Source organism: Cornus florida, unplaced genomic scaffold, assembly GCF_030987335.1.
Source record: "Cornus florida cultivar Cherokee Brave unplaced genomic scaffold, ASM3098733v1 CherokeeBrave_3.0.0_Hap2_Chr02, whole genome shotgun sequence".
Classification (NCBI taxonomy): domain Eukaryota; kingdom Viridiplantae; phylum Streptophyta; class Magnoliopsida; order Cornales; family Cornaceae; genus Cornus; species Cornus florida.
This window is the reverse complement of record NW_026775572.1, coordinates 69,830,514-69,974,692: the sequence shown is the minus strand read 5'-3', so window position 1 is coordinate 69,974,692 and position 144,179 is coordinate 69,830,514. Positions and strand designations below refer to the sequence as shown.

Genomic DNA, 144,179 nt, shown 5'->3' with positions numbered 1-144,179 from the left:
AAAGTAAAGGAATTTTTTAGGACCCCAAACATCCGAGTGAAAAACTGTAAAAGGTTCTGAACTTTTATTCAAACTTGGTAAATAAGAAATACGATGGCTCTTGGCCAGTTCACAAATTTCACAATGAAAGTCTAAATCACTTAAACATGAAAACAAATGCGGTTGTAACTTCTTAAGATAACCAAAAAAAAAAAAAGATGCCCTAGCCTTCGGTGCCATAACCATACGATTACTCAAGCTTTATTTTCACTACTTGTTTGATTTGCTTGACTGAACTTTGACCCCCTTTTTTCTGTCAACTCCAAATAATAAAGTTTGCCCCGTCTAACACCATAACCAAGAATCTTACAAGTTAGAATGTCCTGAAAAACACAAAAGAAAGGCCAAAAAGTTACAATGCATGCAAAGGTAGAGGTAATTTGGCTAACAAAAAGAAGGTTATATTCAAGGGATGGAACAACAAGTATAATATCTAAAGTGAGATAATCGAACAAAGTAACAGACCCCTCCCTAGTAATAGGAGTAATAGGAGAGGTACTACCATTAACTGTGGAAATAACTGACTGAGAAGAAGGGTTAAGAGATTTAAACTGACCAGAGTCCCTAGTTATATGATCAGATGCACCTGTATCAATAATCCAAGCACTATTTCTCTTAGAAGTCATTGAGAGTACAGAAGTTTTACCAAATATACCTGGGTGAAAAACATTTGCCGTTAGTTGCACTTGTTCCTCTTCCGTAGAATCACCATGGCTTCTTCGTAAAATCCCACCAGTCAAGATAGCCAACAATCTCATAGCATCGTTGTTTCGAATGGCCCGATTCACCACAATAAGTACATACTCGCCCTCCAAATTTTCCAGTAACCTGATTACTCCAATTTTTCAAAGGGCCTGATGGTAGGCCTTGTTGAGTTTGGTTGGATATCATCATCGAGCTCTCAGAAATTGGATAAGATCCTCCCATCGTCTGTTTTTGCTGATACTCTCTCCAGATATATGCATACACACTCTAGAGGTCAAACTTTAGATCTTTTCGCAAGATTTCTCCACGAACCTATTCAAACTCAGAGTCAAGTCCGCTTAGAAAAATATGAACTCGAAGCCTCGCCATGGCCGAGTACAATTGAACCACTCCTTCAACTGTTCCTGCCTGTGACATAGTCCTGTGATTAATCTCCTAAAAAATAACAAGAAGTTAATTACAGTATGTTGGCAGAAGGTGGCCATTCTGCTTGGTAGAAAAAGACCTCTGATTCAATTCAAAAATACACGTTTCATTCGATCCGTTATAAAAGGTTATAGAAACCGCCTCCGATATCTCCTTAGCCGTGGAAAGACGAATAAATCACTGCATGAATGATGGGTTCATCGAGTCAATGAGCCAACTCTTGACTCGATGATTTTCAGTTATCCATACCTCCAATTTCGGATCTCCAGGTACGAGTTTTGTCGCTTCTCCGGTGAGATACCCAGCCTTGTTACGGGCGTTAATCTGCATCTCCATTAGTTGAGATTGTTATGTAGAAGCGTGAAACAAATAATAACAAAGGATAAAGAAGAGCAAAACACACACAGGGAAGATAATGATTTACGTGGTTCGGCAATGTGCCTACGTCCACTGGAGCTCAAGATTAATATTTAGAAATATCAAAACCCAAAAGGGTTACAAAAGGCTCACAACACTTATTACTCACTCAACGTTCACTGAAGCTCATTCAGCGTATTCTTGGATATTTTACAAAGTCTTCCAACGTTCTCTATTTATAGGAAAACTGATACATGAGTTTAGCTGAATTGCCGATAGTGGAGAGCTGATAACAAGGATGGTGGCTGACCCACGTCGATGACCCACGTCTGACAATGTCTGCCAAAATAGTAACCCACATCGCAGACCCACGTTTGACCACGTCTGCCAAAATAGTAACCCACGTTGCAAACCCACGTCTGATCACGTCTGACAAAACAACGTGAGTGACAAAGTATCCTAAACCACTATACTTTGAGCCAATAAAACGTGGTAATAAGGGAGAGTGGCAGACCCACATCTGACTCACGTCTACCAACCCACGTCTGCCATAATCAATAATCTCCACCTTGGCGAAAAAATATGTACACTTGAACTGCCTTCAAATACGCCCAAAAGGCGCTCAAACTCGCAGGATATATGTTAATCAAGTCTAAGCAATGCTCAAACTTGACTTTCATTAAAACCTTCGTCAGCATATCTACGGGATTATCTGCAATCCCAATCTTCCAAAGGAGAATATCACCTTCATCCAAAATCTCACGAACAAAATGGAAACGAACATCGATGTGTTTTGTACGTGAATGATGAACTTGATTCTTTGCCAAACAAATAGCATTTTAACTGTCGCAATAGACATTAACATACTTCTGAATAATCCCCAAGTCCTCAATCAACCCATATAGCCATATGGCTTCCTTAATGGCCTCTGTCACTGTTATGTACTCTACCTCTGTAGTAGATAAAGCAACTGTAGGCTGTAATGTCAACCTCCAACTTACCGGTCCTCTAACAAGTGTGAACACATAACCTGTAGTTGATCGATGTTTATCCAAATCACCAGTGTAGTTCGAATCTACATAACCAACCAAATGCTGACCAAGTCTATCATCCCGCTCAAACTTCAAACCAACATCCACAGTACCTTGCATGTACTGTAGAATCCACTTCACTGCCTGCCAATAACCTTTTCCTGGGTTATGCATATACTTGCTCACCATGCTAATGGCCTGTGAAATGTCAGGTCTCGTACACACCATTGCATACATCAAACTTCCAACTGCGCTTGCATACGGAACATGAGCCATATGTGCACGCTCTTCATCTGTGCTTGGAGATAATGAAGCATTAATCTTCAAATGAGGGGGCCAAGGGGTACTTACAAGTTTAGTATTTAAGTCCACACCAAAATGATGTAGCACCTTCTTCAAATATTACTTCTGAGACAAACAAACAGTGCCCTTCATTCTATCTCTGCTAATCTCCATTCCAAGTATCTTCTTAGCTTCGCCAAGATCCTTCATCTCGAACTCAGTACTCGACTGAATCTTTAACTTATCAATTTCAACTTTGCTCTTAGATGCAATTAAAATATCATCAACATATAAAAGCAAATATATAAATGATCCATCACGAAGCTTACGAAAATACACACAATGATCAAAATGGCTTCTTGTTTACTGTTACCCTTTTATGAACTGATCAAATCGTTTATACCATTGCCTTGGACTCTGTTTCAACCCATACAACAACTTCTTCAGTTTGCAAACCCAATTTTCCTTTCCAATAACCTTGAATCCATCTGTCTGAGACATATAGATTTCCTCCTCCAAATCACCATGTAAGAAAGTAGTTTTGACATCGAGTTGAGCTAACTCGAGATCAAACTGTGCAACCAAAGCTAGCAAACTATGAATGGAAGAGTGTTTCACAACAGGTGAGAATACCTCATTATAGTCAATCCCTTCCTTTTGCGCGTAGCCTTTTGCCACCAATTTAGCTTTGAATCTCACACTGTCTTGCCCTGAAGAGCCTTCCTTCTTAGTATATACCCACTTGCACCCTAAAGCCTTCTTCTCCTTTAGAAGATGGACCAATTCCCAAGTCTGATTCATATGAAGAGACTGAATCTCCTCGTCCATTGCTTTCTTCCAATCTACACTTTCTAAACTTCTGACAACTTCTCTATAGGTAGATGGAATGTCATCATCAACTATGGGTAGTGTGTATGCCACCATGTCAGTATGCCATGCAAGTTTCTTTATTTCTCTCCTTGATCTACCAACTACAATAGAATATGGTTGCTGTGGAGTCTCTTGGGTAGGAGCCTCCTCCTCATCTGTACCTGTTTCCTCATCATCTATATTACTTATAAGTTTTTCTGGAACAATTGGAGCCTCAAGCTCCACCTGCTGCGAAACTTCTTTGGTCTTGTTCTCTATAGGAGAATTTTTTAGTATCGAAGACTCATCGAATGTAACATCCCTACTATTAATGATTTTCATCAACTCGGGACACCAAAGTCTATACCCCTTTACTCCTTCACTGTAGCCTAAGAATATGGCTTTCTTAGCTCTAGGAACCAACTTACTCTCTTTAACATGAAAGTAGGCAATACAACCAAATATTCGCAGAAAATCATAATCTATAGCAGGTTTCCCAGACTATACCTCCATGGGCGTTTTGCCCTCACTTGCAGCTGCAGGCAACCTGTTGATGAGATGGCATACATATGTCACAGCCTCAGCCCAAAATGCTTTACCAATCCAGCATTAGATAACATACATCTAACCTTTTCTAATAAGGTTCGATTCATGTGTTCTGCCACCCCATTCTATTACAGCGTGTCTCTGACTATAAAGTGTTGAACAATACCCTCGTTCTGGCATACTTGCAAGAATGGGTCTGATGTGTATTCACCGCCATTATCGGATCTGAGTCTTTTGATTTTTCTGCCAGTTTGGGTCTCCATCATCTTCTTCCACTTCAAGAACACTTTAAAGACTTCATCTTTATATTTCATGGAGTACACCCATACTCGTCTAGAGAAGTCATCAACAAATGAGACAAACCAATGCTTACCTCCCAAAGATGCAACTCTGATAGGTCCCCAAACATCTGTGTGAACATAGTCAAGTATTCCCTTCGTGCGGTGTACTGCAGTGCCAAACTTGACTCTCGTCTGCTTGCCTAGAACACAATATTCACAAAATCCAAACTTGCAGGTCTTAGCACCTTTCAATAGACCCTGTTTCACTAGTCCCTACAAAGCCTTCTCACCTGCATGTCCCAAACGTGCATACCACAATCTGGTAGTATCTGATGCATTTATCTCTGAACTGTCTACAATAGCTGCTATGCCTGTAACTACATTTCCAATGAGAAAATACAAGTTACTCTCCCGCGTACTCTTCATCACAACTAGAGCTCCATAGGTAACCTTCAGACCATCGTCTTTCAGCATGATCTCATAGCCTTTTGCTGCCAATGATCCAAGTGAGATAAGATTTTTTTTCAAATCCGGTACATACCGGACATCTTCGAGAACTCTGAGTGTTCCATTGTGTAACTTCAAATGGATCTTTCTTATCCCCCTTGTTTGACAGGCATAATCATTACCCATGAAAACAGCTCCACCATCCAGCTCCTGAAAACTAGAGAACCACTCCCAGTTGGGACACATATGATACGAACAACCCGAATCCAAAATCCATTCATGAGAACTGGATCCAACTGATACAGTCAAAGCAAACTCTACAGTTTCATCGTCACTGCTTACGATGTTGGCAACAATTTTCTTGTTATCCCTGTGTTTCAACTTAAAACAATCCTTCTTCCAATGCCCTTTATTGTGACAAAAGGCACATTCATATTTGGCAAGATTTTTCCTGTCCGAAGTTGACGCTCCTCTCAATTTAGATTGAGATCTTCCACAGCTACTAGACTTCTTCTGATCTATTCTACCACATACTATTAGAGCTTCAATTGTTGAGTCTCTATAAACCTCCTTATCCTTCTTGCGAAGCTCATTATTTATGAGAGTATTAGGGACATCAACATATATAATTTCTTCTTTTCCATATGTTGGTCCTAAGGTTCTCTAAAGACTGTTGAGACCTGTTTGCCTGTTAATGCCAAAAAGCTATAAAAAAAAAATTTTAAAAAAAAGGTGTTGGTTCAGTGATTTAAATGCCTTGTTCATCTGCATTATGGCTTTATATTTGGTCTAGGGCAGCATTGTCATTTACATGGTTGTGGCAGATCTTTCTCATTAATTTAGCTAAATAGTCATTTACATGGTAGTGTTTGTTCACTTGATTTAGCTAAATTGGTTGATTTTAGTGAATTCAGTATATAAGGATCTTGCTACAGGTGCTTACAAGGGTATTTTAGTACTTTATCAGATGTATTCTGTTAAATCTCGTTTGCCTATCTAGCTGCATTGCACTGAAGAGGAGTATCTTAGACTATATTGTGACTGATACAGCCTCAGCAAATGTAGTGTACTGTATGTTATATACAGCTGGTGCATGGGTGGTTTTTATGCTTCTATGGTATATTCAAGAGTGTGACTCGTGGTTGTGGTCCATAAATAGAGTCCTCCAATGATGCTGCAGAGCTTAGAGGCTAAGCAAAGAAATGTACTTCAGTGTATTTCACCTGTATAGTGTATTTTCTGCTGGTGCACAAGGTGTCTCTTTATGGCAAGAAATCAAGCATAATAATGTCCTTTGTCAGAGATAATGTCAGAATTGCTCATGTATAATCATGGGTTGAAAGGTGACAGCAAGAATAGAGATGAAAAGTAGCCAATAATTTGCATTACTCTATATATATGCTGTTATAAAAGTCTCTAGGGTTGGGAAGCCCAGAAATGTACTGAGATTAACATTGCAGCAAAGAACACTCAAGAACAAATGTTAAACAAGTTTTTCTGAGATAATTGATGATTTCTAAGCTAGGAAAATTGATTAACTCATCTCCTGTGTGAATTCCTCCTACTGTATTACTGTTGTTGTTGAAATTACTGATGAAAGAGCTGGTCTGTGTAGTGAGATTTTGTTCCTTGCTGCTGTTGTCAGTTTAAAAGACTATTACAGGTATAATTAAGCTTTTCACACTTGCTCACTACCTGTTTTTGAACTGAAACATGCTGAAATGGATTTTGGATTCTTAGATCAGTTGTTAAGCTTGATTGTCTGATATTTGCTGTGATTCAAGTACAAAATGTTTAAGGCTAGCTATTTTATGGACTATCTATGTGCTACCAAGTTTACTTTGATGAATCTCAGCTGTTGAAATTGACTATGATGCAAAACTTAGACAGTGCCTGATTGTGACCTTGCAAAACCCCTCGAACAGCATAGTGGTGTGTTGCTCAAGACCTAAGATTGAACTTTGATTTATGTATTCATGCTACACTTGATTGTTTAAAGTTATGAACATGAATAACTCAGTGAGTCAAGACTGTGGGAACTACTGGTGAATTGATCTCGAAGGAAAATTCCAATTTTACCCCTCAAATCCTTGCTACAACAGTTGAGTGTTTTTAAGGCAGTAACTTGGTGTTTTGTGCTGAATGATTTGTTTTCACTTGTAGAAAGAACTGAACATTGTATTTACAACTTGTAATGATGTATGAGATGAGCTGTAAGAGCTTTGTTGGTCCAAGCAAGGGTGCTTAGGACAGGGGGAGTGTGTGTACGTGTTGAAAGCATCTAGTGTATGTATTGGTTGTGAAAACTAGCTTTCATTCTTGTGCTTGGGTGTGTGCAGAGGGTGAGACAGCTGAGTGTGTAACAAAATACATACAGCTAGTGGTGAACTTTATTGGCTAAAGCCAAGAACCAAGGTTTTTCCCTTGTTGGAAGGGTTTCCTTGTAAATCTTGTTTCAATGCTTGAATGTGTGTTATCTACCTACTTTACTGACTTGTAAAAGAGAAAGTTTAACCAATTCACCCCCCCTCTTGGTTCAACACCATACAGTAGTGTGGTAATAAGATGTTCATATGAATCAGGCAGAGAATTCAACAATAGTAATGCTTTATCCTCATCATCAATTTTAACATTTAAATTTTGCAAATCGGCAAGAATTTTGTTAAAATTGTCCAGATGCTTAGAGATAGACATACCTTTTTTATAATCAAACTGGAAGAGCTTCTTCTTCAAATAGAGCCGATTTTCAATGCTCTTTGTCATATACTTGTCCTCCAGTTGCGTCCAAAGCTTGTTTACTGAAACTTCATACATAAAAAGATATTTCTGATCCTTCCCGAGATAAAGCCGAATTTGACCACAAGCCTTACGATTGATCTTTTTCCAATCTTTTTCCTCCATATCTTCTGGTTTCTCCACCCCCAGAGCAATGTCTAACTCTTGTTGAGTCAGAACATCCAAAACTTCGCATTGCCACATACTGAAGTTATTTCGCCCATTAAATTTTTCAATATCAAATTTTGTGATTGCCATCTTCTTTTCCAACGATCACAATCACCCAAAAGAACTTGTGAATAGTATCTGGACAGAAAACGAACCTGGGGCTCTGATACCAGTTTGTTATGTAGAAGCGTGAAACAAATAATAACAAAGGATAAAGAAGAGCAAAACACACAGGGAAGATAATGATTTACGTGGTTCGGCAATATGCCTACGTCCACGGGAGCTCAAGATCAATGTTTGGAAATATCAAAACCCAAAAGGGTTACAAAAGGCTCACAACACTTATTGCTCACTCAACGCTCACTGAAGCTCATTCAGTATATTCTTGGATATTTTACAAAGTCTTCTAACATTCTCTATTTATAAGAAAACTGATACATGAGTTTAGCTGAAATGTCAATAGTGGAGAACTGATAACAAGGATCATGGCAGACCCACATCTGATAACGTCTACCAAAACAGTAACCCACGTCACAGACCTACGTTTGACTATGTCTGCCAAAATAGTAACCCACGTTGCAAATCCACGTCTAATCACGTCTAACAAAACAACGTGAGTGGCAGAGTATCCTAAACTACTTTGAGCCAATAAACGTGGTAATAAGGGAGAGTGGCAGACCCACGTCTGACTCACATCTGCCAACCCACGTCTACCATAATCAACAGAGACCATAATGAGTAATTAGTCTCATCCAGTATAATTCCAATTGGAAGTGCAGAATTGTCTTGGTGGACTATGATCTGCGGTGCCAAAGTCGGGGTTGGCACGGTAGTTGCTCCTGAAGTAATCGCCATTTAGACTAACAGCAGATATTCGGAATATGAAATACGAAGAAAAAGAAGAAAAAAAAAAAATTCTAACGGTATAATATTCCTGTGAATTATTTGTTGTGTATTTCTTCTTCTCCAATATGGAGGATATATAACCAAGTAATTTACACGATACAGGAAACTGCCTAAACTAAAGAATCCTAAAAAATAAATTACAATATATCGGTCAACTATCATAATTATAACAATTAATTACCAAATCAATTTAGGAGAATTTACATAAATACATTAGAAAATACACCTCATGCTAACACTTATGTTGTGGCATATAAGAAGGAAATGGACTCCATTTCTATCTTTAATTAACAAAATATTGTTTTATATATTCCTTATTGTTTGAAGCAGTAATGTTCAACTTGTTCCCTAGTAAATAGGGAGAAGTATACTCACTTTTAATTTTAGTCTTAGTATTTATTCGGACGGCATTAGTGTATGAGTCTTTCTTTTTCTCTATATTAAGAAACTTACTCATTATTTCAATTACCATTAAATATCATTAAAGTGAAATGATAAAATTAGACACTAGGAAACAAAAATCAAAGAATTTGGCTACTCCTTCTCCCCAGTTGATTACTCCTTGTCGTCCCTCCTTCTCGATCGACGGTTGAACCATCGAAAGCTAATAAAAAATTAGCAGGTAGAGCCATGGCAATGGTAGGATTCTTCTTCAGAACTGAGATGAAGTAAATAAATCAAAGAGAAATATGTAATCCATAAGTCCTCTTCTTTTAGTTTCCTCCCATACTTCAATCAATTCTAATGATAAATTATATTATAAATTAAGAAAACATATTGTATCCCTAATCAAAGAGAAATATGTAATGATGTAATAAATTAAGAAAAAACATTAAGCATGAGCAACATACACTGATTTATTGAGCACTTTATAAAGTGTGATTTGTTTTCTGTAATCAATTTGTTCAGTCCTGCTATAATTTATGGACCGTTAGTTTGAATTTAGTGAAACATCTTTCATCTAGGCCAATATAATGAGTTTTTGTAGCATTTGGCTTACTTTTATATTTTATGATGTGCCCTAATGGACACCCTATTATGTGAGATAAAAATGACGGCAAGAAGGAATGGACGATAAGGAGGAGTTAGGCGAAGCCACATTGTTTGATTTTTTTTCCTTTATATAATGTCTAATTTTGTCATTTCACTTTAATCATATTTACACCCGTCCTAGCCAGAAGGATAATTTGAAATGCACGTTACAAAAATGTTGGATGCACATTAGGAAAATGTTAGGATGTCAACAATTGCAGAGCCAGTGTGTGCCCACAAGGAGCACATGCCCCTCCTTGCCTGGCCCACCCACTATAAAATATAGTAATTTTTATTATAATTTGTACATTTATAAGAAAATTTCTATATAATGCCCCTCTAAAATTTTAAATTTCTAAAATTGTCTTCTAAATTTTTCTTTCCTTTTTCTTTTGCTCTTAATATTCTTTTGATTTCTTTAAAATATATATATATAAATAAATTTTCCTTCTTTACTCAAACTCTAATTTTTTTTCATTTCAAATTTCTCATTTTTCTTCCCCTTTTCTTCTTCTTCTTCTTATTAATTTTTTTTGGCCCCCTAATTCTTAACATTATTCTTTTTTGCATTTAAGAATGATGTATATAGTATGTAATTTTATTTTATTTTTTCTGTTCTTCTTATTTAATTTTTTTTTTTTTTAACACTACACTCCTTCTGAATTAAAATTCTAGCTCTGCCCGTGAATGTCAATAAAGAGAAAGTTGGAATGCATGTTAGGAAATATCGTAATGCAATGCCAACGTCCTAACATTTTAGTAACTTGTATCTCAAATTGTTCTCACCGGTTGGGACATAAGTACCAGTGCGCCAGAAAGGATTTTAATTCAATGTGGCTCCGCCTTTGATTGGAGGTATTTACTGTGGTTCTAAGCAGACTCACTCACTATGCAATTAAAGAAAACCTTGAAAATCATTCAGGAAAAGAAAAAACTTGAAGATTATTATGAAAAAACAAGTACAACAATCAATCATGAAATAATCTTATGAAAAAAATAAGTACAACAAATTAAGCTGCTTTGGTTTACACTGTAGATGATAAGAGGTCAACATTTACTAGTAAAATTGGGGAGAAACAAGAACGAACATTTGCAAACTGAGTTGGTATTTTGCATTTTTTTTTTTTCCCCGAAAAGTACTATTTTGCTTAATTCCATTATCACTTCATGAAGTATTTATGACTTACAACTGATGAAAATATAAATTAGCAGAGGTAGGAGTCATATACAGTATTTTGCTTAATTTTTTCTGGTAAGTTCTTCGTTCCGTCTTTAAAGCTAATGGGGACACAAAGGGAAAGATTAAGACCTCCACCACCTTCACAAAATGAAGAGCCATATTCCTTTTCATGATTACTCTTTATAAAGTGACATGTATAATTATTTTCTAGATAGATACAGATCACCTACCAACACAATATTGATCAACATTCGGTCAAGTCCTGTAAATAAAGAAATGCCCATTATATATATATATATATATATATATATATATATATATATATATAATATATCTCCACTTTTTCAGAGGAGAATCACCAATCACCAATATGGTGCATGCTTGAGAGTGTGCTAGAGTTTGCTGATTCTTCGAGGTATCATCCTCGAGTACGTGGACCACAATCGCATAAACATGGTCGTCCTTGATGTACTGACTCAAAATATATTGCTTTATTAACATTCACCGGAGGATTCCAGTGGTGCCGTGGACATGGTTAACGGTGGAGATCATACGATTCACACCCAATATAGGGTGGGGAACCCACAGACAGCGTATACCACATCTCTGAATTGATGATCAACTCCATTTTTTACTGGGGGTGACAATCCGTGTTGAAAGGTCATGTTCATGTCAACATGACTCGATATTATTAATCGTGTCAAGATCCCTTAATACGAACACGATACTATTATTATAAGTGTAATACGACACGATACACATAACCCATTTAATAAATTGGTCAAGACTTAACACGGCAAGAAATAACATAAAAAAACACGTTTAAGTCATTTTTTACACAAACACGATACATTTATTCTACACGTTTAACTAAATAGGTCATTTTTTACACGAATACGACACATTTATTGACACGTTTATTTAATCAGGTTAATTGTGTCGTAATCGTGTTAGCAGGGTCAAACACGAACACTGCATGTTTAGTTAAAGGGTTAATTCGTGTCAACACGATTACGATACGAACACAATTAGCCCAAATTTAAACCCTCTTATCTTGTGTCGTGTCAAATATTGTCACTCATACTTTTACCGAGCACAACGTTAAAATGGGCATAAGAGAGATTTTGGGTGGAGTGTGTGTCCCACAGCATATCACATCTTATGTGGGGTGATTTTCACTGTCTGTATAATGCAGCAGGCGGGCATGGGCGTGCACAAGAAAGAAGTGGAGTGTGTAACTATGTATTTACTTTCAAAAAAACAATAATAATCTTTCTTTTAATCGCAAAGTTAAAATAAAAAAATTATCTTTTTATAATGTTCTTATTTGTCAAATAATGTATCCCTTGCACCAAGATTGACAATTTTTCCCTTGCACCAAGATTACACACCATAAAAATGGTTAGTATATATAAATGAGCATGTATATGGTTAGGTATAATTTCTCATTCGTCAAAACAATAAGCGTGAAATTGAAATTTTAATACACATTAAATATTAGTGGTCCATCTTTTTATTTAAGGATGTTTGGTATTAAAGTATCTCTAGTTAAAAGGACAACTTGGCAATTTTAAAAGAGAAAAATGTACTAATTGAATTAGTTCTTTTTAGCAATTTTAAAAGAGAAAAATGTACTAATTGAATTAGTTCTTTTTAAAGTAACATGCAATTAGTACATTTTTTTTCTTTTAAAATTGCCAAGTTGTACTTTTAAATTTAAATATGTATATTACTAAGTTTTAAAAATTTTGAAAACTTAAAAGGTGACCATGAAAAAAATAGTCTGTTTTGCTTAAACTTTTTAAATCAGACAACTAATACATGACATCCTTAAATGGAAAGATGGACCACTAATTTTTAAATCAATGAATGTAATTTCATCTATAACTTCAAAATAAGATTACAAATGAATGAGAGTTGTAATTGTCTTCAATAGAAATATTATCCATTAATATATTGATTTTTTTATTTGTCAAGTATTTATTATCATACACTCTTTAGCATATTTACGTGTGTGTGTGTGTGTGTGTGTGTGTGTGTATTAGGTAGGGCGGCTCAGATAGATGATGCTTGGCAAGACCTTTTGACACTCTCCAAGTTGAAGGTAGTGGGCTAACGTCATTCTTCAACATAAAGGGAGCTATGCTTCTTTTTCTGAAAACTACATTGCATCTGCTATAATTCTGTCTCCTGCCATGGTATACATATGTATTATATATAGATACGCATGGAAGAAATTAATGAGTACGTGGAAAGCAACAAAATTAAACAGATACAAAAGTAAGGCTAACCAGTAATTAAGGAGTATATTTTCTTTTATCATTATTCTATCATATATATATATGTTTGAATCATCAACCACTACAAATCCATGATAATGATCACTACCTAAACTCCCACATTCAGATTCAAGGTGTGTACTGTCTTAATTTCTTTGGATGCAAAGATGGTTTCATCTTCTCCTCCTCCACCTGCTCCAAAGGTGAGCATGTGATCAACTTTGTCTAACTTAAATTTAACCTGAAAATTAATTAATTTTTACTTGATTGATCTTATATATGTGTGTGTGTGTGTGTGTGTTTTGTTGTTGTTCTTCTAAACTGTGGCAGGAAGTCCCGTCTGATGAAAATGAAAAATGGGTGGAAGATGGAGCCGTTCGCGAAGCCAAATGGTGGTATTCAACTTTTCACACAGTCACAGCCATGGTTGGTGCTGGAGTTCTCAGCTTGCCTTATGCCATGGCCTACTTAGGATGGTATACATCTTCTCTCACTCTCTTGTTGGATAATCTTAATTTGTTAAGATGATACAGCCATGATTATTTTTTTTTTCGAATGGTAGATACAGCCATGATTTGTTAAACTAAAATCATCTTACCTTTCACAAATCCCGAGGGGTTGGCCCATAGTGGTAAGGTCGCTTGGTTATGATGTCTCGTGAACCACCAGGTCTGAGGTTCAACTCCCATTGAGTGCAGATCACGTATCCGCGACTTACCCGGCCTGTGATAGGGAGGCACCCTTCATGGGTCTTTACTCCTTAAGGATTAGTCTGGGCGAAGGCTCGGACTTCAGGTTATATCTAAAAGATAAATAAATTCATCTCTCTCTCAGGGGTCCAGGGACAATGGTGATGGTTTTATCTTGGTGCATCACCTTGAATACAATGTGGCAGATGATACAGCTCCACGAATGCGTGCCCGGGGTTCGGTTTGATCGCTACTACGAGCTGGGGCGGCATGCCTTTGGGCCGAAGCTGGGGCCTTGGATAGTGCTGCCACAGCAGCTGATAGTTCAGGTTGGGTGTGACATTGTGTACATGGTCACTGGGGGGAAGTGTCTGAAGAAGTTCTTGGAGATGGCTTGTACCAATTGCACCAGACTAAAGCAATCCTACTGGATTTGCATCTTTGGTGGCATCCATTTCTTCCTGTCTCAGCTCCCCAATTTTAACTCTGTTTCTGGGGTGTCCTTAGCAGCAGCAATCATGTCACTAAGGTACCTACTTAATTCATGCTCTTCTTTATCAAGTTCACTTGCCAAAGCTCTCCATCACCAAAATCCTCTCTAGTGCACGGGGACGCTAGCTAGGGATCCCCGTTATAGTGGGCCCCACACTTATCCTGGAGTGATACTCTTGCTATTGTCCCGAACACTGGTGCATGGAGAGGATTTTGTTTCCTAAAATTAATTGAGTCCATACATGCGTGTTTGGTATGCAATAATTGCAACTTTTAAACTTTTTTTTTGTTTTACAAAGTTCAAGCAAACAAAGAGAGGGGAACTTATACCATTTAGGCTAGTGCCAATTGGTTTACAGCTTGCAAGTTGCCATCATGATCTACAGTAAAACCCTTGGTGGGATTCAATTGGCAAAAACAATACTCCCTCGTACGAAAATAAGTGTCCACCTTTTCATTTGTATCCGTTCCAAAATTATTTCGTCGCACTATTCTTTGTAATATTACTAATTTAACTTTTTATATTGAAAATATAAAAGTTAACCATCACATCATGGACCCGCTAGAAACTTCCACCAATTCCGCCTCATATCTTATTCTAATTGAAAAAAAAAAAAAAAAAAAAAATTCATGACAATTCACAACATAGTTTCACAATAATTGTGAGCATTTAAGTAGTACTTGAGCTGAAAAACAAACTTGAATTGCAGAAACAGGAACTTGCATATAGGACTAAACCAGTGCACGAGGCTATGACAACAATGTAGACACACTATATTCATACTTAATTGGAATTCGATCTCAATATTGCAGTTACTCAACCATAGCATGGGCGGGTTGCTTGAGTAAGGGTCAGGTTGAAAACGTGAGCTACGCGTACAAGGAAAGCAGTGGAGCAGACTACATATTTCGCGTATTCAACGCCTTGGGTCAGATTTCATTTGCATATGCAGGCCATGCTGTGGTCCTGGAAATTCAGGCCACCATTCCATCCACCCCTGAGAAGCCCTCAAAAGTGGCAATGTGGAAAGGTGCACTTGGGGCCTATTTTATCAATGCAATATGCTATTTTCCGGTGGCTTTTATCGGATATTGGGCATTCGGCCAAGATGTTGCTGACAATGTGTTGGTGGCACTCAAGAAACCTTCATGGCTCATTGCCTCTGCTAACTTAATGGTGGTCATCCATGTCATTGGCAGCTTTCAGGTAATTAAGATCACCACTATGACAAATACAATGGGCATGTTTGGCAACCGCTTTTGCTTGTGTTTTTTGTTTCGGATAGTGTACTGTAACGAAGCAAAAGCACGAACAGTGTTTGGTAACGCTTACTGCGATTTGAATAGTACCGAAATGCTTATGAAAAAGAGGCCAAAATCTAAAATGACCTTTTTAACTAGCCATTTTATTTTTCGAACTTGCAACATCCTTTTAACAAACATGTTTTCAATGTTTTTGCTTCCAAAAATTTTGCGACAAATATACATTACCAAGTATGGTTCCGAATAGTATTGAACGCACTCCATGGCATGCAAACACGTTGCTTCTGTTTCGGGTCAAAGCAAAAACACAAAGCAATTGTAGTTCCCAAACAAACCTTACATTTAATAGATATTGATTTTAATGGAGAAAAGCTTTGCAGGTTTATGCAATGCCAGTGTTTGACATGCTCGAGAAGACAATGGTGAAAAGATTGAAGTTTCCACCAGGAATTGCACTCAGACTAATTGTTCGTTCTACTTATGTTGGTGAGCTTCCTATTACTAATTTAGAATTGCGCGACCTGTTTGGTTTTTTTTTTAAGAACAATTTTGTTTTTAGAAAATTGTACCCAAATAAAATATCTACTTGGTTAACCGTTCTGAGAACTATTTTTTGAAAACTCGGTTAAAAAATTATAAATATGTTTTTTAATAACAGGCTTTTATAATTTTTTGAAAATAGATTTTTTTTTTTTTTTTTTTTTTTTTTTGAGAACTTTTTGAGTACAGCCAAGCGGACCTTAATTTTACAAATTTCACAAAACTGAACTTTATAATTTGTGGTATTCATGATCACCTGAAATTCATCTCTTGTAGCCTTCACGCTGTTCGTTGGTGTCACCTTCCCTTTCTTTGGTGATCTTCTTGGTTTCTTTGGGGGATTTGGTTTCGCGCCAACTTCATATTTTGTAAGCTCATTCATTCCTACATGATTAATTTCTATATGAAACTAAAAAGTTCATGATGCATTGGTACTAATCCAGATCGGGTTTTTTGCAGCTCCCAAGTATTATATGGCTGAAAATTAAGAAACCAAGGAGATTCAGCATCTCATGGCTTATCAATTGGGTAAGCAAAACTTCACCAAAGCTCATCATCCACTCTCCCTGTCAATGTATATTTGTTTTTTTTTTTACATATGGACACTTCAAAAGAATGTGAAGTAATCTCATACAATACTGAACACTCGAACATGGGCACATGTGTCTTACTCTATTGGTCAAACACAATGATGGACTCAGAGAATTGTATGAGAGGAAACAACCTTGAACAATAATAATATAAAGTCACGTATCATAAAAAATTTAGTGAAGGTATTTTTAAGATTTTCACAAAAAGTTGGGACATTTTTAAGATTTTTACAAAATTTACAGCTAATTTTATAAATAAATAATCACTAGGGGCAGCTGACCCCACTGAGCCCTTAATGGGTCCGTGCTTGCCAGCCCATGCACCTAAAAGCATGTATGTATGTGAAGTACTTGTGTTAGAACACAATATTCAAACATGAGTATGTGTCTTTGGTTGGACATACACCTACATATCTAATAGTTCAATTTTGTAACATTATTATTTTAAAATGAGTAAAATGTTTATATGAACACTATGTTACATAAAAAATAAAAATAAATTTAAAACATTAAATAATGAATATTATAGCATTGTTTGTGTTTTCTTTTTATTCGAAGATTTGACACGTTCAAGCTTGGCAAATACCTATACCAACACATATCCGAGTCTATGTAATATACTAGCCAAGGTTAGTCGTATCGGCCAATACACGACCCTTTTTCAAGTTTGATACGCAACCCGTATCGGTCAGTTTACACTAACTTTGTCCGAGTCCGTTACAACACAACCGCGACCAATATCGCGACAGTAACCGATACTGCAAGCCACGATACTAGCAAAGTTTTTCTAATGTGAATATAAATGATTGTGTGTATTTCAGGCTTGCATCTTCATTGGACTGTTCATTATGTTGGCCTCCACAATTGGAGGGTTGCGGAATATAATTGCTGATTCCTCCACCTATGAGTTCTACTCTTAAACACTAATCAATGATCATTAATGTTAAAGCGAAATATATGTATACAATTATATATATCTATATGTATATGAGATTGAGTTTGCTGGACTCATTTCTCTATGTTTTTCTTTGTGTCTTTGTAATTTGTAGCAAGCAATCTTCCAAATGGAGTGTATCATTACATTGTTGGTATCTGGCCTCTGTTATAGACTACAACTATGTTTGGATGTGAATCGTCCAATCAGGAAAATCAAATCAAACACCCATTATATTTGTACCAAAGAATAATAATAATAATAATAATATGGGTAAATTACACTGACCTCCCTTCTGTTATGATCAAAGCGAGTCAATGACAAATTTTGTTAATGTTATGTACTGAATAAATTAAAATTTTTATATTACCATTCGTCCATCGCCTCTCTCACAATCATATAGATGGGTACTACAGTCATTTACCATAATAACTTGAGGGTATTTCAGTAAATTAGATAAATTTGTTAATGCATTTGACGGTCCATCACTATGAAGGGAGGGCTGTGTAGATTAGTTTCATTTTATGGAAGGTTTGAATAATTTTCCAAATCACACGAGAGATCCCTGTAATTATGACAAACTAGATGAGAGAACCGTGTAATTTACCCTAATAATAATAATAATAATAAATATCACCCCAAACCAGGTACAAAGTGCTAGGAGGGAAACACCATGAAGAAACATAGGACTTGTTTGGTCCAATTTTTTTTAAAATAGTTCTCATAAACCAAAAAATTGTTTTTAGATAATTACCCTCTCAAAGGAAAAAATATATATATTTAAATGAATTTTCAAAAAAAAAAAAAAATGACAACCAAACAAATTTATGCACAAATTTTTTATTCTTCATCATAAATCTGAATCAAATAAGTCCCTATTATTACAGACTCTCGAATTGTTTGCAAACTCTAGAGGAGCGCAATCGTTGGTAAACCAAGTGCATCATTTAAACTCAAGTCTCACCCTTATAAATACACAACACAAGCCTCACCCTTACAAAGGTCTTCCAGCTAAACTTAGACAAACCTCTCCCCTTATTGATTAAATGGCAATGGCAATGACCTCTTCTTTTAGATATAGTTTTGTGACGCTTAACCGTCAACAAAGCTAACGTCAATAACTTATAATTTCAAAATGCCGATATTATCCTTGTAATACAAATTTTATTTTAACTTTTTATTTAGAAATATTAAGAAAACATGAAAATAAATAGTAGATTAACAAATTCCTTTAACACCATTTATCATAGTTTTTGACATGAAAGTAAATGTAAATTTTAAAATAATACATAATTATGACAAATTCAAAGAAATCGATGTAGTTTTCTCTAAGCAAGATTCAATGCCTTCGATTCGAAATTCAAGAAAGATTAGTAAAAAATTTTAACTAAATTTTCTCTAATTTTGATTCTAAGATGCCAATTCAATCTCAAAGTTTTTGAATTCAATTGGTTAAACTAGATAAATGCATTCTACAAATTGCTTTCTAGGAACGGATACTACAATTCAGTACATTGTCCAATGCATAGCAAAAGAATAACAAATAAGCCCCTATTTTCTCTCTTTCCTCTTATTTTATTTTCCCTTTTCTCTTTTTCTTTTTTTCCTTCAGTTTTTCTTATCAACCAAACAAAATTAATTAATTAATGTTTCCCCTCCTTTCTTTTCTTCTTTTCCTTTTCTCTTTCCTTCTCCTCCCCCCAATTTCAACCATTCTGAATACAGTGTAAATGAGACAAGCATCCAATTCTATCTAGGGCTGCAAATGAGCCGAGCCATTTGCGAACTGCTCGAGCTCGGCCTCGTTAATTACTCGGCTCATGAATAAGTGAACTGAGCTCGAGCCGAATTATGAGGTTCGATTTATAAATGAGCCGAGCTTGAACATCAGTAGGCTCGACTCATTTGTTCATGAACCGTTCACGAACTGGGCTCGATAATGCGTTCACGAACATACTCGATTATATAATATATATATATATATACACACACACACACACATGCTTAATTATAATATATACAAAAGTTGGGGTTATATATAGAATTTGTGATTATTATGCAAATAGGCCTTTCTTGTCTTTGTATATAAACCTTTTTAGGTTTAGGGTTAGACAAAATAAGTCACGCTTCTCTTGCCTCCATCCGTTCTCTCTCTCGCCTCCATCCGTTCTTTCTCATGCCTGAAGGTAACACAGCAGCAACAAACTCATCAAACACATACCCACCATTGGGACACCAACAATGCCCATCTTGTCTCTCATGTAAACTTGTACATGTGTGTGTGTGTGTGTGTGTGTGTGTATATATATATATATATATATATACAAATTGATTTTTAGTATAAATTTTGGGATTTATTACTGCAAATCTATTTCTCTCTCAAACTTTTTTTAATTTTTTGTTGTTCTATTTTTTTTTATTTTTTGTTCCAGATCTGTTAGAACAACAGATCTTAGATATGAAGTACCAAAAACAGATCTTAGATGCGAATTTTTTTTAATTTTTTGTTCCAGATATGTTAGAACAACAGATCTGTTAATTTTTTGTTAAAGATCTGCTAATTTTAATTTTTTTAATTTTTTGTTCTAGATCTGTTAGAAAAACAGATCGTAGATGCGAAGTACCAAAAATAGATCTTAGATGCGATTTTGCGCGATGCGAAGTACACAGATTTTAAAGCAACAGATTTTTTGCTCCAAATCTCAGAACAACATATTTTTTGTACCAAAAAATAAATCTTAGAAAAACAGATTTTTTGTTCCAGATCTAGTAGGACAACAAATCTTAGAGCGAAGTACAAAAAAATAAAAAATAAAAAAATAAACGAGCAAACGAGCTCGAAGCTCGTCAAACAGAGCCAAGCCGAGTTCGAACTAGATTTTTTAGGCTCGACTCGAACTCGAGCCAAGCTTGAGCAGCCTATTATGTTGACCTAGCCGAGCTCGAGCACACCATTACTTGGCTCACTCATTTACAGCCCTAATTCTATCCAACAAGCATCACCAAGAGTGAATTATGTATTCCAAAGAACCCCTTGATCCATCTTATATTTTTATCTTCTTTTTCAGAAACACACATTTCCACCTGTTCTTAGATTTAAAAGATTTGAACCACTTGAATACTTGAATGCATAGGTAAACATAATTACAATATGTTTCAAAATGAAAAAATGCCAATCGTCACGGAGAAATAATAAAAATGGTGAACTGTGTTCATGGAATTGATGCCTGGATATGCCACAGTCTCACAGATGAATTTATTAAAAAAAAAAAAAAAATGTTTAAGAAACTAAGGTGCTAACTAATGTATATGGCAAAGCCTTGATCATGTAAAATACACTATAGCTTTGCGAATCAATTTTCTCTGACCACTTTATTGTTCTTTATGATGATCATAATGCCTTGGATATGGTAAATGGAAGAGAAATCTCACTGTCGAATGTAATTGTTCTTTAGTTCACTATCATCTTTCATTCTCCGCATGCAACCAATCGACACGGGATAAGAGTCACTGTTAAGAGTTCAAAAAGGCAAGCAACACTTAGTATCATGTGTCAAAGTTCTTTCTCAGGTATGTTTGTGTGAGCAAGAGGTACGGGGAAGAGCTTGTTAAAACAGCCTCAGCGTATATATCTATTGGTATTGAGAATGAAGCTATCATACGACATTTTCAAGATATGAAAAATCATTGAGGACAACTGTAAATGTGCTGAATAAAATTATCAATGAAAGTTAAAGTTCTTTTGCTAATTACGATAGTTTGAATTTTTTTATCCTAATATCGTTGTTACAAGATGCCCTCCCCACCCCCAACCCCGGCACATAATTTTCCAAGTCTGTCCTGACTAATGTATAAAAAGATGTCATATGGTTTACTAAGATTTGTGGACTAATAATGTGAAATTATTTACTTCCATATTGATCTCACCATATTCATTTTCTTTTCTTTTTCTTTGTTTTGATATGTAAGACATCAAGTGCATTACAGTCAATAAAATCACTAGATGCTGCTCATGTCTAAATAGAAATCAAGTGCATTACAGTCAGTAAAATCAAAATATGTAAAATTTTGGGAGGTAAACACCAGCGTAATAGTTCAAAAGAATTGAAGTTGAATCTGCAAACTGCTGTCACTTCCAAATAATAGGCAAGTGTTAATTTTTGAAATTTCTTTCTATTATGCCTTCAAATTTTGAACTTGTCATTGTTGAACTTCATAGATTATATTGGTATCCAAAATTCCAAATCAATGTTCTACACTTAGGGTAATTATATTCAGATATCTGCCAAATTAGCAAAATTTTTGCTAAAATATCCTTTTGCGAAAGGGATGATTTATATACAATATAAATGTATTTTTTTGAAAACTACTTAGATGAAAGTTCGGATTTCTTATTAAATGGTATATTTCTAGGAATTATTCGTTGTGTATTTCTTCTTCTCCAATATGGAGGATATATAACACAGTAATTTACAAGATACAGAAAACGTCCTAAACTAAAGAATCCTAAAAAATAAATTGCAATATATCGGTTAACTATCCTAATTATAGCAATTAATTACCAAATCAATTTAGGAGAATTTACATAAATACATTAGGAAATACATCTCATGCTGACACTCCCCCTCAAGTTGGAGCATAGATATCTATCATGCTCAACTTGTTAATTACACCATGGAATGCCCTTCCTGAAACTGCCTTCATGAGTACGTCAACAAACTAATCTTCGGACCGAACAACCAGAAATTGTATAACTTTTCAATCAAGATCTTCTTTAATAAATGACGATCAACTTTAACATGTTTTGTACGGTCATATTGAACCGAATTATGTGCAATTTTAATGGCTGCCTTATTGTTACAATGCAAACTCAACGGTTTCTCATAATCAATCCCCAAATCTTATAATACATGTTTGACCCATAGCAATTCTCACACACCATGAGCCATACCTCGGAATTCAGCTTCTGCACTTGATCTAGAAACCACCTTCTGCTTCTTGCTTCTCCAAGTGACAAGATTACCTTCCACAAAAGTAAAGTAACCCGATGTGGACCTCCTATCAGTCTGAATCCCTGCCTAATTAGAATCTGTATATCCTTCAATTCCATGGACCCCATTCTTAGAGAATAACAATCCTCTTCCTGGTGTACTCTTCAAATGCTTCAAGATCCGATACATTGCATTCATATGTTCTTCACTCAATACATGCATGAACTGGCTCACCGCACTTACTTCATAGGCTATGTCCAGCCTTGTGTGTGAAAAATAAATTAGTCTCCCAACTAACCGTTGATCACGTCCCTTGCTAGTTGGGACCTAATCCACAGACTCTCCAAGCTTGTGATTCATCTCTATATGTGTCTCTACAAGTTTACAGGCTAACATTCCAATCTCAGTTAAAAGATCTAGCACATATTTCCGTTGTGATAAGGAAATTCCATCCTTCGATCTTAAGACCTCAATTCCTAAGAAGTACTTGAATTGACCGAGATCTTTCATTTCAAATTTTGCTGCCAGGTACTATTGTAATGTTTTCTCTCACCTGGATCATCTCCTGTCTTCCCTTTGAGTAATGGACAAAGTTCCCAAGTGTTCTTCCTCTGAAGAGCCTCCATTTCTTCATTCATTGCCCTGGTTTACTTTGGATCTACCAATGCATCCTGCACACTACTAGGAATAGATACAATGGACAATTGATTAACAGAAAATGCATACGATTCTGACAACCTATGGGGGGAAACATAATTACTAATTGGGTATTTAGTCTTGACTTTGGGATCGGGTTCATATTGTTTCTTTGATACTCCCCTATTTGACCTCTATAGATATTTATTGGTTACATCTTCTGCATGGATAGGAAATTCATTAGGTTTATCAAGAATGGGATTCAAGGTTGCCTGAGGAAGAACATTCTGGGTTGATCCTTCGGTTAATGGTGTAGAAGTGTGCAACTCCGGAAATGTACGATGGGGGGTTATTTCTAGAAAAACACGAATCTGTGCACAAGTCCAAGTCAGCGCTGCGGCCTTAACTAGTGGGCGCCACGACACTCGGGCGTGTTTCCTCAAACACTTTAAAACATCCCCCATTTTCCTCCAATTTGAATAATTCCTTTCCACCATCTTTATTCTCTTCACTATGACTCTCCCCCTGAAGAGAAGACCCAAAAACTCCCCCTAAATAGTACAGTTCCAATTCACGAAACGAAGCATCCAAGGTCACACGTAACTTCCGAATTTAAGGATCATAACATCGATATCCCTTCTGAAACTCCGAGTAACCTACAAAGACACACCGTTTCACACATGGATCAAGTTTACTCTGCCAGACTTTAGGCACGTGAACATAGACCGTACATCCAAATACTCAAGGTTTAAGATTCGGGAGATGAGGAATGGAAAGTAATGATTACATCTTTTGTTGGGGAGTTTTGAACTCTATTACACTAGATGGTGTTCGGTTAATTAAATAGGCAGCCGATTTCACTGCCTCACCCTAATAGAACTTTTGCATATTCATACCAAAGAGAGAGGCCCGAACTATTTTCATAATATGTCTATTCTTTCGCTCTGCCAATCCATTTTGGTGTGGAGTATAGGTGCAAGAGGTTTGATGTAGGATTCTATGGTGACCCAAGAAAACACCTAAAATCTTATCCACAAACTCTTCACCAATGTCAGATTGAAGTGTTTGAATCTGGCATTGGTATTGAGTTATCACTATATTATGAAATTCCTGAAATAATGTACCTACATCACTCTTACTTCGAATAAGAGATATCAAGGTCATTCGAGTACATTCATCAATAAACGTAACAAAATAACGAGCATTAGAAAATGAATAAATTTTTTAGGACCCCAAACATCCGAGTGAATAACCGCAAAAGGTTATGAACTTTTGATCAAACTTGGTAAATAAGAAATACGATGGCTTTTGGCCAATTCACAAATTTCACAATAAAAGTCTAAATCACTTAAACACGAAAACAAATGCAGTTGTAACTTTTTAAGATAACCAAAAGAAATATGCACTAGCCTTCGATGTCATAACCATACGATTGCTCAAGCTTTATCTTCACTACTTGTTTGATTAGCTTGACTAAACTTTGACCCCCTTTTTCCCGTCAACTCCAAATAATAAAGTTTGCCCCGTCTAACACCATAACCAAGAATCTTAGTGTTAGAATGTCCTAAAAAACACAAAAGGAAGGCCAAAAAGTTACAGTGCACGCAAGGGTAGAGGTAATTTGGCTAACAGAAAGAAGGTTATATTCAAGGGATGGAACAACAAGAACAATATCAAAAGTGAAAGAATCAGACAAGGTAATAGACCCCTCCCCAGTAATAGGAGAGGTACTACCATTAACTATGGAAATAACTGACTGAGAAGGAGGGTTAAGAAATTTTAACTGACCAAAGTCCTTAGTCATATGATCGGATGCACCTGTATCGATAATCCAAGCACTATTGTTAGAAGTCGCATAGAGTACAGAAGCTTTACCAAGTATACCTCGGTGAACAACATTTGTCGTTGGTTGCACCTGTTCCTCTTCTGTAGAAGTCACCATGACTTTTCCTCTAATATTCTTCTGAGGCTTCTTTATAAAATCCCACTAGTCAGGATAGCCATAGCATCGTTGTTTCGAATGGCCCGATTCACCACAATGATTATATATTCGCCCTCTAGATTTTCCAATAGCCTGATTACTCCGATTTTTTGAAGGGCCTAATGGTAGTCCTTGTCAAGTTTGGTTGGATATCATCGTCGAGCTCTCAGAGATTGGATGAGATCCTCCCATCGTCTGCTTCAGCTGATACTCTCTCCAGACATATGCACACACACTCTTGAGGTCAAGCTTTGGATCTTTTCGCAAGATTTATCCACGAACCTGTTTAAACTCGGAGTCAAGTCCGCTTAGAAAAATATGAACTCGAAGCCCCACCATGGCCGAGTGCAATTGAACCACTCCTTCAACTGTTCCTGCCTGTGACATAGTCCTATGATAAATCTCCTGAAAAATAGTAACAAGTTCATTATAGTATGTTGGCAGAGGGCAGCCATTCTGCTTGGTAGAAAAAGACCTCTGATTCAATTCAAAAATATATGTTTCATCCGATCCGTCATAGAATGTTCTAGACACCACCTCCCATATCTCCTTAGCCCTGGAAAGATGAATAAATCACTGCATCAATGATGGGCTCATCGAGTCAATGAGCCAACTCTTGACTCGATGATTTTTTACTATCCATGCCTCCAATTTCGGATCTCCAGGTGCGGGTTTTGTCGCTTCTCCGGTGAGATACCCAACCTTGTTACAAGCGCCAATCTACATCTCCATTAGTTGAGACCATAATGAGTAATTAGTCTCATCCAGTATAATTCCAGTTGGAAATGCAGAATTATCTTGGTGGACTATGATCGGCGGTACTGGGATTGGGGTTAGTACGATTGTTGCACCTAAAGTAATCATCATTTAGACTAACAACAAGAATAAAAATTCGAAATACGATATTTGAAATACAGAATATGGAATACGAATAAGAAGAAGAAGAAAAAAAAAAATTCTTAGAGTTGCTCTGATACCATGTCAAACGGTATATTTCTGTGAATTATTCGTTGTGTATTTCTTCTTCTCTAATATAGAGGATATATTACAAAGTAATTTACAAGATACAGGAAACTTCCTAAACTAAAAAATCCTAAAAAATAAAGGGTTTAATTCAGTTAGACGCCCTGTGGTTTTTCGAATCTTCAAGGAGACCCTCCCACATTTACAAAAATTCGGTCACACCCATTATTTTTTTTTACACACATCACTCTCCCCCCTGGGTCAACAGTCAAAGCTGGTCAAAGTCACTTTTTGCTGACAACAGCAAAAAAATAAATTTTAATGCCCAAATTGCCCCCAGGTCATGTTATGCTACATTGTTCCATCCTCTGCAGTGGTTAACTCCGGCCATGCTTCAACGACCCAACTTGACGAACCCAGTTCATCCGATGAATCCTAACAAAGACGACCAAGCCACTTCAGTTACGGCGAGCTCCAAGGGCAAAACCCATATTAGTCCGACGATCCTAGGGGTGGGCAAAAAATACGCCAATCCGCGAACCAGATTCGATCCGATCCATACGGATCGGATCGGATTACTAGACCCACGGATTGGTGGCGAATTCTAAAAAATTGAATCCGTAGTCCACGGATCGGATCACGGATTAGACTGTTAAAAATTCGATCCAATCCGTGAATCCGATCCGTGGCAATCCGTGGGTAATCCGTAAAAATATATATATATATATATATATATATAATATTAATATATAGCAACTCTATCCGTGGCAATCCGTGTGCCACATACCTGGTGTTTTTTTTTTTTTTTTTTTTTTTTGGGTAAGTATTTACTGATAGTTTACAGTTTGAGAAGATTCGTGGAGATTGTTCTGCTATCCCTTTTTTTTCACTGCACTACTAGTCTGCTACTTCCATTTTTTTTTTTTTTTTGCACTTCACTGCTACTCTTGGACCTTTGGCTATGTAATATTTGGCATATGGATCTGCTATCCCTTTTTTTATTTCACTTCACTGCTACTGTTATGTAATATTGGCATAGTCCTACTATTTTTTTGGATAATTTGGATAACTACTATCCTCTTGGTTATGCAATATTTTACAGTTTGATTATTCTTGTTATTATGCATTTAAATTGGGTTAATCTATATTCTATTTTACACTTCTGTAATTGGATATGAAATTGGTAAAAAATTAAAAATTGACTAATTTAGAAAATTTAGTCCGCGGATTGGATCCGATCCGATCCATCATTTCACGGATCCGATCCGTGGACTAACGGATTGGTGGCAGATTTAATATTCTCTAATCCGTTGTGAGCGAATCAGATTAGGAATGATGCATAATCCGATTCGATCCGATCTGTGGCCACTCCTAGACGATCCTACCTAGTCGTCCATACCAACTCCACCAATTTTTGCATACTCAACAATGATAGCTGCAAAAGTTCGCGTGCCATGGTAGATCGTTAAGAGCTTCACCAGCGAAAATTGCACTGACCGGCAGCCTTCATCACCGACGTAATTGTCGGAGCAGTGTCTAGTCGCTGCTTAAAGTAATGACCTGCTGCTCTAATTAACGCCGGCAGCGACTGTGACGGTCGGTACCTTCTTCAGATTCACGCAGGTCACCAGCGGCAATCTATAATTCAATCTGATGGCGACCCATGCCCTTACCCGAACCAAACTATACCAGTCAAACCAAAATTGTTCCCTTAATTATGATTTATTAGGGAAAGAAAAATAAAAATGCCCTTAAAATACTAGAACATATTTATTCTTGTGCCTTTTTATACAAGGGGCAGAAAGTAGAAAAGAGAGGATCTTTTCCCAATACATCATCAACATCAAAGCTTCATACATAAAAACTAAAATTGCGACAGTAATTTACCTGGTTATAAAATTCTGCAAATTTTTTGTTTCCGACTCTAGGATATCCGATGTTATACATAGTAACAAAAATTTTCCCATGCCTAACACACATGAAGAAGTAGAAAGATAAATTTGCATCCAAATTGCCATTTGTGGAGGGAAAAAAACTCCCTCCAATAAAAAACACACACGTCACCACTACCCATATCTACAGGCCAAGGACATATAAGGCCCATCATGCTCAAGCCCAAGTTGAGGGTATTTACAGCCCAAGACCATTCCGTCAAGGCCGAATCAAGAAGCCATCAGCCCAGCTTGTCGTCAGCCCAGATATGAGTATTTAACATCCGGCCTGTTACCCAAGCCCAGCCGGATCAAAATATATTCGGCCCAAGAATGCACAAATCCTACCATTTGAAGAATTTACCATAGAAGGAAAATTCGGATAGGAAGTTCTGTACAAGGCAAGTTCTATGTATGGAAAATTCAACAATGGAAAGAACTCTATTAGAAAAGAATGGTTATATAGAAAGAATTGGAGGGCAAGCAACGCGAGTCCTACCATAATTCTGCAATCTTTTGTATATAAATAGAGGCTAAGACCTCCAATAAAGGATCAAGCAATTCCACACTTCTCTACACATTGTTCTTATTTATTTTTACTGTTTTCGAGTGAGTTGTTTTATTTTTCTCAGTCATTATTGGTTGAGCGAAATTTTGCACCTACACTTTAGCGCCGTCTGTGGGAAGCGTATAGAAATATACTCCCACTTGTTCTTCAAATTAAATCCTTTAATCATGTCTGGAATGTCAAACGGAGAGTCAGCAATGAATCAACAGATAGAATTGATGCAAAAGATGCGAGAAGAGTTCTTGCACCAATTTGAGACACTCCGGCAAGCAAACGATACGAGTGTCGCCCAGATAGCTGCGCTTCAGCAGCAGACTCATACGCTGCACACGGCCATGGCCAGGCTAACGCCACAACCACCACCAGGCGGTGCTGCGGCACCACCTCCCACCTGGAATTTACCTCCGATTCACGAGCCTCCAGCCAACGAGACACTACCCAACGGGGCTCGACCTAGTGAGGTTCAGCAAAAGCAAGGGACGAGGTCCGAGGCGGTTGCTTCGGATAATCTCCCGCATCGCACTCAGGACGAACAGGCCGAGTCCAGCCATAGGCTTACGGTATGGTCCAATGGCGTTCCGGATGGCGCACGTGTACAAGATGCCTTCGACGAAAAGAAGCTCTTGAGAGTCCAGACACCAGCCGAGATGGCTAGAGAGCACAAGAATTCCTTGGTCAAGACCCCCTTTACTGACGAGGTGTACCTTGTGGAGAGGCCGAAGAAGTTCACTATGCCATCCTTCACCCAGTTCGATGGGGCAGGAGACCCCTCTCGGTATCTTGATCATTATGCGCAAAAGATGGCACTGGACGATCATAACGATCCTTGGATGTGTAAGGTTTTTCCTACCAGTTTAACCGGAGCAGCGTTAGAATGGTTCAGGAATAGGCCACAGAAGTCTATCCCTGACTATGAGACCTTGCGCACCATGTTCTTAGCCCAGTATTGCGGAAATAAGAAGCAGAAGAAAAGTATCGCCAGCCTTTTCACCATAAGGCAAAGGAAGGGAGAAACTTTGCAAGATTTTTTATCCAGGTTTAACATGGAGGCCTCGGAGATAGTAGATTGCCATCCTGCCAGGGCAATCGAAACGTTTAAGTTGGCGATGATCCAGGGAACCAAGTTTCACACATCCTTAGTCAAATATTCCCCCCCGGATATGCAGACTTTGAACGCTAGGGCACAAATCTACATCCAATTGGAGGAAAACGTAGCCCACCGTGCACAGCACGCTACCCTCGTCACAGTGGAAAACAAGTCTCGAGAGAAAGCTGCGAGCACAAGGATGCAGAAGGTCCCTCATACCGCCACACAAGTCACCCAAGCGTTTGAGAAAAGGCGAAGGACAGAGGACAGGCTTACCCCTCTCCGTACTACCTTGGCGCGCCTATTCCAAGAGAATAAGACGAGGTTCGCAACTCCTCAGCCCATGAAGCAACCCTTGGAGCAGAGGGACAAAAGCAAACATTGCGCCTACCATAGAGATTATAGGCATACCACCAATGACTGCAGGTCCCTACAGCGACAAGTAGAAAGCATGATAGCGAGAGGAGAATTGGTGGAGTATCTCGCCACAAAGGAGCACGTCAGACCTCAGGAGGTTAACCCTCGACGGGTAGAAAGCGGTCAGGTAAAGGTTATCCATGCCATACACCGAAGATCAGAGGATGATGAAGAATCTGAAGAGTTGTACAGATCCAGGCTGCGAGAGGCTCATAAGTTACGCAGGTTGTCTTCGGTAAACACAGTTGCACCAGGCAGCATCAACATTAGATTCGGTAACAATGACCTTTCTAGAGTCCAGCGCCCGCATGAGGACCCCTTGGTCATCAGCCTCCTGGTAGCGAATTACATGATCAGGAGAGTGCTGGTAGATCCGGGAAGTAGCGCCAACATCATTACAAAAACAGCTTTTGATCAGTTGGGGATTTCGCCATCATCCATCAGGCCAACTTCCGGCCCCCTAATGGGATTTGATGGTACTAAGGTGAATCCGCTTGGGGTGGTCGATCTATTCGTTACTACAGCAAAGAGAACTCTAAAGGAAAACTTCGTCGTGACAGAGATTCATCCATCTTATAACCTCATTATGGGAAGAGGTTGGATCCATCGTATGAATGGAGTCCCTTCTACACTTCATCAAGTAATGAGGTGTTTATCCCCGGATGGCAGGGAGGTCATCGACCTCTGGGGAGACCAGGTTGCTGCCAAAGAATGTTACATGCTAACGCTACACGAAGCAAAGAAAGCGTCGAAATCACCTCAGTCAGAGGCGAATCCCAAAGACGCAATCGAATAGCAGCTACAGTATCCTCTGCCCAAGTATCTCAAGGCAGAGGAAGAAGCCGAAGTTGAGGCACCTACCGAGGAGTCCCTCGAAGCTGTAGAGGTAGTCCTCGGAGACCCTCAGAAGATCACCTACATTGGCTCATCTTGCACAGCCGAAGAGAAGGAAGCATTGATCAGGGTTATTCGGTGCAATTCAGATGTCTTTGCCTGGGATCACTCAGATATGGTGGGGATCAATCCTACAGTCTCATGCCATAGTCTGAGGGTTAACCCAGAATTCAGGCCAGTCAAACAGAGGCACCGACGGTTCGCACCTGAACGCAATCGCATAATAGCCGAGGAAGTGAATAAACTGTTACAAGCAGGATTCATACGAGAGGTGCAATACCCACAATGGCTCTCGAATGTAGTAGTCGTTCAAAAGAAGAATGGGAAATGGAGGGTGTGCGTAGATTATACCAACCTTAACAAAGCTTGCCCAAAAGATAGCTATCCTCTGCCCAAGATTGATCAAATGGTGGATGCTACGACGGGTTATAAAAGGCTCACATTCCTCGACGCATACTCTGGCTATAATCAGATTCCCATGAATCCTGAAGATGAGGAGAAAACTGCTTTCATCACAGAAACGGGCACTTACTGCTACAGAGTGATGCCCTTCGGTCTAAAGAATGCCGGAGCCACCTACCAGCGACTTGTCAATAAAATTTTCAGTAATCTACTGGGCAATACAGTTGAAGCCTATATCGATGATATGGTGGTTAAAAGTATACGGAAAGAGGACCACCCGAAGCACCTCCAGGAGGTCTTTGATACTCTCAAGAGATACAATATGAAGCTGAACCCCACCAAGTGCTCCTTCGCCATTTCGTCAGGACAGTTTCTTGGGCACGTCGTAAATAAAAGAGGAATAGAAGTAAGCCCAGCTCAGGCAAAGGCACTCATACAGAACCAGGAACCGAAAACTCGCAGGGAAGTGCAAGTTCTAACCGGCCGAATTGCGGCTCTCAGCCGGTTCATATCCCGATTATCTGATAAGTATAAACCTTTCTTTGATGCTATTCGATCCAAAAACAAAGATATGTGGGGACCTCAGCAGCAGGAAGCTCTCAATCAATTGAAAAGCTACATGGCAAAACCCCCAATCCTTTCTGCTCCAACACCCGGAGACACTCTCATCCTGTACCTGGCAGTATCAGCTGTAGCAACAAGTGCAGTGTTGATCAAAGAAGAAGACAAGGTTCAGCACCAAATCTTTTACATAAGCAAAACTATGACGGATGCCGAGACACGGTACAGCAAGACAGAAAAGGTAATCCTGGCGTTAATTTATGCCAAGAGGAAACTTCGACATTACTTCGAGTCTCACAGCATAGTGGTACTTACAAATTACCCTATACGGGCTATCCTAGCTAAACCAGACCTGTCTGGTCGAATTACAAAATAGGCTATTGAACTTAGCTCTTTTGACATCACCTATGCACCGAAGGTATCTCACAAGGGGCAGTCGGTAGCGGATTTCCTACTAGAGTACGAAGATCAACCTGAGGAACCGACACTTCCAGAGCCATACTGGGAGTTACGAGTTAATGGCTCGTCCAACCGGAAGAGGGCAGGGGCTGGTATTGACATCACAACACCCGAGGGTACCAAGCTGCAGCAGTCAATTCTGCTAGATTTCCCATCTACTAATAACGAGGCCGAGTATGAGGCAATGCTCGCCGGACTTCGGCTAGCTAAACAGCTACAGGTACGATGTTTAAAAGTTTTTAGTGATTCACAGCTTATGATCAATCAAGTGACAGGGCAATATTCTCCCAAGGAGGAACGTATGAAGTCATACAAAGATGCTGTAGAGAGTGCTATCCGAGAGTTCGATCAAATCGAGTTCCATCAGGTACCACGAGATGAAAATGCCGAAGCAGATCGATTGGCCGCAGCCGCATCGTCTTCAGATGAAGAATTGGTTCGGCTTGTTCCAATCGATGTTCTCGAAGGACCTAGCATTAATCCCCAGCAAGAGGTGATGACGATCTCGGAAGTACCACGCGAGCCCTGCTGGATTGATCCAATCGAAGCCTACCTCAAGGAAGGGGTTCTCCCGAATCAGAAAGCTGAGGCAAGGAAGCTTAGGCTTACCACGGCTAAGTATGCCATCATCAATAACCAGTTGTACCGAAGGTCATTCTCCGGTCCCTATCTCAAGTGTGTAACCCCTACTGAGGCTCTCACAATTCTAAAACAAGTTCATGAAGGAGACTGTGGAAACCACTCCGGAGGAAGATCCCTTGCACACAAAATTCTGACCCAAGGTTATTTCTGGCCATACTTGGCTCGGAATGCCGAGGAGTACTCAAGACGATGTGACAAGTGTCAGCGTCATGGTCCAATAAAGCACCAACCTGCCGAGGGTTTGCACGCCATGGCTAATCCATGGCCGTTCGCCCAATGGGGGATTGATATAGTAGGACCATTGCCCAAAACCATGGACAAAAAGGAGCATGTGCTTCTGGCTACGGATTACTTCACCAAGTGGGTAGAAGCTGAAGCCTTCTCTAGCATCACCCACGAAGAAGTAAAGCATTTCATTTGGAGCAACATTATTTGCCGGTTTGGGGTACCAAAAGTCATCGTAATAGACAATGGTAAGAACCTCGATAACAGAAGTACAAGGAAATTCTTTAGCGAACATGGAATCTTGCAAAAGTTGGCTGCAGTTAGTCATCCACAAGGCAATGGGCAAGCTGAAATAACTAATCGCACGATATTCGGGTGCTTAAAGAAAAAATTGGAGAAATTGAAGACAAAGTGGTACGAGAATCTCCCTCAAGTGCTTTGGGCCTATCAAACCACTCCAAGACGACCCACGGGAGAAAGCCCATTTGCTATGGCATATGGGTCCGAAGCTGTCATTCCTACCGAGTCCATAATCCCAACCCTTCGGACATCCTTGGTGCTGGAGGGGAACAATGAGCAACAACTCGAACATAGCCTTGATTTGGTGGACGAAAGGAGAGATGCAGCAGCAGTTCGACTCGCGGCCTACCAACAACAGGTGTGTAACAGTTATAACAAACGCGTCAGGATCAGGAGTTTTGTGGTAGGCGATTGGGTGTTGAAGCAGGAGACAGCTCATGTAAAGAAACTGGAACCTCATTGGACCGGACCCTACAGAGTTACCGAAGTAGTGGGGAAAGGAGCATATCGTTTGGCCGAAGCTGGCGGACGCCCCATTGCGCGTCCTTGGAACGCAATACACCTGAAAAGGTATTTCCATTAGTTAAGTTTGTCAATTTTGCTATAAGTTCTTCACAAATAAGGCTAAATATGTCCGCAGTTAGCCAAACTTTTCTTTATTTTGCTTCTCTATTCAATATCACTCTCCTTTGTTTTTGTTTCTTTTTATAAAAATGGGGAGTCATACGAACTCTATGATTACGCAATTTTTATGCATGCCAAGTCGCACAAAACAATGATTTTTACAAAACAAAAACAAAAACGAACAAAAAACAAACACAAAACCCAACAAGCACACAAGACACAAAACACATGAATTATGGCCTGTGCTTAAAACTTTCTATCCCACATCGATAAAACAGTATGTGCTACATTCTGTTATATATGGGAATATTCAAATAGTTAATTACGGTGTAAGGAGGGCCCACTGGTATTTAAAGCTGTCAAGCTGTCAAGCTCAATACCAGAGGCATTCCTTACACCGACTTTTTTGACAAAATTTAGTCCTATGTCCCACATCGGATAGAAATAGAGAATAAAGGCGGTTCATATATGCGCAGTCCACAACATTTGGCTGCCAAGAAGGGAGTATCAGTGGAGGCAGGTCTCTAAAGTCGACAAATGGAGAACTTCACAGCCACTGTTACTCGCTTTCTTGGCCTCCTATCATTTTTGAGTCTTCAGCCTCAAATAAGTGATTTGAGGAAAAATATGAAACAAACCTCCCCTCAGGCTCAGCGCCGGGGAGTAATTCATTCGCCTCGGACCTCAAGTGTCCGGTTCGGCACAACCTCCCCTCAGGCTCAGCGCCGGGGAGTAGTTCTCTCGCCTCGGACCTCAAGTGTCCAGTTCGGCACAACCTCCCCTCAGGCTCAGCGCCGGGGAGTAGTTCTCTCGCCTCGGACCCTAAGTGTCCGGCTCGGCAAAACCTCCCCTCTGGCTCAGCGCCGGGGAGTGATTCATTTAAACCTCCCCTCGGGCTCAGCGCCGGAGAATAGGTCATTCGCCTCGGACCCTAAGTGTTCGGCCCGGCGAAAATCTCGCCTCGGAACCTACGCGTTCAGTTCGGCAAAACCCCCCTCCGGCTCCACGCCAGGGAATGTATAATTCGCCTCGGATCCTGAATATCCGAGGCGGCTTCAGACCCTAAGTGTCCTATTCAGATCAGAACTCTTTCCTCCGGACTCCAAGTGTTTAATACCTTGTGTATACGGATATGTCATAAGTTCATCATATTCCACCCCACATCAGGAACACATGAGAAGGAAAGAGTATGTATACTGAAGGCAAGTAGAAGGCGAGGAAGGTTCATTTAACAGTTAAATCATTGTCCATACGACTCATCCTGCGATATCAACTAAACTGTTAAAAGGATCTCCTTCTTCCCACAATCCTTGCATTTTCACGGATAACATAAATCCGAAGTATAAAGACAATGTTTAGTGTTTAAACACATTACCAGTCAGAGAAATATATCAAGAGCATACAGCAAAAACAGGTCAGGCAAGCCTAAAACGAAAAGTTATATTCATTATCCTAAAATAGGCTGTTCATAAAAAAAAAAAAATACATAGTTCTACTTCCTCTTCGGATCGAAGGGAGTAGATTCAAAAGCATCCACTACATTAGGACTTGAGGTAGCCGCAGGAGCAGGGGAGCTAGGAGTACCCTTCAGGTGTGCCTTCACCATCTCAGCAAAGCGAATTTCAGCTTCCAAAGCCTCTGGCCCTTCATCATATGGGAAGTGCACCCCCACCTGCTTGTCAAAGGCGTCCGGATCCATCGTCTTAGGGCCTGAGCCCTGATTATAGCCAGACCGGAACGCCTTAGCACTAGCCAGGTGCGCCAGACAGGAGTAGCGCCCCTGCATTTGCTTCCCCGCCTTGAAGCAAGTAGTAAGAGCCTCGGTCAGGCGTTCAACCTCGGCCTGAAGAGAATCCACCTTAGCCTCAGAGGCTGACAACTGCCTCTTATACGCATCCTTGGCTTCAGAAGCTATCTTTAGATTGGTAGATGCAGTAGTGGCTCTCTTCTCTGCATTGTCAAGATCCTTTTCCAACTTCTTGATGGAGAGGGATTGAGCTTCAGCAGTGGCGCAGAGGGCCATGGTGTGGTATAGACTCTGTTTAACAGGGAAGCAAATATAAGCATAAATAGAAACACAAGCAGGCAAGAGTAGCATAATTCTGAAGGTGCAATGCGAACCTCTATGGCCCGGACTGGGGCAGAGGGGAGTAGTTGCTCTAGCCCCATTTGGCTGATGGCTTCCTCGTCCTTTGGGAGCCACATTCCTCGAGCCACCGCCAGTGCAGCTGAAGGGTCTGTAACCACAGAATCCCCCGAGTGTAGGACTGACCTGTCAGCCCTGGTGAAGGAAGGAGTCCAAGGAGCTCCAGTCTCAGCAAGAACAAAGGCCCTGACTTCATCTTCAGGTTCAGCCTCCCCAGTTTTTTTTCCTCTGCTTTTAGAGGGGACTTTGCCCTTGCCAGAGGAAGAGGGGTTGAGGCAAGATTTCTTCAATGGTGGTTCCTCAACCTCCACCTCATCCTCAGTTGATCCAATGATGACCAAGGGTTGGGCGTCTCCGGCTTTCTTTTGTAAAGCCTCAGCCCGCCGTATCTCCTCCTCGGTCATAGGGAAACTGTCAAAGGATGGTAAAGCCAGGTCCATGAGGTCTGCAGCAACGGCACTGGAAGCAATGTCCTTGAGGTTGGAGGAAGTTAGCAGGTCCTCGATAGGCGAGGGGTTACTCCAGACTCGTTCCTCAAGAAAAGAAAGTCTGTTCCTCGCTGCGGAGGCCGGGAATGTAGCTGAAAAAACACCAAGAAATTCATAAATACGGCGAAATATTAAGACTTGGCAAGGAAAACAGCCAGAACACTTGGTATGAAGGGAGGTTAAATATTCTATACCTAATTTCCCGAATTTGCGCGGAATGGGAAGCGCAATTGATTGGGACACGAACCATTTCCCTTTAACTACAACCATCCTTTCTTTCCATTTCTTTTCGGATGAAGGAAGGTTCGTGCATATCCTTTGATGAAGGGGAGAGGTAAAAAAGAAACGACCAGGCTCGGTCCCATGCTTAGATATATTGTATGTAAGCAGAAGGTCGGCAAGGGTCAAATCCAGAGCCTCTAATTTCCGGCGCACCAACAACGCCGAAAGGATGCGAAAGAAATTGGGATTTACTTGAAGGGGGGCAAGACCTAGCTTATTGAAAACTAAATGATAGAAGGGATGAAGAGGGAATCGGAGGGCGTTAAGGTGCCCTACAGAAAGAAGCAACTCATCCTCCTCAATTCCCTCGCCGGAGGTGAAATCGGCACCCTCGGGATATTCTGCAATGTCTACTCCTTCAGAAACATCAAATTCTTCCATTACTGAAGCAATAGAGAATTTGATGCGGCGAATAGAGATGATTGATTTCTTCTCTTCATGGGTAAGAACGTAATCAGAGCCTGAGGTGGATGTTTCGGTTGGAAGAGGGGAAGTACCTGACAAATTCAACGAAGGGCGATCTGTAGAAACCCTAGGAGGGGGAGCCCTAATGCGAATGGGGGAAGACGAAGGTGTGGATTCAGAATCCCCGATATCTACACGTTCGGGAGTAGATGAAGTACTCATAATGAAAGATTGAAGAGAAAGATGCGAGACTAACCTGACAAAGCGAAGGAAGCGATGAAATGAAGGACGCAGAAGTGCAGCAAGGGCAAATGTAACTCTTGCAAAATCTTGTGCGAAGGAAGTAATAACGAAAGGCCACGAACCGTTTCTGAAGCAAAGTGAAAACCGGTTTCAATTCCCTCTTTAATAGGAGCCGTCACTCAATTAAAAATGGAATTTGGGGCAAAGTGTGGAGGGAAAAAAACTCCCTCCAATAAAAAACACACACGTCACCACTACCCATATCTACAGGCCAAGGACATATAAGGCCCATCATGCTCAAGCCCAAGTTGAGGGTATTTACAGCCCAAGACCATTCCGTCAAGGCCGAATCAAGAAGCCATCAGCCCAGCTTGTCGTCAGCCCAAATATGAGTATTTAACATCCGGCCTGTTACCCAAGCCCAGCCGGATCAAAATATATTCGGCCCAAGAATGCACAAATCCTACCATTTGAAGAATTTACCATAGAAGGAAAATTTAGATAGGAAGTTCTGTACAAGGCAAGTTCTATGTATGGAAAATTCAACAATGGAAAGAACTCTATTAGAAAAGAATGGTTATATAGAAAGAATTGGAGGGCAAGTAACGCGAGTCCTACCATAATTCTACAATCTTTTGTATATAAATAGAGGCTAAGACCTCCAATAAAGGATCAAGCAATTCCACACTTCTCTACACATTGTTCTTATTTATTTTTACTGTTTTCGAGTGAGTTGTTTTATTTTTCTCAGTCATTATTGGTTGAGCGAAATTTTGCACCTACACCATTGATATCATTCATAAAAGAACAACCAAATACACTAGCTCTTACAGGAAAAGCATGTGATAATCTCCTGGATTTTTAAATATATCATGAATATCAACTAGACCTTAATTATATGGATTTAAAATTTTAATTAGTCACTTTCCAGTTATTAATTTTAACAAACTTGATCTTTAAACACATACTTGAAGGGATTAATTGAAATAAATAAACTAGATTTCACATTATTTAATTAAAATAACACCATCAAGGTTTGAGAAGGCAATTGATATACCTGTTTAAACTTTGTTATAATGTCAGGTAAATTTCCTTTATTAAATTTTAAGAGTAAATAAGATGATAAGAGATACAACAACCAGCAGGACATTCAGTAAATATAAAAAGAAATTGAGAATACCAACTCGGGTAAGAGAAACACATAGTCCTAGGTCGTCGTTCTTCATTTTTCCGGCGACCCAAGCGTGGTCGCATTAAGGCGGCAAAAGTGGGTCGCCTATATGGTGACCCTTGTCAATTCTATAACGGCGACCACCATTAGGTCCGCCATTGTGTTGATGTGCTTAGCGACCCAATGATTAAGGGAGGACAGTGATCATTCGTCGCCATCCATGGAGGTTAATTACTTTTCCACTCACCCAAGAGTGCAAGAATGAGATAAGTGACAACGCGAGCTTGAATTTATTTTGGAGAAATCAGTGCTTTGATATATATATATATATATATATATTGAATGCATGGATGATAAATCAATGGAGTAAGCTTGAGTCAGAAGGAAGGAAACAAAGCTTCATCCGCTCAGTGCAGGTGCGGCCGACAGTAAAGAAGAAAATAAAAATATATATATAGAAGAGAGGGTAAAATAGACATTTCATTCTCTCTTTTGTCAGCCAACAATGTCAGAAAGGTCTGACTGAAATTTTTGTAAATGTGGGGTCTCCTCGAAGATTCGACAAATCACAGGAGGTCTAATTGAATTAAACCTAAAAATAAATTAGAAACTAATTATAATAATTAATTACCATATCAATTTAGAAAAATTTACATAAATACATTAAAAAATACAACTCAACACTTGTTATGTGGCATATAAGAAGGAAACGGACTCCATTTCTATCTTTAATTAGTTAAAAAAAAAAAAATTGTTTTGTATATTCCTTATTGTTTGACGCAGTGATGTTCAACTTGTTCCCTAGTAAATAGTAAATAGAGAGGAGTATACTTGCTTTTAATTTTAGCCTTTGTAGTATTTATTCGGATGGCAATTAGTGAATTAGTCTTTCTTTTTCGCTAGTTTGGGAAACAAATATCATTAAAGTGAAATGACAAAATTAGACACTAGGAAACAAAAATCAAAGAATTTGGCTGCTCCTCCTCCCCAGTTGTCGCTCATCCTTCTCGATAGACTGTTGAACCATCGAAAGCTAATAAAAATTTAGCAGGCAGAGCCTCGGCAATGGTAGGATTCTTCTTCACAACTGAGATGAAGTAAAATAAATCAAAGAGAAATATGTAATCCATAAGTCCTCTTCTTTTAGTTTCCTCCAATACTTCAATCAATTCTAATGATAAATTATATAATAAATTAAGAAAACACAGTGTATCCTTAATCAAAGAGAAATATGTAATGATGTAATAAATTAAGAAAAAACATTAAGCATGAGCAACATACACTGATTTATTGAGCACTTTATAAGGTGTGATAGTTTTCTGTAATCAATTTGTTTAGTCCTACTATAATTTATGGACGTTAGTTTGAATTTAGTGAAACATCTTTCATATAGGCCAATATAATGAGTTTTTGTAGCATTTGGCTTACTTTTATATTTTATGATGCGCCCTGGTGGACACCGTATTATATCTGATAAAAATGACGGCAAGAAGGAATGGACGATAAGGAGGAGTTAGGCTAAGCCACATTGTTTGATTTTTGTTCCTTTATAAAGTGTCTAATTTTGTCCTTTCACTTTAATCATATTTAATGATAAATGAAAGAATTAAGTAAGTTTCTACCTTAGAAAGAGTTAGGTGCTACAGTACATATGTTTCACGGCACGTTAGGAAAATGTTGCGATGTCAGTAAGGAGAAAGATTGGATGCAAATGTCGTGATGCAATGCAAATGTCCCAACTCTTTCGTAACGTTTATCCCACTATGCAATCTAAGAAAACCTTGAAGATTATTCAGGAAAAGAAAAAACTTGAAGATTATTATGAAAAACAAGTACAACAATCAATCATTAAATAACCTTATGAAAAAACAAGTACAACAAATTAAGCTGCTTTGGTTTACACTGTAGATGATAAGAGGTTAGCATTTACTAGTAAAATTGAGGAAAAACAAGAACAAACATTTGACTTGCAGATTCTTACTTTCTAGTGTAACTCAGAAAAACTGAGTGCATATTGTTGTTTAACCTCATTGCAAGCTGAGTTGCTATTTTGCTCTCTTTTTTTTTTTTTTTTTTGAAAAGTACTATTTTGCATAATTCCATGATCACTTCATGATATATTTATGACATAAGATTGATGAAAATATAATTACAAAACTAGGAGTCATATACAGTAATTTGCTTAATTTTTGTGGTAAGCTCTTCTTTCCGTCTTTAAAGCTAACGGGGACCCCACCACCTTAACAAAATGAAGAGCCATATTCCTTTTCATGATTACCCTTGAAACTATGCCTCTTTATAAAGTGACAGGTATAATTATTTTCTAGATAGATACAGATCACTACCAACACAATATTGATCATCATTGGTTCAAGTCCTGGAAATAAAGAAATGTCCATTATATATAGATATATATAATCTATCTCCACATTTTCAGATCGAGGAGAATCACCAATCAGCAATATGTTGCACGCTTGAGACTGTGCTAAGGTTTTCTGATTCGTCGAGGTATCATCCTCAAGTACGTGGACCACAATCGCATTTACATTGTCGTCCTTGATGTACTGACTCAAAATATGTTGCTTCATTAACATTCACTGTAGGAATGTTATCCAGTGGTGTCGTGGACATGGTGAACGGTAGAGGTCACACGAATGGTTTGTCGTATCGTCCGTTACGCGACGTATTGATCAATACGTGACCCTTTTTTCAAGTTCGATACCTAACTCTTATCGGCCAATTTACACCGACTTTATCCGAATCCGTTACATTGCAACTATGACCAATAACCAACACTGCAAACCAAGCACACGATGCACACCCAATATAGGGTGGGATACCCACATACAGCGTAGACCACATCTCTTAATTGATGAACTTCACTTTTAACCGTCCACAACTCCAAATTGGGCACGAGAGATTTTGGGTGGAGTGTGTGTCCCACAGCATATCACATCTCATGTGAGGTGATTTTCACTCTGTATAGTGCAGAAGGCAAGCGTTGACATGCACAAGAAAGGAGTGGAGTGTGTAACTATGTATTTACTTTCAAAAAACAATAATAATCGCTTTTTTTTAATCGCAAAGTTAAAAATAAAAAAAAATAAAAAAAATAAAAAAAAAAAAATTTATCTTTTTATAATGTTCTTATTTGTCAAACAATTTTTCCCATGCACCAAGATTACACACCATAAAAATGGTTATCATAAATTAGCATGTATATTGTTAGGTAACCAAAGGATCATTATTCATTGGTCGAATTAGTATAATCTCTCTCAAAAAATAAGTGTGAAATTCTAATACACTGTAAAAATTAGTGGTCCATCTTTCCATTCAAGGATGTCATGTATTAGTCGTCTTATTTAAAAACGTAACATACTGTTTTTCTCATGATTACCTTTTAAGTTTTCAAAAATTTTAAAACATAGTAATACACATATTTAAACATAAAAGGACAACTTGGCAATTTTAAAAGAGAAAAATGTACTAATTGAATGTTACTTTAAAAATTGCCTAAGTTGTCTTTTTAAATTTAATTATGTATATTACTAAGTTTTAAAAATTTTGAAAACTTAAAAGGTAATCACGAAAAAAAAGTCTATTTTGCTTTAACTTTTTAAATAAGATAACTAATACATGACATCCTTGAATGGAAAGATGAACCACTAATTTTTAAATCAATGTATGTAATTTTATCTATGGCTTCAAAATAAGAATACAAATGAATGAGAGTTGTAATTGTATTCAATAGAAATATTATTCATCAATATTTTGATTTTAATATTTGTCAAAGTATTTATTTCATAGCTCTTTAGCATATTTACATGTGTGTTTGTGTGTGTGTGTGTGTGTGTGTATATATATATATGGGCGGCTTTAGATAGATGATGCTTGGCAAGACCTTTTGACACTCTCCAAGTTGAAGGTAGCGGGCTAACGTCATTCTTCAACATAAAGGGAGCTCTGCTTCTTTTTCTGAAAACTATATTGCATCTGCTATAATTCTGTCTCCTGCCATGGTATATATGTATTATATATAGATACACATAGAAGAAATTATGGGACCGAGGTAGTACAAAAGTAAGGTTAACTAGTAATTAAGGAGTATATTTTCTTTTATCATTATTCTATCATATGTTTGAATTGCAGATGATTAGAGAGGAGTTAGTGTCTCCGGTGAATTTTAAAGTGTCAGGACTCTCTACATCTATTAATATAACTTCTAACCCTTCTTGTCTTATAAAACATATATATATATATATATATGTTTGAATCATCAAATCCATGATAATGATCACTGCCTGAACTCCCACATTCACATTCAAGATGATGTCTGCTTCTCCTCCTCCACCTGCTCCAAAGGTGAGCATGTGATCAACCTTGTCTAACTTAAACCTAACCTGAAAATTAATTAATATTTATTTGATTGATATTTTATATGTGTGTGTGTGTGTTCAATATTAATGTTGTTCTTCTAAACTCTGGCAGGAAGTCCCGTCTGATGAAAAAGAAAAATGGGTGGAAGATGGAGCCGTTCGCGAAGCCAAATGGTGGTATTCAACTTTTCACACAGTCACAGCCATGGTTGGTGCGGGAGTTCTCAGCTTGCCTTATGCCATGGCCTACTTAGGATGGTATACATCTTCTCTCTCTCCTCTCACTCTCTTGTTGGATAATCTTTTTTGTTACACTAAAACCAATGGCGTATCTAGGACCCAAAAAATTTTTTTTTTTTTTTATTTTTTATTACTATGGGTAATTTTAATCCAACCTAAAAAAAAAATTATTATTACTAGTATTAACCCATCCAAATAAGCCCAAGCCAGTTAAGCCACAATACTAAAATAAAGGCCAAGCCAAACAAACCCTAATATAAAAAAAAAATTACTTAAGAAATTGTGTTATTAAATTTATGTTTAATTTAAGCTAGCCCACCCCATTAACAATTTCTGGATCTGCCATTAACTAAAACCATCTTACCTTTCACAAACCCAGGGGTTGGCTCATAGTGGTAAAGTCACTTGGTTCTGGTATCTCATGAACCATCACGTCTAAGGTTTGACTCCCACTAAGTGTAGACCACACCCCCGCACTTTACCCAGCCCATAATAGGGAGGCGTGCTTGGGTCCTTACAAATTAGTCCAGGCGAAGGCTTGGATTCTTCAGGTTATAATCTGAAAAATAAATAGATTCATCTCTCTCTCAGGGGTCCAGGGACAATGGTGATGGTTTTATCTTGGTGCGTCACCTTGAATACGATGTGGCAGATCATACAGCTCCACGAATGCGTGCCCAGGGGGTTCGGTTTGATCGCTACTATGAGCTGGGGCGGCATGCCTTTGGGCTGAACCTGGGGCCATGGACAGTGCTGCCACAGCAGCTGATAGTTCAGGTTGGGGGTGACATTGTGTACATGGTCACTGGGGGGAAGTGTCTGAAGAAGTTCTTGGAGATGACATGTACCAATTGCACCAGACTCAAGCAATCCTACTGGATTTGCATCTTTGGTGGCATCCATTTCTTCCTATCTCAGCTCCCCAATTTTAACTCTGTCTTTGGGGTTTCATTAGCAGCAGCTGTCATGTCACAAAGGTACCTACCTACTTAATTCATGCTCTTCTTCATCAACTTCACTTGCCAAAGCTCTCCATCACCAAAATCCTCTCCAGGGGGACGCCAGTTAGGGATCAGACAAGAATCCTCTCCATCACTGGACCTCTCCTGCACATAATTCAGTAGATGAGATTGACTTGATAAATGAAACCCACTAGTGATGATACAATCTCAATTACTGGATTCTGTGCAGAGATCCAACACTAGAGAGGATTCTTGTTCCTAGGGATTACCATATAGTGGGCCCAACACTTCTCGTCAGTGATACCCTTGTTATTGTCCCGAAGACTAGTGCATTGGAGAGGATTTTGTTTCTTAAAATTAATTGAGTCCGTACATGCTTGTTTGGTATGCAATAATTGCAACTTCCAAGTTTTTTCTTTTTTTCCTTTGTTTTTTTTTTTTTTTTTTAAGTTCAATCAAACACACATGCGGTCTGAACGAGAACTTATACCATTTAGGCTAGTGCCGATTGGTTTATAGCTTGCAAGTTGTCATCAACCCAACGACTTTACAGATCAAGCATGATTGTATTCTAATTTATTGTAAAACCCTTGGTGAGATTCAATGGGCAAAAATAATATTCCCTCCGAAAATAAGTGTCTACCTTTTCATTTTTATCCGTCCTAAAATAAGTGTCTTATTTCAACATACTATTCTTTGTAATATTACTAATTTAACTTTTTTTTGTTGAACCTATAAAAATTAGACCATCACATCGTGAACTCACTAGAAAGTTCCAGTAGATCCGCCTCATATCTTATTCTAATTTTATATGGAAAATGAAAAAAAAAATTACATAACAATTCACAACATAGTTTCACATTAATTGTGAGCATTTCAGTAATACTTGAGTAGAAAAACAAACTTGAATTGCAGAAACAAGAACTTGCATGTAGGACTAAACCAGTGTACGAGGCTAAGACAACAATGTAGACACACTATATTCATACTTAATTGGAATTCGATCTCAATATTGCAGTACTCAACCATAGCATGGACGGGTTGCTTGAGTAGGGGTTGGGTTGAAAACGTGAGCTACGCGTACAAGGAAAGCAGTGGAGCAGACTACATATTTCGTGTATTCAACGCCTTGGGTCAGATTTCATTTGCATATGCAGGCCATGCTGTGGTCGTGGAAATTCAGGCCACCATTCCATCCACCCCTAAGAAGCCCTCAAAAGTGGCAATGTGGAAAGGTGCACTTGGGGCCTATTTTATCAATGCAATATGCTATTTTCCGGTGGCTTTTATCGGATACTGGGCATTCGGCCAAGATGTTGAAGATAATGTGTTAGTGGCACTCAAGAAACTTTCATGGCTCATTGCCTCTGCTAACTTAATGGTGGTCATCCATGTCATTGGCTTCACCATTATGACAAACACCATGGCCCTGATTGGCAACTGCTTCTCCTTCGTGTTTTTTGTTTCGAAGAGTGTACGGTAACGAAGCAAAAGCACAAACAGTGTTTGGTAACGCTTGCTGCGATTTGAATAGTACCAAAACGCTTCTGAAAAAGAGGCCAAAATCTAAAATAACCTTTTTAACTAGCCATTTTAATTTCGAACTCGCAACATCTTTTTTACCGAACATGTTTTCAATGTTTTTGCTTCCAGAAATTTTGCAACAAATATATATTACCAAACATGGTTCCGAATAGGATTGAACGCACTCCAAAGTAGAAATATTGCTTCTGTTTCAGCCAAAGCAAAAGCACAAAGTAATTGTGATTCCCAAACAAACCCTATATATATACACACACAAGCTTAATGTTGTATAGATATTGATTATAATGGAGAAAAGCTTTGCAGGTTTATGCAATGCCAGTGTTTGACATGCTGGAGAAGATAATGGTGAAAAGATTGAAGTTTCCACCAGGAATTGCACTAAGACTCATTGTTCGTTCTGCTTATGTTGGTGAGCTTCTTGTTACTAATTCAGAATTACGCAACCTATTTGGTTTTGTTTTTTGAGAACAATGTTCTATATTTTTAAAAGTTGAACCAAAAAAAAACCTACTTGGGTAACGATTTCTAAGAACTATTTTTTGAAAACTCGGTTAAAAAATTGTATGTTTTTAAATAACAGTCTTTTATAGTTTTCTGAAAATAGTTTTCTTTTTTGAGTTTTTGAGAACTTTCTGAGCAACAAACCAAGCCTTAATTTTACAAATTTCAAGAGACTGAACTTTATAATTTGTGGTATTCATGATCGCCTGAAATTCATCTCTTACAGCCTTCACGCTGTTCGTCGGTGTCACCTTCCCTTTCTTTGGTGACCTTCTTGGTTTCTTTGGCGGATTTGGTCTCTCGCCAACTTCATATTTTGTAAGCTCATTCATTCATACATGATTAATTTCTACTATATGAAACTGAAAATTTCATGATGCATTAGTATTAATCCAGATTGGGTATTTTGCAGCTCCCAAGTATTATATGGCTGACAATTAAGAAACCAAGGAGATTCAGTATCTCATGGCATATTAATTGGGTAAGCAAAACTTTACCAAAGCTCATCATCTACTCTCCCTGTCAATGTATATTTGTTTTTTACACATGGACACTTCAAAAGAATGTGAAGTAATCTCATACAATACTCGAACAGAGTTACGTGTGTCTTACTCTTTTGGTCAGACACGGTGATGGACTCATAAAATTGTATTAGAAGGAACGACCTTAAACAATAATAATATAAAGTTAGATATCATTAAAAATTGAGTGGAGGTATTTTTAAGATGTTCACAAAAAGTTGGGACATTTTAAAGATTTTTACAAAATTTATAGGTAATTTTATAAATAAATAAAAAAAATCAGTGGGGGCAGCTAACCCCACTGAGCCCTTACTGGGCCCGTGTCTGGCCGGCCCATGCACCTAAAAGCATGTATAGTGAAGTGTTTGGGTTGAACACAACATTCAAACATGGGTATGTGTGTGATTCTTTGGCTGGACATACACCTACATACCTATTAGTTCAATTTTGTAACATTATTATTTTAAAATGAGTGAAATGTTTATTATTTTTTTTTTTATGTTACATAGTGTTTATATAATTTAGAAAATAAATTTAAAACATTAAATAATGAATATTATAGCATTGTTTATGTGTCCCTATTAGGAGATTTGGCACGTCCAACGCTTGGCATATACCTGTACCAACACATACCCGAGTCTTAGTAGTATACTAGCGCAGTTTTTCTAATGCGAATATAAATGATTGTGTATTTCAGGCATGCATCTTCATTGGACTGTTCGTTATGTTGGCCTCCGCAATCGGAGGGTTGCGGAATATAATTGCTGATTCCTCCACCTATGAGTTCTACTCTTAAACACGGATCAACGATCATTAATGTTTCAGCAAACTCAATCACATATATATACATGGATCAATGATATGATATCATTAATGTTTCAGCAAAATATATATATGATTGAGTTTGCTGGACTCATTTCTCTACGTTTTTCTCTGTCTTTGTAATTTGTAGCAAGCAATCCTCCAAATGGAGTGTATCAAATCTAGTCCAAACGTTTCATTACGTTGTTGGTATCTGGCCTCTCTTACAGACTACAACTATGTTCGGATGTGAATCGTCCAATCAGGAAAATCAAATCAAACACCCATTATATTTGTACCAAAGAATAATAATAATAATAATAATAATAATAAGGATAAATTACACAGACCTCCCCCTATAGTTTGTCATCATTACAGGAATCTCTCTTATAGTTTGAGAAATTACTCGGACCTCCCTAAAAAATGAAACTAACTTACACGAACCTCCCTTCTCTTACTGTCAACGCAAGTCAATAACGAATTTTGCTAATATTATGTACTAAATAAATTGAAATTTTCATATTACCCTTCGTCCATCTCCTCTCTCACACGCATATAAATGGGTACTATAGCCATTTACCTAGGGGTATACAAAATAACCGTGGAATCATGAGAATTGAACCGGCACCCAGTTCCGGTTCCAGTTCCAGTTCCGAATTTAGGAGCCGTGGGCATACAGTTCCGGTTCCGGTTTTGAATTTAGTAACCATGGTAACCGATAAGAACCAGAAACGTAATTATATATATATATATATATATATATATATATATATATATATATTATATTTAATTTTATAATAAAGAGTAAACTGTAAAGAGTCAAAGAGACTTAGACGCATGAAAAAAATAATAATAATAATAATAATAAAAAATAAAATAAAAAAACATAGTTCTTTTTTTCAGTTTATGTGGAAGTGCACTAATAGTCTAATTCTGTAATTCAGTATTTTATTTTAGTAATTTAGTATTTAGAATTTCAAACTATCAGTTTTTTATTCTGTTAAAGTGTTGTATTCTGTTAAAGTGTTGTATACAGAGAACATCCCATGTACCGAATCAAGTAATCAACTGATAGTCTGAATGTCTGATACTGAAATACTGATAGGAGGTACTAATGGATCTTGACTGTTGAGGCACTTTGAATCAAGAACCTAAGCTGTCATAATAACAATCACCAACTTTAAACGGACAAACTGAAGATTAAATGAAATATAAACTCCTCACAATCTCAGTCCTAGTCATTACTTGATTTCTATTCTCGGAGTTCTCCCTAATTTATTAACCAAAGCAATCATAGTTAACTATGGAGCATATATAATAAAATTGTCAATCTTTTGTGCTCAGAACAAAAATATCACACAACTTGAATTGTTTAGTATACCGTTACAGAAAGCACAATAGACTAATAGAGTTCACAGGAATCGAATATTTTAATAGCTAACTAATAGATTAGAGCATATATAACGACGGTGTGTGGGGATAGATCTGAGACAGTGTGTGGGGATAGATCTGAGACAGTGTGTGGGGATAGATCTGAGACAGTGTGTGGGGGTAGATCCGAGATGGTAAGAGGCGGCTTCAAAATTCAACCGCAGCAAACAGAGTCCTGCGACGATGTGTGGGTCTGAGAAGAGCTGTGAGAACCAGAGTGTGGGTATGAGAAGATGAGAGGCCGGAACCAATTATGGAAGACCGGAATCACGAAAGTAAATACTAAAAGTAAATAAATTCATCCCTCCCATACCATGATTTTTTATTAGAATAAATTACACGGACCCCCCCTCTATACATACATACATACATATAAAAATAAAAAAAATAAAAAATAAAAAAAAACTTAGGACTTGTTTGGTCCAATTTTTTTTGAAATAATTCTCATAAACCAGAAATTTGTTTTTAAATAATTACCCTCTGACAGGATATTTTTTTTAAAAAAAAAAATAAAAAAAAAATGACAACCAAATAAATTTATGTACATTTTTCTGATTTTTCAACATAAATCTGAACCAAATAGGTCCCTATCATTTCAGGCTCTCGATGATTTACAAACTCTAGAGGAGAAACCGAGTGCATCATTTAAACTCAAGCCTCACCCTTTTAGAGGTACCTCCAACGGTCATCCAGCTAAACTTGGACAAAACTCTCCCCTTATTGATTAAATGGCAATGGCCATGACCTCTTATAATTTCAAAATGCCGATATTATCCTTGTAATACAAATTTTATTTTAACTTTTTATTTAGAAATCTTAAGAAAACATGAAAATAAATAGTAGATCAACAAGTTCCAAACACCATTTATCAAAGTTTCTGACATGAAAGTAATTGTAAATTTTAAAATAATACATAATTAAAATAATACATAATTTTGACAAATTCAAAGAAATCAATGTAGTTTTCTCTAAGCACGAATCAATGCCTTAGATGCGAAATTCAAGAAAGATTGGTTGAAATTTTTAACTAAATTTTCTCTAATTTTGATTCTAAGACGCCAATTCGATACTTCCAAAAGTTGTGAGTCCCATTGGTTAAACATGAATAAATGCATTCTACAAATTTGCTTTCTAGGAAAGGATACTACAAATTCAGTACATTGTCCATGGCATAGCAAAAGAATTCACTTACAACAAATAAGCTCTTTCCTCTTATTTTATTTACCCTTTTCCCATTTCCGGTTTTTTCCCTTCAGTTTTTCTTATCAACCAAACAAAAGAAATTCAAAAGAACCACATCAACCATTGTGAGTACACTTGATCCGACAAACATAATCAAAAGTGAATTGGGTGAATTCAAAAGAACCACATGATCCATCTTATATTTTTATGCTCTGGATTCTTTTTCAGAAACACACATTTCCACCTGTTCATTGGATTTAATAGATTTGAACTAATAAAAGCATTAGTCAGTTGAATACTTGAATGCTTAGGTAAACATAATTACAATATGTTTCAAAATGAAAATATGCCAATCGTCACGGAGAAATAATAAAAATGGTGAAAATGTGTTCATGGAATTGATGCCTGGATATGTCACACATGAATTAAAAAAAAAAACAAAAAAGTTTAAGAAACTAAGATGCTAACTAATGTACAAGGCAAAGCCTTGATCATGTAAAATACACTATAGCTTTGCGAATCAATTTTCTGTGACCACTTTATTGTTCTTTATAATGATCATAATGGCCTTGGATTTGGCAAATGGAAGAGAAATCTCACTCTGTCGAATGTAATTGTTTTTTAGTTCACTGTCATCTTTCATTCTCCGCATGCAACCAATCAACCAGAGATAAGAGTCACTGTTAAGAGTTCAAAGCGGCAAGCAACGCTTAGTATTATGTGTCAAAGTTCGTTCTCACGTATGTTTGTGTGAGCCAGAGGTACGGGGGAAGAGCTTGTTAAGGCAAGCCTCAGCGTATGTGGCAACGTTGCCTTTCTGGTCAAGTCTTAACATTTAACTGGGATTCGGTCCAAAATAATCTAATTTTTACCCATGGACGGGTGACCTTTCCATTTGCCACAAAGGCAAGGAAAGAAGTGTATTTTCATCCCACTATTCTAATAAAGGTGTTATGAATGAGTTTCGGGGGAGGGGGTCGGGGAAGTGTTAGTAATGATGCGGTTAATGAATTCATTGACAGTAAATATTATACGTACCAATGTTACAAACATCATGACTCGACCGTGGCAAGGAAGGATTGGATTCCAAAAATAATGAAAAGAACACCACCAAAGAGTGCAACCTGCAAATAAATACAATTTGTCGTCACAGATATCTAACAACAAAAAAAAAAAGGAGGAAATAACCCATTATACAGTAATCAAACAGCAGATGCAAGTGCAGTTAGTTACTATTCTCTCGGATATCTGAGATGCCAAGCTCTTTCCTCCCATCACGGCAGCAGTGGTACAAATAGCTTGTCCTCTGAGAAAGGTAAAGAAAATGAATATTATTTAGTATAGAAATTCAACACCTGAATGATGTTTCAACACCTGGAAGAAAGCAGTATCATAACAAAGCTTGATATTGTTTGAAACGGGAGCGGAGCCAAAAATTATGATTTGGGGCGAACTAGTACTACGTAATTAAATTTTGAAAATTTTATAAATCAATCATAATATAATTTCGTTATAATATTAGTCTTAGTATATATATTGAGAAAAATATAATTCAAAAAATGAGAAAATTGCAACCTAAATAAACACAGATGAAAAAAAGTTATTTGGTAAGTCATGAATTTGAATTTATTTTTTTTGTTAGGTCATGAATTTGAAATTTTAGGGGGGCTCTCCCGCTGGCCCTGGTTTACACAGGAGGAAAGAGCAGAAACATTTATCCTGTCAAATTGTTGGGACGGTTTGAGGAATGGAATCTGCCAGTAAAGTAACAGTTAAGAAAATTCAACCCATTCAATTAGAAACTCTTGGATGACAAAAGATCCGCTAGTGTCCGATTTAATGCCATAGCTTGCATTAATTGACTGGGAAAAACAAGTCCCGTACAGGATGAGGCGCCAGCCTATATAGTATCCCCCATATGTGTTTTTGGGTGTATTTTCACGTGTAAAAGAGAGAGAGGTTACTTTCAGTGTGTTTGCTTTTCCTCGTAAAATATGATTATTTTGTCACATCAGAGAAAAGGATAATATCATTAAAAGTTGCAACAAACTAGACTTAGAACCCCAAAGCCATTGCACAATAAGAAGCGCTGGCATGAAATCTACATAGCAGGGATAGATTTAAAGCATTTGAGTCTAATAGCTAAAAATCATAAAAGCAAATAGATAGAACTTCTAAAAAATAGAATATTTCAAATAAAAAAGACCAAGAGGCAGCGGGCTCTAGACTTGCATGATTCCAACAAGAACAACAAAATAGATAGAACTTCAAAAAAATAAAAATACGTGAAATAAAAAGGACCAAGAGGCAGCAAGCTCTAAACTTACATGATTCCACCAAAAACAATAAAATAGATAGAACTTCTAAGAAAATAAAATATGTCAAATAAAAAAAACCAAGAGGCAACAGACTCTAAACTTACATGATTCCACCAAGAACAACACCAAACGGGTTCTCATCTGCAGCCAAACCGATGGTAGCAAGCTGAAATAGGTAGTTACATTCAGTATAAAATAGCAATGAACCAACATGATGGTAATGCGGAATGTACGCAGCTATTTGACAGTCCTGTTCGGATGCTAACCTGGCTCTTGTCTCCCCATTCACCAAAAAAGGTTATGGAAAATGCCTGCATGACAAGCATGTTTTATCTGATTAAGTAATTTCTAAGTGTGTATCAGCTGGATTTAAATAATTACATGAATTAGAACCTTCAAAAAGATGGGTGTGAAGAACTGATTAAGAAATGGCCGCCTCTGCTTTTTCGATTCATCATCATCCTGGAAGAACATATTAAGGTTGGAATTCTTAAATCACCAAACTTAATTATATCTTCTAAAAAGCAATATACATTCAACACTCGATTCTCATGACACAGGGAACCATAAATGAAAATAAATGACCGTTAGCCACCAAAACATGCTTTGCCTTCTAGGAAGCTGAAAAAAAGATTTGTACCATGCCAAACTTTTTCAAAGAAAACATTGTTGATATGATTCAGATAATATGGAAGGATTCAAGAAATAGAACATATAAACTGCATGTTGATTGAAATGTGTTTTTCCAGAAAATATGAATGAATTAATAAATATAGCACATAGTTTCATGTTATCATTAGTTTTTAACAAATTTTTTTTTTTTTTTTTGATAAATAAAAATTCATTAAAGGTGCTCAAAAGGGGAGCATTCCCAAAGAACAAAAGGCACCCAAGGCTACACTACAATTTCAAGCTATCTACGAAGTCCAAATGAATATCCATAGATATATAATTCCGCCCATTAACCCAAAAAAAGAGAGAAGACAGAATATTAAATTTGAGAGACCAAATAGGGTACTCCTCACCCTTGAAGGATCTCCTATTCCTCCAGCACCACAAACCCCACTAAATACAAAGGGGAGTGGCCCTCCAAGCATCTTTGACTCGGCTCTCCACTGTACACCCTTTCCAAGCCTCTAACATATCCACCGTGGACCCTAAAACAACCCAATCCACACCAAAAAACAACCAAGAACACAGACCAAACATCCCTTGCCACAGGGCAATGCAACAAAAGATGGTTCACTGATTCTCCCGAATTCTTGCACATGCGGAACCAATTCACCACTGTTTTACATCTCCTTCTGAGATTGTCGAGTGAGGATACTTCCAAGGGCAGCAGTCCAAGTGAAAAAGGCCACCTTCAGCGGGGCTTTAGTTTTCCACACAGCTTTCCAGGGAAAGATTATGCATGGAAACTTTGCAAGGCTTCTGTAGAACGACCTAACCTCAAACGCCCCTCTAGAGGTGCCTAACCAGACCATCTCATCCATACCCACACCCTCCACCACCTGCCTATAGATCAACCCCAAAAAATCAGTAACCTCCAAAATCTCCCAATCATTGAAATCTCTACGAAACTGCACATCCCAAGTTGCCCTCCCATTATCAAGCCGATAATGGTTGGCAACCACAGTATGCTTATTCACTGAGATCCTGAAAAGACGAGGAAACCTGCGAGCCAGAGCAAAGTCCCCACACCAATGGTACTTCCAAAAGCTAACATGACTTCCACTCCGAACTCTGAACCGGATCCGTTTAGAGAACTCATCCCATCCTTTCTAGATCAACTTCCAAGAGCCCATGCCCGTGGTGATCTCCTAGACATCCACCCTCCATAATCTTCCCCCTCCTTTCCTAATTGGGGTACAAGCTCTCTCCAAATTGACCAAGTGGTATTTGAACTCGTCTCCCATGCCTCCCCACAGAAAATTTCGTTGAATCTGGTCCAGTCTATGAACCACCATTATGGGCACCGGAAAAAGGGACATAAAATATGTAGGAAGATTCGAAAGGGTGCTTTTCATGAGGGACTGAGGGTAAGCTTTCCCCCTTTAGATAAGTATTGTTTCTTCCACCCTAAAAGCCTCCTCTGAAAGTGCTCAACAACCGGATCCCAAACCGAAACCCTCCTCGTCGTGGTTCCCAAAGGTAGCCCCAAGCAGGGGATCGGAAACGACCCAACACTACACCCCAATATACCTGCTAACTCATGGATATGCTCAACCTCCCCAACTTAAACTATCTCACTTTTCCCAATATTGATCTTCAGCCCGGAAGCAACTTGAAAACAAGCCAGGATGCACCTCAGAGGTTAATGTGGCTTATTCAGTGTTTCTAGTAGAATATTATGTGCAAGTTAGTAACAAAATACAACTGGATCAAAGAAGATCCTAAATACTAAATACCAAATACCTTCATGTATTACTAAAGGACTTTGTGGTCTGTTTCTTCAAAAATTGCAACTAGAAACCTTCCTAGAGAGTTTTAAGTGAGTTATCTCACGATTAAAAGTGTTTGTGTGTGTGTGTGTTTTTTTTTTTTTTTTTTGGCCAGTGAAATTAAAAGTGTTTTTCTGATAAGAAGTTAATATTTAAATGAGGAAAATGGTAAAGGAAAGAGAAGAACTTCTACAAATTAAAAGTCTAGACCTATTAAAAATTCCTAATGAAAAAGGAAAGGTTAAGTAAAAGAATACCAGGGAAGAAAAACAAGAGTGTTCATGAGACTCGAGCAAACAAAGTTTGTCTATTGTTAGTCCAAGAAATGAAGGTCACGATCTTCTGGCACAACAATGAACAAAATTTTCACAGAAGAATTCAGGGTGTTCAATTCTATTCTGGCTGAAAGTTTCACATCCCATTAGGCCAATCAAAGAATGAACAATGGATTACAACCTAGAGACATTAATATATACTAAACCCGTCTCCGTGTACATTGAATAGATCCACAAATATCATTGGCCCAATTTCTCCCACAAGGAATTAATAAAAAAATTATTTGCTTAACTTCCTAGAAAAACTAAAGAAAGTAAGGAGCTACGCATTTGAACATCCCCAAGTAGTCACACTATAGTGTTATATCAAAGTTTTGAAACAATTCCATTATGTTTTCGGTATCATATGATCATTTTTTATTAGCACTCATCTAACAAGGATATTCCAGGTTTCATACACGACCACATCTCTACCATATTTTTGAGAAAATATTTATGTTTACAGAATATAGTAATAACTTGCATCTTTAATTAATTCACAACACAAACTGAATTGGTTTAATATTCCAAATGACATCTAAAAACTTGCTTTTGGAGTTGATTACTTAAATTTAGTGTAACACTAAAAACGTAAAAAAATTAAAGCTTCCATTTCAGAACAAATTCCAGCAGATTTGAAGTGAAAATCAGCAGTCTACTTTTAGCTGCTGGGGATTAAATGCAAAATGAATGGATTTCACTATAGTGAAATTACTTGTTACCCGGACTCGCATAAGTGTGTCAGGTGCAGGTGTGTTTCTAAGTGTTGGACCTACTCGAATCTAAAGATTAGGATACAGGGAAATGCAACCAAAAGTTGGATACAAGTATGTAGATACATACTATGCATTAAATGTTAATTATATTGTAACGTTTAATGTTGTTTTATAACAATAAATGGAATGTTGTAAAAGAAGTGTTTCCATCTATCTCATAGATAGGAAAAAAAATGTCTGCTATTAAACTTTAGTTAATTCTTCTTCAATCATGCCATGTGAAGGATCGGGATGTCTAATTTGGATACGTGTGTCGGACACATATCATGTACCCATATCCATGTCATGTCGACACGAGTACATGCGGGAAAACAGGAGTCCATGTAACAGAGATTGACAATACGATAAACAATACTTGCCAAAAAAAAAAAAAAAGGATAAACAATAAGCCCAATGGACAAACTCATTGTTATTCTATCAACTAATGAATACAAACAGTCATTAGCGCCACAACAGAACTACAATTGTGAATTCGGCAAATAAAAATTCATTTATTTTTTCCCTAAATTCTTTAGTAAGCAAAATTCTTAAGTGATTAAGAATTGCATCTTTTCATATTTTTATATTATAAAGAATTGTTAAGTTATTTTAGCTACATTTTTTAGTTGGTTTAAGTGCATAGAATCATTTCCAAGTGTTAGTCTCTGTTATTTGAGGGTAGTGCAAGGAACAAAATGGGTAAAACTACAGACCTAGCCTTCGCATCATTCACACAGAGTAGCTTCTCTTTTCTTTTCTTTTTTTATTTCTTTTCTTTTCTTTTTCTTTTTCTGTTCTTTTTGGTGGTAAATAACTTCTCTTCTTTCCATAAACACTATCCTACAGCTAGGACATTCTTCCCATAAGCAGTATGCTATAGGTTAATGTTCCCTACATCAGAGATCCATTAAACTCAAACGAAATAATGAAATATTCAATCATAGATCTAATATAAAAGTGAAGGATTTTAAGCACCATTTCTGACAATGTGGTATACATGTACATAGCAAACAACTGTGAACCTTTGCCCAATTCAACTCAACTAAGCCTTAACCCAGGTAATTGAATAGATATATAGCCACAAATACAATAAGAACCAGGAAGCTTGTACTATCACTAATGCACTCTATAGGGATAAAAACTACAAATGCATCTTTTAGTAACCATAATAAAGAAATTTAAAAATGACTCAAGATCTAAACATGTAATTGCAAGTAAAGTTTCCTCTCAAAGTTTCTTGCAGACAATTATTATATAATGGTAAAAAAAGATGAATATATAATAATATTATAACATTACATGGTTGATACTCATGCAACAGCTGTAGAGTGGGAGAAGAGAGAGGTGGGGGAAGTGTGGACGGAGCAGATAAAGGCCCAGTGGGACCCCTTGTCCCGCTCAACTTCTTTTTAAGTTTGATTTTGTACGTATATTTTTCAAGAACATAATTTTTAATGTTGCCACCACAAATTTTTCATGAATTTCTTATTTTTTCCATGGTTATTGTCTTTACAACTCCAGGCCAATATTTATTGAAAACCTCAAGCCCCTTCCAATTAATAGTCATTCAAAACACAACACCATGATCAAAATAAAATATTAACTCCTAAATAACTTTTCTCACTGATGCTAGTGAAGTAGTAGGGATAATTTGCATTTGTTACTGTGCAATGTGCCTCCCAGATACGGTATATTCCTTAGCTCCATCACTATTGGGTGTTTGGAGTGAGAAAAGAGGGCAAAATAAAAAATCCTCGGGATCGAAGGAGAAAGTGGGTGGCGCAACAGTTCATGCAAGAGGCTGCAATAATGTTGCCTTACCTTGTTGCTCTCTTTGTTTGTTCCTGTATTAGCTTTCCAATCAGCATCCTGGTCATGCCAAAAAGGTAAAATCAAAAAGGATTCCAGGTCAATAAAAGGTAAAACATCAAGGGGTAAAACAGACAAACCAATTTCGCTTCAACTTCGGCAAATTCATCATCCTCCCTGTTGAGTGAAACAGAATTAGGCTCCAATACAAGCACATTACATGCTATTGAAAGATTAAGATGCAGAGAACTAATGTAATGTCTACGCAAAAGACAGTAAACGTAGGAATGAAGGCAAGAAATAAACCATTACCCGTCGTTATTAAATGCATCCCATAGAGACCATAGCCCAAATCCCAAAAACAACAAAGTAGTTATGTGATGAGTCCATTTACGAGAAATCTGCATAATTCACAACAGTAATGCATTTATAAAATAGGTTATAGTAAAACAAAACAGATAAGAATAAATCAAGGATGATAGCTCAATTCAAACAATTTTGAATATAGGATAATGTTAGGTAAATAAGACTTAGGTTGGAAAATCTAATGATAAAAGGAAGAGTCTGTAATTTTATTTTATTTTAGTTTTTAGTTAGATTTTTAAAAGTAAGTGTCAAATTAGTTATCTCTTGTCCAAGGGTAAAATCAAAAGTAAAGTTAGAACCGAGTTCAAAACGGTAATCTTTAAAGCCAAGGGTACAAAGGTAATTTGACATGAATATACACTCACCAAATTAGGGTTCATGCCCTCATCAATTAGGGTTTCGTTAATCCATGTTTTAATTTGAAAATCCTATTTGATACGCATCAAGTGTTTTTGGAAACTACTCCATTTGAAATTTTCTATGTATAAAGGGTATAGGGAACTTCGATCCATCAACAGATCAATTGAGGGGTACTGAACACATGTCGATCCATCGACCCATCCGGAAAGCAGTTTCCTTTTTGATTTAAAGCCCTAAAATCCTAATCCTTCTACCTCTCTATTTTTATAATAAATACTTAACTACTTCAGGAAACCTATATATACACAGAATACAATAGAGTATTATCTTGCGTTGCTATACAGAGTGCATACAGTTTTAATTTCTTGATCATCAATCATTCTGCATATAGATTGCTGAGTAATACATGTGTTGACAACAAATTCTCAACCTTCAGATATTGGGTGGATGACTAGTTTGGAGACCAAAGTGCTATTAAAGAAGCAGACTGTCTGAAGAGCCAAAGCTGTTGACAGAGTGGACTGTGCTTGAAGACTCAAAGTGTGAGTTTGGTGGATAAGTCTGTGTCAATGTAACTAACTGTTTTGGGGTTTTGAGAGTTGTACATCTCTTTCATATAGAGATTTTGATCTGACTGGACTAGGTATTGCAGTTTTTCTTTTTGGAGTTTCCAAATTAAAATCTTGGCGTCCATTGTGCATGCTTTCTATTGCTTTACTTTATCTATATGATTGGAATGTTCACGGCATGATGGATTGATAGATTATATATTGTTCTAATTTAAGTTAGATTAGTGCCAATTTGATTTTTTTTTTTTTTTTTTTTTTTTTTTTTGATAAGTAATAATCGATTAGAAAAGCATTCAAAAGGGGAACGCCGAACGCGTCCCTAATACAAAAAACAATTAGTGCCAATTTGATTAAAATTCAAAACCTATTAAAGTTAGCTGAAACAGTGACAAAACCTATTCACCTCCTCTCTAGATCTTGATCACAAACCTTGTGCTAACTCTCTATCAGAGCCTAGGGTTTCGCGATCGAATGTGCGTCAAACGTTAGAACCGGAACCCAAAGCTCTCATAGAGAGTTGCGCAAGGCCCACAGATCTAGAACGCCGCCCAGGGGCGGGGGCCGGGGGGGGCAGGGGGGGGGGGGCGGGGGGTGGGTGTTGTTTAACAGAACAATCTATAGTTATATCAATTCATCCAAGATAAGCTGTGCATGGAAACCATATATAAATAAATCAGTAAAGTAATATAAATGGACACCAGATTTTTACGCAGAAAATCACTCAATTGAATGTCACAGAAGTAACTACTTTCTCAATTTTATCATTAGTTGAATCACAAGCTATACAAGCTGGCAAGGACTAGGTTCAGACAAAATTGAACCATAATGAATTCGGATCAGTCCATAATAAACTAATGAGAGCGGTTCACGCAAAAATCCAAGTTGAATTATCATATGAAATAACAGACCTAGAAGGGGGTGAACAGGCCTCTTTTGCTGTTTTCTTCATCTTCTTCTTTTTTTTTGACAAGTAAAATTGTATTAGAAAGCGCTCAAAAGGGGAACGCGTCCCAGACGCTGACTACACCTTAGACTCAAGCGGCTCACCAATCAGTGCCTTTGAGTCTGGCTACCGTGTGCCTTGACTCCTGAGTCCTTAAAGTTCAGCTACTATTAATCAAATTATGAAAGAAAAAGTTCAGAATGGGACAATGCTTGAGATGACCGACCCAATTCATGACAACGGGGCAGCCCATCATTCTAGTGAAGAAAAAGGTACCGAAACCATAGCAGTCAACTCAATTAATCGTTCGATAAGTCTATTTTTACCGGTAGTAGTGGACAACTCACTAAACGGTGAAGAATCGTTTGATGGACTGATGTATTCTAATCATTCTTCTATGAAAATTTGTTGAACACTTGCTCAGCGATCGAAAAATACACAAACACTAATCCTCTCGTGAAGGATCAGATTGTGTGTATTTGAAACTAAGAAAAACACAGAAAGGACCTGATCTCGAAATTTGAGTTGAAAACCTGCTCTCTCTCTCTCTCTCTCGCGGTCTTGAAGCCTCAATCGGACAGATTGAAGAGTTTCACAGCAAGCATTGATAGCAGTAGAAGCAACAGAATTTGGTACTGAAACATGAAGTCTACAGTTTTTTTTGCATTGTTCGGATGCTCAGGATTGCTGGACTTTGTTGTTGGGCTTGTTTGGGGTTCAATGGGTTATGCCCAGGTCTTCCAGAGGCTTGGAGAGGTTGTATAGTGGGGGCCCAAGCTCATGACTTTTGGAGGGTTAAGCCTTTGTGCGTCTGGTGATGTCTTTGGCTTGAAAGAAATAGGAGATCCTTTGAAGGAAAAGAGAATCATATTGGGTGGTTGAAATTCTCAATTCTAAGTACCCTTTTTTGTTGGGTTCTAGGGAGAAATTGTAAATCCTTGGGAGGAACTTGTCGATTTTTTGGACTCTTTCAGGGTCTAATAGCCCTATTTGGCCTTGTGTAGCTTTTGAGGGATGCGTTCCCCTTTTAAAGGCTCTTAATACAATTCTTACTTATCAAAAAAACAGAAGTGTACAGTTTCTTTCAGACCAGATACTCCAAAGGATAGCAGTGTCCAAAAGATAACAGTGAAGGCAATCTGTAGGACTTTGATCTCAAAGAGGAGCCTTTAATAGAAGCAAACCAATTGACCATCTCCCAGAAGGTAGAAACCTCATGATGCACTGACCAACCACACACCTCACCAAACCATGATCACACCCCCTGAGCAAATTCACAGCTAAGAAAAAGGTGATCATAAGAGTCATCACCCTTAAAGCGATTATTGTGGCAACCTATGTGGGCAGGTGCAAGAGACACTAGGCGAGCTACCACGATAGGCGAGCTACAGGTTGCACAATCCCACATCGACTGACTAAGGTGAAGCTGACGTGCTTATATGTGCTAGATCCATCTCCAAGGGTAAAACCCAAGAACAAAACCATGCGGGCTCGGACCCAAAGCGGACAATATCATACCATGTGGTGGAGTGGGCTGTTACATAGCCTATTTTCACTAAACCCATCTTGTGATGAGTCCTGAAGTCTATAACCAATTAAGGTGTTTAAGAACCCAAACTGCTTGGGGCATGGATGCAAGCCACTCCTAGTGTCAAATGCAATATACCCATCACAATTAGTGATTAGTGAATGCATTTGATCTTAAATAAAATATTCAGCATACCAAAGGGAAATCTAAAGGCTACACTCAACACTGTCAAATTGGGTTCTGTTTACACTGGAGCAACGTGGGGTCCGGAAACTTGAGTGCCACTATTTTCATCTCCAGCATTTGCATGCAGCAGTTTTATGAACCTTTATGCCCTGTTTTATCATAAGGAGTATCTCAGACCACTTGAGTTTGTGTCAATCCCATCAACATTCAGGCAGAAAAGATCTTTCAGCCAACTTATATATTGCTCGGGATTGTGTATCATAATTATTAAAAGCACGTCTAGGTATTAATCCAGTCAGGAAAACTAAACCAAGTTGTTCCAGCACAGACAATCAGCTTTGCAAGGCAGTGATATGAATTCCAATTGAACTGTAATGAATACAGCACACTACTACAGGATTTAACTAGAGTTTTGGGATGCAACTAGTGGGTAGAATCTTACTTTATTCCTTTCTTCCTTCCTCTTTTAGTGGCCAGAATCTTCATCTTTAATTGACAGGATTTTACTGCATTTCATAACACAGCAGTGTCCCATTTATAAAGAGCAAAGTGTCAAGAAAAAATCAAGCTGTCTTCCATTCTTCCTAGCATACTAAAGGACAGTGACCTTAAGGAATGTAGAATAATTAAAGAAATAAATAAATAAAAGCACTAATTTTCAGCAGCATTGTAAATCAGCTCTCTTGCATCTTTATACCAACTAACATGTTCAACAAAAGTGAAGCATATTAAACATATATGTATTTTCTGATAAAAAATTAATATCATATAAAAACAGATGTGTAAAAGAGCCGCTAAGCGATCAGAATCAGGTCCTCTATAGGCATATAAGAGACCAATACTAAACAAATCTTACCAGATTTGGAGCAGCCCAGCCAACAAGAACAGAGAGAATAGTCATCACCTAGAAATCAGATAACATTTTGTGATTGTAAGGACTAAATATATTGGGGATGAGATCGACAGCCAAATAAACTTAAGTGGAAAAGTTGCAAAAAAGCTTACAATCAAAGCTGCCATGCAGCCTGACAAGACAAGTTTCCGAGGATGCCGCATTGCCAAGATCTAAAACCAAGCGCAACAAATTGTCGGATAAACTCATGGAATCAATTTTTCAAGTGATTATGCAAAGAGAATGATTTTGTTCATGGGACAAAATTGAAGGAAATACAAGAAAAGATCGGCAGCATAAGATAAAAACATTAGAGGACTTTTCTGCTGAAGCATGATTTTGATATCCCCATGAACTTAACCTATTGTCAAACAAATGAGTACAGTAGTAGACTTTTCCGCTCAAGCACCCTTAGTTTTTTTTTTTTTTTTAAAGTAAACAAACCCTTGAGATTTAAAAAGTAACACTACTGAGTTCGGCCACTTAGATATACATGGATGCTCTTACAACAAACATGAGACTATTAACTTTTGGCAATGGAAATGATAGGAGTATGTTTTAGTCCTCAAATTCTATTTATTTTTATATACATTTTCTAGCAACCAAGTGAAGCTTTAAAAGTGAGAGTGATTTTGAAAGCTGTCATATGGTTTTCTCTGCATGTTTTAACTTTGGACAATAGTTAGAAAAGGGATCAGATGAAATTAATTCCTTGTAATTTTTTTATAATTTTTTTCATTACAGATCTCCCAAAAATCTGTTTGATCAATTCAACTCTCAAGACCTTAATTACTTCTCAATATGCGTTCGAGAGAATGTGGCCTTTAGAAGAAATGTCCCTTACAACAAACTTGAGACTATCAACTTTTGGCAATGGAAATGATAGGAGTATGTTTTAGTCCTCAAATTCTATTTATTTTTATATAGATTTTCTAGCAACCAAGTGAAGCTTTAAAAGTGAGAGTGATTTTGAAAGCCGTGGTATGGTTTTCTCTGCATGTTTTAACTTTGGAGAATAGTTAGAAAAGGAATCAGATGAAATTAATTCCTTGTAATTTTTTTATAATTTTTTTCATTACAGATCTCCCAAAAATCTGTATAATCAATTCAACTCTCAATCCCTTCATCACTTCTCAATATGCGTTCAAGAAAATGTGGTCTTTAAAAGACATGTCTGAATCTAAATTTTGATCCAAATAGTTGATTATTAGTTCAAATATATATCTAGGGACATATGACATTTGAGTTTTCTTTAATCTACTACGTATGATTCATGCTTAAAAATATATGTTACTATATTGAAATTTTTAGCTCATTCAATTCAAGTTGTACAATGTCATCCATTTCAAAAAATTAAACCTCAAAGTTTTATACGAAAAAGAAAGTGAGTATCCAATTATGCGATACAGTTTAAAAGCCTTATTTCAAAGCTTTGATTGCATAGAATTCTCTATTTGAGTTTCTTAATCTACTGCCCATCCCAAATGATCAGTGAACCATTCTATAACAAAATGTAATCAGTGTTGTTGCCCTCAATTTTGAATGTCCAATGATTTCAAATTTGATTTATTTTTTAACCATTTTTAAAGCACTATCTTTTATAATTATGTGTATAAAGATCATAATTAGCATTCATTATTTTAGCTATTTGATATGACTATTAGATTTCTATTTCATGTTATATATTATGATTTTTGAATTCATTTATATGATCATCAAATTACTACGTTGGTTAGAAAGTTAATTTCCTATACTTTTGTAAAGGTTCAAATCATGTGCAATGCACATGTCTTTTACTCGCATATATACAAAGAAAAAGAACTATGGTTATTATGAGTTGATTTATGATACAGAGTCATGCTTCTTCTTCTTTTCATAGTTGGTACTCACACAGACATGTCTCTACTTAAACTTGAACCCCTAATCTCCCTTTGGGAGGTAAGAGGGTGATACCGCTAAACTACTGGCCCGTGGTTACAGAGACATGCTTTCATCCCATATCAATTTGTAATTTGCGTATCTTCTCAAGTTCTCCCTCAATGTTGAGTTGTTGTGTTACATTCAAGATGGAAGATAAAGTTGTAGTTTTTTGCCTAATATTTGTATATTGAAAAAAGAAAAACATAATAGAAGAAAAAATTAATTATATTATGTAAAAATAGATACATCTCTATATGCTTCTATATGTTTCTGAAAACTTTGAGGTCTTTATATAAAGTTTCAGGTTGAAAAGAATAGGGTTTTAAATGTTTAAATTCAATTTGAAAATTGCCGTCCACAGAGTTGGATCAATCCATATCAGGTTATATCAATGGAACCTAGTCTTGTCGATCGACGCCTCGATCGATCAAAGCCCCTACACTTAGCTTTTTCAATAAGAAACTTATGTGCATTCAAATTACCCTTTTGAAGATCAACACATTTATGCAATGTAACCTAACAATAATAGTGATGTGAATGCATATTTAGAAACCCTAGTTTGGTGAGTGAATGCATAGTAGGTGAAAATACCTTCCCTATGGTGGCCCATTAAATTTTTATTTATTTATATGAATATATGTATATAATTTTTACATAATGCCCCCCTAAAATTATTTTTTTCCTAAAATCTCTTTATTTCTTTCTTTCTTTTCCTTCTTACTCTACTTCTTCTACTTCAATTTTTTTTTTTTTTTTTTAATTCTCTCCAAATAAATTTGCAATCCCTTTCTTCAATCAAATCCTAATTATTTTGTTCTCTTTTTTTTTTTTACTTCTTCTTTGCTTTTCTTTTTTTTTTCCTTAAAATTTTCTTCTTCTTGCACTCATGTATATTGTCTTGCTTAGTTAGAAAAAAATAATAATGAAAAAAATAAGAAGAAGAAATATCATGCATGACTAATACATCCCCCCTCTTTTCTTTCTAGATTTTAAGGCATTGTTAGCAGTAAAAGTTTACTAATATTTGCTTAATGGATTTAATTTAATATATATAACTTTTAATTATTTTAGTTCTCCTTTTTATATATTTTTATCAAAGACAATTTGTGTAGACTAATATAGATAGTATCAAGTTTTTATTTATTTCTTAATTTTACAATTCCCAACATTCTTCTCAATTGTAAGGATTATCAAATTTTTATTCACTTTATTATTCACCTTTTTTTTTAATAAAAACCAGATTAATGTAGACTAATATATGTATATTATAAAGTATTGACTTATAATACACAGATATTTGAACAATATCCTTGTACAAATACATTTTAAAATAATGAAAATAAAAATTCAAATAATTAGGTTGTTAAATTTAAAAATAAAAGAAATCCAAAAATTAGACATAAAATCATGTTTAAAACACAAAACAAAAATATATAATTTAATGGTGAATGAATGAAAATCTCTTAGCCCCTTTCAAAAAATATGGATACTTTAGAAACATTTGTGGATTAAGAGACTCGTAGCAAGATCCAAACACAAACAAGTATCATATATTTAAAACCAAATAATAGTTCATGTTAAATCTAGGTAAAAATAGAAAAATATAATAAAAAATCACAATTCTACCTAATATAAGTAAAATTAGAAAGCTTTTATTGAAAATCTACAGTCAAATCTTCTTTCTTTCTTTTAAATTTGAAGAGTGATGTTGTGTAATGCGTTTAGAGGCTGTTTGGAGGTTGATAATCTCACATGGAAAATAGAAAATGACAAAAGTTGGAAGAATAACAAATTCAAATAGATGGATTGCTAAAATGGTGTTGTTGCGACCATCATGACCGAATTGGTCGCGATTCTCGCCACGCCATAATGGCATAATATCAGCCCAAATAGGTAGCGATCACAGTCGATTTCATTAAAACTTGGCAGAGTCGGTCAAGCCGCGTGAGTTTTAATTCCCTAGTATAGACAACGGAGGCAGATGTAGCCAAGTGGATCAAGGTAGAGATTGAAAATAAACTGTGTGGGGGTTCAATTCCCAATGGAAATGCCCAAAAAGGGGTTTTGTAAGCTTAGGGGGGAAAATAAGTTGTGCTATAGACCAAACTTACATACCAACTAAACTTTTTAAATTTAATTGGCTGGTGAAGTGAGATCCCATACCAACTGAACTTTTTAAATTTAATTGGCTGGTGAAATGAGATCCCAGGTGGGGTTCAATTGACATCTTGAATAGTATAATACTTTTGTAAACTATTGGGCTAACTAACTTGGAATTCTAGATCGAAATGACTAGTATTTAAAGCAAAAAATAAAAAAGAACTTTTTCCCAAAGGCATCCTTCCCAGCTAGCACTTTTGACCAACCATAACAAGGGCCATTTAGAAATATGTCCACCGTAACTATGCAGTCAAAGAATTCGTGCCTATAGCATGTAGTATGTGTGTATAGATATATATATATCTCCCAGTTATCTTCTAAATTTACTAACATTTTATTTCTCCAGTGTTTTAACATGTTCCCAAAATGCTTAATTGTAGGAAATTAACCAGAAGTTAGGAACAGACAAATCTAGCATGAAGAAGAAAGAAAAAAAAAGAGAGAGTGAGATTGTGGAATGCTCAAATTTTAGTGATGTAAAACGGAACCTTAATATTCTCCCCCGCCCACTTTATATATTGATACTTATTCTCCGAATAGCATTCTGAATCACATTTCTACAGATTAAAACGAACATTTTTCACAAATTCAGAACACTAACTTCAATACTACAACAAAATCACACCCAAGACGATCAACAAATACGACAACCACACGCATTGGATTACAATACAATCCATTCACTAACCGCTGCCGCAAAGAAGGTCTTGTCACCGATCTCGGACAGCACAGTCATGGCTAGGGACTTGGTGAAACCCTAATCACCACCCAAAAAAATAAAATAAAAATTAAAAATTAAATACTCCTGATTGATAATAATCAGCAGAAAAATCCAAAAAATAACACCATACTTGAAAGAGAAAGAAGAGAGTTGAGTAAAATTACTTGAACAACAGATAGACTCATCTTTGGTCAGAGAGAAGATAAGCCCTAAATTTCTGAAGAGATCCACAGGAGAGTAAAGTTTTACACAGATACGAATATACTATATGAATATCTATGTATCGCCAAAGTCCGGCCTCTGACCGCGACTTTATAACGAAATGCGAAGTGCAATCATCAAGAATGCGAACAAATAAAGTAAACTAAAATAATAATTATAAAAAGAGTAGTTTTACAGTGAGGTCGTTATTCATTAGGCTCTGTTTGCTAACCAGATTTATTTTTTATTTTTTTATTTTTTTATTTTTTTTCGGATGAGCCTGATAAGTTTGCTGCGACTTAAATAGTAATGAAATATTTTAGAACAAAAGTCCACTATATATATCAAAATTTAATTAAATTAGTTAATGATGACCATGGTCATTAAAATACAAGGAGCAATAAAGTATTTTTTATTATGCCAAACTTGTCAGTGACCTATTTAAAATAAGATGATTAAAATATAACTTGAAATAAAAATTCGTAATTCACACCAATTAGATAAAATTTTATATTTTTTTTTTTAACTTCATTTGACAAAATTAAATTATCATTTTTTATCATATAATATAATTTTATTTTATAGCACTTTGACCCTTTTTTTTTTTTACTATATTTTAATAGTGGTGACTTGATAATATAACTTGTGTACTACTACTATGCTTTGTAGATTTAAGGAAGTTAAGTATCAATATTTTTTTTTTATTAGTGATAAATAATTAATTGTTAGAGGAAAGGAGAAGTATGCAAAACTCAAAACATGAGAGCAACTCAACTTAAACCAACCAAACACAATACTTACAAATATCAATATTGTTTTAAGGGAATTTCGTGACAAATATGATAAAAAATAATAATATACAGAGAATTTGTATTGCAGTATTTGATTGGACAAGTGGGTGGAGGTTTTATTCTTTATCGATAAGTATGTGCTGAAAAAGAAAGATGCTTTGATACCTGTCACAGTTTTGTGATTGGCCTCAAACTGTGCTGGAAAACAAAAAAACAAAAAGATGCTTTTTTTTGTCCTAAGCAAACAAAGTTAAACTAATTATAATTATTTGATAAGATTCAAATGAAGTAATGAAATCAATATTGTCTTTACTCAAATTAAATAAAATTTAAATTTCTAAAAATTCATTTCTACCTTTAAAATTTCAAAGCTCACTGTCTAAAATTTAAATAGATAAAGAAAATGATCCAGTTAAGAAATTGAGGCCAGCCTAGACCAAAGTATACCAAGTTTTTTTTTTTTTTTTCAAAAGACAAATGTAGGGCTGCGAATTAATCGAATGAAACGAACTGAGCTTTACTTTCTCAGGCTTAACTAACCAGGCTTTACTTACTCGGGATTGATTAGTCAGAATTTCAACGGACTTGGCTCAATACGAGCTCGTCTTCCAAACTAAAAAATTAAAAGAAAAGCTTTGGATACATAGAGTCACAAACATCGCTGCATGATTAATTGATTACATATTTTTTCATCGATTTGAAGAAAATCATTTCATCAGCATTTGTGTGTTCAACGGTGATAATGATGCCACCAAAACTAAAATGGAATTCAGAGACATCATCAGGACAAGGGGGCCAAGGGAGAAAATTTTGAGAGATATAGATCTGTTGTTGGAGACCGTGTACAGCCAGCGCGAGAGTGGAAAGAGAAGTGTTGATGCGACATGTTGGGGCTGTACAAAACTAGGGTTTCCTTGTAAATGTAAGAACTTGTTTAACTAACTAATCCAACGGCTAATACCAAGAATGCAAAAGAATCCGATGTGTGCATACTATTTACAATTTATTATTTTTTTGTATAATAATAAAGCCAAAGGGGCCACTCACGTAAATCATGATTATCTTATTCATATACATACATATATATATATATATATATATATATATATATATAAAAAGCCAAAGGGGCCACACACGTAAATCATGATTATCTTATTCATATACATACATATATATATATAATAATAAAGCCAAAGGAGCCACTCACGTAAATCATGATTATCTTATTCATATACATACATATATGAATGTACATACATTTATGTATGTACATACATAAATCATGATAATCATATACATACATTTATGATTATCTTATTCATATGTATGTATATGAATAAGATAATAATGATTTATGTATATATATATATATATATATATATATATATGTATGTATATGAATAAGATAATCATGATTTACGTGAGTGGCCCCTTTGGCTTTATTATTATACAAAAAAAATAATAAATTGTAAATAGTATGCACACATATATATATATATGTACGCGCTTATATAAGTCGAGTCCAACATTACTCGGGTGTGGCTCGTTTATTAAACGAGTCCAAAAATTAGATTCATACTCGGTTCATTTGCTTAACGAACGAGCTCGAGTTGTTCATGAACAGCTTGATTCATTTGTAATCCTAGATAATTGTGATATATATATATATATATATATATATATATATATATATATATATTCTTGTTTAATTGGATTACCTTTTATTAAAAAAAAAAAAAAAAAAAACAACAACAACTCATAAGAAAAGTTAGAGTTTTAGAAAATTTATTTTATTTTTTATATCAATTAAAAATATTTTTTATATTAATAATTCTTGTCTAATTAGATTTTATTTTTTTTAAAAAAAGCATAATAAATAAATAATTTGTGTTAGAGTCTTTTTATATCAATTAATAAATATGTTTTATATTAATAATTCTTGTCTAATTAGATTTTCTTGAGAAAAATATGAAAAATCACTAGTGAGGAACAAATTTTACTAGTTATGCCAGATGGCAAACAGCAAGGATTTGTTGGTTTCATAATATAAAATGCAATTTCCAACTCTGCTTTTTATTAAAGAAAGGAGCATTTTCCTCTTCTTTTTGACTTTGTTGTCCCTTTTGAAATTTGATCTTTTTATTGCTTAGCTTAGATGTATAAAGATCAAATCACTCCATATTCATTCTCTTCCTTACTTTGAACCTCCTAAATTCCAAGTCCTAATTGATCAAACAGCTAAAGCAAAATTGTCCCTCCTTTTGGTGTGCCACTTCTACTTGTCTTATCTTTCCATTTCTTTCAAATTTTCATTTTTTTATTATTAAAAAACTTATAATAAATAGATAAATAAGTAATTTGTGTTAAAATTTGATATAAACTCTTTCAAAACCTCTTTTTATATCAATTAATAAATAAATTTTTATATTAATAATACTTGTCTAATTAAATTTCTTTTTCTTAAAAAAACTCATAATAAATAGATAAATAGGTAATTTGTGTTAAACTTTTATAAAAACTCTTTAAATATATCTTTGTCTGATGTGATGAAGTTTTATTGAAAATAAAATAAGTAATTTGTGATAGAGTTTTATACAAATTATTTTGTTTTCTTTAAATATGTCGTTATATAATTAGATTTCATTTTATTAAGAAATTCATAAGAAAAGCTAATTCGTGGTCGAGTTTTAGAAAAATTATTTTATTTTATATATCAATTAATAAATATATTTTATATTAATAATTCTTGTCTAATTAAATTTTCTTTTATTAAAAAATTCATAATAATAAATAGATAAATAGGTTAATTTGAATTTTATTAGGTAGATTTTAGAGTTTTATAGAGTTTTTTTTTTTTTAATAAAAACTCTTTCATATCAATTAATAAATATTTTTTATATGAATAAAAAAATACTGAAATACTGAAACTTTTTTGCATATTTAATAATAGTATAGATAAAAACTTTTTATATCAATTAATAAATATTTTTTTATATAAATAAATAAATACTGAAACTCTTTGGCAAAATTTCTGTATTTTACTCTGGAATTCTGAATTTTTATAATTCTCAATTTCTTTAACCTTTCCTCCTTCCTACGTACCTATATTTATAAGCTTCTTGGATTAATAGGATAATGGCATGCGTCATCTCATGATAATAACATAATTATAACTGGGCCGGATCCATTATATTATGATAATTATCCATAAAAAATAACTATTCTTTTTATATCAATTATTAAATATTTTATTCTAATTAAATTACTTTTTTATTAAAAAACTCATAATAAATAGATAAATAGGTAATTTGTATTAGAGTTTTATAGAAACTCTTTAAATATATTTTTGTCTAGTGTGATAAAGTTTAATTAAAAATAAAATAGGTAATTTGTATTAGAGTTTTATAGAAACTCTTTAAATATATATTTATCTAGTGTAAATATATCTTTATCTAGTGTGATAGAGTTTTATTGAAATTAATTTGTGATAGAATTTTATAGAAATTATTTTATTTTCTTTAAATATATCTTTGTCGTTTTAGATTTCATTTTATTAAGAAACTCATAATAAAAACTAATTTGTGGTAGAGTTTTAGAAAAATTATTTTATTTTATATATCAATTAATAAATATTTTTTATATTAATAATTCTTGTCAAATTAGATTTTTTTTATTAAAAAATTCATAATAATAAATAGATAAATTGGTTAATTTGAATTTTATTAGGTAGATTTTAGAGTTTTATAGAGTTTATATATATATATATATAAACTATTTTCATATCAATTAATAAATACTTTTTCATATAAATAAATAAATACGGAAACTCTTTGCACATTTAATAATAGTATATATAAAAATTCTTTTTATATCAATTAATAAATATTTTTTTTATATAAATAAATAAATATTGAAACTCTTTGACATAACTTTTGTATTTTACTCTGGAATTCTGGATTTCTAGAATTCACAATTTCTGTACCCCTTCCTCTTTTCTTCATGCCTCTATTTATAGGCTTTTTGAATTACTAAGATAATGACATAATCATAACTAGATCGAATAGTTTATTTTGTGATAATTATCCATAAAAAATAACTATTCTTTTTATATTAATTAATAAATATTTTATTGTGATTAATTTTATTAGATAATTTTTAGAGTTTTATATATGTTTTTTATATAAATAAATAAATACTGAAACACTAAACTCTTTGCACATTTAATAATTTTATTGTGATTGATTTTATTAGGTAATTTTTAGAATTTTATATAAATAAATAAATTCTGAAATACTGAAACACTAAAACTATTTGCACATTTAATAATAGTATAGATATAGATCTAAATAGAGATATAAAGGGTAGAATATACAACATGCCTAAGCCCAAGCAGATACAACAGGCCAACGCCCTTATAATGGCCGAAGCCATTTAAAAAAACACAAAGAGCCACATGAGCCCATCAAATGGTCCTTAGACAGTCAGGGTAGAAAACAATTGAGTGGGGCTTAACTGTATATGGATTCACTTTATTATGTTTCTTGGTTGATATCTTGTTTTAATTCACTCTTATTGCTTTTTTTTCTTTTTCTTTTTTCGATGGTTAAGCAAAAACACATCCATACCTCTACTGAGGCTCAAACACCTGAAATGGATTTTCTTATAGTTTAAGACACAATATTTGAAAATGTATTATATCCTCTAGTTTTTGGTAATTGCCACCATTACTCTTGGATGTGCTATTGGTTCAATTTTAATTTATTAATTAAATAAATTGAAAGAAAAGATTGGTTAATTTTGGTATTTTAACTTTTATTTCTATATACCAGATGCAGATTGTGCTTTAATGCAATGTAGATAATTTATGCAGTTGAAATTTGGGTGAATTGAATTTTGTTCTTGTATTTGTTATTCCAATATATGATAGTCTACTCTGATTGGTTTTTCTGTTCTACAATTTCAATTGTTTGTATTTGCTTTGATGCATAAGTGTGTTTATTGGTAAGCAATTTCTTATAAATTTGAAGTATGCATCAATTAAGTTGCTCGTTATACTATTAAGAGCTATACGAATTGTAAAGAGCAAGTTATATCATATATTATTAAAAACCTTGAAATGGATTTTCAGCATTGTTCTTATAATTTGGAGTTTAAGATTGATTGAAGGTCAACAAAGTACATAGCTTCAAATTTTAATTCATTTTCTTATCGTTGCATTTCTCAGCCATATTTACTTTCAAGAAAATATTTTGCTAATATCATTATTTATTTATTTATTTATTTTATATGGTGTCAACAAGAGTCCAACTAAATCACCAACACACTCTAATATTATAACAATTTTAAAATGGTTGTATTGTTTTCCAGAGTAGATTATTGAAGTCCAATTTGCATATTAGTTCTGCATTTCGTAATATAGAATTCATGTGTTGAATTGGATTTTATGGATCAGTCGAATTTTACTCAAATCCTAATTTCATTCCATCATTTAAAACGTAATATGGTCATAGGTATTGCACAGTTTTTCTCTCTTTGTACGGCAACCTAAACTCTACATATTTGCAGGTGCAAGTCTTGTCTCGATTGTTTTAACTTAAATTTTTATTTTCTTCTGTCCATTGTAAAATTGGTGTGATACAATGGAATACGAACATAAAATGAATATGAGATCTGTTTTGGTTCTATGGTTTGATAAATGATATGTAAAAAATAAATTTTGGAGGAGATGAATGGACATGAATGTGCTATTTTGGGTTAAGTGAATGGTTTGGCTGGAAATTTGTTTTTAAATTATGCTGAATTAGGATTCATTTTGACATACTGTTTTGCCCTATCTTTTTTTTTTGAATGTCTCAAAATATAGCAGCTAAGTTTATGGATAAGTAAAGTTAGCATTGGAAATTTTATTATACTTAGTCCTAGCAATCCAACATTAAATTGTATGAACTTTTTATAAGTAGAACCATGGTTAGTTGCTATTTAAGCTAATTAAACTTGAATTGGTGTTTTTTGATGAGATGAACAGTTAGAATAATCATGTTTTATCTAATTTCTACCCTATGAGAGGAAGAGTAAATGGGAATTATGCGGTCCATGGATATACACCACAAGAGAATGATCGAATTTTTTTTTCTCTTTATTGAGCCACGTTGAGTAATTAATCTTTGTACCATGTCACTTGAATGGAAATGTTTACCAGTTCTCTTATAAAATTTGTTGAACCCTAAGAAAAACCAAGCTTGGACTTCAGTATTTGTAATATTCATATTCAGTGCTAGTCCAGAGAATTTCGATGGCAAAATTTGAAATGAAAGCTAATTTTTTTGTATTTTTTTCCTAACTAAGGCTCCGTTTGTTTGGATGTAAAATATTTTTTTATTTTTTGGTGTTTGGTTGTTGTAAAATATTTACGAAGAAAGAAAAATATTAAAATTTAACAAAAAATAATTCATTCATCAATTTTAGACAAGTTATTTTACATGTCGCGCCTGATGGACTCAATTTCAACTTCAATGTAGATCTTTGCTAAATACCGAAAAAGTAAAAATAAAAGAATATTTTACCTGAAAAAAACAAATATTTTTAAAAAAAAAATATTTTACGTCGAAATAAAACGGAGCCTAAGCGAAAAATAATTTTCCAAAATGCTTCTCATCATTGCAAATGGACTATTACTACTATTGTATATTATTATTGACTTTTGCACTATTACTACTATTGTATAATATATAGTTTTAGCTATGTATGGTACTTGAATGCTTAGCTATTAGGTCTTGATAGTTACATAGTCGGACCTGTTTTCACAAATTCATGTCATTGAGTGGAGTGGGTTCAATACAATTTTTTTATTGAGATCAAGTTCATACTCTTAAATTATAATTCGAACATATACTAATATTGTTGTTGCATTGGTTATAGAGCAAGGTAACAATGTCAGGTATCCATGGCAATGATTTAATTTGCATATGTCACTTTGGGGGTGAAATAAATACATTTGTTGATGAAATTACATATCACATTAGTATTTTGAGGGCTCTCATTACGAACATGGATATGACTTACAATGAATTTGTTGATGAATTATTCAAACAACTTGAAATTGATATTCGTAATAAAAAGATATTGTATAGCAATAAGTTTAGCAATAGTCGAGTATTTGAGATGAGTAACAACATTAATTTTTGGGCTTTGTTTAGACTGAATTACGAGACAACGTGTACTTGATCGACAATTGTGGCGTTATAGAATCAGTGTTACCATCTCAACGTATTAGTTCCAGGCTACACATTTTCTCACACGTGAAATTTGTACCTTATAGGGTGCCTTTATCTTTACTTCGTATATTGAATATTCGTAATTTTAATGACGGAGACTCTACCGATGCATGCCATATGTTGCATGATATGCCTAACAAAAGTAGAACTGCAGTTCGTGGAATATAGTACTCGCAGTTGACCAAGATCTACGTGTGACTCCACGTCTACTGCGTGCGTTGATAGGTTAGAAGGGATTGGGCAACTGTTTCAAAGTCTGGATGCTTTCAAACTGGCGTTAAATGAATTCGCTTTAAGGAATCACTTTGGATTCAAGTATGAACACTATAGGTGGAGATACTATGGAGCAGTATGCGTTGTGGAAGGGTGTCCTTAAAAACTTACCGCAGATTATGATGGGAATGTTGACATCGTGAGGGTAAAAAAGTTCAACAACGTACATTGTCACAATGGATAAGAATTTTTCACTATGAAGTTAAACACACGTCCAAAGGAGTTGGGTAAACTGATAGTCTCAAAATTAATTGATTCACCGGAGTATCTCCCGATACAGATGGGAAATGATTTAGAGAACAAATATAATATGTCAATGACCTTCAGTTTCCTAAGTACTCAAAACTCCATTGTTTGTTGAGTAATAACACTTGGAAATGGTTGATATTATATGATGAAATATTTGTTCCTTTGAAAGAATTTCTTAATTTTGTTCCCATTTATTTTGGTGCTAAGAAGTTGTTGTGGGATGGTGGCAAATTTACTTTCAAGAAAGCTTGGTAAAGATGTAGAACTACTCAGGAGGTGGTTGACTGGCATAATATATGTTGGGGCAAGAGTAAAGGTATTATAAGTGCCTACATGAGGTAGATTCTAGAGACCATTTGTTCTTTTCTTATTCTTTTGCATATACTGTGCGGAGGTGATTTGCTAAATTTTTGAATTGCGACTTCTCTCATATCAATGATCATACTCAGATTTGGGATTGGTTTGTTTGGTTTCAACAGAATTACCAAGGGTCCAAGATTGTTTATAGTATCTTTGTGGCTGCTCTTTGGGGTATTTAGTAACATAGGAATGCCAGGATTCATGATGGTGTTCATAGAGCTCCTAATGTAGTTGCAAGGAGAATGTTGTTTGAGGTATTGGATGTCTACAAAGCTACCATCCATGATATTCAGATGTAGGGTGGTTGGTTATTTTTTCAATGTGTATTGGAAACGGACATTTTCATTACGAGGGGCTTATGTTTTATTTCTTTTTCTTTGAGGGTATACCCTCTATGCGCCTGTAATGATTGATCTTTCCTCAATACAACATCAACACCATTTATGAAAAAAAAATATGTCAATACTTAACATGCAAATGAGGAGGACAAAAAAGGTTGCAAAACAGATCCCTGAGGAAATTCCCAAGGGTGGTTACATAATGGTCCCTTACTTATGGGAGTGTATTGAATAAACCATGCATGGATATGTTGTTGAGTTTAATACTGAGTTGTGAGATATAAATTTGTAATTTGCGATCTCAAAACAAGTCCTAATCGAGTTGTAATTTGAAGTTACCATATCAAGATCGACATCGACTGCGGAATGGAAAGGTTATTCGGAAGACAAAATAATGAGATCATCGAAAAAGGAAAGAACAACACTTTTAGAAAATTGTTTCCCACTTAAGACACAATACCTACAAAGTATATTTTCCATGTTACCAAAACATAGAATTTCCAAGTTCCATATGGATTCTGTCAAGTGGGAATCGGTACCACATTTGGGAACCTGTTCAAGAAGTTGTGATTCGAATAATTCAATTCTGTCCTTTGGGAACGGGTACCAAATCTGGCTACTCGTACCACTACTGTTTCACCTTTAGGTAACTTTGTCCTTATCAGTTTTAAACTTCCTATTTAGTTTAAAATTATACCAAAAGTCCTATACACGAAATTTCCTTTATTTTTAGAAAGATTAGGTCTTTGAAAATTCTATATAAACCCTGATACACATCTAGGTTTATTCATGACTTTTGCATTATCAATTCATTATTCATAAAAGCCTTAGGAAGATTATTTTTGTAGAAAATCCAAGAGATTTCTCTGTCAGTATTTCTATAACATACACATAAACACAAGAGTGAGTTTAGAGTGTTATTCAAATCCTGATCGTGATCATACAGTTGCATCTACATCGATTAGAGAAAAGTAGATCTACTTCTACATCGAATTTAGATATTGAAAAACAAAAGTAAAAACGATCACACTTTGAAAGGGTCAAAACATTCGAGGAGTGCATTTTGATCTACCTGCTACTCTTCTACAGATATCAAGCATAAGCATGAGATCAAGTTGCAGTTAGACGGGTCGATGTCGCAAAGCCAGATGATTGCCAGCAATTGGTATTTGGTAGAACGATAGAGTTTGAGTTAGAGTCAAAGTTCAGTATACATTGTTTCAAATATAGTGGATCGATTTACTTTGAACAGCATAGTCCACGAGGTTTTCCCGCACAAACAATTAACATATTTTATCAACTGGGGTTTCCTCGCTAAATATCCTAGTGTCATCTTTAACTATTTACTTTGCTTTATCTTATCTTGCATGAGATTAATTATTTAATTGCTAGAATAAGTAAAATTAGAAAGACACAAGATCTGTTTCTAAAAATACAAAACTTTCTAAATATTCTGTTGTGTACAACTCACAAATTGGTATCAGAGCCAATCTCTACACATTGAGTTGATCCTTGTGGAAAGTTTTAATTGATTTCAAAAATTTATTTATTTTATCATGTCTCATGCATTGAAAGAAGGTAGTTCTAATCAACGTGGTCCTTTATTTGAAGGAGATAATTACAATTTTTGGAAATCAAATATGAGAGCTTATTTGTAAAATTCAGGAGGTAAAACGTGGGCTATTGTTGAATATGGCTATACACCACCTACAGAAGATAAAACTGTGAATGGTAAAGTAGAAAAAGTTTTAAAAGATGTCTTTACTTTTACTGCCGTTGAAACTGAGCGTAATAATGCTAATGGAAAAACTTTATACGCAATTATTAATTTTGTTGTTCCATCAGAATATGTTAGAATTTCTGATTGTAAAACTGCTAAAGATGCTTGAGATATGTTGTAGGTTACTCGTGAAGGGACTTCAAAAGTGAAGTTATCCAAAATTCATATGCTTTCTCATAACTTTGGGAACATCGTAATGAAAAAAGATGAATCATTTTCTGATTTTTATTTTAGTCTTCTTGAAATTATTTCTAAACTGCGTTACTTAGGCAAAAGAGTTAGTGATAAGAAAATCTGTGAGAAAATCTTAAGGTCTTTACCTAAAAGATTTCAAATAAGGGTAGAAATTATCACTGAACATTGGGATTTGTCTATCTCTAATGTAGATGAGGTTGTAGGTTCATTAAAAACTTTTGAGATGCAGAATTTTGATTTAAATCAGAAGGAGAAGAATCTTGCTTTAAAATCAACAAAGGTTGAGAACTCTGTCAATGACAAATCTGATGATGATTTCGCTTTTTTGTCAAGGCAATTTAATTAGATCTTGCAAAGACAACAGAGTAGAAGAATGACAACATGGCTAATCCCAAAAAAATTTGACAAGTCGTCGAAATTTAGGTTTAATGAAAAGAAAGTAGAAGAATAAAAAGAAACTGAATTTACTTGCTGGAATTGTGGTGGCAAAGGTTACGCGTCCAATGGTTGTCTTAGTCCTACGAAAGATCAAAATGATAGGAATAAGGGAAAAGCAATGAAAGTTTCTATTTCTGAAAACTCTGCTTCTAGTGATAATGATTCTCCTCATGATGATTGCAATGATTTATCTTATGTCACTTTCTTAAAAAAGGTCCTCATATTGTTACTTTATCTGACTCTGATTGTGACGGCCCAAGTTTCAACAAACCCGGTGTGTCAGTGATGACCCAAAAGTTGACCGGGTAACGGATCCGAAGTACGGAATCGAAGGATAAAACCTAGGTATTTAGAGATATAAATAATCTCTGAGACACCAAAGTGACCTTCCATGAAGTCATAGAACTCAAAAAGAACGAAAGAGGAAACGAGGGTCAAAATGGGCAAAATCAGTTAATTAAGGGTAAAATGGTCAAATAACAAATAAAAAGGGAAATTTGACTCCAATCAAGTCAAATGAGGTCCATACAACCTAGTTTAATCATTACACAACATTCCAAGACGTTCCAAGAACTTTAGCCAAGAATCCCACAAAACGTCCATTCCCAGTTCAAGCAAAATCCGACACTGTCTCACTAAAATATGAATAACTTCCACTGTGATTTGAATATGAGAATGACATTATTACCGTTGAAAAAATGACTCAAAATCCTCAAAGATAGGCTCAAGAATGACCTCTTTTGGATTAGAAATGAAGGAGATGTGACTGTTTGAAGTCTAAGCAACAAAGATGATGCAGAAACTAAAAGACAGGTGTGTCTGAGGCATTTAGGTCAACCGAAATGGCATTTCGGTCGACCGAAATGAACCCAGTCACTTCAGCAAACCAAAAAAACAAGAAAACTCAGCCAAAATGAAGCCATGTATTCGGTCGGCCGAAATGGGAAACCGGTCGTCCGGTTGTGACCCAAACAGGACTTAAGCTACTGGAGAATGCAATTTTCATGGCTTAAACGAATTTTTTGGAAAACGTTTATGAAGTAACACCCCCCCCCCCCCCCCCCCCCAAATCATGTTTTCTGATCAACCATGGTCCAAACCAAAGTTGAAAAATAATGCAAAATGACAAAAATGCCCCCAACAGAAACTATGCCATAGGAGTTAAACGGGCTAAAAATTTGCATACATTTCATTACTTAAAAGTAAATGACCCTTAGCCTCATTACATACATATCAAATAGGTCCCAAATAGTGTAATTAAGTACATTTACATAACCAAGATGAGAATTACACATTTTGACATACTAAACCAAAAGAAGTAAACATGCTAACATGTGCATGATTACAAAATACATCAAAAGTACTCCAAGCTACAAAGCGAATCTAGGGATGTTGTGCATTCCAAAATATAGTTTTTTTACCTGAAAAATATGCCAACAATGAGGTTGAGCAACCAAAGTTACTCATAGGAAGATGCATATGCGTATACCCTAAAGTTTCAATGAACTTTTGCAACGTAATATAAATCAATACATGAGGTTCATACTCCCTAACAACTATGTTCAATAGGAGAAACTAATGAATCATCCTAAACTATCATCCAAGTAATTTTAAAAAAACAATTCAAAACAGGTAATCAATCCATCATAATGGCAATATTACATAAGACCAACAAGTTACAACCCTAGATTATATCAACTTGTAATATAATACAAATGGTTACATGTGGTGCACACCACCTAACGCCTATGTCCAAAATAAGCCTATAGGATCATTCCTAAGCTACATTAGAACCATTCAACATAAACCACAATATTTATGTAATTAAACGACATTGGAACATCCAACACATCGCAACAAGATATAAATTCTCAAAGTTATCAACCTGAAATTTAAAATGCGAAATCAACCAAAGGTGGAAATACTTGGACATCAAATCGGATCAGACCGACACGTAGTGGTTTTAGGGTTACTAGCCCTTTGGTTACTAACCAATGTGCGCATAGGTGAGGAGAACTCGTACCTCCCGCATTAGAGCCTTACTCTAACCATAGTCAAGACAAATGGCATCCCAAGTTTTCAAAATCAACAAATAGTGTAACAATTGTATATATATATATACCAAAAGTACTTAACCAAATACCAATCCCAATTTTCCAAAATCAACAAATAATGTAACAATTGTATATACATATATACCAAAAGTACTTAACCAAATACCATGCACAATCAAATTTTGGAAACACACAAATTATGCTCTAAGTCTTCAAGCTAAATGGCATACATAATGTCAAGTCTATAATATGATACAATGCACAATACGATATCATCTACTTAACAATTTAAATCATGCCTCCATGGTAAACTTTAAATACTAATTCTATAACATTGTAGCAATGAGTTTACAAGGCAATTAATATCAATAATTCACCAGAATTCCATATTACTACACATAGTAGCAAGTTAACAATTTAACGTAAAATAATGCGCAACAAGCATTCCATATTCATAATACTATGAAATCACAAGAATTTAGTAATCTACTAAAATAAATAACTTCTCTACACAAGTTATATATATACATTATTAACATATGAAATCCTTTCATGTTAATATAGAGTAAGTTCCAATTCCATGAAATTAACCACATCATAGTGTTAATTACTCAATTAAATTATTAACAATAATTTACTAAAATTGTTAAAGTTACATTAACCAAATCATGCGATTTCAAGTCATCACCAAATGAATCAAAGTAACCTAAATACTAGGTAACCAATATAGAGATTTTAATCATGCTCACATGGTACTCATTAAATCCCTAAATTAACAATGGCATATTCAAAACTCACAATACAATTTGGAACAATAATTATACAAGAATATCATGGTAACAACTACAAGTCTACACATGAAATACCAAATTCTACTAAGTATAACTACAATTATACAAGAGACCAAACACATAAAAGCCTTGTGTAAAATAACACCCTAGGTTAGATACAATCAAAGTATATCTAATACAATCCTAGAATATCAGTTTACATGCATAAAATATATATCACAACAAAGGAAACAAGAAACCAAAAGTAAGAATATAAACATAGTATAACCTATTCCTCACTAGAGGATTGTCTCTCTAGAATCTTAGGCAAACAGGCTCAAAATGCAAAACTGAAAAATGATCTTCTAAATCATGAAGAGGGGAAGCTATGATCTTCAATGTTGGAGACCCAATTCCTCAAGCAAAGAGGTCGAATTTCAAAAATGGCAAATCAGTTCCCAGGATTCCCCAAATTGGCAACCTGAGATTCAACCCTTTGGAATCCTATGCAAACAAGGTCAAAATGGAAAACTGGAAAAAGGTGTTCTAAACCAAGAGGAGAGCAAGTTATAATCTTCAAAGCCCAAGATCAAACTCCCAAGGTAAGGGGTTCAAAAACTGAAAATGGCAAAGAGGCTCTCAGGATTCCTCAAACTGCCTACTCGAGATTCACACCTCTAGAATCCAAGGCAAACAACCTCCAATGGAGAAACTGAGAAAAGGTGTTCTAGATCAAGAAGAGAGGAAGTTATGATCTTCAAGGCCCAAGATCAAAATCCTAAGGCAAAGGGTTCAAAATCTGAATGTGCTAAAACAGGTTCTGTTTGGCTAAAATGGAGCTTAGGTGAGGGTTTCAACAATTCTGTAACTTTTCCACTGACTCAAGCATTTGTTGGCCAACCACACACACACAAAAACCACCTCTCTCACACACATATGCAAGACCAAATTTAGGCCCTCCACTTGTCATCCATCTAAGCCTCCTCATAAGGTTTGATCAAGGCCTTACACTTGTCACCATCCTAGGCTTCCAAGTGTATCCAATGAAAAATAAACACATGGTCCAATGGGAGAGTGCCATTTGTCACTCTTTTTTTTCCCTAATTGCAACTTAGTCCTTCCTCTATATATCTAGCAAAATAATTGCACAAAAGTCCCTAAGGCAAAATATCTCAAAAACATAATTACACAAAACACCCCGAAAAACGAAAATGTTTCCGAAGAAACAATGCATCCATACCCCTACAAAATATAAATTTACGAACATGTTTTTCATATAAAATAAAGACATACATGGCCAGTAAAAGACAAAATAACGTAATGCACGTGGTGTTGGAAATCGTTTCCGAGCACCAAAACCTATTCCGGGTCAAACAAAACCCTAAGGTCATAAGAAAAAGATTAAATCAAATGATTAAATAATTAAATAAAAAAAAATTTTATGACAGGAAATCGGAAAGGGAAAAAGAAAACACGGTCGTTACACTGATATTTCAGATAATGAAGACAATGAAGTTCATGATGAACAGGTGCAAGAGGCTGAAAAGAATGACGAAAGATTGAAAAAGATGGTCGGAGAAACCATTGAAGTCAAACGGGCTATCAATAAGTTGGCAAAGGAACTTATCCAAGCAAAAGAAGAGAATGAAGATCTAAGGAAAGAGATTGATGAAGGAAAAAGAAAAGCTTTTGAAAGCAATTCTATCATCACTGAGCTTAATGATAAAATCATCATTCTTGAAGAGAAGGTAAGTACTGCTAACTACTTGAAAGAATATCTTGGAATGAAAATTAAAGATCTTCAAACTAATTTAAAAATTGCACAATATAAACTGAGAGGGTTTACTATGGGTCAAGACAGTTTGAATACTATGGGTTGAGTTCCCAACTCTCGGCTACATCGTTCGAGTTAAACTCGATCGATTGAGTTTGAAAAATAAAAATAAAAACTTTAACAGGTTTAAACTGTTTTTCCCTTGTGTGCAGTCATGTATTATCTTTCATACATTCATGTTCTTTAGGGTGTCTTTACACCTAATGTCCTAAAACCGTCTGGTTGGGAGTCATTAGCCTAAAGCTCGTTACATGGGTCATCTAGAAAGCTTAAGTGACTTAAACATTGCACAACTTGCCATATTTGAAAAAAAAAAAGAAAAAGAAAAAGAAAAGAAAAGAAAAGAAAAATTTGCATGCATAATTTAAGTCATGACTTCATGCCTTGGATACTTTAACTTGGAAGGGAATATTAATGAGTTGAAACTATTGTGATGTAATATAAGGATAAAAGGGTAAATCACATAATTTGATGCTAGTTCACTTCAAAAGGAAACTAGAGATTGATTGTTATTGGGAATATGTTGAATTGAACTTTCTGTGGGGACCATAGTATTATTGCATGAAATTAGAGGTTTGGGATTGCTCGGAAATATTAATCTTTCTTATACTTGACATAATAGCTAACTTGATGATGATGTGTATGCAATAGTTTTTGATTCCATGGAAGTAATTGAGCTAAGTGCAATATGTGCACCATTTTGAATGTTTGTAGGTATCATATCTGGAAACCCTCACGAGGCTATAGCTCGTCCACTAGGGTAACCTAGGGGTTTAAGGTCTTATTGTATATGGTAATTGCAATCGAAAGTAATCTACGAAAGTAGCACATTTTTAGTTAGGAGTCAATTAAAGTAACAATTTTGTGAACTTATTTATTTTTACCTTTATTTGCTAGAGGACTAACAAAAGCTTGTTTGGGAGTAATTTGATAAGCGCACAAAACTTATTATTTTATACTTAATAATAAATGATTAATTAATATTTTTTATTAGATAAATATTCTTATCCCTGCTTTTCATGTTTTATAGGGGCTGATTTCGGAATAAGAAAAAAAGAGACAAAAATAGCAAAAATGTGATATTACAAGATCAATGAAAGTCCAATTCAAATTTGACTTTTTTATCAAATCAGCAAATATCAAGCCAAATTGGAAAAGATATCATTTGAAATTGGAAAGCACATCAAGTCAAAGATATCAAGCCAGAATGGAAAGCATATAATTCCTAATTGGAAAGTAGCAAGATTTTAGGTAGATTTTATTTTATTTTATTTTCACTTTTGTAATTAGAATTTTCCCTCCCGTTCCATTCTAAACTCTATAAATAAGGACATATGTAGAGGAGGTTAAATGTACATTATTAGTGAGAGAAAATATAAAAGTTAGAGAATTTTTGTCTTCAATTTATTTCTTATAATTTTTGTTATGAAGATTGTTTTTATTTTTTAATTTTGTTTTCTTATTATGCTAGCTTAAACACCCTTCTCAAGGGAGTGATGAAGCCACCACGGCTGAAATATAATTAAATTTAGTTTAATTCTTTTATGAAATTTTCTTTTGAGAGTATTACTCTATTATTCTATTCTGTGATCTTATTTTGATAAAAAAATTAGAAAGAGAATTCTTCGTGTTTGCCAATTAATGGTAATTCGGAGAATGCCTATTTCTATTTACCAAAGATATATCAGATTAAGTAAAATGTGTTCTCAAGCAATTGTTATTTCACGCTATTATTTTCCTTCATATTTCCAAGTTGTAATTGGACTGGTGAAGTGATTTTCTTACAATAGAAAAATTTACATAAAGAGAAATATACTAATTTATTTATAGTAAGTTGTGGTGGTGGATTCTTTCCTTGAGATTTTTCTTATTATTTGATCAAAATTTATTTCGTCTTATTTATTTATTTTATTTTAGTTCATTAGTAAAAAATCATTAAATTGTTTTAAACGTGTTCTTCTTTCAATTTTGGTTTTAATTTTGAGTTCAAATATTGGATGTGTGTTCGACCCTGCTTATTACTATTTAATTGTTAATTTAGTCTTTGCAGGTATTTCTTTTATTTTTGTACGAAGTGTAGAAGAGTAACGACAGAATCCATAATTCTACACTCGTCACAACCAACATGGAGAAACTAGTGTAGAGGCATAATCCTCAATTTTAACCACACATAGACATGTAATTAACCTAAAGAATCAATTAGAAGAATTGAACTATAAAAACCATAGACAAAGCCAAGATTTATATATTCACAAGGTTATAACATTTATTACAATAAAGAATTCCCTAAAAAGTTAAAGAGCTAAGGTTTAGATTACAAGCTTAGGGCTCATCCAAGCCCTAAGATGGTGTTTAGCCACTCATGGGACGTGTGGATGTCTTCATGGAGTGCTCTAGATGCTTCCTCATGCTTTGCTTCATCTTCTTCCTCTTGGTCTTCAAGCTTGAAACCCTAGAGATGGAGAGTATGAGCTAAGGAGAAAATTTTCCCAAAATGTGTTTAATCCTCCCTAATCTCTTGCCAAAAATGTCCAACTAACCAACCCATTTTCCAAAAATGGTTAATTCCCTTATATAGGTAGCTCAAATGACACCCCAAATGGTTAAACCTCGTGCATTAGGACCTCTAAATGATTGCACCATGAGCACACCTTCAATTGGGCTTGAATTATGTTTTGCATAATTTTCGAGGCAGTTCGATCGATCACACTGTTGCTTCGATCGATCGAAGTATGGCGGCGCATTAATTTGGATAAGGACAAAGGTTGAGATATTTATGAGGATAAGGACAAAAGTATTTATGAGGATAAGATCAAAAGGTTTGATCGATCGAAGAGAGGTTGGATCGATTAAAGTGATGGAATTTTTGAGGGTGAGGACAAGGTTTCGATCCATCATTACAGGTCTGGAATGATCAAAGTGTGATCGATCACAGCAATGTTCGATCGATCGAAGAGGGGAAATTTTCATCTTTTTGCGTCCATTTTGCTTCATCTTTCCATCAAGACTTTGGATTGTCTACCCAATGCTCTAATTCAGCTGATTTAGCTCATTTAAACCTTAAGCACCTGAAAAGGGGAAAAACGTAAAATTAGACTAAAGCGGAAAAATAGGATAGAATAAGGTCCTAATATACTCAAGATTAAAGGATCAAATGTGCACTTTTCAGTACTTATCACACCCCCAAACTTAAATATTGCTAATCCTTTAGCAATGAACAAAGAATGAAACAAAATGAAACACTACACAACTATAAACTAAATAAGGCAATAAAAAGATAACACCACTTTCGTTGGGATTACGGTTGCATTTAACATATGCAATAAGTCTTTTAAACCCCTAGGTTATCCCTAGTGGACAAGTGAAGTCTCGTGAGGGTTTCTAGAAATGATACCAACAAACATTAAGCTCTTTCTCACTTCAGAGGCACCAATATTTGATGAGCGCTGAATATTGCATATTCGAGTCCCTAAATATACTAATGTTAAGAGCTAAAGTGATACTTCTATCTAGTTTTAGATTGATTTATGTTTATTTCATGTTTGTAGGTACTTTCTCAAACAACAAGTTAAAACCGTGATTTTATGATGAAAAGACTGATATTGAAACTTACAGAGCCAGTGCCGGTCATCTAAAGCAAGCTTAGAGTAAAACTGATGAGAATTCTGGACCTTGGGCATAACTTTTCACTCGAAACTCTAAATTGAGCAAACTCAGCTGTTATGGAAAGAAGACACAACCCAATGTTTTTGTCTCTAATAGCCATCTCCAAATTTGCATTCTAAATGGGTCAAAATCGCATGGGTTCGAGCACTATTCTTGAAAGCTCGAGCCTATACCTAAAGCTCGAGTTTTAGGTACCAAAAGCTCGAGCCGAGACCTAAAAATCAAGGATCGAGCACCATGAAAGGGCATCAAGCACTATTAAAAGGAAAAACCCAAAAATATTCTAAGTGTTGATGGAAAAGACGCTTCGGAAAAGATTTGAAGAAATTTGGCTAAGTATAGAAGTAGGGATCGAGCACCATTCCTGAAAGCTCGAGCCCTATACCCAAGGCTTGAGCCTTATACCTAAAGCTCGAGCCTTAGACCCAAAAAGCTAGAGCCTTATACCCAAAGCTCGAGCTTTGTTGTTAAGTAAGAATTTTCAAGTTACGGGATTTGTTCAAATTCAGTCATAATTCATCCCAGATGGGCCCAGATTACCCCATAAGACCTAAAAGCCCATCCAACCCTTATTAGAAGTTAATTCTTCTATAAAAGGAAGCACAAAGCCATCATATCAGGGAGGATCCGTCATCATATCTCTCTCACGACGGCTTTTAGGGTTTTGAAGAAGAAGATCCAAAAGGAGTTTTGGCGGTCCATGGCGATAAAGACCACAACAGATGATATCTTGCGTCATCATGAGTAGCTAATTCCTCTCTTAGGGCATTGATGTAGCCTAAATCTGAATACTATGGTTTGATTGTTCTGTACTTTGGGAATTTAATAGATTATGTATTTTGATTGCATGATTATGGGCAATTGACTTAATTCAATTGGTTTTTAGTTATTAAATAGTTTTTGAATGATTAATACCTTGTCTTAGATTTAATTATTCTTAAATTATATTCAACCCATTCTTATTGGATGATATCTAGTGGAGCCCTGTCGGACATAAGAATGGAGATCATGCAATGGTGTTCAAACGTTTTTCATGAATGAATGTTTTCATAATCCATACCTAGGGAAGACGAGTTATACTACAAAATTAGTTAGAAGTAGGTAGGTAGATAATTCGTACCAACCGAAGATAGGTTATTATCAATTAAAATTCATGAAACATCTTTCTTTAAATCTTAATTAAACGAATGTTATTGAGTTTAATTCCATATTATACATAATTATTGAAATCCCAAGGTTGAACAGTTGACCATAGTATGAGGTTCGTGGTGAAGTCAATCCCTAAGTATTTTTTCTCTTGATCTTAATCCTTTTATTCCGTTTATTTTCTTTTATGTTATTGAATTACAACACAACACAACAAATCAAATCCTCTTTCTAAATTAAAATAGTATTAATTGAAGACTTGATAAACCATTACAGTCCTTGAGGTTCGACACCCTTAACATAGCCCTATCCTACAAGGATTCGTTCTATTACGAGTGGTATTTTATTATTGATAAATAAAAACACACATCAATATTCAAAACAAGTATTGAATGAAAACTACCTCAAGTATACCATTTTTCAATCATCTCTAAATAATTTCCAAACTTTTAACAACAAGCAAGAAAATATGGTCCTCCACACATTAAACAAGATGATCATGCAAATCAAAACAACTCAGCATCCTTTTGAGTGAACCGACATCATATATTGCTATCTTAGCAAATCAATGAAATGGACACAACCGGCCTCAAACTAGCACATAAATCTAGTATCAATCATCAAGACAAAGAATGAACCTTTTATTAAATTTTTATTCAACTAGGTGCTCTTATTCTTTTCACTATATATATATATATATATATATATATATATATATATATATATATATATATATATATATTTATTTATTTATTTTAGGATCAAAGATGAGAGTATGGTGTAATGTAGTGATGTCTTAAGTTTTCTAAAAGATTCATGAGGCGAGCGTTAGGTCAATGACTCCTAAACCGGACGGCTTTAGGGTATTAAGTGTAGAGACACCCCTAAGGACTTACAAGCTCAAATCAACTAGGCTACAAATCAAAACAACTCTCATCTCATCACTTCTCTACTCCTTACCTTTGGCAAGAAGTGCTCACTTTTTCTTTTCTTTTTTTTTTTTAACCTAGAGTTTGGGCCCTGCACCTTTTTACGCGAAACTCTATGCTTGATGAGGCACTATTCCCGATTACTCAGTGGAAAGGGTTTGTTATTAATCTTATCAAGGATGAAAGCTTCCAAAGTCTACTTGCTCAATTGGGATATAACCAAAGCAAAGATCAACTAAGCATGTACCCCACAAATAAATACTAGTGTGCGCCTGTGCAAGTGTAGTACTCTAGAGTCGAATCTCAAAACATTCTCACAAACAAGATAATGTGGACCACAAAAGCAAGCAAGATATTAAACTTTTGAAAACTTTGCTCCTAAATGGCGTCCAAAGACATATAAGGAGTATTGAACTCTTAAGACTTGAAAATTTTCAATTCAATGGAACATAAGCCTCAAAAGATCAAAATCATCGCTAAAATTGATTGAAAAATAATCTCAAATGCACAAGTCATGTTTAAATCTTGAAATGAATGTAAAGAACACATATTACCCCTAAACTTAAACCGCACATTGTCCTCAATGTGTAATGAGAACAATGGAAAGAGGAAAGAGTATACCAATATAGTTATGGTGAGAAATGATAGGGACGTAATGATCTGAAGTGGGTGGTAGAACCCCCCAAACTTAGGATCAACTATAGTCCTGAAATGATGACACTGGGATAAAACCTCATCAAATAACAAATGGGTCAAGTAATTGTGCACAGTGGGCATGTAAGTTTAGATCGATCATGACTTGGATCAATCTTACTTTGATCAATCTGCCAGCTCGCACGATGGGACCAAGGCTTAATTTTGGGTCCAAAATTCACACGATGCGACTGAGGCTTGTCATTTTTGGACTTTGAATTTTTTTCTAAGTATGGAATCAAGATAAATCACAAGGACACTTGGATCGATCGAAGTGCACTTGGATTGATCAAGAAGGAATGCTCACACGGTGCAACAGAAGTTTGATTTTTGCAGGGAAATTCGCACGGTGGGACAGAGACTTGATATTTTGAGAAATCCAAAATTTTTCTAGGTGTTGTGTTCACGGATCGATCTCAAAGCACTTGGATAGATCGAAGGTACACTTGGATCGATTGAACTGGCACAAAATGCCTCATTTTGAGATAAAAGTGCAAAAAATGCTGAAAATGTTGGGAAGCTAAAATGGAGCACTTCGAAACCTATCTAGATGATGTAAGAAAGTAAACAAAAGAAGAAATGGGGAAGAAATAGAGTTTGAAAACTCTACGAAACTAGTGTTTAACGTCTCTAGCAAGATGTTGGGCTACTTCCTAGCCCGGATCAAAAACCTTATCAACCGATATCTTCGTAATGGGGTGTCCCACCCAACAAATTATTCCCTAAGTAATTTGTTGGATCTGAAACAATAAAGCTTGGTGGATTTCCATCAACACCCAAAGATGGACACTTAGGTTTCTTTGCCTTTTCAAACTTGGAATTGGGGGTAGAATCATTGGAACGAACACTTGATTTGGAAAATTTAACAATGGGTGGGGCTTCCACCACTTTCTCACAAACTTCTTCAACAACATTAACTTGTTCATACTTGTTCATAGAATTTAGGGTAGGATTAAAGATGTTAAATTTGACCTTCATGTGCCCAAAAGAGATTTTCATAACCCTGGTTCTATTATTGATTGTAGCATTAGCAGTGGCCAAGAAAGGACGACCAAGGATAACGGGAATTTGACTCTTATGGTTTGCAACCGGTTCCTTGTTATGACAATGAAATCAACCGGGAAGTAGAACTTATCAACTTTGATCAAAACATCATCAATGATCCCAAACGGTTTTTTTATGGACAGGTCAGCAAGTTGCAAAACAACCGACATGGGTTTCAAATTTCCCAAACCTAATTGGATATTCACCGAGTAAGGAAGGAGATTAACACTCGCTTCTAGGTCTAAAAGAGCCCTATTAATTTTATGGTCACCAATGGTGCATGAAGTAGTCGAAGAGCTGGGGTTATGTTCCAAAATGGAACTCACTTGCTCGGTGAGTAAAACCTTTTTGGGTGCTTAGTTCTTGGACTTCCTCTTTTGTGTGCATAAGTAGAACTTGGCATAAGCGAATATTTGATAGATTGCGTCAAGAAGAGGAAGATTCACTTTAACTTGCTGAAACACCTCCATCAGTTTCATGGATTTTACCCTTTTGTTTCCCAAAAGGTGCAGAATTTTTCAAAGCTTAAGGAAACAGAGCTTTTGGCTCATAGGGCTTTTCAAAATTGCTAGATGATGATTGTGATGATTTCTCCTCAATGTGAACATTTGGCCTTAGTGAAGTAAGAATATGATTGTAAACGGGACGGGGGTTGATGAGCGCTGAATATTACATATTCGAGCCCCTAAACACGCATATGTTAAGACCTAAAGTGATACTTCTATCCAATTTTAGACTGATTTATTTTTATTTTGTGTTTTTAGGTACTTTCCCAAAGAGATGATTAAAATTGAGCTTTTACGATGAAAAGACTGATATCATCTTGATTGGCGAACTGGATTTGTCAAGGAGTATGCACTCATTGAATAAAAGACTGACATTGAAGATTACAAAGTCGTTGCCGGTCATTTGAAGCAAGTCCAGAGTCAAAATGGTGATTTTGGAGAAGTCCAAGTGTCAGGGCTTGAACCAGAGTTCAAGATATAGCAAGATCTCCAATCAAGGCACAAAGGCTCGAGCCATAACTTTAAGGCTCGAGCCATAATCAAGGTGATCAAGCCTTTGCAAAGGTGTTCAAATCCAAATCACATTGGAAATATGAAGAGACACTTTAGAAGATCCATGTTGCCAGAACTCGAGCCAAAGTCGAAAGGCTCGAGCCTTTTCCCAAAGAGCTCGAGCCATAACTCCAAGGCTCGAGCCTTAGAGACAATGATCGAGCACCATGATACAGTGATCGAGCACTATGAAGATATATTCCCAAAATAGTCTAAGTGTTGAAGAAAAAGACACTTCAAAAATTATTTGATGAAATTTGACAAGGTGTTGAATATGGTGCTCGAGCCTTTCCCAAAAGGCTTGAGCTTAAGTCAAAAAGCTCGAGCCTATGTCAAAAGGCTCGAGCCTTGGTTGATTAGTCAAACTTATCAGATGCGGGATTTGTCTTAATTAAGTCATCTTTCATCCCAGATGGGCCCAGATTACCCTAGAAGACTTAAAAACCCGTCCAACCCTTATTAGAAGTTAATTCTTCTATAAAAGGAGACACAAGGCCACAAATTCAGAATCCCTTCTCTTAGTTATTTTCTCTCAATTAGTGGTGGCTTTTAGGGTTTTGAAGTTGGAGATCCTAAGAGGAGAAGTGCGGTCCATGGCGATGAAGATCACGACAACACAAATGATATCTGAAGTCGTCATGAGTAGCTAATTCCTCTCTTAAGGCATTGAAATAGCCCGAATTTGAGTATTATGGTTTGATCATTCTTAACTTTGGGGATTTATATGTTTATGTGTCTTGATTGCATAATTATGAGCAACTGATTACGGATCAGTTGGTGTTTTAATGAAATAATGGTTTTTGAATGATTATTACCTGTCTTAGATATAATTGTTCTTAAATTGTTCTCAGCCTATTCTTATTATACGGTAATGGTGGATGCCTATCTGACATAAGAATGGAGATTATGTAATGGTGTTGAAACGTTTTTCATGAATGAATGTTTTCCTAATCTATGCCTAGGGAAGACGAGTTATACTGCAACATTAGATTAAAAGTAGGTAAGTAGATAATTTGTGCCAATCGAAGATAGGTTATAGTTAGTTGAAATTCATGGAACAACTTTCTTTATAACCCGATCGAATTAAATGAATGTTATTGTGTTTAATTCATATGATACATAAACTGTGAAATTTCGAGGTTGAATGGTTAACTATAGTACGAGATTAGTGGTGAAGTCAATCCCTAAGACTTTCTCTCTCTTGATCTTATCTTTATTTTAATTTAGTTTTTATTTAAATATTTGTTTGTGATAAATAACTAAATCAATCAATCTTTTTCATTGAATCAAAGAAATATTAATTGGATACTTAAATAAACTATGATAATCTCTATGGTTCGACACCCTTGATATAACCATATTCTGCAAAGATTCGTGCTATTGCGAGTGGTTAAAATTTCATCTACATCAATTTTTGGCGTCAGTGCCGGGGACTGTGTAATGGTTTATTGAGTTGGAAATTATTTTTATTTTGATTCTTAGTTTTAGAACTTTCTTATATCTTACCTTATTTCTTTTTCTTTTCAAGTGCAGGAATCTAACAGCGAGGGCAAAGACGCTTAAGGAATAGAAGTTTCGATTTTTGGACCTTTTGTGAGTTCTTATTGGTTCCTTTACTTGGAATTTTTCTTTTTGTTACTACTTGTGAAATTTGACTTAGTGCATGTTAGGTCGCCGTTCTCAATCAGAACCAATAATTTTGTATGACCCTGAAATAGAGAAAACTCTTGCTTAAATAAGAAAACTTAAAAAAGATTCGAATTTGTTAGGAGATTCCTCTATAAATAACATGGCTGATATTAATGCACCAAACGCAGAACAAGTGCCATATACACCTGTTCCTCCACCACAACCACAATTGAGGTGTCACTTCATTCCCACTTCATATGCATCCCCTTCGTGCTTTCAATTTCCAAATCCTAACGTAACCCATTTTGAGATAAAGCTTGCTATGATCCAAATGCTTCCTACATTCCATGGGTTTGCAACAGAGGATCCTTACAAGCACTTGGATGTGTTTTTGGAATTGTGTTCAACTACCAGGTTGACCACTCTTTTAGATAACGCATTTAGGATGCGACTTTTTCAGTTCTCTCTCAAGGACAAAGCAAGAATCTGGTTGCATTCCCTTCAATCTAATTCCATATCCACTTAGGACATGTTGCAACATGAATTCTTGAAAAAGTGTTACACTGTGGGTAAAACTACACAAATGAGAAGAGAGATTATGGCGTTCTCCCAAATCTCGGGTGAACAACTCCATGATTCATGGGAAAGGTATAATGATCTTCTGAGAAAGTGTCCACACCATAATATTGATAAATCGCACTTGGTACAGATTTTCTATGATGGTCTTTCCGATTCACATAGGAACATGGTTGATGCCTCCAGCAATGGAGTTTTTCTTCATAAGAGTGCAGCTGACGTTTCGGAACTGTTTGAGGCCCTAAGTGAAAACTCTATGTAACATGCTTTTTTCTCTAGGTCCAGGTCTACTCCTGGAATCCATAAGGTTGAAAAACTTTTTGAGGTTAAAAAATCTGGGGAGTTAGTTACTCAAATAGAAGCGTTGAACTGTAGGTTTGACCAAGTCTTGTCATCTGGCTATATTCCTGTTGCTAATCCAACTGCTTGCTTGCTAAAGGAAGTATGTTCAATCTGTACTAATCCGTCCCACTTTGCTGATACTTGCCCAATGATGGGATAATCCTTTAAAACCCCTGAGGAGCAAGTAAATGTAGCATTCTCTAGACCAGCCTATAATCCATATTCATCTACTTATAATTCTGGCTGAAAAGATCATCTAAATATATCATGGCAGAATCAGAGCCAAAGGTCTGTTATTCCACAATCTGAGGGATAGTATCAAAATCCATCAAATCTTTCATCCCAACATAATTCTTTTAATCAATCTTCCATTTATCATCCAGCTTAGTTTCAGAATCAATCTACTCAAGCTCCTAATCTTAATCCTCTTAAATATTCGCCACGGTTTGAAGAATAAGTGTTGAATGCACTTGAAGAACTTAAATCTCATACTTAAATTCTTTATTCTCATTCCCAAGCCATAACAAAACTAGAGGTGCAAGTTGGGCAAATAGCGAATGCTCTATCTTATAGAGAGGAAGGAACGTTGCCTAGTCAGGCAGAGACCAACCCAAAAGGGCAGACTTACATGATTGGTGAAACCAATTCTTCAAGTATTCATCATGAGCAGGTCCAGGCCATATTCACATTGAGGAGTGGTAGGATAGTTGATAACCAAGCTGAGAAAAATTAGGAAGAAAAAGAAAGTCTTAGGATTCCACTTGATCTAATCATTCATAATCCACATCCCAAGGATGTTCCCTCATATTCTATTCCATCAAGTTCCAAAGGAGTTGAAGGTGAAGTCATTTCTTCATCTGCTCCAAACTTTGAGACAGCTTATTAGCCAAAAACATCTTTTCCTGAACGTTTCAAGGAACCTTCTTACTTTAGTAAGTAAGGAGAGAAAATCCAAAACATGATGGGTGTCTTTCAATAGGTTAAAGTTAATATTCCTCCTTAGATGCTATCAAACAAATTCTTGCCTATGCAAAATTTCTGAAAGACTTATGCACCCAAAAGCGAAAATCAAAAAGCCAAGTCTCTAAAAAAGTCTTTCTCACCGAGCAAATCAGTGTACTCATTCAGCATAACACTGCTCCTAAGTTCAGGATCCTGGTGCTCCTATCATGTCTTGTGTCATTGGAAACAATGTAATAGATCGTGCACTTCTTGATCTTGGAGCAGGTGTTAATATTATTCCATACTCGTTGTATAAGAAATTAGGCTTGGGAGAGCTTCAACCCACGTCGGTTGTACTTCAATTTGCTGATAAATCTCTAAAACAACCACGTGGGATCATTGAAGATGTTCTTAACAAAGTAGATAAGTTCTATTTTCCAGTTGATCTTCTTATCCTGGATATTGAACCTGTCTACGATCCTAATAAGTGTACTCCGATGATCCTCGGTCGTCTATTTTTGGCTACAGCTAATGCCACCATTAACTGTAGGACTGGGGTTATGGATATAACTTTTTGGAACATTAAAGTGAAATTAAACATCTTCAATGCCACTCCATATTCCTCAGAAGGAGATGAGTGTTTCTTTATTGATGCTATTGATAAGGATTCATTCATAGTTGTTCCTACCAATGATCCTCATTCAGTGACCTTGAGTCTTCCTCGTAATCCATCTCGTGATTTTTCTTACAAACTTGAGCCTAATCCACCTCCGGATAGGTTTAAGTATTCTTGTCATGATTTGAAGGGAACTATATCAGTTCCCCACACTTTATGTTCCATACGATCCTTTAGGACTTGCTTGGGGTTAAAGAAGGTAGTTGATTTGTTGGATACAAGGTAAGGAGTGGGGTATCGTCAAGCTAGCGATGTTAAACGTAGCACTGCTGTCGTGCTGTCAAGCTATCGACGTTAAACTTAGCAATTGTATGTTGTACTCTAGCTTAGTATTGGTGTGTGTGTGTGTCATTAGCACTAACAAAGTCGCAATGAAAGTGTGGCCAAGTTTAAATTTATAAAGAGCCACTACTACCTCTAACTACTAATATAACTAGGGTGAGTAGGGATCGTCCCAAGGGATTGGGGGCTACGTTAATATGGAAACAAGGTCGGATTAGTAGGTTGAGTGATCAAAAGATTATTTGTTTGGTTAATTAAACTACAATGTAAATGAATTCAATACTAAGCAACTGAAGTAAATAAAAGGGGTAGAGAACAAGAGAGAGAGGTCTTGGGATCTAGAGGTCACCACTAAACATCACCATTCTAGACACTCAATGTGTAATGAATGAGGGGAAACGTGTGTTGCAATACAAAGAGGTGTGATTGATTGAATCAATCAACATGGATTGACTAATTAAGTATACATTGTCTAGAGAATCTAGTGAATAGCACAATATATCAAACTAAGCCATTAATCCTTCCTTTACGCTCACAATCAACACACTAACAAATTAGAGAATTATACTACTTGCATTCATAAGTATGGAACATCAAACAACAAGCATGGATTGTCTTCACATCTAAGAAAATAAGGCAACTACAGTACATCTAAGCTAAGGACATAGAAATTAAACTAATTAAACTAAGACAGAGGCATAATCCATCAAGAAATGAGTATGAACCATCAAACAAACTACAAGAGTATTCTATTTAAGCACTATGCCTTGACAATCTTTAGATTCATAGCATCAATACACATAAACATGCATCAATATCATAAAACCAAGAGATAAACACATGAACATCTACTCTAGCATACATAAACATATGGATAGAATGAAATGATCAATTTGAAGTATTAATCAACACAAATCATGGTAAAAATAAGATTCATATATAAATTAAATGTCAAGACAAGATTACAACACAAATCCCCTCAAAATACAAAGCATTAAGGTCTAGAAGGCACGCGTAAGGCTAACTCTAGCTCCAAGAAGATGTTTGGCCAATTATTGATGTAGTCATCCAACTTTCAAGGGCCAATCATTGATGTAGAAATGCTCAAAGCATTTCCATGGTAGAAATGCTCTTCTTCTTGATGGAAACCTTAGAAGAATGGAAGAACTCCCAAAATAGTGTATGTCTCTCTAAGCTCTAACCTCCTCTCCAAGATATATGATATGAGATATGAAGATATATTCAGTTTTTTTTTTTTTTTTTTGTAAAAATGGCTCAAAATCCTTATATAGGAAGCTCAAGTGTCACACCACCCAACGGTCAGGTCTCGTGCACTAGGGTCCCTTCAATGATTGTACCACAAGCCATCTCTTAATGAGCTGGACTCTGTTTTAATTCGAACTTAAGGAGGTTCGATCGATCGAATTCAGATAAGATCGATCGAACTGTGGCCAGATCCATCGAAGTTAGGCCAGATCGATCAATCCATGGCGGCGCCTTTATGGAATAAGACAAATCTGAGATATTTTCAGGATATTTTAGGAAAAAGACAAAAGTGATAGGTGGGGATAAGATCAAGGAAGTTGGATCGATCTGAAGGAAGTTGGATCGATCGAAGATGGAAATTCTTTGAGGATAAGGATAAGGGGTCTGATCCATCTTGGTGAAGTAAGATCGATCAATGTGAGATCGATAAAAAATATTCCTGATTGATTGAAGTTTGCTGATTTCAACCACTTTGCTTCGACTTTGCTCCATTCTTCCATTCAACTTGAGATTGCTTCTTTTATACTATAATTTGGCTTAATTGACTTATTTTGGGGATAAGCACCTGAAAAGGACAATAACATGAAATTAGTCTAAAACGAGAAGGTAAGATAGATAAAGGTCCTAGAATACCTGAGCTTAAGGGGTTTAAATGCACACTTTTCAGCACACACCCCCAAACTTAAATATTGCTAGTCCCTAGCAATGAACTACAAAGTAAATGAATGAAATAAACAACTATACAAGTATGAACTAGAAATCAATAAATGGATAACGCCACTTTCATAGGGAACGCGATTGCATTTAGCATATACAACAAACCTTTTAAACCCCTAGGTTACCCCTAGTGGACGAGTGAAGTCTCGTGAGGGTTTCCAGAAATGATACCCATAAACATTAAGCTCATTCTCATAAAAGAGGCACCAATATTGTAAACAAGCATTGGGAGAAAACTACCTCAAGTATGTAATTTTTCAACAATTTCCAAGCAATCTCCCAAAATCTCAACATCAAGCAAACAAGTATGGTCCTCCACACATCAAGAAAATGATCATGCAAATCAAAACAATTCTAGAATCCTTTTTGAGTGGACCAGCATCAAATATGCTGCCATCTAAGTCAACTAAAGAAATGATCACATCCTTACTCTCAAACTAACACACAAATCTAGTACCGATCATTAAGACAAAGAATGAACCTTTTATTAAAAACTTTATTGTTCTAGGTGCGCCTATTCTTTTCACTCATTATATATATATATATATATATATATATATATATATATATATATATATATATATTTTTTTTTTTTTCTATCCTTAAGGATCAAAGATGGAAACATAGTGTAATGTGTTGATCTATTAAGCTTTCTATCAATCCATGAGGCCGAGCGTTATGTCAATGACTCCTAAACCAGACGGCTGTAGGGCACTAGGTGTTTAAACAACCCTAAGGACTTACAAGCTCAAATCAACTAGGTTACAAATCAGAACAACCTCCATCTAATAATTTCCCACTTCTCATCTTTTGGGAGAAGTCCTCACTTTTATTTCTTTTGTAACTTTTTCTTTTCTTTTCTTTTTTTTTTTTTTTTTTTTTTTTTTTTTTTTTTTTTTTTTTGGTAAGTTCAATTATTAACCTAGAGTTTGGGCCCTCCACTTTTCGGCCTGAGAAATTCAGTGCTTGATGAGGCTATAATCCCGGCTACTTAATAAAAATGGTTTGTTATACACCTTTATCAAAATGAAAGCTTTCAATGCACTACTAGCCCAATTGGGATATAACCAATTCAATAGTCAACAAAGCATGTACCCCACAAATAAATGCTAGTGTGCGCATGTGCTAGTGTAGAATCCTAGAGTGAATCTCAAAACAATCACAAAATCAGGATGATGTGGACCACAAGTGCAAGCATGATATCCATCTTTCGAAAAATTTACTCCTAAATGGCATCCACAAGGCATACAAGGAGTATTGGACTCTTAAGTCAAGCAATTTTAGTCCTTAAAAGATCAAAATCATAGCTAGTCATGGACCAATTATAGAAAATCCCTCAAATACACAAGTCATGCTCAAAATTTTGAATTGAAAGCAAACACTGCAAGTAACACCCATTACCCCCAAACTTAAACGGTACAGTGTTCTCAATGTGCAAAGAGAACAAAGGAAAGAGTATACCAGTGCAGCTAAGGCAAAGAATGGCCGGGACCCAAGTATCCAAAGTGGGTGGTATAACCCCCCCAAACTTGGAATTGACTGCGGTCCTGAAAAGATGGCACTAGGATAAAAGATGATCAGATAATAAAGGGGATAATAACAATGCATAGTGGACATGCAAGTGTAAATGGGATAATAAATGAACTAAGGAGAGAGGAAAAAAGATGGTCCTAAAAAATTTTGGGCAGCACTCTCTCACTGAAGTCACTGGAATGTACCTGATAATGGAGTCAATCAGATAGATGTATCAATATAAGAATCTGACATCCAAACATAGCATGCATAGAAAGAGAAAAATAAAGTACAGTACATCACAGTATCAAGGCCAACAGACTGGCCACAAAAATATCATAATAGTATCAAAAATAGCAGGTATCACAGATATATAGAAAAAGATAAAAGAGAGGTATAGAGATCAGGCAGAGGAAGTAGGGCGAGAGGGGTGTGATCCCCGGATATCTCTGAATAAATCCTGCAGCGCAGCCATGACATCTGAGTGGAAAGTAGTCACGTCAGTGCTGAGGGAGGCCACATCTGACCGAAGAGAGACAACCGCATCCTCTAAGGTCTGTATACGCTTTCCTAGACCAGGTGTTGGAACTGGAGCGTCAGGGATAACTGGATTATGAACTGGAGGTATATCCTGACCCTGCTCTTGAGAATGCAATGGCAACCCTGTCGGAGAGTGATGTGGTGACTCCTCTGGAGGCTCTCACTCTAAATCTATGTCCATATGCGTATCCGCAGCCGCTGGTGGGTCTGCTAGATCATTTGCTGCTGCTGCTGCCTCTTCCTCCTCCAACTCCGCCGTTTCCTCAACTGCCAAAATGGCCTCCTCCTCTAAGCTCCTGATAAGAGCATTATAGCTTTTATTCCAATCCTTCTTGCCATAGTGGTAAGCCCTTGACTCAGTCTGCTCCTATAGATGAAAAGGGTAGTGTTGATCTCGGAGGATTTGAGTAATAAGATGTCCAAAGGGGAGGAAAGTGGCTCGCTTAGGCTTGGCCTTGCTGATGTAACTCGTATATAGCCTCATCATGACACTCCAAATGAGTGCAGGAATAGAACCAGTGGCCTGTATAGAGGGCGTAGAGGGCAGCTAGAAAGTCTGAGAACCGCTGGATCTTATAGCCTGCTATAAATACGTTTCGGTACAAGACTGAATCAAAGAACTAAAAGTCATCGAGCAGATAAGTCCTCGTGGTGAATGTCCCGCTATCACTGTAGTGGCCAGTCAGTGCAACGGCCATATCTGCATCAGATGGCCGCCTGAGAATAGGATAATGAAGGCCAGGAGGGCAGACGTGCAGGCATCGAAAAGAAGTGGCCAATGACTCAACAGTGATGCGGATGAGGTGGCCATCAATAGTAGTCCGCTGCTCTGATAGGTTACTCGGGGCCGGCTGGAGGTTCTGGAAAAACAACCAGACGAGCCTCGGGTAAACTGGATAAGTGACTGGAGCAAAAATGGTTGAGATGCCCTGCCGGTCAATATCATCAAAAGCCGCCCGTGTCAGAACCGACCAGGAAAAGAAGGCAATGTCGAATACCGACTCATGTGCCACCTGAAAAAATGTATATCTCCTGCTAGGTCTATCTCGGATCTGGCCTGGCAGTGCTAGTGGTGGTGAAGGAGGTGGTACATCCTCAGCCTCATCAAAAAAAGATGATGTGGAAGCAGAAACTGTAGTTTGGTATCGGCTAATAAGGACTGAGCTATAGCTGGCTTTGGAGCTGGGTCCTGAGCATGGGAAGGCTCTGCGGGCTCTTTTATCTGCTATCTCACTCTGCTCTTATACTGCCTACGGGCTATAATCTTTACTCGAGCCATGGCCTGCAAAAAGAAAAGAAAACTTGCAGATGAAGTCAATACATGAATAAAGATTTGAAGTACAATATATAGAAACATATATGTCAAGAAAGATAGATAATTCAGAATAATTGACATAAATCTATGCAAGTTGTAATGCAGCCAGGTATAAACAATGAATAAGTGAAACATGCTAAATATGACAGAATAAAATGCACTAAATGTGGAAAACACAGGCATTGGGCAAATATAAGATAGCATGGAACACAAAAGATGGTATGTGAAGTGGATATGCAAATCTATGATGCTCGATCGATCATAAAAAGATGAGATCGATCCAAGTTGGATCGATCAGGAATTGAGTGAGATCGATCTTTCTCTGATCGATCAGAGAAAAACGTGATTGATCGAACTCTGCAAAAATACGAAAAGTCACAGATCTGTGACGTGGACAACACGGGGCCACCCAAGCAAGCTTGTAGGTCCCTCTACACTTCAACACATCAAGATTGGTCACTTATGTAGGCACGTGACCCCCAAAAACAAAATCGGAATCAAATATATACACATATATATATACACATGCTTCAAGGATCAAAAACGGCAACAATGGAACATGGCAACCCTAGATCTAAACATGATATCAAGAACATATATATTGAAGTTCAAAAATAAAAATACAACTCAAAAATTACCAAAAATCAATTAAAGAAGTGGAAACCGAGAGAGAGAGAGTAGATCGGAATCGAGAGAGAGTTTGGAAGCTTGTGGAAGGTCGCCCGAGATTCGCCAAAGGTGGGAGAGATGATGAATAGCGGTGGAAGAGTCTAGGGTCTGAGATCGATCTTTGAAATCGATCCAAATGACCTTTGGCTTCTATTTTTAAAACTGTTTCCGACGAGTTTGATCGATCACTAATAAATCAGATCGATCGAACAAAGATCGATATGAAAGGGACTCATATCGATCTTTTTGAAAATTTTTGAATTTTTTTTTTTTTGAAAATTAAAATTAAAAATATTTTTGGATTTTCGGAAATAAAAATAAAAATAAAAATAAAATGAAGGTAAAAATAAAATAAAATAAAATTCTTTTAAGATTTTTGAAAATAAAATGGAATAACAATAAAAGTAAAGAAAAATATTTGTTGGATTTTTGAATTTTGAAAATAAAAATAGCATAAAATGGAATAAATAAAATAAAATAAAATATTTTTGGTTTTTGGTTGTTTTTGGTTTTTTTTTGTTTTAGAATGAAATGCAAAATTCAAAAAGCAGTCAAAGTCAACAAAAGGAACATGGATGGATCGATCCAACAAGTGAAAACCTGCATACAAGTTCGGACGATGCACAGAGAGGCCTTTTTCTTAGGTTCCAAAATTTTTTCTAAGTATAGAATGAAGATCGATCTGAGGAAAATCTTGATCGATCTTGGAACACTCAGATCGATCGGAAATGAAGTTCGCACGATACACAGAGAGCTGAAATATGTAGGAAAATTACGCTCAATGGGACAGAGAGATGATTGGATGCAGGGTTGGCAGTTCGATCGATTGAACATACACTAAATGTCTAATTTGAAAATGACAGTGCATGCATACTCAATCAAAGTCCTTATCAATGTGTATGAACCCAAAACATATCTAAACGACGCAAGAAATGAAAGTTAAAATAAAAATGAAGGAGGAATAGGGTTGTAAACCCTACGAAGCACTAGTCTTTAACGTCTCTAGCAGGGCGTTGGGCTCTTTTAGCCCGGATCGAAAATCTTATTGTGCATCCCCTCCTTGAAGGGGTGAATGACACTTCAAATCCCACACAACAAATTGTTCCCTAAGGAACTTGTAGGATTTGAATCAAAAGAGATTGACGGTCCTTTGTCTATGAAATTCTTGGGCAACGCCCTTTTAACACTAGCTTTGCACACATTTTTCTTTGAGCTCTTTTTGATAAACAAACCATAGGAATATTCAACATCAAGCAAAGACTCAACTTTATCAAGTTCATTTTCAACACACTTTTCCACAACACACACTTCTTCATGCTTATCCATTGAATTCGGGGTTGGATTAAAAATGTTCAACTTCACTTTCATATGCCCAAATGATATTTTCATTATCCTCGTCCTATAATTTATGTTGGAATTTGCGGTTGCCAAGAATGGACGACCAAGGATAACGGGAATTTGGCTCTTGGGATTCGAAACCGGTTCCGTGTCAATGACAACGAAATCAACGGGGAAGAAGAACTTATCAATCTTAATCAAAACATCCTTAATGATACCCCGGGGCTTTTTGATGGATCGGTCGGCAAGTTGCAAAACTACCGACGTTGGTTTTAAGTCTCCTAAGCGCAATTTAACATATACCGAGTATGGAAGAAGGTTAACACTTGCTCCTAAGTCTAAAAGAGCCCGATTAATGACATGGTCACCAATGATGCAAGAAGTAGTAGGTGAATCGGGGTCCTTAAAGTTTGGGAGAGTGTTGTGTTGCAAGATACAACTCACTTGCTCAGTCAAGACCACTTTCTTTGGTGCTTGGCTCTTGTTCTTCCTCTTTTGGGTACAAAGATCTTTCAAGAACTTGGCATAAGCCGGGATTTTCTTAATAGCATCCAAAAGTGAAAGATTAATCTTTACTTACCTAAACACTTCAATGATTTCATTTACTTTGGTCTTTTGCTTATCAAGAGAAATGGACTCTTTCAAGGCGTTCAAAAATGGAGCCTTTGGCTCAAAGTTTTTTTTCAAAATCTTTTTCAACAACATTGTCAGCACAAGAATTCTTCAAATCATTGTTCAAATCTCTTTTCAAATCATTTTTTAACACTTTCTCACAAAGATGATCATGTACATGCAATGAAGGAAGAACAGAATGTGAAACGGGACGGGTGTCAACTTTTGGTTGCACCGGTTCACTCTCTTCATTGGAAACACCAATTTGATTGTCTACAATTTTCCCACTTCTTAAGGTCGTCACCGCGTTAATATGTTCAATTGTGTGACCTTCTTTGGTTTCTATAACGAATTGTTGCTTTGGTGGGGCATTTAGAAGCGCCTTCCCTTTCTCTCTAGCATTCAAGGTACTAGCTATTTGCCCAACTTGGGTTTCTAGCTTAGCAATGGACTGAGAATGGGAATTGAGCAATTGAGTGTTTGCCTCTAGAGTGCCCAAAGCGGTCGACACTTTCTCCTCAAAAATGGGACTCCTAGAATTTCCTTAGGAATAAGATGATTGATTAGGAAAATGAGAATTAGAAAATTGGTTTCTATGTGATTATTGAAACGAAGATCTATAACCTTGGGAACCTTGGCTTTGCATTGGAGGCGGAACATACTTTCCTTGAAAACCACCTTGGGGAGGGTTTGAGCCTTCCCCTTGGTTTTCGAAGAGAAGTTTTGATGGTTCCTCCATTTGTAGTGTGAGCCATATGGATTTTTCCCTTGGTTGACAAATGCAACATTAACTTGTTCATGATACTCACTTTGCCTATGTCTATGGGGACAATTGGAAGTAGTATGTAAGACATTAGAACAAGTCATACAAGATTCATTTGAAACATGATGATTATGATTAGGGGAGGAAGATACTTGATTTGCCGAATTGTGGTTGACCAAAAATTGATCAAACCTTTGAGTTAAAGATTTCACCTCGGCGGCTATGTCATTTGAATTGTCAACTTGATATAAATCGACATTCTTCCTTCCACCTAGAATTCTACCATTTTTAGAGGACAAAGATCTATGCATGGAATTTTCACTCATACTTTCATATAATTGCCAAACATCATTCTCATGTTTATCAAGGTAAGAACCACCCATAGATGCATATACCATTCCTTTTTTATTATCCAGCAAACTTTCGAAGAAGTATTGAACTAATTGCCATTTAGGAATGTCATGATGTGGGCACTTCCTAAGCAAGTCATTAAATCTTTCCCATGCCTTATGAAACAATTCCTCTTCCCCTTGAGAAAATTCACGAATGGAAGTTCTCATAGCATTGGTCTTTGATACCGGGTAGTACTTCTTCAAGAACTCTTGTTGCATTTCTGCCCAAGAAGTTATCGAAAAAGGTCTAAGATTGTTAAACCAATATTTTGCCTTGTCCTTAAGGGTAATAAGAAAAAGTTTGAGTCTTAGCACTTCTTCTGGCATGTTCGTGTATTTCATGGTGGAACACACTTCAAGAAACTCATCCAAATGCTTGTACGGTTTTTCACTTGGAAGTCCATGATAGTTAGGAAGCATTTGAATGGTTTAATCTCATTGTGATGTGCTCTAAATGGGGGCAGTTGAATGCATGTCGGTGCATTGTATTCATTTGGGACATAATGGCCACGCAAAACAATAGGAGGATTCCCAACCGGTGGTGCTAAATGAACACTATGGTTCACTCGAACATGGGAGGTTGTGGAGCAAAAATTAGCCGAGGCATTCCCAATGGAATTTGGCCTTATTGTTGTGGTGGAATGAATGTTCTAGGCATGCCTAATGGTACTTGGATGTTAATATGATGTACATTAGGCTAGAGGATGCCTTGTTGGTCTATGTGACCAAGGTCCTCCACATGGTCGTCATGTTGCTCCTCCATTGATGAAATGGAGTGATGAGAACTACCACTTCTCCTAGGATTACAAACAACCGATTCAAGATGTAAATTAGGAGGGACAAGAGTAGGATTTAATTACCTACGACCATGCATGCACTAACAAAACAAATAACAATCAAATAGCAATCACTTCGCCCCTACAACAAATTAATCAACAAACATCCTCCACATATAATGATCCCATACTCCCATACTTGAACAATATGCAAAGAAAAGTAAATTGCCTCCACGTGGGCTCACGATTTATCTAAGAATGTAAGAATTTGCCACCACGCGGGCCAACGATTTAACTAGGGATTGAGTTAGAAAGATCTCACAAAGGGTCCTTAAGTAACTTCAATTCATTTTTCAATTTTCCTCTTAGCTTTACAATTTTTAGATTTTAACCTTTTTGTACTTAGCTTAGCCCTTTGCTTTTCAGTTCTCCTTTGCTTAACTTCCTTTGCTCAATTCACTTAGCCAAATAAGAACAAACACAATAAGTAACTAACAATAAAGTAATGAAAGACACGATCAAAAGAGTACTAATTCCTAATTGTTTCCAAAATACAGCGTTGCCAAATCAATCCCCGGCAATGGCGCCAAAACTTGGTGTGTGTGTGTCGCTAGCACCAACAAAGTTGCAATGAAAGTGTGGCCAAATTTAAATTTATAAATAGCCACTACTATCTCTAACTACTAATATAGCTAGGGTGAGTAGGGATCGTCCCAAGGGATTGGGGGCTATGTTAATATAAAAACAAGGTCGGATTAGTAGGTCGAGTGATCAAAAGATTGTTTGTTTGGTTAATTAAACTACAATGCAAATGAATTCAATACTAAGCAATTGAAGTAAATAAAAGGGGTAGAGAACAAGAGAGAGGGGTCTTGCGATCTAGAGGTCTCCACTAAACATCATCATTTTAGACACTCAATGTGTAATGAATGAGGGGAAACATGTGTTGCAATACAAAGAGGTGTGATTGATTAAATCAATAAACATGGATTGACTAATTAAGTATACATTGTCTAGACAACCTAGTGAATAGCATTGTATATCAAACTAAACCATTAATCTTTCCTTTACGCTCACAATCAACACATTAACAAATTAGAGAATTATACTACTTGCATTCATAAGTATGGAACATCAAACAACAAGCATGGATTGTCCACACATCTAAGAAAATAAGGCAACTACACTACATCTAAGCTAAGGACATGGAAATTAAACTAATTAAACTAAGGTAGAGGCACAATCCATCAAGAAATGAGTATGAACCATCAAACAAACCACAAGAGTATTCTATTTAAGCACTATGCCTTGATAATCTCTAGATTCATAGCATCAATACACATAGACATGCATCAATATCACAAAACCAAGAGATAAACATATGAACATCTACTCTAGCATACATAGACATATGGAGAGAATGAAATGATCAATTGGAAATATTAATCAACACAAATCATTGTAAAAACAAGATTCATATATAAATCAAATGTCAAGACAAGATTACAACACAAATCCCATCAAAATACAAAGCATTAAGGTCTAGAAGGCATGCTTAGGGCTAACTCTAGCCCCAAGAAGATGCTTAACCACTCATTGATGTAGTCATCCAACCCTCAAGGGCCATTTCTATGGTAAAAATGCTCTTCTTCTTGATGAAAACTCTAAAAGAATGGAAGAACTCCCAAAATAGTGTATGTCTCTCTAAGCTCTAGCCTCCTCTCCAAGATATATGATATGAGATATGAAGATATATTCAGTTTTTTTTTTTTTTTTTTTTTTTTTTTTTTTTTTTTTGGTTGTTAAAATGGCTCAAAATCCTTATATAGGAAGCTCAAGTGTCACACCCAATGGTCAGGTCTCGTGCACTAGGGTCCCTTCAATGATTGCACTAGCCATCTTTTAATGAGCTGGACTCTATTTTAATTCGGACTTGAGGAGGTTCGATCGATCGAATTCAGAAGAGATAGATCGAACTGTGGCCAGATCCATCGAACTTAGGCCAAATCGATCAATCCATGGCGGCGCCTTTATGGAATAAGACAAATCTGAGCTATTTTTAGGATATTTTGGGAATAAGACAAAAGTGGTAGGTGGGGATAAGATCAATGAAGTTCGATCGATCTGAAGGAAGTTGGATCGATTGAAGATGGAATTTCTTTGAGGATAAGGACAAGGGGTCTGATCTATCTTAGTAAAGTGAGATCGATCAATGTGAGATCGATCGAAAATATTCCTCATCGATCGAAATTTGCTGATTTCCACCACTTTGCTCCATTCTTCCATTCAGCTTGAGATTGTTTCTTTTATGCTCTAATTTACCTGAATTGACTTATTTTGGGGATAAGCACCTAAAAAGGACAATAACATGAAATTAGTCTAAAATGGGAAAGTAAGATAAATAAAGGTCATAGAATACCTAAGCTTAAGGGGTTTAAATACGCACTTTTCAGCGCTCATCAAGTATTATTTTTTTTAATTTTAATTTTATTATTTTTCTAGGAAATTTTCTTTAATATTCTAGGTTTTCACCATTTTTCTTCTTATTTATTTTATTTTTCTAGGTTTTAAAATTAGTCAGGTATTTTTATTTTTATTTTTAGTTTAGTTTAGTTTAATTTAGACTTAGGTTTAGTTAGAAATTTTTTTTAAAAAAAATATTAAAATGAAATTTCATTCTCAAAGGCTCGAGCCTTGTCCATTATGGCTTGAGCCCAATCTCTTTATAGTAAGGCTTGAGCTGTAACGACCCGAATTTTTATTCAACCGGTGCATTAATGGTGACCCGAATGTAAATCAAATGATGAATCAGACTATAGATGCAAAACGTAAATCAATGGTCTCTAGAGATACTACATGTCTACAAGACACAAATTTGACCCTCATTGAGGTCATGGAACCTAAAGAAAACAATTGCGGAAACGACGTTTTTAAAATGGACATAAATGAACCTAGGGGTAAAATGGTCTTTTCTAATATGGAAGTGGGTACTACCAACCACACTATTGGAAAGACAACAAAAAAATAAATGAAATGGACTCAAGAATCACCTGATTCGGAATTCGGACGGAAAAGATATGAATTTAGAACGAAGTAGCATCCTCCATTTAAGAGACAGCATGACCCTATCTTACTAAAACTGGTATAACTCTCACTACAGTTGGAGTTTTTGAGTGTAATTGGTATCATTGGAAATCTGACTTAAAGATCTTGAGTTTAGGCTTAAGAATGACCTAATTTGGATTAGAAATGAAGAAGATATGACCCTTTGAAGTTGACCTAAGAATTCTGTCCAGAATGCTAAAAGGAAACTAAGCTCCAGGGGGGATCAGCCGACCGATGAACAGTACCAATCGGTTGAAACTCAATCATCAGCCGACCGAAACACCCAGAAATCCTAAAAAAGGCTACTAGAATGGTTCGAGACAATCGTCAGTCGACCGATGGACTGCCATCAGCCGACCGATGGACCCTGCTGCAGCAGAAATGTCTACTGCAACTCATAGGGGAGGTGCTTGGCTTGGTTCTAAGGCTATGCATGCTTCCCATTTGATTTAAACAAGTTTCAAAACATCTTTGAACGTTAAATGAACATCCACAACATGCTAAATCGAAGGAAAACTTTAAATGATGCCCAATGCATGAATTTTTCATGAAAATTCATAAAATCCTCCAAAAATAATTCAAAGTTTGAAATCCATGTATTCTTTGAGATGTAATCATACACACATGTGTAAAATGATGATTTAGACGCACTAGAATGGCCTACAGCCTTATGGCATACCTTATGCAAAATATGACCCTTCAATGGATACATTTTTCATGAGTTCCATGCAACTATGAAAATAAAGTAGCATACATGTCCTATAAGTATCTTTGGCCCTTGGCCTCATTACATACACAACTGAGGAGTATCAAAAGGTGCACTTAAGTGCACATTACACAGTTTGAACATTAAATACATGTCTTGTCAAAATAAACAAGAATGGAGCATGATATGCTAACAAATGCATATTCTAACATACAAAATACTCCAAGTAGTCAGGCAATCCTAAGAGTGTTGTGCATCCCACAATGATGCTTCTTTACCTGAAAAACACCCGGTAACTTCGGGGTGAGAAACAAGTTTACTCATAGGGAATGAGCATGCATAAGTTAACTCATTACAAGATTTGCAATTCAATAAAATTTAGTCCATGCTATTATAATGACATTTGAACCTTAAACATAGCACAATGAGATACAAATATCACAAGATTATCAAGTTGGAAATTAAAGTGCGAAATCAACTAAAGTGGATACTTGGATATTGCCCGGATTAAAACCGTACTCTTGAGATCACTTTAGGGCTATTAACCCATGGGTCCCTTCCCCTAGTGCGCGCTATAGTGTAGGGAACTCTCTATCTCCCGTACTAAAACCAAGTCCTAGCCAAGTCAAGTTCTTGATGATATCCCAAGTTTCCAAAATCAACAAGAATAGCAACAAGTCAAGATATGTGATAAAACACAATGAATTCTATGAATTACATGATTAAATCATTAGGTTAACATGATAGAAATTATGTAGACCAACTAGGTAATTTCTCTAGATTTCAAGAATTGTCCAAATGATTCCAATTTAATATATGACAATGAGTAATTCATAGCCATGCCATATATCAAGTCAAAAATGAAATACAAGCATAGTATAATTAATTAAAATTTCAATCAACTTAAATTAATTAATCCCCTAGACTTAAAAGTTCATTTAAATCATGCTAAATTCATACATAACAAAGATCAAGTCATAGACATGCCATATATCAAGTCTAAAGTAAGTTATAAACAAGCTATAATTAACCATTTATTTCTTATTTCAATACAAGACATGCATACAACTTGGATATTACTATAAAAGCAATAAAATCACTTGAAAAATAAATTATAACACCCCTTACCTCACAAGAGGATTGTTCTTCTTGAATCCAAGGAAAGCAAAGGAATTTCAAGTTTTCCTTCTAGGGTTATGTAGAGGAGAGTGAGAAGAAGCTTTTGTATTCCAAGCTCAAGTATCTAAGGTGAGTGGAAGGAGGTTAAAAATGAAGTCAAAGCCTTAAGCCAAGCTTTGTCTTCAATGGTGGCTAGGTTAGGGTTCTTGAGAGGAAAGAGATGAATGTCTAAAATGTAATGAAAACCCCAAGTTAATATGGTGGGATTCTCCACTCACTAGGTGCTCTTGCATTACCTCTCACACACACACTTGCAAGACTAAAGGTGAGTCCTACACTTGTCATGAATCTAAGTAAGCTTCCAAGATTAAAAATCAACCCTACACTTGTCAACCATCCATGCCAACATGTGGTCCAAACCTAGGCCAACAAATGGGTGTATCTCCACCCTCCATGTGTCATGACATTAAGCCTCCAAGTGGTTCCACCACAAAACCAACAAGTGGCACCATAGGAATGTGACATTTGTCACATTTTTCAGAAATTGCAAAAAGGTCATTTTTGAAAATATCTTCCAAATTAAATTGCAAAATGGTCCCTAAGACAAAAAATAATTACTTTTCATAATTACCCAAAAACCCCTCAAGTTCTGAATAATTACCAAAAAGTCATGTTTTCATGAACTTTACAAGAAAAGTAAACATTTAATATGTTTTCTACAAAAGTAAAAGTGTAGATATCATGGAAATGAAATATCATGGATGTATGCCAAGCCAGAATCAAATATGAGCACAAAAAGTGAGGTTAAGCATGGAAAAATGAAAAACGACTAAAGAACGAAATAGGGAAAAGACGAAAAAAAAGAATTTCTGAAAAAAGAAAGGAAGGAAAATGACCGGGTCATTACACGAGCCCTGCGTTTTAAAACAGTTTAGAACCCTCGTGCCTCATTTCATTTCGGCGTGCTTTTGAATCATCTGAGCTCTCTATTCTCTCCATCTCTCACATCTCTTCAACCATCATTTTCCTTATCATTGTGCACTTCGATTGGACCAAGGTATGATCCAAATCTCTCCCTCTCATCCAATTTTATATATATGTATCTATGTATATAATATGTGTATATAAAGCTCGATTTGTACTCAAACCATGTCCAAATTCTTCCAAAACATCCCATTAATCATCTATAACAAAAATCTAACTTCGATTAATCCTCAATCTTGCTGAAATTCTGAATTCACACCAAGGAATTCGAAGAACACGGATTTAGGGGTTTTTGGAGTTTGGGTGTTATTTGGTGTTGTTTGGGGGTTGTAGTGGCATAAGGAGGTGTTGGGGATCGATTTGGTGTCATTTGGAAAGGGATTTGGGGGTGTTTGCTTCGGTTTTGAAAAACCCAGAAAGGCATGACCCTTAACTTTCTTGCTTGAGCCTTGAGATGCAGAAAACTCAAGCCTTAGTGAGCAGGGTTGATAATTGGAGTTATTGAGGAGCTGAGTAGTTGAGTTGAGTATATTTAGAGACCAGAGTTGATTATAGATGGCTCGCGGACCAAGGAGAGCTTCTAGGACTCCCGTAGAGGTCTTAAAGGCTGCGTGGGGGGCTTACAAGATACAGACAGAGTTTGACTTCGTCATAACTAATTTCGAGCGTCATTGCTAGACATTTTGGGCGGTGAAGGCTTTACGTGCCCGTCAGCTCATGGGATTCTTTAGGCATCCCGCTACGATTGCTTACACGCGACTTGTAAAAGCCTTCTACCGGAGCTTAGTCTACCATACCAGAGATGATGCTGACAATGGAGGGCTATTCTTCACAGCCACAATAAAGGGCACAGAGATTCTCGTGAGCTGTGACACCATTGCTGCTGCTATTGGATGCCATCATGAGCTCCCAACAGGACTTGCTGACCAGTTCACTCCAGTACTCCCTGGGCTGACTCATAGTAACATGGTTCAGTCTATTGCTCAAGGGCATCGTGCTTTTACCCGGTATACTACTTAGAAGTCATTTTTACCCCATCGCTTTTGGTTCATAGATACGGTCCTTGCGGCCAATGCGTGTCCGATTGGGCACAAAATAGTGCGCATGGGCGACTTTCTAGAGGCGCTTTACGCTTTCCACGCTGGCCATTGGGTATCCATTCCCAAGCTTATGTTTAGCCAGCTGTGGAAGTTGTGGAGGAGATGGGACCGACAGGGCAGCCTCCCACTCATGCACTTTTATTCCCTCATCTCATTACCCGCCTACTAGCGCAGGCACAGGTTCAGATGCCTTAGGATGTGGCACCGATCACCGAGTTACCCATCTTTCGCTCCCCACAGTGGAGCAATGTATAGAGCCATAAGCCAGAGAAGTGGCGTATGTAGTAGGGGCTGGATGATGAGATTAGAGAGGAGTGGCGGAAAGCTGATGCTATGGCTCGGGGAGCAGAGTATGTTGTTGATGGACCTCCCTTCTCGCATGTTGCTACTGAAGCTGATATCCCTGCCAGAGAGGTAGAGGATAGAGATAGAGATGAGGAGGAGGATGAGGATGATGAGCGGATTGGCTCAGAGGAGGAGATGGATACCTCTGATAACCATCCACAGGAGCAGATAACCATCCACAGGAGCAGAGATAGCCACGTCCTGCAACACAGCCTGAGAGATCTTTTCAGGCTGCGATTATAGAGCAGCTGCAGCCTGGACAGGCTGAGTTGTGAGCTGATCTAACTGATTCCAGAGCTGAAACTGTTGAGGCCCAAGCATCACTTGATCAGGCATTGGAGACCATCTGAGGCCTGTTGATTGAGCAGCTAGGTATTCTTGACGAGCTTCTTCGTCGCACTCCGTCTACCGCGTCCACTTCTACCGACCTTCCTCCATCCCATATAAATTAGTTGTCTAGGGTTATTTTCTCTTTTATTTTGATGCATAGGCATTTCAGTTGACTTGGGCATAGACTTTTGACTGTATTTTATTTTATCTGTTGTAATCCTGCCCAAAGTCATTTATTAAAGCATTGTATTGATATTCAACATCTATATATATGTTTTTGCTTATTTTACCATGTGTTGATATATCTATTTGTGCTTACTGATATACATCTATTTTACTCCATATGCTTAACACTCTGATGTGTGCTGTGGAGTATAATTATTTTGCCAGGTACCAAGGGCCAAGTTTGGGGGTGATATACCTATTTTGCCCCTCTATATTATAATTCCTAATCTTTGCTGGTTCTATATATTTGTTAATATCTTTTTATCTCTGCATCTATTTTCACACATTGAGGATAATGTGCACACTAAGTTTGGGGGTAAAGCAGATAATTTAAAATTTTGTTGATGATATGATATGCACAAGAGGATGCAATTTAACTATTTACGCATGATTTTGAGTTTGTTTATTGTTATGATGTCCATAGGTAGTGTAATATTGGTTAAAGATGGCTTGTATGTTGAATTCATGCTAAATAGGGATTTTTGATATCAGTTGGTGGCCTGTGGTCCACTTTGTCGGGATAGTTACAGTTTGATGATTCTAATTCCTAGAATACTTCACTTTGCACATGTTCACACTTACATGCATTTTATGGGGTATAAACTTGAGATCTTATTCTGATTTGTATTAAACTGAGATGAACAGGTGAATTTGATGATTTTGAGAACCAAGGTAAAAAAAATGATGAAAGAAATAAAATGGTATGTATGCAATAAAAAAAAAAAAATGAATGAAAAGAGCTGTTCACCAATGTGAAAGTGACAAATGAAAAGAGAGAGAAAAAAGGGTCAAGTTCAGGTCTGTACTTAGATTGCTTGAGCAATTAAGTTCTTAGGGGTGTTTTAACACCTAATGCCCTAAAACCATCTGGTTTGGGAGTCATTGGCTAAATGATCGTTACATAAGAAGTTTAGGTTGCTTAAATTACTTGAGTAATTAGGGTTGTAGGGGTGCTTTAATACCAAATGCCCTGAAACCAACTGGTTTGGGAGTCGTTGGCTGAAAACTAGTTATATAAGTAGTTTAGAAAGGTTAATAGACCTGAGCATTGCACAGTACCCATTTTGAAAGAAAAAAAAAGAGTTGAAAAAAATGAGTGATGAATGAAATAAATGCATACCGGTAGAAAATTAGGAAAAATACATTAGGGATCAAAATTTAAAAAGTTTACTTGTGAATTAAGGGATAGCATGAGTCAGATATAAGTATGGATAGTAAGTCACATGTTTAAAATTGTAAATTCACTGTTAATAAGGATTTTGGAGATCTAGATTATTGAATATGTGATTAAACTGACATATGGGGACCATGGCTGCCGATATGATTTTGAGAGTTTGAGATTTTTCCTGTTTAATATAGTTCTTTATACTTGTTATATTTGACTGATTGATGCATTGCTGGGACATTATGATATGAAAATAGGTTTGAATGAGCTTATTGTACAATTAAGGCACTAATTTGAGATGTTTGTGGGTACTATCACCCTTCACAAGACTACAACTCGTCCACTAGGGGTAACCTAAGGATTTAAAGGCTTGTTGCATAAGCTAAATGCAACTATGATTCCCATGAAAATAGCTTTTTAGTTCTGTATTGCTAAGGGACTATCAATATATAAGTTTCGGGGTGTGATGAACACTGAATATTGCATGGTCGAGCCCCTAAATACGCATATGTTAAGACCTAAAGTGATACTTCTGTCCAGTTTTAGACTGATTTATGTTTATTTCATGTTTTTAGGTACTTTCCCAAAGAAATTGTTAAAATCGAGCTTTTATGATGAAAAAACTGATATCATCTTGATTGGCGAACTGGATTTGTCAAGGAGTATGCACTTATTGGATAAAAGACTGACATTGAAGATTACAAAGTCGTCGCCAGTCATTTGAAGTAAGTCCAGAGTTAAAATGGTGATTTTGGAGAAGTCCAAGTGTCAGGGCTCGAGCTTATGTTCCTAAGGCTTGAGCCAGAGTTTAAGATAAAGCAAGATTTCCAATCAAGGCACAAAGGCTCGAGCCGTAACTTTAAAGCTCGAGCCATACTCAAGGTGATCGAGCCTTTACAAAGGTGCCCAAACCCAAATGACACTTTAGAAGATCCATGTTGCCAGAATTCAAGCCAAAGTCGAAAGGCTCAAGCCTTTTCCAAAAAAGCTCAAGCCATAACTCCAAGGCTCAGAGATAGTGATCAAGCACCATGATACAATGATCGAGCATTATGAAGATATATTCCTAAAATATTCTAAGTGTTGAAGAAAAAGACGCTTCGAAAATTATTTGCTGAAATTTAACTGATAAGCGCCGAATATTACATATTCAAACGCCCTTTCTTGCATTAGTTAAGTCCATTATTAGAGGATAATGTACAATTTTAATTCAGTTGTGCATTTCTTTCTGATTTCAGGTATTTTTCCCAAGAATGATCAAAGAAGCGATTTTGACAACTTTCTGTTAAAATACGCGTGTCGTGTCGGGGAGTCATCTTCGGGACCTAACCTCTTCAGTTACCGTTTTTGTGAAGTCCGTGGCTTAGTGTGCATAGTGGAAACCGCGTCAGTGCTCTGGCTCAAAAAGGCTTACGAAAAGCCTTGGTTTAAAGCTAGAATGGCAAGCCTCCGCGGGCACCCGCCGCGCCACTGTAGGCACCCGCCAATTCCCTTATCTCTCTGCCCCATTTCGAGGGGCCTTGCTTAGCCCCTGCGAGCCACCGCGGGCGCCCGCCGACATCTCGCGGGCGCCCGCCAACCTGCAGAAGGCAGTTCAACTACTCCTGTTTTTTAGCATTTTTGTCTCCTTATCTTCATTTTGTGTGGCTTAGCTTGATGCAGAGGGGGGAGCTTGGGATTTAGGGTATAGTGAGTAGGTTTTGGTTGGGAATAAAGGGAGAACTCACATGTTGGATCTCATATCTCAAGTTTTAGAGAAGGTTAAGTGCTAGAGAGGGAAAGAAGTGTTCTTGAGTTTAGGGTGTGAAAATGGAGTGTGGTTCTTCCTCTTCTTCTTCATACTTTGTAATTATGGGTAACTAACTCCCTATTTAGGGAGATGATGAAGCTCCATCTTGTAAGCATTGCTCTATTTTGATTTATATTTGGGGATTAATGTATATGTGTGATCTTTCCCTGAACTAGAGCAATTGATGTTATGTAAAGAACTCCAATGCTTATAAATGATCATTTTGGGTTAACTATCTTGTTTTAGATTATTTTTCTCTCATGAGTATATTACTTCATTTTCATAGTGACAATGGGGATGAGTTCATGGAAATGGTTTTATTGGCATGATATTTAGGAAGTTTGATAATCTATTGCTTAGGTTTTTCCTTTGATAGGTTATTCTTGATTTCTATTTCATGTGCTTTTATTATGAAATTAAGGGCTTGATAATCTTTGACTTAGCAAGCATGTCTAAGGTTGCGTCTTAGTTTAGGTAACTAAAGCATGTAATGCTTTGATAGGTTATTCTTGCCTATTGATTTCATAATTTTCTTGAAGGTAATATAGCTACTTTATGTTGTTATATTCTATGGTCATTTATACATGTTATTTCCCTAAAGTAAATCATGCCCTAGCATGCTTATTGATAGGTAGTGGATTCACCTCTCTAACTCCCATTTTTTATTGTCTTTGTCTCGTACTCCCTTGCATTCTCAATTTATGCACATTTTAATTCTTTTAGTGACAATCCAACAAATCCTCTATAACCTCCTTTATCATTCTAAAAATGACTCTAGATACCTAAGTTGCCATAAACTCGCAGTCCCGGTGGTTCGACTTATCTGACCAATAGCCCTATTTTACAATGATTTGTTCTATTGCAAAATGGGTTGATTTATAATTGTAATCGACTCGTCGATCATTAATTAAATGTTGAAGATGGCGCTTGAGCCTTTCCCAAAAGGCTCGAGCCTAAGTCAAAAGGCTCGAGCCATATTTTCGAGACTCGAGCCTTAGTTGACTAGTCAGACTTATCAGATGCGGGATTTATCTTAATTAAGTCATCTTTCATCCCAGATGGGCCCAGATTACCCCAGAAGACTTAAAAGTCCGTCCAACCCTTATTAAAAGTTAATTTTTCTATAAAAGGAGATACAAGGCCACAAATTTAGAATCCCTTCTCTTAGTTATTTTCTCTCAATTAATGGTGGCTTTTAGGGTTTTGAAGGTGGAGATCCCAAGGGAAGAATTGCGGTCTATGGCGTTGAAGACCATGACAACACAAATGATATCTGACGTTGTCATGAGTAGCTAATTCCTCTCTTAGGGCATTGATGTAGCCCGAATTCAAGTATTATGGTTTGATCATCCTTAACTTTGGGCATTTGTATGTTTATGTATCTTGATTGCATAATTATGAGCAACTGATTATGGATCAGTTGGTGTTTTAATGAAATAATGGTTTTTGAATGATTACTACCTTGTTTTAGATATAATTATTCTTAAATTGATCTCAACCTGTTCTTATTGTACGATATTGATGGATGCGTATCGGACATAAGAATGAAGATTATGCAACGGTGTTCAAACGTTTTTCATGAATGAATGTTTTCATAATCTATGTCTAGGGAAGATGAGTTATATTGCAACATTAGATTAGAAGTAGGTAGGTAGATAATTTGTGCCAACCGAAGATAGGTTATAGTTAGTTAAAATTCTTGGAACATCTTTCTTTAAAACCTGAATTAAATGAATGTTATTGAGTTTAATTCATATGAAACACAAACTATGAAATCCAGAGGTTGAATGGTTAACCATAGTACGAGATTCGTGGTGAAGTCAATCCCTAAGACTTTCTATCTTTTGATCTTATCTTTATTTTAATTTAGTTTTTATTTAAATATATGTTCGTGACAGACAACTAAATCAATCAATCTCTTTCATTGAATCAAAGTAATATTAATCGGATGCTTAAATAAACTACGACAGTCTCCGTGGTTCGACACCCTTAATATAGCACCGTTCTGCAAAGATTTATGCTATTACGAGTGGTTAAAATTCCTTCTACATCAATGCTATTGATGTGTTTTTTGTCAATTATAAATAACCACTCGCAATAGTCCGAATATTTATAGGATAGCACTATAGAGAGGGTGTCGAACCCACACAGAGATGAGTTATTATATTCTGCTTTTAACTAATCTTTATTAGTTTACAGGTAACTGATTGAACTGATTGATTGGTTGTCACGATTATAAATTAAAATTAAACTAAAATTAAACTAAAGTAATCAAAGAGAGAGAGGTCTTAGGGCTTTGTCTTCACCACAACCTTCGTACTATGGTTAATTGTTTCAACTCTGGGGATTTAATCAAATTATATTTCAAATGAATTGAACTCAATAACATTCGTTCAATTCAGGTTTTAAAGAAAGATGTTCTATAAATTGCAGTTAATTATAACCTATCTGCGGTTAGCATGGACTATCCACTTAACTCTAACTACTTTAACTAATTTGTAAACAATCCATCTTTCCTAAGCATAGACTATGAAAACATTCTTTTATAAAAAACATTGGAACACCATTACATGACCTCCATTCTTACGTACGGCAGGGCTCCGCCAGATACCGTCCAATAGGAATAGGTTGAGAATAGAAAACGAACAGTTATATTTAAGACAAAGTAATAATAATTCGAAAACTATTTAAAACATTAAATCCAATTGAGTTATCTCAATTGCTCATAGTCATTTAATCATAAACATAATATATATTAAAGATATCCCAGAGTTAAAACAATCAAACCATAGTACTAGATTGGGTTACATTAGTGCCCTAAGAGAGGAATTAGCTACTCATGATGATGTCGAATATCATCTGTGTTATTGTCATCTCCATCATCACAGATGGCACTTCTCTTCTCAGGATCTTCACCTTCTAAGGTTACGAAAACCCTAAAAACCGCCACCACAGTATTAGCCTTCTGAATAACATGAGAAAAAGGGACTCCTTCTATCAAGCCCCGTGCCTTCTTTTGTAGAAGAAAATAAAGGTTTGGTGGGCTTTTAGGTCTTCTGGCCCATCTGGAATAAGATACGACTTTAAAAAGAATAATCCCATAACTTAAATCTGATTTGTCATGAAAGCTCGAGCTTTAGGAAGTAGAGCTTGAGCTTTGAGGTTCGGGCTCGAGCTTTGGGAACAAGGCTCGAGCTTCATTGAATTATTGCTCGAGCTTCATAGAATGGTGCTCGATCTTAACTTTTTACACTTAGCCAAATTTCTTCAACTATTTTCCGAAGCATCTTTTCCTTCAACACTTATAATATTTTGGGAGTCATCTCTTTTAACATTGCTCGATCCAAGCTTCATGGGCTCAAGCTCTAGATACCAAGCTCGAGCTTTGAATAATAGTGCTCGATCCTTGAGGTCTGACACGAGGCCCTAGGAGCTTGGTTCTTCCATTAAATCAACTCTTTAAATTCCGACGCCTTATACTCGAGCTTGAGGGCCAAAGCTCAAGCACCCTGAGGTTAGGCTCGAGCATCCTGAGTAAAGCTCGAGCTCTGAAGGTACAAGGCTCAAGGTTCAATGCCTTGTTGATTTTTCTTCTTTTTCTTGTAGGGCTCGAGCCTCAGGACTTGGGCTCGAGCTTTGGTTCCTGAATTCTTCCAAACTTCACCATTTAAGCTCTCGACTTGCTCTGAATGACCGGCAACGATTCTGTAAGCTTCGATATCACTCTTTTTATCATAAAGTTTCAGTTTTAACCGTTTCTCTGTGAAAGTACCTATAAACACATATTAAACATAAATCAGTCTAACAATGGATAGAAGTATCACTTTAGGCCTTAACATACGTATATTTAGGGGCTTGAATATGCAATATTCAGCGCTCATCATACCCCCAAACTTATATATTGCTAGTCCCTTAGCAATACAGAACTAAAAATCCGCTTTCGTGGGAATCACGGTTGCATTTAGCCTATGCAACAAGCCTTTGAACTCCTAGGTTACCCATAGTGGATGAGTTGTAGTCTCGTGAGGGTTTCTAGTGATGATACCCACAAACATCTTAAACAGTGCCTTAATTGCACAACAAGCTCATTCAAGCCTGTTTTCAAATCATAATATCCCTGCAGTTTATTAATTAGTCAAATATAGCAAGTACAACCAATCATATAATCAGAAAAATTTTCAACTTCCAATTTCAATTTAGCAGCCATGGTTCCCATATGTCAGTTTAATCATTCATTCAATAATCTTAATCTCCAAGACTTTTTGAGAGTGATCTTACAATTAAACGTGTGGCTTACTGTCCATGCTTGCATTTTTTCCTTACTATTCCTCAATTCATAGGCAAACTTTTCAAATTCCAACTCCTAATGCATTATTATTTTTTCTACAGGTATGTATTTTTCAAAAAGGATATTGTGCAATGTTCAGGTCCATTAAGCTTTCTAAATCACCCATGTAACGAACTTTCAGCCAATAACTCCCAGAGCAGATGATCTTAGGGCATTAAGTGATAAAGCACCCCTTCGGACCTAATTGTTTAAGTAATCTAGGCAACCTAAACCCCTTATGTAACAAGCTTTCAGCCAACAACTCCTAGACCAGATGGTCTTAAGGCATTAGGTGTCAGAACACACCCCTAAAAACTTAATTACTCAAATAATCTAGGTACAGACTTGAACTTGACCCTTTTTTACTTCTTTTCTTCACTTTTTTTTTTTTTTTTCTTTCATTCACATTGGTGAAGAATTTTTTCATTTATTGCATTACGTACATACCAACTTTCTTTTTTTTTATTTTTTATTTTCCTTTTTTTTATGCCTTGGTTATCAAAATTATCAAATCTACCTGCTCTTCTCAGTCTAACTTAAAACAAAATAAGACTTCTAGTTTTTACCCCACAGAATTCATGCAAGTGTGAATATGTGCAAAGTGTAGCATCTCAGAGATCAATATTATTAAACAATAATTATCCTAACAGAGTGGACCACAGACCACTAACTGATTTAAAAAAAATTCAAGAATCCCTTTTCACAATATTTTAGCATATAAACCATTTTCAACCAACATCACACTGCAATTAGAATATATGACAATCAACAGACTCAAAATCATGCTTATAACATCAAATATCATGACCTAGTTTTAGCAAAAATTTTGACTTTTTCAATTTACCTTACCCCCAAACTTAGTGTGCACATTATCCTCAATGTGTGAGAACAAAAGAGAGTTAGAAAGATATTACCATACAAACAAACCAGCAAATATAGACCAAAATGAAGCACAGAAGTGTAAAATGGAGAAATCACCCCCAAACTTAATCTGCAGTACCTGGCAAAATCAACAAACTCGAACACACATCAGAGTATCAAGTATATGGAGTAATAACAGAGAAATATCACATGTAACTCAAATATCAACACAATGATAATATAGGCAGAAAACATGTATATAAATCATCAATATCAGTACAATGCTTTTGAAATAACAGGCTTAGGACAGAAATACAACATAAAGAAATAAATATATCAAAAATACTGCCCTAGTTAACAAAAAGTGCCTATCTAGCAAAAGAAAATATAGAAAAGCCCTAGACAACTAATCTATATAAGGTGGAGGAGTATCGGTAGAAGTAGATGGGGCAGACGGAGTGCGGCATAATAGCTCCTTAAAAATACCCTACTGTGCAATCAGCATCTGTTTGTCCATCCTTCAGCTCTGTCACCCTGGCCTATAACTCTCTAATCTCAGCCTGAGTAGAACTCTTAGGCTAGGCTTCAAGAACTGGCCTTCTCCTCGGTGGGGCCTGTCCATTAGAGGTATCCATCTCATCCTCCGTGGCCTCATCAGTATCCTCTGGTAGCCTAGCAGTAACTGCTATATAACCCTCATCGCCAAACTCCACTACACTGCGGCGATATGCCGGCATGTGGGTCCACACCTTATTCCATTCTTTCATTCCAAATTTTAGAGATTCATCACAAGATTTCTCTTTTTGACCTACCACAAAACCCTGTAGCTCTAATAGACTGGTAATCATATATAGAAAAGGTAGCATATGGGTAGGAACATTCTTATGTGGCCCAATTTCTGACCAAAACTCCAGTAGCTGGCAAAAAATCATCCTAGTAAACGAATACTAGTGCTCAAACTGAATAGCTTAAAGTGCCTGGAGAAAATCAGTATTCCTAATATTCTTATGCCGAAGAGGATGGACATTAGCAGAGATAATAGAATCTAAAATCCATAACCTCTTTGGAATCTTGGCCTTGGTAGTAATACTACGCTTTTGCCTGGCAAATCTACCATCACACAGTTTTTGAATCAAATTCTGTGTAATTGGTACCCTAGGGAAATGTGTGAAAGTAGGACAACTACACCTCTCATCTACCACCTCAGAAAGTGTATGATAACATTCTAAAGTTACAGCAATAGCACAAGGATTAATAATCAGCTCATGCCCATCGATCTTAGTCCTAAGCTCCCAAGGATCATCCTTACTAAAAACAAGATTGAGATAAAACAAACGAACAAGACAAGGATAAGCAATCTTAGTAACAGGGACCTTAAGACGCAAAAGATGCCTGTAACTGAAGGACTTTATAGCCCATCTAGTGCGAGGATCAGTGATAAACTCCTGATAATCAAAGGACGTCTCATAAGAAATTGGAATTATCTTCCAAGCCCTTGGCAAAACATCTTTAGTCACCCTAGCATGCTTAAAAGGAGCAGGACGAACCATCTCTACTTCTAATTAATAGTCCCCTCCAAGAAAATTCCTAAAATCACAAAAGATCTCCAATTCCTGCAATCTGGAAATTGAGGCTCGAGCTTAACCTTCTGGGCTCGAGCTTCAACCAATGCTCGAGCTTAAAGTTGCAAAGCTCGAGCTCTACCTGGAACTATATCAAAACAAATCTCAGAAATCAATACACAGAGCAACCAAGAATCTTTTTAGACAACCATTATAAACAGATGATGTATAAAGATTCAAATAATTATTCATCCAAAAAGAAACTCATGCTCTCCTACTCTAGACCTAGAAATTTAATCAACTAAGGAGTAAGCAATGGGAAGAAGATGAAGAAGAAGATTTTTACCTGAATAGTACATGCAAATCTGGAAGGAGAATGTTAAAAATCATGGTGAATTAGCATGGAGAAGAAACTTAGAGAGAAACTTTACAAGAGAGAGATATATCATATAATAGAAAGAGAAAACTCAGGTTTTTCTAAAAAACTTTCAAAACCCAGGGCTCGAGCTTCAGAATGAGAGCTTGAGCCTGCCACTAAAAACCCTAAAGTTAGCGATGGAAAAGGGCTCGAGCTTAGCGTGTGCAAGCTCGAGCTTTTGGTAGCTGATGCTCGAGCTTCAAAGTGAAAGCTCGAGCTTTGAGACAATTTTTGGTATTTTTTCAATTTTTATTTTCTTTTTCTTAATAAACCTAACCTAAACTAAGCTAGAAATAAAATAACAGTAAAAATAACTAAAACCTAAATATTAAAACAAAAACAAAAATAAAAATATGAATAAAAATAAAAATAAACTACGGTATAACATACAAATGCTAAGTTTAACGTCGATAGCTCGACGAAAACTGACCTCTCTAGTCCAAGTAAATAGGATCATGAAGTTCTACTGCCTCTACTGTGCCTCTCTGCACACTACCCTCTATGTAGGGTTTAAGTCTCTGTCCATTGACTTTGGACAATTAACCAGTCTTGCAATCCTGTATCTCTATTGCACCATAAGGTGTAACAAAAATAACCATGTATGGACCTTCCAAACGTGACTTTAGCTTTCCAGGAAAAAGTTTCAGTCGTGTATTAAACAACCAAACCTTCTTCCCGGGCTCAAAAGTCTTACGCAAGATATGCTTATCATAAAATGTCTTAGTCTTTAATTTGTAAACCACTCTCATAAGTATCATTACGTAATTCTTTGAGCTCTATTAGTTGAAGCTTCCCGTTAGAACCAATAGAATTCATATCAAAGTTGAGCTTTTTATGGCCCAGAAAGCTCTGCGTTCTAACTCTACAGGAAGATGACACCATTTACCATAGACGAAACGGTAAGGTGACATACCAATCGGAGTCATAAAAGCTATTTGGTAAGCCCACAAAGCATCATTAGTCTTAATGACCAATCTTTACGATCCGGCTTAACCGTTTTTTCAAGAATTCTCTTAATCTCAAGATTGGATATTTTAACTTGGCCACTTGTTTGGGGATGATAGGGAGTAACAACTTTATGAGTGATAGAGTATCTTTGTACCAAAGTACGGAAATTCCTATTACAGAAGTGAGCACCCCTATCACTAATAATAGCTCGTGGCATACCAAACCGACTAAAAATGTTCGTTTGAATGAACTTAACCACGACTACATGATCGGCTGTTTTAGTAGCCACTGCTTCAACCTATATAGACGCATAATCAACAGTCACAAGAATATATTCATTATGATTTGACTAAACAAAAGGACCTATGAAATCAATACCCCATACATCAAAAACCTCAATGACTAAGATCAGCCTAACTTTTGACATCGAAGGCATGACTTACTAAATAAGTATGCATCCCGAAAGAGTGAAGGCCAAAAGAAACCACACTGAAGAATTTTAGCTGCAATTTTCTTTGCACTGAAATGACCTCCACAAGCTAAACTGTGACCGAATGTCAAAATACTATGAAACTCACCCTCAGGAACACATCTACGAATGATTTGATCAACACAATACTTGAAGAGCTGGGGGTCTTCCTAATATTACATCTTAATCTAAGAGAAGAATCGATCTTTTTCCTATTTTAAACAAAACAAAGGAATTTTGCCTATCGCGAGGTAATTCACAATATCAGCAAACTAAAGCTAATCTGTATGAGAAACCCCAAACAGCTGTTCATCCAAAAAGGAATCACAAACTAGAAGTGAAGTTGAGGTATCCTCAATTAGAATTCTACAAAAATGGTCAACTACCACATTCTCTAACCCTTCTTATCCCAAATTTCGTAATCAAACTTTTGAAGCAAGAGGATCCATCGAATTAAACGGGGTTTAGTTTCCTTTTTGGAGAAAAGATGTCGCAAAGCAGAATGATCAGAATAAACCACTACTTTAGAACCCAACAAATACTTTCGCAATAATAAACCAGATACAAATGTAATTATGTTTCTTGTAAGGTAGTAAAAATAAGCATTGTACCTGAAATTCTAGGTCCTCGAATATATTATTAACATATTTAACGCCAAAACAGTCGTCATGTTGAGGCCCACATGAATTATATAAGATATTTGAACCATCATTGTCTTCTTATGACTGCAAAGAATATTATTAATATATTCTACAAAATTACCATGTAAAGACATTTAAAAAATCCATGCACCTCACTGTCACCAAATCCTTGCCTATTATTCATTTCCCAAGTGAGCGTCTTCGAAATCATTTTTCATGACCATGCAGTAACAGAAGTGATAGATGGTTTATGTGATGGACCTCCTTCCCAATGCACAACAACTCACTCAAAATAAAATACCTATACCATGAATGAAAAAATAAAGGTCTCAAAATAAATTTGTAAACCTGCATATCACAAATTAAAAAAATTTCATACAAACTTACCATTAGAAAAAGTAAACATCCATTGAAGGATGCACCTTCTCTATTGTTGTAAGATGCAACTACCTTTTGCAATGTTTCAAACACATACTCTCGACACTTTTTTCTTTCAAAACCAACATCCCGGTCATTTCCGATCACTTTTGCCTTTAAAACTAGTTTTTGTCTTCAAAATGGTCATTTTCTTTTAAAGAAGTCATTTTTCGTCACTTTTGACACTTTAAAACCCGTTTTTTGCTAAAATGGTTATTTTTGCCACTTTTGACACTTTAAAACCCTTTTTGGTAAAACGGTCATTTTGGTCATTTTTGGCACTTTAAAGCCTACTTTGGTAAAGGGTCATTTTTACCTCTTTCGGCACCAAAAATATCTTTTTCTTCAAAGTGGCCAATTTCTATCACTATTGATACCAAAACACTTTCTAACCAAAGTGATCATTTCGGTCACATTTTTGTCATTTGAAAACTACTTCGAGGGAATTGAGTATTTTTTGAGTCTTAGAGAACTACGTCTAAGAAAAGCGTCCATTCTTGAGTACAAAGTCTCATCTATTCCAAATATAATCATTCATCACCAAAAATACCATCCTAAAATACCATTTCAATCTAAACCAAATAATCATCCATATAAACAATCAAATCGACCATTAAAATCAACCAATGTATTTTCCAAAACAAACATAAATACTTTAAACACATACACATTCCGATAGAACACAAATTCTCAAAATCATTCCTCATTTGAATGTACCCGGTGAGGAAGGATAATTGTTGTCAATTAATGTGACTATTGATATTACAATGTCTAGGCAAACTCTGTCAACTGGCTTATGGACCTAAGGATTATTGTTTTTAAGTGGGACCGATGTGATCCCTCCATTTTTCTGGGAGCTTACCTGGTTGTATGTCATTAGAATCTTGATTGACAATTCGGAAACATCCTTCCTAAAATACCGTTCAAATTCCAAATCATAAATCCTTATTTTCATCTCAAACGTGAAGGTTCACTTCGGAAGAGGATAATCTTTATTATCGATGAATCCCTTGATCGCATAATGTCTAAGGAATGTTCTATCAAAAATAGACAACTACGTTGTCTAAGGAGTTTGAGTCTTAAGCAAGATGGTAATAATATCACCTGTCCTTCATGGGAACACCATGGTTGTTCCCTAAAGGGATCATGGTCAGTAATTTGAAAACATCCTCTGAACAAAATGTCCTCCAGTTTGAGATAAAATGAACTACCATTTCCATAATTCATTTCCATCAACTATTCCCCAAACTTAAAACTCACTGTGAGCTACAGTCAGTTCACTTAACCCAAAATGTGGGTGGAGACCCTAGAATACTCATTCATGGGAGCCAAAATGCCCATGTCTATCCTCATTTCGCCCTTTATGGTTGGAAACCCTAGAATACTCAACCATGAGCACTATAACGCTCATGTTTCCCTCACATTCCTTTCATTTTCCAGTGGTGGAGACCCTAGAATAGTCATTCATGGGCGTCATAATACCCATGTAATGCCCCTAATTTCTGGATATTTATTTAAATGTTTTAATTGCATTTTTTATTTTTTTTTATTTTTTTTCATAATTGGTGATGTATAAATAAAAAGAAATATTTACAGATGCACAGAAGGCATACCCTCAGAAAAAACAAATAATTAGAAGATTGAAGTTGAAGACAAAATTAGAAAATAAAACCAAATCAAAACAATCCCTAGATAAACAATAAGGCAGCATCAGCAGCCCAAAATCAAGCCAAAATGTCAGCCAAACCAGCATCTTGAACCTGCAGAACCTCCATAAGCATAGTACGAGCCACCACTTCAGGAGCACTGGCGACCCCATCATGTAATCTAATATTTTGTTCCTTCCAAAACAGCCCATAAAGAAGCAGGAAACAGACTTTTAAGTGATCTAGAGTGAATATATTGATGATGACACCATCATGTAATCTAATATTGATGATTGCATTTTTTATTTGCTGTTAATTATTTTATTTTTTTAATTTAAATTTAATAATGTGGCTATGTGTTTATGTGCATTCATTTATTTGATTTCATGTATTTGAATTATGTGGCTTTGTGTGATGTGCTTATTTAATTAATTTGTTTTAAATGCTTAATTGTGTAGTTAAATGTTTATTTTATTTTTAGGGAGATGGATTTGAATTGTAGTCTTTAGACCAACTAGATGGGTCTTGGACTATTTGGAAGGGATGATGGTTTGGATATTGGTCTATGGGGATGAATATATTTATATATAGATATAATGTTGTGTGTATATATATATATATTATGTTTTATTATAATAATTATTTATTATTATAATATGTTTTATTTTATGTTTTGTCAGACGTATTGTAGAATTAGGGTTATAGTTATATATAGTGTGTGTGTGTGTGTGTACATAGTTGATAAGCGCCGAATATTGTATATTCAAGCACCCTAAATTACATTAACAAAGTCCAGTTATTAATTATTTTATGTAGATTAACTCCATTTGCATGTTTTTATGCATTTTCAGGTTCATTGGCCAAAATGGAACAAGAATAAGGCCTTGTGGAATTTTGAGCAACAAAAGGTGCCAATGCTGAATTCTGGCAGCAGTAGAGCCTGGACTTTGCTTGCCATTTTGACCTTCCAAACTCGAGAACTGGACTTCCCTCATAACATGAAAGATTTAGAGCTCCAAATCAGCTTTCCAAATCTTCAAGTGGTTCATCATTCGGAGTTCGGAGCAGAGAGTTATGATCTTCACAACAGAGGTGCGCAGAACTGCCTAGCAGCACTGATGTACTGCCTTTCTCCCCATTTTCGACCAACTAGACTTGAGAATTGGGTCTTCATCAAAACATGAAGTTTTTAAAGCACTGAATCAGCTCTCCAAATCTTCAAACAGATCGTCATTCGGAGTTCGGGGCACAAAGTTATAGCAGTTTTCCCAAAATTGGTCAGCGCTGAGCAAGAGGAGCATGTTGCACATTGCACTAAGTTAGAGTGCTCGAGATCACCAAGCGTGCGCTCGAAAATCAGGCAGAATGCCCTTCGGAAATGGCTCATTTCAGCCCACTTGCACATTGGTTTCCTCAATGCCATCTTCCTTCTTTATGAAGTGGTTGGAGGTGTTCCTTGGAGGAGAGAGGGTATTGTTGGAGCATAAAAGGCTACCCAAAGGCCACATATTTGAGGAAGCTTTATCTTTAGCAAGAGAAAGGAGAGAGAAGAGAGCAAGGAGAAGGGTGTCTTGAGTGCTACAGTAGGAGCTCGAAAATGGAGATGAGGATGATGCTTCTTCCTTCTTCTAGCTCACCAATGGGTAACTAAACCTCATCTAGGGAGGTGATGAAACCCCTCCCTTGTAAGCATGTGTTAGTATAGTTTATTTTTGGGGATTACAATGTATTTTTGATAGTCTTTCCATGGTCAAGAGCCTCATTTTTGTTGTAATGAATGTTGAATGTTTTAAATGATTATTGTGAGTTATTCATCTTGTCTTGGATGGTTGCTTTTCTTAATCATATTGCTTGCACTTCCATGGTGACAATGGAAGTTAGATCATGGAATGGTTTTAATGGCATGGAGTTGGAGAACCTAGATAGTTCATGGCTTAGGGTTTCCCTTTGATGGGCTATACTTGATTCTTAGCTTTATGTGCATTCACCATTTAAATTAGGGCTTGATAATCCTTGGCTTAGTAAGCATGTTCTAAGCTACATTTTAGTTTAGGTAGTTGATCATGTGAACCTTTGATGGTTTATTCTTGCCTTTCTAATTAAATGAACTTCTTAAGGATATTATAGCAACCTAGTATTGTTATGTATCATGACTATCATATATGTTGTTTTCCCCTTAAATTAATCTTAACCTAGCATGTGTATAGGGATGGAGGTGGATTCATTTCCCTAGCCTTCGTTACTTGTGCTTCACTCCCTTGAATTCTTGCAATTTATTGTTTTATGCACTTTTAATTTCCTAGCTTAAGTGACATCCAACAAAACCTCTATACACCCTTCATCATTCTAAGAATGATTCTAGACATTTAGGTTGTATTAAACTAGCGCAGTCCCTGTGGTTCGACTTACCCGACCAATAGCCCTATTTTACAATGATTCGTGCTATTGCGAAGGTTGATGTTAATTGACCAACCGATCAATTTTTGGCGCCGTTGCCGGGGACTGCAAACGGTTTAGCAACCGAAGTTTCTAGGGTTAAATTTAGTTTGATTGTGAATATTGTGTCTTGTGAATATTCCTTGTGTGTTTTGACCACCTTTGTGTTTTAAGTATTGTAAGATTCTAGGGACTCGAAGCTCGCCGTGGGAATGCTAGCAAATTGTAAGTCTAGAGGACCCTAGGTAAGTCTCGTGACTTCTAGTTTCGAGTTATGAATATTGTGCATGTGTTAAATTTAGTTTTAGTTTAGTTGTGAAGCCCTTGTTGAGGCTCTTATCCTGTTTAAATTTTGTGTTAAAGCATCGGTCCTTGTCGTGGCCATTTACATTTTCCGTCTTGATAATTGAGGAGAAAGGGAACATCGTATGTGGAGTTGTGGTTGATGAATTGCTTTGTTGAGTATATGCTTTGTTGTTGATGTTCGGTCGTAGGTCACTTTCCTTACCCACAATCGATTCGCCCATTGATATCAATTCTCTTGAAAGAACTCTTAGACGGAACCTTAGGGAACCCACTCTTACAAGGGACCTTGAAACTGAATTCAATATAATGGGGGATAACGTAGGAAATCCGGGGAATGAAAGGGCTGAAATTCCTAATATCGAGCCAATGACTCTTAGAGATCATTTCATCCCTACCACCTATGCTTCTCCATCTTGCATAGTGATGCCAAACATCGATGCAGCTCAATATGAGATCAAGTCTAGTACCATTCAAATGCTTCCATCATTTCATGGCTTTGATAATGAAGATCCATATAAGCATCTTGATGAGTTCCTCGAAATCTGTTCGACCATCCGGTTGAGAGGTTTTCCGGATAATGCACTTTATCTCCATCTTTTCCCATTCTCCCTAAAGGATAGGGCAAAATATTGGTTGAACTCCCTCGCTCCCAACTCTATTACTTCTTGGGCTCAATTGCAACAAGAATTTCTTAAGAAGTATTATCCGGTGAGTAAAACCAACCAAATGAGGCGTTCCATTCTAAGCTTTTCTCAAGTTGATGGAGAACAACTCCACGAGACTTGGGAAAGGTTACAAGATCTTCTTCGGAAGTGTCCTCATCATTTGATCCCAAAATGGCAATTAGTGCAAGCTTTCTATGCTGGCTTGACCGAAACCCATAGATTCATGGTTGATTCTTCTTGTGGTGGGATGTTCATGTCCAAGAATGCGGATGAGGCATGGACCTTACTTGAGAATTTGAGTGAAAATTCACTTCAACACAATTCTCGTAGGGCTCCGACCGCAACCACTCCAAACAACACCAACCCTTGTCAACCAAAGTCAATAAGGGAGGAATCATCTCAAGTGGATGCCATCGCTCATAAATTCTATCAATTGATGGCACCACATCTTCCTCCTTCATTGTCTCAAAATTCGGCAAGTTCAGTTTGTGCTTTATGTACTAGTCCATTCCATCTCTCGGAAGATTGCCCCACACCGGAGCAATTTCCTAGTCCCAACCAAGAGCAAGCTAATGCCATGTTCTCGCGGCCCGGGAACAATCCATATTCCAACACCTACAATCCGGGTTGGCGAGATCATCCGAATTTCTCATGGCGGCAACAAGCCCCACAGAATTCCCAATTCCAAAACCAAGGGCGGCAAAATCAGCCCTCTTCTCAATATCAAGGTAGACCTTTCCAAGCCTCTTCAAGCTACCGTCCTCCTTACAATCCAAATGTCTCCAATCAACCTCCTGTGTGTCCAACTGACGAGATAGTAGCTGCAAACAAGCAAATGATGGAATCATTAAATAAGCAAATAATGGATGCCAACAAGCAACTCTTGACATCCTTGCAGCCTACTCTCCAAATGGTTCACTCTCATACTCAATCCATAGCTAATCTTGAAAATCAAGTGGGCCAAATAGCTAACTCGGTGAATCAATTGCTTCAAAAGGACAAGGGCAAGCTTCCCTCTCAACCTTTTGAAAATCCTAGAGGAATGCATGTGATTGACGAAACCCCTCCTCCGAGTGGGCCGACTCATGAACAAGTTCAAGCTATCACCACCCTTCGGAGTGGTAGAGTGGTGGACAACAAGGTCGATGGAGACAAAAGTGAGGAAGTTTCGCCGTTGAAAAATCCAAATTCAAGCTCTTCTAATCCAAATTCTTGTCCCAATACCATTCACGGATATCCCACACATGTCTCCCCAAATGTGGAAACTACTTATGAGCCAAAAGCTCCATTTCCTCAATGTCTTCAAGAGTCGACACATTTTGGGAACAAGAATTGTAAAATTCAAGACATGTGGGAAGTTTTCAAGCAAGTGAAGATTAACTTGCCCCTGTTGGATGCTATCAAGCAAATCCCTCCCTATGCAAAATTTCTCAAAGATTTGTGCACTCAAAAGCGCACTTCTAAAAATCATTTGCCAAAAAAAGTGAGGTTGACTGAAAATGTTAGTGCTATTATTCAGCACAGCACTCCCCCGAAGTATAAGGATCCGGGTGCCCCCACAATCTCGTGCGTCATTGGTGACAGCAAAATCGAGAGGGCCCTCCTTGACTTAGGAGCTAGTGTGAATTTAATTCCATACTCGGTTTACCTACAACTTGGTTTGGGTGATCTTAAGCCGACTTCCGTGGTTTTGCAACTTGCCGATAGATCGGTCAAGCATCCACGAGGTATTCTTGAGGACGTCATCATCAAAGTGGACAAATTCTACTTCCCGGTAGATTTTGTGGTTCTTGATACGGAACCAGTCCATGACCCAAAAAAGCACATTCCCGTGATCCTTGGTAGGCCATTTTTAGCTACGGCTAATGCATCAATTAATTGCCGAACCGGGGTGATGGACATTGCTTTTGGAAACATGCAAGTCAAACTCCACATCTTTCATGCAACTCAACATCCCTCCAATGAGGATGATTGTTTTCTTGTGGATGTCATTGATGAAGTGGTCGAAGAATCTCTCCCCTTCATCCTAAGCAAAGATCCCCTTGAAACTTGCATGTCTCATTTTGACTTCCCAAACTTTGATGTTGATCAAGCCATTCAAGAAGTCAATTCCTTGCTTAATATTAATGCTATCATGGATGTACCTCCTTGGAAAATTCCAAAAGAACCACTTCCCCAACTTTCCACCACTCCTCCGGTCCCATCATTGTTATCTCCGCCACAACTTGAGCTTAAGCCGCTCCCGGCCCATCTCAAGTATGTGTTCCTTGGTCCAAAGCAAACCCTTCCGGTCATTATTGCCTCGGACCTTCAAAAAGACCAAGAGACCAACCTTTTAGCGGTGCTCCAAGAGCATAAAGAAGCTATTGGTTGGACAGTGGCAAATTTGAAAGGAATTGACCCCTCCATTTGTATGCACCGCATCCATATGGAGGATGACGCAAAGCCTACTAGAGAGGTCCAGCGCCGGTTAAATCCAAACATGAAGGAAGTGGTCATGAAAGAGGTGATCAAATTGCTAGATGCGGGAATCATCTATCCTATCTCTGATAGCAAGTGGGTGAGCCCCACACAAGTTGTTCCCAAGAAATCCGGGCTCACCGTTGTTAAAAATTCAGCGGGCGAGCTCGTGCCACAACGAACCACCACCGGGTGGCGTGTGTGCATTGACTATCGTAAACTCAACTCATCAACTAGGAAGGATCATTTCCCACTCCCATTTATTGATCAAATCCTAGAAAGGTTAGCCGGCCAAAGCTTCTATTGTTTTCTTGATGGTTATTCCGGCTATAACCAAGTGGCCATCGCCCCCCAAGATCAAGAGAAAACAACATTCACATGTCCCTTTGGTACTTTTGCCTATCGACGCATGCCTTTTGGGCTGTGCAATGCACCGGCAACGTTCCAAAGGTGCATGATGTCCATATTCTCCGATATGGTTGAAAGGTTCTTGGAAGTTTTCATGGATGACTTTTCCGTATTTGGCTCCTCCTTTGACTCGTGTCTCAAAAATTTATCTCTTGTGCTCCAAAGATGCAAAGAGACGAATCTCATTCTAAGTTGGGAGAAAAGCCACTTTATGGTCCAAGAAGGCATTGTGTTAGGACATGTCATTTCTAAGCGGGGAATCGAGGTAGACAAGGCAAAAGTTGAGTTAATCTCTAATCTTCCTCCTCCGAATTCCGTCCGTCAAATCCGTTCTTTTCTTGGCCATGCCGGATTCTATCGTCGCTTCATCAAAGATTTTAGCAAAATCTCACGGCCCTTGTGTAATCTCTTAGCCAAGGATGTTCCGTTCAATTTTGATGACGCTTGCATGGAAGCTTTCATCAAACTTCGCATTCTCCTCTCCTCTGCCCCGATCATGAAACCCCCTAATTGGTCTCTTCCCTTTGAGATCATGTGTGATGCATCCGACTATGCATTAGGGGCAGTTTTGGGCCAACGTGTGGATAAACTTCCGCATGTCATTTATTATGCTAGCAAAACTCTCTGCGATGCCCAATTGAACTACACCACCACTGAAAAAGAATTGCTAGCTGTGGTGTACGCCTTGGATAAATTTCGCTCCTATCTTCTTGGCTCCAAGGTCATCGTCTTTTCAGATCATGCCGCTCTTAGGCATTTGTTAGCGAAAAAAGAGACAAAACCCCGCTTAATTTGATGGATCCTCTTACTTCAAGAGTTTGACATTGACATCCGGGACAAAAAAGGGACCGACAATGTTGTCGCCGATCATCTCTCTCGCTTACTTATTGAGAAATCTTCAGAATTTGCAGCCATCCGTGATTCCTTTCCGGATGAGCAACTTCTTCAAGTTTCACATTCTACTCTTCCGTGGTTTGCGGATATTGTCAATTATCTTGCAGTTGGCAAAATTCCAGCTCATTGGTCCAAACAAGAGAGGGACCGGTTTTTCTCCCAAGTCAAGCATTTCTTTTGGGAAGATCCGGAATTATTCAAGTATTGCCCGGACCAAATCATCCGGCGATGTATTCCTGAAACCGAGGCCACAAGCATTTTAAATTTTTGCCATACTCTTGCTTGTGGAGGCCATTTCAGTGCCAAAAAGACCGCTAACAAAATCCTTCAAAGCGGATTCTTTTGGCCTACCTTGTTCCGGGATGCATACAATTTTTGCAAATCGTGTGAACGATGTCAAAAACTTGGATCCATGTCTAGAAGAGACATGATGCCCCTCACCAACATTTTAATTGTTGAAATTTTTTATGTGTGGGGGATTGACTTCATGGGACCATTTCCATCTTCTTATGGCTATGAGTACATCCTTGTAGCGGTGGATTATGTGTCTAAATGGGTTGAAGCCGCGGCTACCAAAACCGATGATCATAAAGTCGTGATCCATTTCATTCAATCTCACATCTTTAGTTGTTTTGGTACACCCCGAGCAATCATTAGTGATGGCGGATCTCATTTCCGAAATCGTTATCTCAAATCCGTCCTTGCTAAGTATTCAGTCATTCATAAGGTTGCTACACCTTACCACCCTCAAACGAGTGGTCAAGTAGAGATTTCTAACCGGGAGATTAAGCACATTTTAGAAAAAACGGTTAGACCGGACCGCAAAGATTGGTCATTACGGCTAAACGATGCACTTTGGGCTTACCGGACAGCTTATAAGACACCCATTGGCATGTCACCATATCGACTTGTCTTTGGCAAAGCATGTCATCTCCCGGTAGAATTAGAGCACCGTGCTTATTGGGCCGTAAAAAGGTTCAATTTTGATCTCAAACAAGCCGGCTCTAATCGTGCGTTGCAATTAAATGAACTTGAGGAATTGCGTAATGACGCGTATGAAAATGCAAAAATTTACAAGGCAAAGACTAAAGCTTTTCATGACAAACACATCGTCAAAAAGTCTTTTGCCCCGGGACAAAAAGTCTGGCTTTTCAATTCCCGCTTGAAACTCTTTCCCGGTAAACTCCGGTCAAGATGGGATGGTCCATATATTGTCACTACCGTCTTTCCTCATGGAGCAATCGAACTTCATGATCCTGCAAGTGGATCACTCTTCAAGGTAAATGGCCAAAGGCTTAAGCCTTGCATTGACAGCACAATTCTAACCCGAAAAGTTGAGGAAGTCCCCTTGACGGATCCCATTTATGAGGATTAGTGCCTGCTCTAGCCTGGTCTAGCGATCGACATTAAATTTAGCAAAGCAAGGGAATAAATTCTTTCTATGTTCCAAGCTTCCTTCTCTTTGAAATTGCTCGTGCCTTTGAAAAAAAAAAAAAAAAAAAAAAAAAAAAAATTTCTGTGAAACGGTTTAGATAAGCCAAAAATTTGATTTTTTCTGAAATGGTCTTCAGTTGTGTTTCGCAATTTTAGACTGGCCTCTTAGACCTTCTCAGCTCTAATTTTCATTCCCGGAAATTTCCATCGCTTTCGAGCAATTTCATAGGATCTTTGGCATGCAACTCATGTGCAATCTCTCATTTTTAATGCATTGCTGAAATGTTCTTAATCTCATCCATGCATTGACGAGATGTTCCAAAGCTTGAAAATTTTCTCAAAATCATCCATGCATTATGTGAGGTTGCAAAAGTTGGGAACTCTTCTTGAAAATCATCCATACACTCATTGAAAAAAAAAAAAAAAAAAAAAAAAAAAAGATTTTTGCCCAATTTGAAATTTTTTCTACATGTCCATGCATTGCATTGAAGCTTCGAGCTTGGCAATTTTTCCATCCCACAAGTCCATCCCTGCAGTGCACTAGAATAGCATGCCAAGTTTCACTTTCTATCCATGCATGCAAGGTGCAACTATTCTATCCATGCATTGATTTGGAAGCATCTTTCAAGGTTGTATCAATTCTTCAGCTCTTAGTTGATCATATTCACATTCACAATGCATAAGAATGAAGCACATAATGTTACAAGGCATGCAACAATTCATCTCTCCACCTCCATGCTCACTGCCGAGTGCTCCAAGGCTTTAACCAAGTTTCCATGAGCCTACTGCCTTCATTTAGAGCACTCTAGCTTCCAATTTGAGTGCTCCAAATTCTTCAACCCATACTGCCGAACCTACTGCCCTCATTTCGAGCACTCTCAATTCTGGTATGAGTGCTCGAATTCCATGCACCAACCAACCCTCACTCTCTGCCACAATGTCGAGCACTCGAAAAGGCCATTTCGAGTGCTCCAACTCCCATCCTCGCAGCCAACTCCCAATCCACATGCAACACCATCACCACCCTGCATGCATGCCCATGCATGCATGCCAAACCCACCTCCCTCACCACCCAGCTCACCACCCTGCATGCATGCCTGCCACACCTCTCACCTCACCACCCAGCTCACCACCCTCCTACCAAAACTCTCAATCCACCCTTCCCAACTCTCGGCCATCACCCACAAACTAACCAACCCCAACTCTCGGTTTCTCTCTCTTCCATACACACCCCCATCATCACCTTCCATGCAACACCATCAACCCTCACCATGCCATGCACCTCAACCAACTCACACCCAACTTCTCTCGGCAACCCACTGCTCCACTTTCGAGCACTCGACGACCAAGCTTCGAGTGCTCGAACTCCTCATGCCAACACCCTAGCCCATCACCCAACTCTCTGCCCCAATTTCGAGCACTCGAAGTGGGACTTCGAGTGCTCGAACCAAGCTCTCACTCTCTCTCTTTTAAAAACCCTTCTCTCCCTCGAAGCTCCCTCCCTCTCAACCCACAAAACCACCACCAACCCCTCTTCCACCTCACAACCACCTCCCTCTCTCTCGGCTCCTCACCTTCCCCAAACCAACAAACCAACCTCCCCACTCCATCTCCCTCTCAACCCACAAAACTGCCAAACATCTCACCCCATCACACCACCTTTCTATTGGCACCCTCCACTCAACCCCTCCATGCACCACATGCATACAACCACTTTCTCTCTCTACCCAAAACACCCAATCCAACTCTCATCCACCACCAGCCCACCCACATTGCCACCACCCCTACCTATCTGCGGTTCCCATTTCATATTATGTCCCAAGGTATGTGAGCTTCCTATTATTCTCTTTTCCTTGTCTTTATTTCATCATAAGGAGGATGGGATTGCATGTCGGTGATTTTGTTGATGCTTGGGTTGCTTGTTGTTGATGTTGCTCTATGCTAGAGCTTGTTATCTTGCCAAATTTTTTGGGTTTGCTCCTCCATCCCACTCACTTTCATCTTCTCCTTTTTGTGGTGCACGCCAGGTGTTCGCTGAAATTCCTCAACCAAGTCCACCTCTCTAAATGTCTCGTGCCGGTCCTTCTCGCCCTCCTCGACCCTCTTCAGGTGCCCGTGCTGTCACTCGTGAGCGACCACGTGATCCTTGGGATCGCAAACAACTCAACTACGAACTCTCATTTCCGCTCACGGATGCCTTTGCCATTCTACCCACAACTTCGTGGGCTGTAGCCGAATTGACTAACCGGCGTCTGCAACACATTTGCGCACCCCTTGCCAGGGTTGCCTACCCCCGTGTAGTGCGCCTCTTCTACCAGAATCTCCAGTGCCCTGAAGAGCCACCCATTTCTCTCACTACATCCATTGATGGCACCGCCTATGCTTTCACTATGACCGACATCATTCAGGTTTCTGGTTGCCCCATTGAGTGCCCCGATGACATTGTCAATCGTGAGAATCTCCCTTTATATGAGGAGCCGGATACATTAACTGTGGCGCAGATTGCCGCTGCCATTTGCACTATTGACGATCCTACTCGGCCCCGGTCTTTTATCCGCAAAACCAATCTTCCGGAACGCCTATGGTTCATTGACACTGTCTTCAAGCATAATGTTTGCCCTTTGGTGCATAGCACCGAGCGTTGGGGCCTCTTTCTGCAAGCCTTATATGCCATGGACCAAGGCCAATGGTTCTCCATCCCAGAGCTCATTTGGTCCACCTTTATGAAGTTTTGGCATGATGCTCATAATGCACGGGCTCCGCGAGTTGAAAATCGGAAATTGCCTTTGCCGTTTTTCATCACTCGGCTCCTTCAGCACAAGGGTTTCGTTGTTCCTCCCCATGAACCAAAAGGCGACAAAATTAAAATTTTTACCCAGCGCCGGTGGATCAATGTTCTGAGCCATTCTAGTGCCCATCCGCCTCCTGCCCCCCTGTTCATCCACGCTCCACCTCCTCCTCCTTCCGAGGCAGTTTCCACCGCCGCAGCCACTGCGAGGGTAGAACCTTCGGTCGACTCTCCCCAGGACCAGGTTTTCATCCGGGCTTCCATTGCCGGTATTCATGAGCGACTAGATCGTTTTGAGCATTCTTTGACCGCGTGCACTCAGGCTCTGTGTGAGTCTTCTTCCCGTGCTGAAGAAGATCGTCGTCTTGCTGCTGAAGACTGCCGTGTCGCTGCTGAGGACCGTCGTTTGGCTTCCGCTGAACGGCGTAAGACTCACTCTCTCCTCCATTCCATCCTCGCCCGTTTACCTTCTGGCCAGTAGCTTGTTGCGAGTGTGGACCTTCTCTTTTTATTTCATCTGTAACTATTTCTCTTGTATATTTTGTTTTCCTTTTCAACTGTAAGAATTTGCTATGTATAGGTTGCTCTGGTCGACATGATCCCTGTACAGCTCTTTTTGTCATCATGTACACTCTTTTTGCAATGCAAATTCTTTATGTTCTGTTAACTTTCGATACATTCATTTTCTGTCTTTATGCTTGTGCTATTAATGCTGTTTGTGGTTATTTCTTTTGGTTCTTCATGTTGCTTTCCAGGTTGCGCAGTCCAGTTCAAGTTTGGGGGTTTTTTGTCTCAAAATGCCATTCCCTCCCCCTGGGTATTGTTGTTCCTTTTATGCTCTTTGTCATTTTTGTCTCTAACTTGCATCCATGTCCCACATTGAGGACACTGTGTCGTTTAAGTTTGGGGGTGCATCAAAGCATTCTTGGCATATTTTTGGTTCCATAATTTTTGCTAAGCAATGATAGTATAACTTGACACTTGTCGAAGATGAAACATATGTCTAATACCTTGTGTATAGAAGCAATTGAAATTTTTGAAAATAAAGAAAAATTTGAGTTGAAAGGATCATGTAGATTCAAACTAGTCTGTATAAATGTTTCAATTAGATTCTTGCTGGATTTACACTCTTATAAGCTTCACAATGCACAGATGCACATTGAAAACTTAACTGTGAGGCATGCAACTTGATTGACCTTTACCTTGCCCTAGTTAATCTGATTTGATGAACCTAATGGATGAATACTTTTGGCATGAATCTAAAAAAAAAAAAAAAAAAAAAAAAAATTGAGAAAGAAAGAAAAAAATGACCAGTTGACGTTCGTAGCCTTTCCAACTCGAGCTATTAAGCCCTAGGAGTGTCTCTACACTTAGCACCCTAAAGCCATCTGGTTTGGGAGTTGTTGGCCTAACGCTTGCTACAAGGATTGGTTAGAAAGCTTAAGGGACTTAAACATTGCACGGTCATTCAAAAAAAAATTAAACTAGTAATAAACATGATTCGTTGGAGTTCGTAGCCTTTCCAACTTGAGCTATTAAGCCCTATGGAGTGTCTCTACACTTAGCACCCTAAAGCCATCTGGTTTGGGAGTTGTTGGCCTAACGCTTGCTACATAAGTTGGTTAGAAAGCTTAATGGACTTCAGCATTGCACAACCATTCTATGTTTCACTTATGTGTTGAAATAAATTGTTAACAAGCAACAAAAGTTGTCTTGAAAATAAAATCATGCCTTAGGGACTTCATGTAAAAAGGAATTCATTGATTTGAAAACTTGTGCCTTGGAATTGGACAAGAAAGTAAAAGCCGCATGTGAGAATCCAATTCACTTTCACTGGAGTTTGAGTTATTTCCATTTAAGAGATGACAATTGAATTATTTATATGGACTATGATGTTGATGCATGCATGTTGAAATGGTTTTTCCCATTTTTTGTATCAATGCTTCATATATGCAAGGTAGTTTTCCCAATGACCCCATCTCCAGTTTTTGTCTGTTTCAAGTTGTATTTGAGCTATGTTTCTATCTCATTTTACCATGGATGATATTTTTGTAGTAGCATACCCATGGTTGTCTTTTCTTTATGTTTTTCATTGTAGTTTTGCTAAGGGACTAGCAAAATGTAAGTTTGGGGGTGTGATAAGCGCCGAATATTGTATATTCAAGCGCCCTAAATTACATTAACAAAGTCCAGTTATTAATTATTTTATGTAGATTAACTCCATTTGCATGTTTTTATGCATTTTCAGGTTCATTGGCCAAAATGGAACAAGAATAAGGCCTTGTGGAATTTTGAGCAACAAAAGGTGCCAATGCTGAATTCTGGCAGCAGTAGAGCCTGGACTTTGCTTGCCATTTTGACCTTCCAAACTCGAGAACTGGACTTCCCTCATAACATGAAAGATTTAGAGCTCCAAATCAGCTTTCCAAATCTTCAAGTGGTTCATCATTCGGAGTTCGGAGCAGAGAGTTATGATCTTCACAACAGAGGTGCGCAGAACTGCCTAGCAGCACTGATGTACTGCCTTTCTCCCCATTTTCGACCAACTAGACTTGAGAATTGGGTCTTCATCAAAACATGAAGTTTTTAAAGAACTGAATCAGCTCTCCAAATCTTCAAACAGATCGTCATTCGGAGTTCAGGGTACAAAGTTATAGCAGTTTTCCCAAAATAGGTCAGCGCTGAGCAAGAGGAGCATGTTGCACATTGCACTAAGTTAGAGTGCTCGAGATCACCAAGCGTGCGCTCGAAAATCAGGCAGAATGCCCTTCGGAAATGGCTCATTTCAGCCCACTTGCACATTGGTTTCCTCAATGCCATCTTCCTTCTTTATGAAGTGGTTGGAGGTGTTCCTTGGAGGAGAGAGGGTATTGTTGGAGCATAAAAGGCTACCCAAAGGCCACATATTTGAGGAAGCTTTATCTTTAGCAAGAGAAAGGAGAGAGAAGAGAGCAAGGAGAAGGGTGTTCTTGAGTGCTACAGTAGGAGCTCGAAAATGGAGATGAGGATGATGCTTCTTCCTTCTTCTAGCTCACCAATGGGTAACTAAACCTCATCTAGGGAGGTGATGAAACCCCTCCCTTGTAAGCATGTGTTAGTATAGTTTATTTTTGGGGATTACAA

General features: G+C 36.8%; 2 protein-coding genes and 2 pseudogenes across 5 annotated transcripts; 3 read left to right on the top strand and 1 right to left on the bottom strand.

Annotated features, from left to right (window-relative positions):
* Positions 1–13,229: 13,229 nt before the first annotated feature.
* Positions 13,230–18,093, top strand: LOC132295287 (lysine histidine transporter-like 6). The gene is made up of 9 exons (XM_059793485.1): positions 13,230–13,304; positions 13,431–13,506; positions 13,634–13,779; positions 14,138–14,521; positions 15,298–15,691; positions 16,128–16,233; positions 16,564–16,655; positions 16,747–16,815; positions 17,699–18,093. Exons 1-9 carry the CDS (start codon positions 13,252–13,254, stop codon positions 17,795–17,797), a joined length of 1,419 nt encoding a protein of 472 aa, XP_059649468.1. The 5' UTR covers positions 13,230–13,251; the 3' UTR covers positions 17,798–18,093.
* A 25,038-nt stretch (positions 18,094–43,131) lies between these two features.
* On the top strand, positions 43,132–48,471 carry LOC132295286 (lysine histidine transporter-like 6; annotated as a pseudogene).
* Positions 48,472–49,467: 996 nt separating this feature from the next.
* Positions 49,468–68,401, bottom strand: LOC132295285 (GDT1-like protein 4). 4 transcript variants are annotated; one of them, XR_009478424.1, is made up of 15 exons: positions 68,233–68,401; positions 68,036–68,104; positions 67,836–67,904; positions 63,381–63,440; positions 63,232–63,279; positions 58,736–58,824; positions 58,564–58,600; positions 58,436–58,483; positions 53,498–53,566; positions 53,371–53,415; positions 53,209–53,270; positions 52,020–52,092; positions 51,825–51,910; positions 49,715–49,807; positions 49,468–49,664 (listed from the first exon to the last, which is right to left on the bottom strand). XR_009478424.1 is itself a non-coding variant. In XM_059793482.1 (14 exons), exons 1-13 carry the CDS (start codon positions 68,251–68,253, stop codon positions 51,839–51,841), a joined length of 762 nt encoding a protein of 253 aa, XP_059649465.1. In that variant the 5' UTR covers positions 68,254–68,401; the 3' UTR covers positions 49,686–49,807; positions 51,825–51,838. The 4 variants fall into 4 exon arrangements, 3 of the variants coding, with proteins under 3 accessions (XP_059649465.1, XP_059649464.1, XP_059649467.1); XM_059793482.1 differs by lacking the exon at positions 49,468–49,664 and having other exon boundaries at positions 49,686–49,807; XM_059793481.1 differs by lacking the exons at positions 49,468–49,664; positions 49,715–49,807 and adding an exon at positions 51,059–51,466 and having other exon boundaries at positions 68,233–68,400.
* Positions 68,402–83,179: 14,778 nt separating this feature from the next.
* On the top strand, positions 83,180–138,107 carry LOC132296393 (uncharacterized; annotated as a pseudogene).
* Positions 138,108–144,179: the final 6,072 nt, after the last annotated feature.

Bases quoted from the DNA above. Each gene is read 5' to 3' on its own strand.
- LOC132295287 (XM_059793485.1), top strand. From the start codon at position 13,252: ATGGAAGAAATTAATGAGTACGTGGAAAGCAACAAAATTAAACAGATA. The intron at 13,780-14,137 runs GTATACATCTTC...TCTCTCTCTCAG, and splicing joins GCCATGGCCTACTTAGGATG to GGGTCCAGGGACAATGGTGA. The intron at 16,816-17,698 runs GTAAGCAAAACT...TGTGTATTTCAG, and splicing joins TCTCATGGCTTATCAATTGG to GCTTGCATCTTCATTGGACT.
- LOC132295285 (XM_059793482.1), bottom strand. From the start codon at position 68,253: ATGAGTCTATCTGTTGTTCAA. The intron at 58,601-58,735 runs GTAATGGTTTAT...TTCACTCAACAG, and splicing joins GATGCATTTAATAACGACGG to GGAGGATGATGAATTTGCCG. The intron at 53,567-58,435 runs GTAAGGCAACAT...ATGTTCTTCCAG, and splicing joins CAAACAAAGAGAGCAACAAG to GATGATGATGAATCGAAAAA.